The following is a 144,179-nucleotide window of genomic DNA, read 5'->3' on the forward strand; positions in this document are numbered from 1 at the left end:
CCTCTTCCTTCTGCCTGTGGGTGACTCTACACTGAGTGGCAAGCCAAATGGTTTCCTGCACACCAAGGGGTGGTTGGGGTTTATTGCTCACGTTATGCCTCTCAGGGATGAGTGAGGTTGGTCACTCTCATCTTAAATGTCAGGACCAACTTGCCCACCCCCGGGCTCCTACGTTTCTCATGGGGCAACACAGGATTAGATGATGATGATGATGAAGAGAGTCGCAGCATAACGAGTATATAACAGATTGCCTTCCATTATGGTATACAGCGTTACTCGACTAATTTCTAATATTCGCTAAACACGTTCACTCGTGAGCGATACACATTTGGAGTGTTATGTTTTCTCTAATATACAGCATGTAAAACACAGCAGCAAAAGAAAATCTTTGTGCTTTATGTTAATGTTCCTTTCCATTACTGTTAAAATAGTGTGGAATGTGGTCCATTCAGCCTATCCTATGAAATGTCCATAACAGCTTTTCTAGGCCACACGGTAGTCTTTCTCATCTATTCATATCGCCTTTGGCTGAAGGAAATTATGGAAGGAGAGTCTTTTTGCTCCGCTGTCTTTGTCTTTGACTCATGAAATGGATACCCTCGTAATAACGTGCAGTTTAACAAACAACCTCGAAAGGACCAATAGGTCCCTTGTACTCTTTCAAGGATTGAAGGAGGACAGGATTAAGGGAGAATAAAAGAGGGAGGAGGCAAGCACAGGAGAGAGGTAGGGAAGGCGCAAGGGAAAGAGGGACGGAGGAGGAGAGGAAATGCTCTAGGAAGGGAGAAAGAAATCAAGGCAGGGAGCGAAGGGCGGAAGGAGCTGAAGAGGAAGGGGTGGGGGGGGATTAGGTTTCGAGGTTTATTGAACCCGTGGCGGAAAAAAAAAAAAAAAAAAAAAGAGGGAGGGAGGGAGGGAGGGAGAAGCTAGGAAGCGAGGGAGAGAGGGAAAGGGTGGCGCTAGTAAGGAAGGAAGAAGGGAAGAAAGAAGGACCTGTGCTAGGGAGGGAAAGAAAGGTAAAAGGGAAGGAAGAAGGGAGGGAGGGAGGATGGGAGGGAAAAGGAGAGAGGGGAATCGAAGGAGAGAAAGTGATAGGGATGGAGGAATGGAAGGGGAAGGCTGCTAAGGAGTGAAGGAGTGAAGGGAGGAGTGGAGATGAGAGGGAGGGAAAGGGAAATGAGGGGAGGGAGGGAGGGAAGGTGAGAGAAATAGAAAGGGAATGGAGAGGATGGACAGAAGAGAAAGTAATAGCAAAGTGAAGGAGATAGAAAGAGGAAGGGAGGAAGGAGGGATGTAGGGGAAGGAGGAGGGGAGGGACGGCTCTCAGAGAGGGAATGAGGGAGAGAGGAAGGACAGGTGGATAGGTGATGGGGAGCGAGAGAGGGAAGGAGAAGGGAAGAGGAGGAGGAAGGCAGGAAGGCTCTAGGAAGGAAGCAGTGAAGCTAGATAATGATGTCTGTATACACACACACACACACACACACACACACACACACACACACACACACACACACACACACACACACACACGGATATGCGCATCTGGTTGTACACACACGTTGATAATTATACACACATATGTGAAGGCGTTGGCAAGTGGGAGGCACGCTGGGACTCAGGGAAGAAACTGTCAATGTTATACCCAGAACCGGACACAGAAAATTAAAACAATTAATACACATGCTCAGACATACACATATGGGTATACGCAGTCATAACAGAAAAAAAAAAATGAATAAACACACATGCACGGCTGTACCAGTAATCAGTGCTGGTAATTGTACAGTCACTGACCAAACCCTGCCTACTATTCCACTGTGTCTACTTCACACTTAGGACCTGCCCCTCACTTTGCTCCAAAACGCATTAAATCAAAGAACATCAGTTACTCGTATGAATCATGAACTGTACTATATCCTTCCCAGCTTACGAAAATTAGCTTGCGGAGGAAAGTGAGATGTGCAAGAGGTGAAATATGGCTTTGTGTCCACGACTGTACACACACACACACACACACACACACACACACACACACACACACACACACACACACATCCTCCAATGAACAATTTCATCCAAATTTGCTCTTTTCCATGCACGCCTCTCACCCTCCTGGTTGATCAGACCGTTGTGCATGAATCTCTGTTTCAAACTTGGCCTTCCCTATCCTCAGACTCCAGTCATTTCTGATCTGTATATCGTTATCAGTCTTTCCTCATCCAGTTTTTCACATCGCCAGACGGTGCTAACACATCCTGGTCTGTCCATTCCAACATACGATGCGCTTTTCCACTCCTCTTAACAAACTCTTAAGCCATCTCACCGAGGATTAACCTTACAGTAGGTATATAATTTCCAGCACTTTCATCTTTTTACTATCCTTAGCATCGGGGCAGACGACTTGCTTCCATGCAGCATTGTTCACGACCCACTAGTTGGAACATGGCACTGTTGGCAATACCTTGCCATCAAGGTGTCTGAACAGAAACTAATCTATGCCCTCACACTAGTATGTCTCAAATGCAATGCAGAACTCTTGATTCCTTCAAGAAAGTTTAATACTTTCCCAAGTGAAGTATTAATGATAACTAACGTAATCATTTGTCTGGTTTAGATCACCACTAGATTTAACCTAATCACATGAACTCTTGATCCGAATATCTCACATTACTACTGGATTTGACCAAACAAAAAAGTCCAGCTGTTAAAGTTAGAAAAAGATCTTTAAGTAAGTTTTGACTTACAAAATTAAAGTCATAAATTTTAACTTTATTCTGGCTTATGTCACCGATTCTCTGAAAACAGGAAATTTATAAACTTTTTCTTCAAACAATACACAATGGGAAATGACCACTCATGGATGCAGAATTAATAAGTACTGTCGGCCTCTGAGAGAAGGAATGAACCTTGCCCCCTGACAATCAAAAATTTATCCTGGAACTTAGAAATACTAAACCAGGCTCTTGCTTTCGCCTCTCCTGACCTTTGCAAATGGTTTTATTGTGAATTAATATGAAATAACTACCTTAACTACAAGTCGTGATTAATATAAAAGGGTTGGTGCAAACTGGGAGCAAAGTGAATTAAGAACAACTGGAGAAGTAAAACATGATTTTACATTCGATGAAGCTCAAAGGAAGAACTGTGAATTTATTAATTACAACAAAATCAATGCTGACGTTACATTGAGACTTTAGCACGTATTTTCATCTACTCATGCAGTCAAGTTACCTAACACTCTTAATTTTAGAAAACAGAAAATTGGGGAGATATGTCATCACAGAACTTCAAGACGGTCACTGGTCGAGACACGGTCTCCATTGATCTCCTCTCACACTGCTCTGGAAAAAGGTCGAGAATGGATGGACAGAACTGCTAGGAAACTAGGTGATTCACTCCCTGAAGACACCTCCAAGACGTAAGGAGTGGTCACCGCTGGTCACTACCCTTCACATTGCTCTGGGAAACATGTCTATCGTCAAAACTAATCTCCAACTGACTGTGTTTCTCACAAAGCCTGCAGGCTTGAGCGTGAGAGAGGGATGGGGCTTCCTGTCTCAGCAATTACAGGGACAGGCGAGAAATATACAGATACTAATTTCACCCAGTGATACATTAACATCTATTCATAAAAACAGTCGCTCGTGAAACACTGGCAAATGTTTTTAACCCTCCCGTGCACAGAGAAGTTTTATTAAGTTTTCCAACTCACGATTTTATTCCATCCCTCTCCCCACCAGCCCCCCTGTGCGCTGCTGAAAACATGTATTTTTGCCTTATTTTTGCCACCCCAAAATCTATATATTGCCATGAAACTTACGTCTTATTCGCCGATGTTTGTTCTGGCCGATTAGCAAAAATAAATAAATAAACAAAAATATGAATAAAAGTACATTAGGCTGGTGTGAATAAACATTTCAGAACGTCAGTCTCACGTCCCAACATCCTAGTTCAAATGTCTTCCATCATACAGAAAAATGTTATTAGAATTTTTGATAGAGAATTTCATCAGCTTATTAATGAGATTTGTCAGGTTGTGATAAGATTTGTAGTTTTCGAGAAAATAGCAAAAAACTAAAAGCCATTTTTTAGAAAAAACAAATTTTTATTCAGGGAGTTCTACCGCAAAAGTTGTCTCACATAGGTTATGTTTTTATTTCATAATTCTGTGTAGAACTTCATGAGCTTTCTCATGGTACCTGCAGATTTTTCATGTGCCTCATAGCTTCCGAGTAAATCGAAAAAACTACTGGGTACCCATGCCCGTGCTGCACTTTCGTCATGTGCGCCCAATAACAATTATATTCCCACCTACATAACAACGACTTTTCATCAGAGATATTACATTGTACTGATGTATCGGATACCAAATTTTCGAGCTCTGCGGAGGCGGAAACAGATCCGGATATCTATTTCTCATAAAATGCAGTTGCGGATAAAACTGCGGAGGTTAAGATACTAATTTCTGCAGATGTGGACACAACTGCGGATTATTTTTACCTCCATGTCTGCGGTTGCGGACGTGGACGTGGATTTTTTTAAACACATATTGTGCAGTATAAAGTAACGAGTTTCAGCCACACTTAAGTGTACACTTAAGTGTGTTACCAGGATGCTGGATGGAGACCCAGTTCGTCATGCATCATAGATAAATAGATCACTGCCACCTTGTCCAAAATTTGATGCCTGTCTGTACACCGAGGAGCTGCTGCCGACTATACACTGAGAGTCACTGGTAAAGTATAGTTTGATATATACTGATTTGGAGAGAGAGAGAGAGAGAGAGAGAGAGAGAGAGAGAGAGAGAGAGAAGAGGAACAATGAGAGATGGAGGGAGGAAGAGAGCTAATAGAGAAGAAAACAGAAAGAGGAAGAGGGACTTGTAGGTGAGAGGAACGGAGAGGAGAGTTGTGGATGACAAGGAGAGAGAAAAAGAATTATGATAAAAAGAGAAAGAAGAAATATTGGATGGGTAGAGATCAGCAACCTCTGTGGTTCTTTGAAGCGGAGGTGGATTATTATGCAGAGCTTTTATTATCTGAAAACACGGTGGCGGATAATGATGCGGAGCTTTTGTTGTCTGAAGATGCGGATGCGGATAGTAATGCAGACATTATTTTCACTGCGGAGGCTCCATGGAGGCGGTGGAGGCGGATATCGGATACATCACTATTACACTGTTATGTCCTGTACATACATAGAATTCACTTATCTTTATCATGGTTCTTACAGGAAATTGATACAGCCAATACTTTTCGAGCAAATGGACGACAAACGTAGAATATTCCTCCGAGTGCTACATAGTTTTACCGCATGCGAGAAAAAAACTCTTTCCCTGCCTTTACCTAAAAAATATGCTCCCAAGGGCTTATATTTTGGTCATGTATTGTACATACGTAGAATTCACTGATCTTTATCACGGTTCTTACAGGAAATCGATATGTCCAATACCTTTTGAGTAAATGGACGACAAATGTAGAATACTCCTCCGAGCGCTGCATTGTTTTACCGCAAGTGAGAAAAAAAAAAAAAAACACTCTCTCCCCCCGCCTTTACCTAAAAAATATGCCCCAAAGGCTTATATTTTGGTCATGTATAGAATTCACTGATCTTTATCGTGGTTTTACAGGAAATTGATATGTCCAATACTTTTCGAGTAATTGGACAACAAACATAGAATACTTCTCCTTGCCTACAAGCGAGATAAAAACACTCTTTTCCCTGCCTCACCCACACCTACATATTTTCGCTCGTTAGGTATTATCATTTTCTTTTTTTACTCAAAGTAGGCACGTAAAATATCATAAGCTTTTTGATAGTGCTCTCAGAAACTCGACATGACCACTAGTCTTTTTGCAAGTTACTGATACTGAAGCTGAACTTTCTTCCATCTCATATGTGTATATGTAATAAAACAATACTTATTTGTGTAAAAAATATAGAAATATAGAAATAGATCAATAGACATATCAGCAAAATACGGATAACTCACTTCCTCCAGAGGTGTTGAGATGCTGGCAGGACCTTGAAAGGTTTGAAGATGAGGAGTTATGTGTGTGTGTGTGTGTGTGTGTGTGGCGTATTTTATTCTCTCCTCCTTGCGCTACTTTTGCCTAACACATGCGATGCACACAATAGATTTCTCCACAAACATTCGCTGCACGACATAAGTATATATATATATATATATATATATATATATATATATATATATATATATATATATATATATATATATATAGATAGATAGATAGATAGATATGCAAACTAACCACAGGAGAAATGAAAGGAGCGACAGTGAGTACTTTCGTATATTACATCTTCACTCTGTCTGAAGATGTAATATATGATAGTACTCACTGTCGCTCCTTTCATTTCTCCTGTGGTTAGTATGCATACATATCTTCACGGTGAATGAAGTCTCTGCATATGTATATATATATATATATATATATATATATATATATATATATATATATATATATATATATATATATGTGTGTGTGTGTGTGTGTGTGTGTGTGTGTGTGGCGTATTTCTTGTCTCTGATCCTTGAACTAGCTTTGCGCTAAGTCAATCAATGCACGCAATATTTCTCGGTGAACATTCGCTGCACTATTTTATACATATGTTTCACACTGAACCATATGCATTATAACACTGTCTAAGACTGGTACAATACCTTTTCACTGAAGTCTGTGATTGTGTGGCGTGTTTGTTGTTTCTGATTCTTGTGCTAGCTTTGCGCTAAGTCAGTCAATGCACGCAATATTTCTCGACAAACACTCACTGCACTATCTTATATGTATATTTCACATTAAACCATATGCAATATAAAACACTATCTCATGATTCCATCCCAACCTCCTCTATCATTCCCTTCCTAACTCTATGGCGTACGTGACCACCTGTTCCCTTACTGACTATGGCATCTCTCTATGGCGTACATAAAGTCTGCTATGGTAGGTCAGTTATTTAACTAATCCATGCACTATATGTTTCACAAATATAAGTATTGGCTTCATTATAAAGGTAAAATACTTACATCATTTTTGGGCAGGGTGAAGCACAGGGGAAACCCCGCCATAACAAACCAGACTCCTGCCTCTAGGCCTAAAGGCTGATAATGGGCCCCAATGCTTTACAAACATTATATCTATGTTCCATAGACATAATCACTTCACAGTATAGTCAAAAACACTGTACAATCACAATATTTCAATAATGGCTTCTGCCTTGTGTGGGAGGGGCAAAATGGCGGATTTAAAGGGACAACTGACAACAGCGCTACTCTACAGCCTGGCTGGTCATGAGGTACTAAGATTTTCCTGCTGCACATTGTCTCATCAGAGCAGTCACAGTATTGCCGAGCGTTTACCTCAGAAGAGAGATGCACCAAAATTTGATGCAAATCGGCTAAAAACTTTATTTTTGGCGATTTTTTTTCTGCTTTTTTACACGATTCACGTCATTTATGTGCCAAAGTACAAAGAATGTGATTCACGTACGTGCCTGGGAGGGATAAATTTGTTCCAATCAGAGTGCAAATGCGGGACAGTTATAGCTGACAGAAGCTCTAGAGGATTTCACTAATGCTCGTAGATTCCCACAACAGTACAATGTCAAGAATTCGTGACATTATGCCCCATCAAAATCAAATTTTACTCTGAAAATTTTGACAAAAGCTAACACTGTATATGTGTACATCCTAACTCAGGCACACACAATTCACACTATGGTGTGTGTACTGTCCCATTACAGGGGAAAATCACTGCCGTCAATGAGGGTAAAATTCTCGTATTTAAGTTTACTGTACAACTGCAAGCTTGAGTGAAAAACTCCATGACGATGGTGAAAAATCCTGTACTCAGGTCAAACTGAGCAAATGTTGACTACATTTCTTTAACACAACTAACTGTTATGTAGCATGGTGTATGTAATACACAGTGTAGGTGTGACAGTTGTGGTGTAATTGTACCTACATGTAAAATGGTGTAATACGATTTCATGACAATGTGGAGACAGCAAGGGTAGAGGGGAAGAGGCAGCAACTCGTGACAGAGATGATTAGCTGCCCTGCATGGCAGAATGGCTATGTCCATCACTATACCTGTGAAATCAATCAAGGTGGAACATTGATAGTGTCAGTGTAACATAACATATTATCTACAATTACACTTTCCCTGGTAGTCAACACATACTACAAAGAGTACGCCCTGGCTGAGAAACTCAGGTGCCAGTCAGAGCTTCGTGCATGCAAGGTCTCCATTAATTTCTTACCAGGTAGACTATTAACCAGGAAACATGCTAGTTCTTGGGTTGACAAACAGCTTAGAACGAGTGTTCTCTGGTTAGGCCCTATATCTCTATTAACCCTTTACCCACGGGCCATCATTCCTGTGACACTCGTTATATACGTACCATACCACGGGGCATCACTTCTGTGATCAAGAGATTTTTAAAATCCCCTTGGCTTTCAAGTGCGGTCCTGTATCATCTGTCAGTACTGCCAATGTGTAGTTATAGGCAGAGCTGCTAATACCACTAGTACTCGCATCCAGTGTTACCAATTTAGCCATTTTCTGTGGTTGCCTCACCTCCCCTCCCTTACCCATTCCCACGCCTAGGTATAGCCTGGCCGCGCAACGCAACTCCCGGCCGGTTGTTTCCATTCACTTTTTCCATTGAAATGTGCCCTATGCCCTATTTCCATACTAAAAAATATATAAAAAAGGTTAAAAGGCTAATTGTTACTGCCATTGGCCTTGAAGTACCTAATTTATCACCTGGCAACACCCCACGTGCTCTTGGTCACTAATTTTGCCCTGTTCATTACCCATTGAAGTGTCCCTTATGACCTATTCTCATACTTATATATATATATATATATATATATATATATATATATATATAAGAGGGAATAGGCCAAGTGATACTTCCATTGACCTGGAATAGCTGATTTATTGTATATTGTCTAGATTTCCTGCTATCCCCCCAGGAGGGGCACGGCGTGGTCCAGCCATCCCCGCGGGTAAGGTGTTAACCGGAGGACAAGTTGTTCCCTGGTTAATGCATAGGCACAGTGTAGATATGAGGGGTGGAGGTCCAGACCTTGCCTGGTCCTTTCAAGGGAGACAACAGTCAATCAGGCCCCAGCTCCTCTCCACTGCATGACCATGCTTCAGTTCAGCTGATCCACCCCCAGAAACATCGACCCCTGATATGTTAAAATGATCCTGATGGATTCCAGTCAACTAACAGGGCCCTCAGTGACCCACAGCCCATCACAGATCGAAAGTGAGACTAGTGGCCATAAAATCGGGGCTATCCTTGCATATGCTCCTAGTCTATGTATTGTACAATATTTGTTCCTATGCACTCGAACATCTTTATTGCTCAACACTTACAACTAATATAGATAAGTGGGAGGATCCCTATGCTGCAAGATCCTCAACTTCCCTTGCCAGTATTTACATATATACTCAGGTCCAGGACGCCTGTCTTACGGAACCTAACTGTATAACAGTTCCTCGAGTTAATCATCACCCAGCAGGTGAGACATCAGGTCTGCGCCTACCTTTGATGTACTTCAAAACAAGGTTAAACTGCTGCAATTAAAATGCCCATCACGTCAATCTTTCAGTGGCCGTCTTAACTGTGGTGAGACTGATGAGTGACATATGATCGGTTTCCAAAATGAATGGTACTACATATAAATAACAGTAGTATTTTTAAACCTCTGTGTGCTGGTCGACATGTTATACCATCACGATTTGGGGTGCAGAGCATTGCCGGTTGACTTGTATAGCCGCAAGCGTCTTCCCACCACCCTTTGAACCCGCAACCATTTTCTATAACACCCATGGGGTACCGCACTGATGCACGGCTCAGTCTGTACACGGCACCAGTAGAGTATAGAGTGATGTCTTCCTCATCCTCCTCGTCTGATTCCTCTCCCCCATGCTCCGGGCCAATTGCATGACTGCATCATTAACCCCGACTTAAGTTCTTCCCTTGCCACTGGGGAAAGGGCTCAGTGACTGAGCAGGTGCGTGGAAATTGAAAATAGTAAACAGATATGCACAAATATGTTTTTATTTTTTTTATGCATAAGTGAAATGTAAGATATTACAAGTTATATCTACTGAGTGTTATGAAATAAGTGTTTTATAATAAGTTTTACAAGTGCATTGCAATGAGTTTTTTTTTTTTTTTTTACATGTCTGACTTCTGGGCAAAGGCTTCAGGGCTTATCTCTAGGGGGCAGTGAGTCATCCCAAGGCCCAGTAGTCCTCCTACACCTCCACATGTCACCACTTTCGGCACTAACACCCACCATCCATACTGAATGCATGCTAGGGCTGTCTCATACCGGACTGGTGTACTGGTATTAGCGCGGGTATTTTTACATGTCGGCGGGTCATCTGGTAGATCAGGAAAGTCTGCTTTTTTTTTTTTTTTTTTTTTTTAATGAAATTCAAATCCTTAAATTGTTCCCTACCCTAGCCGGGATTCGATCCTGGGTCCATTAGGACTGCAGGCCGCCTCTCTACCGAATCAGCCACAGCGTCCCCCATGTTACTATTTATGGTTATTTCTGAAACAGTGATTGGAAATACCTTGAGTAACCCTATGTGGTACAATGAAAGAAAACCGTGAGTGCACGGGGGAGAAAGAAAATGACTTAGTTGGCTGTAACTATTTTTTTTCCCTTATTACTCAGAAAATAATGGTGAATAATTATGTGAGAATTAGTGTACTTGTGATGTGAAGTACAAAAAAATGTAAGCTGTGTATAACATTAGTAATATTTTCATGATACCCCTGATTAGCACAAATTAGTCACAATTTCTATACAGGTGATTACCTCATATTCAACCATACTGCATGAAACAGCCACAGCATTTACTTGTCAAAGTGCAATTACCAGTACATCGTGATGCCAAGTGCAAATATAAGTGTCGTAGCAGAGGGGAAATTATTATCACTGATGCAAGAAGAGAGAACAGAAAATCAAAGAGTTATTCTTTTCCCACACACCTACGGGGCATAGTGGCACCATGGAACGGGTAGAAAACCCTATGGGGAGCCACATGAACAGGATGATGACTCATCCTTACGATGGTAAGGAAAAGTCGAAGAATGAGTGGAAAATTCTGGAAGGCTGGGCAGTGTTACAATCGCCGCTCTGGTCAGTGCTCCTAATGCTAGCCAGCGAGTCCAAGGCCACTGGCAGTTGTGCACACACAGATAAGCCCGGCAAAACACGAAAAAACAGTCATCTTTAACTTATCCTTACTCATCAACGGGACGACCTGGAGACGTTGGGATACTATCATTTGAAAGAGGAAGAGTTGATGAGTCTCATGTACCTTTAATTTTTTCTCTAGCTTTTACAGTTTGGCAGATATTAGGGTTTGAATTAAGGGTATTTTTTCCAAATCACGGAAATCACCTTTAGGGAGGAGTGGGCGACATCAGAAAATCCCTTGGTGGGTGGGAGTTAATGCTGTCTGGCATGGCCAAGAGTTCCTTCTCAACAATACTGTAATTCCTCTCGGTGGGTTTTAGCTTATGGTTGTGATAAGCCACTTGGAAAAATCCACCTTCAGATTCTTGCATTAGCACAGCAAATACTACACCTTGTGAAGCATCAGTGTGCACTATGAAAGGCTTAATGGAATAAGCAGCTGCAAGATAGGTTCTTCACAAAGCATATTCTTGAGGGTGACAAAAACGATTTCTCTTGCACTTCTTCCCATTCAATAGTATTTGGAGCATGTTTCTGAAGTGTCTTGTACAACGGCTGGGCAACAAGAACGAAGTTGGGGATAAAACTTCCGTAATACCCCACCAACCTGAGGAATGCCCTTATTTGCAAGCTTGTTCTTTGTTACTTGTAGCTGCTTGTAAATCATAGAGGTGCATCGAAGATAAGTAGTTTGATTGTAGTTCGTTTTTACCACTCTTGTTTACCATTGTTAACTTAATCATTGTTTACTGCTGTTTACACTGCTGTTGTTTACTGCTGCCACCAGTGTCAAAGACCATCAGATGTCAGGATTATGTGACCTTTATCTTTTGTTATAGAGAGAGAAGATGTATTATCTTGTCTGGTTGATTAATGAGACCCAGATAGGCAATGTAGGTGATATCAGTGTAGGCCGTCTCTGTTCCATAAGTGAAGTGAGGTGATGAAATAGGCGGATTGGGGTCGTTGGGGTACATTTGTGAGACAGTTGCTTGACTGAGAAAGTTAAAGAACATGGCATGACTCATTCGTATTGTTAGGAGCACCTTGTGCTAGCTAAATTGATTTATTATCATCCCATTCTCTTTTTTTACACAACTCAGCTGATTCTGTCATGACACCACCCACTCGATCCTCCAGTCAATTGGAGCACATTAAGGATGGTACTGGTCTTATCCATTCTCCGGAGCATCAAGTAGGTCCAGAAAATACTGACTGGTTTTGTCTGGTCTAAAAAGTCATGAAAACGTGACTTCAGAATTCTTGACTTTCATATCTCGTCACGATTTCTATTACACATCTAAGGTTCCAAATGTCACTAAATCTGATTCCCTTTAGTCTGTCTCATTACATTATAGATAGACATTGTTACACTGTAGGATTCGTTCCATTTCTGACACCAGTTGTTATAACCTTAGTGGTTTGTAGATTTGTCGGGAATGACACATGGCAGATGAATGTTTCTTTATTCCTTCAAGGCACAGCTGAAGTAAACCTGCAAAATGCTGACTTTTCTCTCTCATGTTAACTCAGTTTTTCACTCATTATTACTCATTCACTGACTTACTCTCACTTACTGATTCTCTGTTTAACTATTCAGTCCTTCAGTGATTACTCTCACTATCTGACTCACTAACTCTGTCACTGATTCACTGACTTTACAGTGGTGAAAAACACAACTCACTCCATCAGTCACCCATGGCTAACTGACTAACACTCACTGTCTGGCATACTCTTGGCTCACTGCCAGCAAGCTAGGCAGGCCCCTTATTATACCCCCCTCCCCCAGCTTCCCCTACAAGTACAGTCCAGAATATTCTAGTAAACAACTCGCATTTTCTGATGCAATAATGCACATTTTAGATCCTGGGGGAGAACTCACATTTTCTCACACAATAATACACTTTGACTTACAATATACAATAACAATAAGAACAAGAACTAATCCGTAAGGTAAGATAGAACAAAAATAAAACAGACATGCTAAAATTTCCATGGTGTTCCTCACATCTCAGGATGTAGATATTCACTTAAAGCACGAAAGAACACTTACTTGAACCATTATCCGCCAGAGGTTTTCCGCCATCACCCACTCCCCCTTGCGGGAAATTTCCGAGATTTTGGGGAAAATACACTTACTTCAAACCCTAATATCTGCCAAACTATTAGAGCTAGAGAAAAAATTAAATACACATAAGACTCACCAACTCTTCCTCTTTCAAATGAAAGTACCCTAAGGTCTCCAGGTGGTCCCGTCGATGAGTAAGAATAAGTTAAAGATGACTGGTTTTCTGTGTTTTGTCGCGCTTATCCAAGCACGGGCCACTGCCAGTGACCTTGGACTTGCTGGCTAGCATTGGCAGCACTGACCGGAGTGGTGATTGAAACACTGCCCTGCCTCTCAGAATATTCCAATCATATTTTTTACTTTTCTTTACTCACTGTCATAAGGATGAGTCATCACCCCTTCCATGTGGCTCCCCATAGGGTTTTCCGCCCTTTTCATAGCGCCACTATGTCCCATAGATGGAAGGGACAAAGAATACCCCCCTTGGGGGTAGGGTTTTTTTTTCAAGAATACTCCCCCCAGTATCCCTGCTTCTCGTAAAAGGCGACTAAAAGGGTTGGCGGAGGGTTAGTGCCCCTCCCCAGAAAACAACTAACTAAAAAGACAAACAATAAGCCTCGGACAAGGACTGACCAAAAGGTGATGACCAAGGACCGGACAAAGAACATGGTAATCGGAATGTGGAATGTAAGGGGAGCTAATGATGAGGTGAAAGACAGAGAGATTGTCCAGGTGCTTGAGAGTGCGAAAGTTGATGTATGTGGAATAACTGAAACGAAATGGAGAGGTGAGAGTGTGAGAGAATGGGAGTATGGATAGGGTATATGTGCAGGAGTAGGTGAGAATGAGAGGGCAAAAGAAGGAGTATGTATAGTTGTGAGTAAAAGATGGAAGAAGAGCATAAGAGAGTATGGATCAGTTGGGTCAAGGATTGTGTGGGTAAAATTGAAAGTTGGAATACAAATGTGGGCGATTGTGTGTGTGTATGTGCCAATGCAAGATCGTGCAAGCAGAGTCAGAGAAGAGTTCTGGACAAATGTGGAAGTGTGCATGGAAAAGTTTGGAAGGAATAAGAGAGTGTTTTTGATTGGTGATATGAATGGTAAAGTAGGGAATGTGAAGGTGGATGGAATAGTTGGTGAGTGGGGTGTGCCTGCTGAGATAGATGAGAATGGCAGTGTGTTCATGGACATTTGTGCTGGGAGAGGGTTCATGATAGCCAATACCCTCTTCAGGCACAAAATGATCCACATGTATACATGGCGAGGGATGAGAAGGGTGGGTGGTGAACTGAATGAAAGGAGGCAATGATTGATTATAAGTGTGTGGATGAAAGGATACGAAAATGTGTAATGGATGCAAGAGCTTATAGAGGTTGGGGGAGTGGACTTTCTGACCACTACTTGATGGTGGCCAGAATCAAGGTCCATTTAGGATGAAGAAGTAGAAGAAGGGAAGGACGGGAAGAAGGAGTATTTGAAAGGAGAGTGGAAAGGTTACAAGAGGATGAGAAAAAGGCAGATTATAAGAGAGAAGTGGAGGAACGATTGGGCAAATATGAATTGGAGCAGATAGGGGACGTGGAAGGTGTGTTCAGGATATTCACAGAAGAAATATGTGCAGCATGTAATGTGGTGTGTGGGATGAAGAGAAGACGGAGGGGTGTGCAAGGAACAGCATGGTGGAATGAAGAGGTGAGACAGGCTGTGGCTCAAAAGAAGAAAGCATACAATGAATGGATGAGAAATAGGGGGGTGGAAGAAGTTGAGAGGCGGAAGAGAGAGTTATATGTAGAAAGAAAGAGGTGAAAAGATTAGTAAGACAGAGTAAGAAGAGAGCGGACGAGGAATTTGGAAGGAACTTGAGTGTAAAGTGGAGGGACTGTAAGAAAATGTTCTGGAAAGAGGTGAAAAGAGTAAGACAGGGTGGAAGTGAAGTTAGCAGGAGATTGAAAGATAAAAATGGTAGATTACTAGTTGAGAAGGGAGAAAAAATGAGCAGATGGAGAGAACACTTTAAGGAATTGTTGAACATAGAGGATGGAAGTAATGCGAGTATAAGTGACTGGAAAATGGCTGGGAGAAGGAGGGAGGTGAGAAGACAGGAAGAAATCAGTAGGATAGAAGTTGTGGAAGCAATGAAGAAAGTGAAATTGGGGAAAGCCCCAGGAATTGATGGAGCGTGTGGTGAAATGCTGAAGTATGGGGGAGAGATAGTAGTAGAATGGATGTGGAAAATGTGCAGATTGGCCTGGGAGGAGTCCTGGAGGATTGGAAGTCAGGTACCATTATTCCCTTGTACAAAGGAAAAGGGGAAAAAGAAGTGTGTGGTAATCATAGGGGCATTTGTCTTCTTAGTATAATAGGAAAAGTGTATGGTAGGATACTTATTGACAGAGTTAGAGAAAGAACAGAGGAATTAGTTGGAGAAGAACAGGGAGGCTTCAGGAAGGGAAGAGGTTGTGTAGATCAGATATTCATTCTTAGATCTTTAGTGGAAAAGTTTCTAGAGAAGGGAAAAAAGTTGTATCCAGCTTTCATAGATTTGAAGAAATCATATGACAGGGTGGATAGACAAGGATCGTGGAAAGTATTAAGAATATATGGAGTAGATGGGAAGTTGTTGAATGCTGCGAAGAGTGTTTATGATGGTGCTAAGGCTGCAGTGTGTGTGGATGGTGAATTGAGTGAATTTTTCTCTTTGAAGGTTGGTTTGAAACAGGGATGTGTCATGTCTCCATGGTTATTCAATCTGTACATGGATGGGGTAATATAAGAGGTACAAGGTATGGTAGTGGATGTTGGAGTGGCCCTGGTGAGAGAGGGTAGTGTTTGGAAACTCCCTGTACTGTTGTTTGCAGATGATACTGTGTTGTTGAGTGAAGACGAAGGAGAGCTGCAAGGCTTGGTGGATGAGTTTGGGAGAGTGTGTAGGAAACGGAATCTAAAGGTGAATGTAGGAAAGAGTAAAGTGATGGTCTTTGAGAGAGGTGAAGTCAGTGAATGTACAGCGAGGTTGGATGGTGAGGAATTGGAAAATGTGAGTACGTTTAAGTACTTGGGTAGTGTGATGAGTGAGGATGAAGGTATGGAGGGTGAAGTGCTTGAAAGGGTACAACAGGGAAGAAAGGTTTCTGGTTCCTTGAAAGCAGTGATAAAAAGCAGGGAAGTGAGCATGGAAGTGAAAAAGTCACTACATGCGAGTATTGTGATACCAACTCTAATGTATGGAAGTAAAGCTTGGACGTTGCTGGAAGGACACAAAGCAAGAGTGAGAGCAGTGGAAATGAGTAATTTAAGAGGAGCCTGTGGAGTCACATGGAGAGACAGGCTGACAAATGAAGATATAAAGGAGCGTTGTGGTGTGGATGTGGATGTGATAGGAAGTTGTTAGGAGGAATACACTGAGGTGGTTTGGCCATGTGGAGAGGATGGAGGGTGAAAGACTGATGAAGAGAGTGTATGTAAGTGAGGTGGAGGGGGGAAGAGGGATAGGGAGGCCGAGGATGAGATGGAGGGATGGGGTGGGGAGGTATATGAGAGAGGGGTGTGTGGGTTGGGAGCAGGGCAGTGAAATGGCGGGGGACAGGGCGACGTGGAGGCGATTTTTTGTGGCCACCCAGAGCGGGATTGAGGCGTCTGGCAACAGATAGATAGATAGAGATGTTCTGTATTCACTTCATGCATCAATTATAATAAATTCCCTCTACTACGGCACTTATATTAGCACTTGACATCACGATTTTGGGTAATTGCACTTTGAGAAGTAAATGCTCTGGCTGTTTCACGCAGTACGGTTAAGTACGAGGTAATTACTTGTACAGAAATTGTGACTACCCTAGATTGGTATCACTGGAATGTTGATACATGAAAGATATCACCGGTCCAACTGGACCGGGTGAGGAAAGATATCACCGGTCCAATTGGACCGGCTGAGGAAAATAATAGAATAAAATACAAACAGTAATTTTAATGAGCTGCACAGATACAAATATGAAAAAATAGATAATTATGACTGAGATCATAGCAAGTATAACATTAGTTATACTTATAGTTAGCTCAGAGAGATTATATAACATGGATGGTATCACTAGGTCCACCTGGGATCATGGTAGTAACCTCTGAGGCAGTGGGAGCGCGTGACCTCACTCTCAGCCAGAAGCACACTGCTGTGACACCAGAGTGACCAGGCGGACCACCAACACTGTCCATGGAATTCTGGGATAAATATGGCACCGGTCCAGGTGGAATACAAATACCAATCTAGGGATTGTAGGAAGGGCACCGGTCCAGATGGACATACAAATACCAATCTAGGGTGGAACAATGTGAAAATATTACTGATGTTATACACAACATACATTTTTTGTACTTCACATCACAGATACACTAATGCTCACATATTCAACATTATTTTCTGGTAAATGAGGGAAACGATTTAGTTACAGCCAACTAGGTCACTTTCTCTTCCTTGCACTTTTGGTTTTCTTTCATTGTACTAGATAAGGTTACTCAAGGTATTTCCAATCAGTGTTTCACAAATAACCATAAACAGTAACATTTATTGCAATGCACTTGTAAAACTTATTACACACTTATTTCATAACACTTACTAGATGTAACTTATATCTTTCATTTCACTTATGTATAAAAAAAAAAAAAAAGCACTGTTGCATACCTGTTTACTATTTACAATTTCCCACACACCTGCTCAGTCACTGAGCTCTTTCCCCGGCGGTAAGGGCAGAGCTTTCGTGGGGGTCGATGATGCAGTTGTCCCCGTGCATGGGGGGACGGAATCGGATGAGGAGAATAAGAGAGACATCACCCTACCAGTGCCGTGTGCAGACTGAGCCGTGCGTGTTTGCGGCATATCTCGTCAGCCAGCAGCACTCTGCACCCTGAACTGTGATGGCTATACACGTCAGCTGGCGGTTATAGGGGTTAAGGATCCCCACATCTCCAGATATTAAAAAGACCATCCTAATCTTACCCACATAACAATATTTAGAAAACTGGCGAGAGAAAAAGGTTGTACAATGAAAAGAAAGAGAGAGAGAGAGAGAGAGCAGACTACCATATCTCACCAGAATTTCCCTTTCACTTTACAGCTAAGGCTCCCCATTTTCTCTTGTATTGCTTTCCTTCACACTTTCTCATTACATAGACAGATCTCTCTCTCTCTCTCTCTCTCTCTCTCTCTCTCTCTCTCTCCTTGACAGTCATTCCAAGGTACAGACCTAGGTAAAAAACAAAAAAAAACAGCTAAATATGAGCCTTTGGGTAAGGTGCTCAATTCACCAGATTGTTTGTATCTAAAACAGAAAGAGGACAAATTGTAAATTCGACGGTCGTGTTTTGTAATATAGTAAACTGTGACTTAACCCCTTAACCGCCGGGAGTCACTTTCGTGATGCTCAGGGGCAATGGATCATACTGTGGGGCGTCACTTTTGCAATTCTGTGTTATTTTGAATTCTCCCGGGCTTTCAAGTGGTGGCTTTATCATCTATCAGTACTGCCAGTGTCCAACAATAGTCAGCACTGCTAATGTCATCTGTACTCCCACCCATTGTTGACAATTTAGCTATTTATCCCCGTTCTTGACTGCCCTCCCTACCTCCCCTCCATTACCCTCTCCTCTTGCCTGCCTGGCTGCGCTGCACTAAGCAAATCTTCCCCGGAATTTTCCACTGATTTCATCGATTGAAATAAGCCCTATGCCCTATTCTTATACAAAATAATATATACAAAAAAAAAAAAAGGTAACTGATAGTGCCATACATCTGGAGTTGCCTAATTATCACCTGGCAACACCCCACGTGCACTTGTTCGCTAATTTTCCCTACCAAACCTCGTGTGGGAAGGGGTAAAGGACTAAATGACTGCTGTGGAGTGTGAACTGGCTAATTTATCCATGATAATGATGGACAGTGACTACAATCTTTCTGGTGAATCGTGTGATGAGCCAGTGGAGGAAATGGTGATAATCTATGAGTGCTTCAGTGTCCCAAGTTCATGCTGGCTCCAAGGGAAAGGAGGCATCTGGCAATAGATAGATAAATAAATAATTATTAATATAAGAATATGAGTACAAATACTTAGAGTAAAGACAGTCAAAGCATTGCTCTCTATGCTAGTTTACTGAACAAGAATGAAAATAAACAACTATTACTGAAGGAAACTAATGGATAAATACTGTATATATATATATATATATATATATATATATATATATATATATATATATATATATATATATATATATATATGGGTTGAAACAAGGATGTGTCATGTCTCCATGGTTGTTCAATCTGTACATGGATGGGGTAATAAAAGAGGTACAAGGTAGGGTAGTGAATGTTGGAGTGGCCCTGGTGAGAGAGGAAAGTGTTTGGAAACTCCCTGTACTGTCGTTTGCAGATGATACTGTGCTGTTGAGTGAAGACGAACGGAAGCTGCAAGGCTTGGTGGATGAGTTTGGGAGAGTGTGTAAGAAACAGAATCTAAAGGCGAATGTAGGGAAGAGTAAAGTGATGGTCTTTGAGAGAGGTGAAGTCAGTGAATGTACAGCGAGGTTTGGTGGTGAGGATTTGGAATGTATGAGTACATTTAACCCGCGACGTGAATTAACGTCTGCACATGAAGTGCACTCATGTCCCGGCGACGTGAATTAACGCGGCAACATTGCAAGGTCCCTAATTTGCACAATTTTCAATTTTCGCGAGTGATTTCGCGAGTGATTTTTGGCACGTATACACGGGACACCTTCCTCTATTCCTCTACAAGATGCCAAGCAGGGACAATGCCTTACACCGCATAACCTCTCCCCTCCCCTGCATGCCATTGTCTCAGCAATTCACCTGTTACCAGTGACCTGGCCAATAAAGACATTCAGGGCCAGAGTGATTCCCCAATTGATGACAATGTGGAGGACAAAGTTTACATAGCATTAAAGGAAGAAACAGTCAGAAATGATGATCAGGTAATGTGGGGTAAAAAAGGTCATGAATGGTGATGAGTTAGTGAGTGAAACAATGCTTATAATGCCTATATTACTGTTTGAAAACCAATATACTCTTGTACTATATATAAATTCGTACTAAGTAAATAAATAAATACTGTTTATGAGTGGATAAAATAGTTACCCTCCCATAGAACTCATTTTCTTTGGTGCCAGCCTGTTAGAAAACCCAGTCAGGTAAGGAAGTACTTGTACCTAGATCGAGTATTTTAAACCTCAGGTGAGCGATTTCTCTATGAATTTTCGATGTTTCTCACCAAAAGCGGATGTTTGAGCCCCCCAAAAAATGGTCCAAAAATGTCGGGACTGGGTCTACCACTGCCCAGAAAACGTCGGGATGGGGCGGGTTAAGTACTTGGGTAGTGTGATGAGTAAGGATGAACGTTTGGAGGGTGAAGTGCTTGAAAGGGTACAGTAGGGAAGAAAGGTTGCTGGTTCTTTGAAAGCAGTGATAAGAAACAGGGAAGTGAGCATGGAAGTGAAAAAGTTACTACATGACAGTATTGTGATACCAACTCTAACGTATGGAAGTGAAGCTTGGATGTTGTTGGAAGGACACAAGTCAAGAGTGAGAGCAGTGGAAATGAGTTATTTAAGAGGAGCCTGTGGAGTCACATGGAGAGACAGGATGACGAATGAGGATATAAAGGAGCGTTGTGGTGTGGATGTCGATGTGATAGGAAGCATTATGAGGAACACACTGAGGTGGTTTGGCCATGTGGAGAGGATGGAGGGTGAGAGACTGACGAAGAGAGTGTATGTGAGTGAGGTGGAGGGGGGAAGAGGGAAGGGGAGGCCGAGGATGAGATGAAGGGATGAGGTGGAGAGGTATATGAGAGAGGGGGGGTGTGAGTTGGGAGCAGGGCAGTGAAATGGCAGGGGACAGGGCGACATGGAGGAGATTTGTTTGTGGCCACCCTAAACGGGATTAAGGCGTCTGGCAATATATATATATATATATATATATATATATATATATATATATATATATAAGTGTAATAAAGTAATAGGAATATAAAGTGTGAGTGTGTTTATGAATAATAAATGACAGAATACCAGCGAGGAACGAGCGCAAGTGGGAAGCTCGTACGCGCTTGTAATTTTCATTGCTTTCACAGTGTTTTTTTTTGGGTGTATGGATTCCAAACTACTTTAAAATCATAGAATAGTGTTTCTAGTGATAATATCAGGCTGTGATAATCATATTACGGGGTGTCAGGAAGTGTAAAGTGGAGAATTGGTTACCCAACTTCAGAAGTCTCCACAAGTCTTACGGTACTCGACGAAGGCTCAACAAACATCCCAGGAGAAAGCTGAAGGTATGTGCCATATGCACATATAATTATAATATTCTAGGACTAATAACTGATTTTTGGCAAATATTTTTAAAAAGTCAGTTGGAGCATGAATATCCTCATGGGACGCACAAGGAGCACAAAAACCTGACTGCAGTGTAGGGGTTAACAGAACCTGAGTGTTTGCTAAATGCCCCCCATGTAGTTGAATGTCATTAGTCTAAGCCAGTCTTTCCCAGATTTTTTTCATTTAGTTTTATCCAATAATATTAATTGGAAAAAATGCAATGGACAACTTAAAGTAAAATTCAGTAAATTTATTTAATAAATTTTACTGAATTTTATTTTAATTAAATAATAAATAAATTTCAATATTTCTTACGTTGATTGAAGAAAACTAAAGGCACAACTTCATGTAAATGTAATTTATCGCAAAATTAGGCAAGCAAAGAAAGACAAACCTTTGACTGGCAACTACTGTATGATGCTGATTCATGAGTGAGCTCTTCTGACTATTGATTCTTTGCTAGTAAACTTAGTATACAAAAATTGTGTTACCATGATGATGCTTTTCTGTGATCACACAAATGACGGGAAGTTGATAATTTCTTTCTTCATATGGACTTCACTACAAAAGTTGAAAAGGAAGAAAGCATTTAGTGGCTACTGTGGTGTTCCTGCATTTTATGGGTGACTTCTTCCAGATTCGTCTTTATGTTGTTAGAAAGAGCACAATGCAAATTATGCTGGGGATCCAGACGGTTCCATGATTTAGTCCTGATCATCACATGAGCTAAAAATCCGTGTCCATAGAGGTATATGGTTGGAAAAGGAAAAAGAGGCTTTTCAGCATCACGAGTTACAATAGGCTCATCCAGAATTCAGAGTACAAGAGACTTTCAAAACATTGCTTCTGTACTTGATTTTCCTTGAGATTTATATAACCTTCTTGAAAACGTGGGATATCTTCTCCCACTTCACTGACCATCACACCAAACTCAGTCCTGACCCAGCTATGTTAACAAAAATCGACATTATCTGGCAAATATCTTTCCATTTCCTTCTTAAGCTACTTCAAATAATCTTCAATAACCACTTTATCGTAAACAAGGGCTGTTTCTGACGAATATTCCAGTACTGCATTTAGTTCTGTAAAAGTGGCCATTTTTCCCTTGGCTAATCTTTCTCTCCAAAATGCAAGTTTCTTCTTGAATAAGGCAACTTTTTCACTAATGTTCACCATAGTTTGATTTCGGCCTTGGACGTCTGAGTTCAGTTCATTCACAGGCCTGAAGATGTTGCCTAAATAAGCTAGCTTTGCCACCCACGCACTGTCTTTGAAGCAGTCGGCCAGTTTATGCTTCTTCTCTTGGCGAAAATTTCAGTTTTTAGTTCAATAACCTGCCTAAGAATGCACCCTCAAGACAACTGATGGACATCAGAGTGGAAAAGTAAGTCCTGGTGATGTGATCCCATCTCTTCACAATTTTATGTAGAAAATGGTGAGTTCAAAAGCTCTGGCCTAGATAAATTTCACAATTTGGATAACATCATTCGGAACCAAACGGAGCTCCAGCTGGAGACGTTGAGAGGCCAAGCTTTTCCAATGTAAAAAACAGTTAAATGTTTTGACATCGGGGTTTCCTCTTTTAGTTCAAGTGACAAAACTTACATGACTTCCCATCATAGACAGACCTCCATCAGTACACACAGCCAAAGAGTTAACCCATGGCTTCCGGGTATCATGTATACGTGACGGCCTGGGGACATCCAACTGGCATGCATACATGAAATAGTGTTTCGCGGCAGTTTGAATATTCCGCGGGTTATTTCCACCACATACAGCCACTAGCAACCCTCATGCATGCATCTGAGTCATGCTCCAGATACCTGCGCACCTTCATAATGGACAGACCTACACAAAATGTTTTCCGTGTCCAGAAACTCGGTTGAGCACCTGCAGCTGCTGACTTCAACAGCAATGAAGTCCAAATGTCAGAAAAGAAAAGGCCTTAGTGATAGTGAGATGGGAAGAGAACTCGAGGTGACATTATCATTATTGTGAATGGAGAGAGTGACTCTTCCTCTGAGGAAAGCGACCACCATGATGAGTGTCAATATTTACGCATCAGATGAGGTGGGTGGATCACATGAGTCCTCCATTGTGAGCCCATTGTTTCTCACTATTCATTCATCTGCCATTTCCAATGATGGGAATGGTTCAGAGGGTATTTACGATCCTGGAGAGGGGGATATTGGCACGGATGAGGAAATGGAAGAGGAGGTAGGGAGTGGAGAAAGGGAGGAGGTGAAGGAGAGCGGGAGGAGGAAGCACAATAGGGCAAACCACGCACCAGCGCTCTGTATATTTATGTGAATAATGGAAGCAGAAAGTGTGTTTCATGATGAAATCAGTACCTTAATTTTACTGATAGTTATTTTGTGTGTACATATTTGATATGATGAAAAAAATCTGTTATAGTGGAAAATATAGTGGAGTGGAGAAAGGAAAGAGGTCGAGGAGAGAGGGAGAATGAAGCGCGGTAGGACAAGACTCACACCAGTGCGCTGTATAATTATGTGAATAATGGAAGCAAAAAGTTTGTTTCATGATTAAATCAGTGCCTTATTTTTTATTGAAAGTTTTGTGTGTGTACATATTTGTTATTATGAAAAAGCAAATCACAGGAAAAAAAATCTATTATAGTGGAAAGTATGGTGGATTATGGATAGTACATGGATAACTATGTTGCTCAAAATATTATTATTTGGGTTTTGTGTAGTACTAGTAGTAATGATAGTAGTGGTAGTAGTAGTAATGATAGTAGTGGTAGCAGTAGTGGTAGTAGTAGTGGTATTATTATTATTATTATTATTAGTAGTAGTAGTAGTAGTAGTAGTAATAGTTGTTGTAGTAGTACAGTGATCCCTCAATTATCCAGACTCTCATTATCTGGATATGTTCAGTATCGGGATGCTGAACCTTGGCTCTATTAAATGATTATCTGAATTTACTTGTTATTATCCACATGTAAGAGTGCCCGAGAACATTGACCGGCCAGCTGACATGTCCAAACATTTGGTGTCGTGGCCACTGATCTTGAGCCATGAGTGGGAAGTAGTCCATAACCCACAACCAGAGCTAAAATATCTGTCCACCCATGTACTGAATGGTCAAAGTCGCGCGCTCGTCTGATCACTCCCAGTGAACCTGTAGCACCAGCTGAGCAGGGCAGTACTCCCAAGGTGGATGGAAAGCTGATGACAGGGAGAGCTGGAGCTCCCGTTTCATCAGCCCTCGGGACTAGGTCCCGACCATCCCCCTTTGCTGAACTTTTTCAGTGTCTCAGTAACAGAGAGAGTAGGCCAGCATGCTCTCCAATACAAGTTTCTCTAACTATCAACACCAAACTACATGCACAGTACACACTAAACTTCCTTTTCCAAAATTTAAAGAAATCATGGCAGTGCAACATGTGGTCTCAGCATCCCCAGGGGAGGGGGACCATAAATGCCCCCACCTTCCACCCTTCTCCTGGTGACGACTCGAGCTGCCAGGAACCATTGTCTGACCCTCTTCTTCATTTCTGCAACATTCGCGGCCTTTCCTCTAACTTTCGCTATGTTGAGCGCCACCTCTCCTTCTCTAAACCTCACCTTCTTTTTCAAACTGAGACTCAGCTGTCTGAGGCAACTGGCAGCAGACCTTTTCTGTATCCTCCTACTTTCTCTATACTCATTTCAAAGCCAAAGGTGGCTGTTGTGTATATATACGCAACGACTTATCTTGCTCTCATGTTCCTGAACTCGATTCTTCTGGATTCTTTACACTCTGGCTTTGGCTTTCCTGTCATTCTCTGACTAAATATATCTGCGCTGTTTACTTATCTCCTAATTCTACAGACTATCAAAAATTCTTTCACTATTTTACTACTATGTTGGAACACATTCTATCCATTTCTCCTTTCTCTGAAATCTCCATTCTAGGAGATTTCAATGTTCACCACCACCTTTGACTCTCCTCTCCTTTCGCTGATCCACCTGGTGAACAAGCCTACACCTTTCTATCCTTAATGACCTAGAGCAGCCTGTACAGCACCCTATCCGTATCCCTGACCGCCTTGGAGAGAGCTCCAACATACTTGACCTTTTCCTTACAACTAATCCTCCTGCTTATACTGTTAATCTTTTCTCTCCGTTGGGCTCCTCCAATCACAACCTTATCACCTTAACCTGTCCCATCAGTCCGGTATGGCCTATGGGCCCTTCAAAGAAACGTCGTCTGTGGCACTTCGGAGTTGCGGATTGGGAGGCCCTCAGACAGTATTTCTTTGATTTTCCTTGGAATGATTTTTGCTACCATGGCCGGGAGCCATCTGGGTGTGCCTTGTGCTTTACGGAGGTTATTCTCTCGGGCATGGAAACATACATTCCTTTCTCATATCCTCGGACTAATGCAAGAAAGCCTTGGTTTAATCACACTTGTTCTAATGCCGTCCGCAACAAGGAGAGGGCCTATAAAAGTACAGAAGCCAACCCACCCCTGAATCACATCTCTTATACATTTCTGCCCGGAATCATGCTAAGTCTGTTCTTCGCTCTGCTAAAAATGATTTCATCCGTACTAATTGCTCTCAACTCTCTAACTCGAATTCATCCCACTCCTTCTGGCACCCTGCCAAAAACCTTTCTAACAACTTTACCTCATCATCCTTCCCTCCTCTATTCTACTCTGATGGCTCTGTAGCTATTTCTTCTACTGATAAAGCAGATCTCTTCGCTCAGACTTCCTCCTCCAATTCCACCTTAGACGATTCCGGTGCTGTTCCTCCATCACTTCCCCCCTCTGACTTCCTCATGGCTGACATTAAAATTTCTTCAGCTGATGTATTTTCTGCCATCACAGGCCTCAATACTAATAAGGCATATGGGCCTGATGGATTCACTCCTGTTGTTTTCAAGAACCGTGCTTCTGTGCTTACACCCTGCCTCGGCAAACCCTTTCGCCTTTGTCTATCAACTTGTACCCTTCCTTCTTGTTGGAAGTTTGCTCTCATTCAGCCAGTCCCAAAGAAGGGTGACCAATCCCAACCCTCTAACTATCGTCCGATTACTTTAATATCCTGTATCTCGACAGTTTTCGAGTCAATTCTTAATAGAAAAATTTTAAAAGCATCTTTCCTGTCACAACCTTCTTTCTGATCACCAGTATGGGTTCCGTCAGGGACGCCTCAATGGCGATCTTCTCTCCTACTTTTCAGACCACTGGTCATCCTCCTTTCAGGACTTTGGCGAAAGCTTTGCCATTGCACTTGACATCTCAAAGGTTTTCGATCGAGTCTGGCATAAATCTTTAATTTCCAAGCTGTCCTCTTACGGTTTCTAGCCTTCTATCTGTGCCTTCATCTATAGCTTCCTTCCTGGTCATTCCATAGCCGCTGTTGTAGACGGCCATCGTTCTTCTCCTAGATCTATTAACAGTGGTGTTCCTCAGGGCTCTGTCCTATCACCAACTCTCTTCCTTTTATTCATCAATGACCTTCTAAGCTGTACATCTAACCGTATCCACTCATACGCTGATGACTCAACCCTTCATCTTTCCATTCGGTTCTCGCAACGTCATCTCAGCAGTTACTTCAACAGACAAGGCATGAGGCTATGGCACACCTACAGTAATGTCTGACTTGGCTCGTATCTCTGACTGGGGTAAAAATAATCTGGTTGTTTTTAATGCATCAAAGACTCACTTCTTACACTTATCAATCCGACATAATCTTCCACAGGTATACCCACGAATGTTTAATAATAGTCAGGTTAAACGTGCATCATCCTTGAACATGCTTGGGGTTTCATTTACTCGGGACTTATCTTGGAAAGATCATATTACATCTCTTGTAAAATCTGGTTCCAAGAGATTAGCTATGCTAAGCCGACTCTGTTCTTTCTTTACCCCTGCACGATTGCTGACTCTATACAGGGATTTTATCCACCCCTGTTTAGAGTACAACTCTCATGTGTGGGGAGGCTCTCCACATACAGCTCTTCTCAATAGGGTGGAGTCAAAGGCTATTCGTCTCTATAACTCTCCTCCTCTTACTGACCCCCTTCAACCTCTATCTCTTCATCGCACTGTTGCATCTTTATGTCTTTTCTATCGCTACTTCAATGGTCACTGCTCCCCTGAACTGTCTGCATGCATTCCTCCACCTCTACGACAGGCATGTAGCACCTGTCTAGCAGCAAACTCTCATCCCTTTTCTGTCCAACTGTCTAATGCAAGAATTAACCGTTACTCCCAGTTCTTCATTTATACAACAGGTCAACTCTGGAACTGTCTTCCTCTGTCTGCATTTCCTGCTTCCTATGATCTTCAGTCTTTCAAATGCAATGTGTCCAGGCATCTCGAAATGATCGGAACTTGACTTTGGCTCTCTCCTGTATTTTGTTTTTCTCTTGGAAGGAACAATAATTGAGGGCTAGCGGCCTTTGGCTCCTTCTTCCACGCATAAAAAAAAAAAAACAATACGACTGTAACCCGCAAGCGGTGTCATGACGCTTGTATGCATCCCCACCCAATGTCTCGTATCGCTCAGCTACCTGGCTAGCTCTTTCTCCACTGCCACTGAGATTGTAACACAGACCACAACACACAAGTACAGTTGCGAGCAGATGACTCGAGGCCACCTAGTCCACCAAGATGTTGGTGTTTTATCTGGCAACAATGGTAGCTGTGAACTTGACCAAGATTCAGTCAGCTGTTTGGGCGAAACAAACCCAGTGATAATTTGTCAATGTGCAGTTCTAACTGGTCTCCAATCAATATCATGCAAGTTAATGTATAATACTGATAATGATTAACGTGTTATACACGTGGTAGATATATTTATAACCATAGTATTACAACACTGGCATCCAAATAGTGCTGTGTTCATTCATGTGAGACACACGGGTATCCCGAGCGTGCAGCTCCATCACCACCTTGGTTTGTGACGTAGGCACCACGTGACGTCACGCATGGGGGTGGAACTATACTCCGTTTTTTTTTTTTTTATTGAGGCGAAGATGCACTTGACAGGTTGATGATGACTTGTTGCATGTCCAAAAAATATTTACTAACCCAAATTTCCCTCTCAGATATTTGTTGTCAGTTAATAATGCTAGATTATGAAGTAATATTGCATTCAGCCAATAATCACCAATCTTTCAAGTGCATCTTCGCCTCGATAAAAAAAAACTGAGTATAGTTGACTCGTTCATGATGATAAACATTTATAGAGAGTGATCGTTCGACTTTATCACTCGAATATTAAAGAAACGTTGGTTTTCTCTGTCAAAACAAACCTATTACAACCTCTAATCTCATATACGTTAAATACCACAGCCAACCATTTGCCCCCTCACCCCCCTCCCATCACACGTCCCACCTCATCCCTCCCTTCCTCACCCACCACCCTCCATATTACTCCCACACCCCCCTCCCCTTGTTCCGCCTACTGTGGTGTGAACCTTTAACTGTCCCACCTGCTTTGGAGTCAGAGGTCGACGAAAGTGAGGTTAACGGTGAGGGATGACTGGCATAATGGTGTTTTTTGTGATAACGCTAGGTTGCGAGGAAGCCAGTAACCCTACGGCATATCTCTTGAAAACTGGTAAAGGTTGTTTGGTTCACGACGATAGTCGAACAAAGTAAATCACTACCGATACCTGTGTCTCATAGGAATTAACGCACCACTATTTGGATGCCAGTGTTGTAATACTATGGTTATAAATATATCTGCCACGTGTATGACACGTTAATCATTATCAGTATAATAAGTTTACTTGCATGATATTGATTGGAGACCAGTTAGAACTGCACATTGACAAATTATCACTGGGTTTGTTTCGCCCAAACAGCTGACTGAATCTCGGTCAAGTTCACAGCTACCTTTGTTGCCAGATAAAACACCAACATCTTGGTGGACTAGGTGGCCTCGAGTCATCTGCTCGCAACTGTACATATTCGGCGGCAGTGCCTGTCCGCCTCTCCACTGAACGTCGAAAGTCGTACAGCCATTGGGCTGTCTTCCCCAATTGCCACCACCATCGAACAGAGACCACAAGCCACGAGTACATGTTTGGCGACAGTGCCTGTCCGCCTCTCTACCGCAGGTCAAAAATCGCATGGCCACCGGGAGACACACACACCACACACACAAAGAGAGAGAGAGAGAGAGAGTGAGAGATTCTTCCCATGCTATGATTACAATATCAGTACTGTAACCTGTGTACCAGTGCATATGATAGTACTGTACTGTACACAGTACAGCATTGTATGTGTGTATGGACAGCACAATACTCTACAATACACTTCCATTTGGTATTGGTAATCATTTCAGTACTACAGTCAGCCACCTTAGCCAAGCAGCCCTGATGAGATAGCCTAGGTTTGGTAAGGTTAGGTAAATATAACCTATGTAATTTTGCCTGGGAAACACACTTAGCCTATCTTCGGGAAAATTCTATGGTTATTTTTTGAATGAAGGAAGTTATCATTGTTCCTGGCTGAGGGGTACCAGGGGCCACCACCCATGTAACACAGACCACAAGCCACGAGTAAATGCATGGTAAAACCGTCCGTCCACCTCTACACCAAATGGCGGGAGTCCCCTGGCCTCTGAGATTAGTGCAGAAACCCCCCCACCATGCACGCCTGTCCTCTTCCCTACCTGATGGTCAGAGTTGCCTGTCAGGCCACGTTGGTCATACACTGCCTGAGGAGGTGATCTACTGGTCATCCGCTGCTGCCGTCACGTACTACCCCTTGCCTAGGCAAACGGAAGTGAATCTTATATACAGATGTCAGTATGCTGCGTGTTGTTTCCTCTGCGCTCAAAAGCAACCATTGGGTGCGATATGGCAGCGCTGTACTGCTTGCCAGCAAACAGAAGCCTGCATCTGAGTTTCTGCCTTTCTGCCCCTTGAGAGAGGTAGAGCTTTCAACAATGGCCATGATTGTGGTTGATTTCTGATGGTTCCTCTTTAGGCTGTGGCCCTGCTCTGCTGTATTCTTGGGTGTGTGGTGATAGCCCCACCACAACATGTGAGGCAGAAGAGAAAGGTTTTGAGTCTGGAGAAGAATCATGAGATATTGGGCAAGGTCGACGTGGGCTGGACCTCAGGATGCATTTTTCATGAATATGATCTAGCCCATTCAACATTATTCAATATCAAGAGGTCATGCGACAAGCTTTGGCAGTATGGACAGGACTTTGCTAAAAGCACATATCGCGGTGACAGGATGGTAGTTGCCATTATCGACCGGTCAACAATGATGTGGTTTCATCAGCAAGATTGTGCCCAGGTGCTAGTGCATGGGACCGAGGTGAAAGCTGCTGCAGAGAAGTTTGCACGTCCGCACAATGTGCAGGACTTCAAGGTGTCCGAGGGATGGCACTTTCGCCTCACACTTCACCATGGACTTACTGGCCATAAGGCACACAGCAAGGCCTTGGATGTGGCAGCGGAGGAAGTAGACCCGTTTCGCCAGAAACTGCAGTGCCTGATCAAGGACGAGGCCTTGCTCTTGGTCAAGTCTATTACGCTGACGAAACTGGTCTGTTCTATGCTCCTTGCCCACCAACATCCTGGCTGAGGAAAGGGAGAAGTCTATCTAAACAACGTGTCTCTGTTTTGTGCTGTGCCAATGCTAATGGGATGCACCACCCCAAACCCATTGTTGTTGGGCGTGCAAAACAACCACGTTGTCTCTGTCTGTGGTTTGATGGATAGCCTGCCTGTTGTATGGTACCATTCTGTGAGGGCCTGGTTTTCTGCTAAGATCTTCAGAGATTGGTTCCATAGACATTTCATTAAGAAGGTTATCTGTTATCAAACAGAGATCCTTGGAATCAATTGCAACCAGGTGCAGGCATTCCTGCCTCTTGGCAATGCTCCCACACATCTGTATGAAGAAGGATTTGGTGCTTATGACAGGCAGATTAGGTACATGTTTCTGTCCCCTAGTACAACTGCTCTGATATCGTGGCTGCAAAGAGACTGTACTGATGGAATATCCTGACCAAGGTGACGGTGGTGCTGGAGGACGAGGATGTGGTCGAGGACACACGTGGGGAGCAGACCTTGCTGAATCTTTGGCGTTATGACCTAAAGTCTGCAGTGTTCATCTGGGCAATCACATGGAATGAAGTCTCCATCAAAACCCTCAAAAGCAGTTGGTCTTGTCTCCCGCAGGGAATCGATGCTGAGCATGAGTTTGAGGGGTTGACGTGGATGATTTCCACAGTCGCCTTAGAACAGCAGGAGAGTAGGTGGACGTCGATGATGTGTGGGAGTGGTTGGATGACAACGGCAGTGAGCCCGGTTACCAGACCATGTCTGATAAGGAGATTGCCGCTGCTGCCTCTGCGGACATGGAAGAGGATAGCAGGACCAACGAAGACGAGAATGAGGATCCTGACTCACAGCCCTCTACAACTCGTTCTGTCCCTCATCTCGGTGCCCTCCCTGGTTACCTGTAGAAGGTGCTGGAGTATGCCCAGCACCACACTGTGACAGGGAGTTGGAGCCGCTCTGCCTGGCGATGGAGTTGCTGGCAGTCCAGGACGCTGCCATCCTCCAGCAGAATCATCAGTCTTATCATCAGACCAGGATCAATTCAACCTTCAAGCCTGCATCTCCCACGAGTGCCAGCCCATTTCACCACCACTACCACCAGCTCGTTTCCCGCCTTCACCTTCAGACCCACAACCGAGCATGTCAACAGCTGTTGAGTCTCCACTGGACGTAGGTTTGCTGCTGTCTTTGGAGTTTCCTGAGGTGGGTAGGCCATCATCACCGTGCTGCATGTCACCAGTCATCGCCCAGCTCCAACAGGTTGAGAATGACGAGGAGAGTATAGACCTCTGTTAGGCAATACTGTTTGCCACTAGACTACGAGGGACAACTCTACATTTGCTGGAGGTGGCAGGTTACGAAGCCTGGCGGTGGTGCACTGGGTGGTAAGTACCCCAACTGAATGTTTTTCAGCAGATAACTTTAGGTTTCTTTCATAGTTTCCTTGCTGCTAAATTTATAAAGGATATTCATATGTGTGTCTTGAGGTCACAATATGGCAGAATGACCCGAAAACAGTGCCAAGAATAGGACGGGTACTGTACCTACAGTAGTGTTTAGGTAGGGTGTTTATTGGTTTTCAGTGTGTTTTTTTTTTTTTTTGCACGGTTTTCTTGGTGCTGAAAATTATTTTGAATAATCCTGTGTGTGCTTTGAGGTCGCAATATGGCAGAATGACCCAAAAACAGTGCCAAAAATAGGAGGGGTACTATACATACAGTAGTGTTTAGGTAGGGTGTCTTTTGGTTTTCAGTGTGTGTGTGTTTTTTTGTTGCATGTTTTTCTTGGTGTTAGGATAAACCTATGTATGTTTTGATGCCAAAATATGTCAGAATGACCTGAAAACACTACCAAATAAGGAGGGGTAATGTACATACAGTAGTGTATAGGTAGGATATTTTTTGGTTTTCATTAGTTAACTTGCATGGTTTTCTTGGTGTTTACCATTACTTTTGATATGCCTTTTTTTTTTTTTTTTTTTTATGTGTCCGACTCTGGGCATAGGCTTCACAGCCTGCTATCAAGGCCCAGCAGTCCTCCTACATACCATACACCTCTACATGTCACCATGCCTGATATGCTGTCTAAATATGCCTGAATGACCGGAAAACACTGGCATATTAATCATGGGTACTGTACAAATAGGTTAGGTATAGGTTAGAGGTGGGTATAGGTAGGCTGTATTTAGTAGGGGCATAGTGTTCATCAACCCGCGGTGTCCCGTTGACGTACTTCCACGTCCTCACGTTATGTCACAGCTAATTCCGTCGACGTACTTCAACGTCCTGCAATTGCAAGGTTCATAATTTCCACAATTTTCAAAATTCGCGCGAGATTTTCGATTCGCCCACGTACCCAAGCCTCCCCTGCTTGCCGCCAGGCGGGCAGCATCCTAGACCCCGCGTGACCCGCGCTCGCCCTTGTCTCGGTCACTCACCTGCTAGCAGTGACCCAGGTCAGACATGGCACAGAAAGGTCTCTCAGACGAGGAAATTGCATCCGCCCTGGAAGCCTTCACTGGAGATAGTGATTCTCCACTCGACGATGATGTGGTAGATCGCGATTACGTCCAGCCAGAGGAAGAAATAAGTAGCAGTGATGAGGAGGTCCCTTCGCCCCAAAAAACGCGGTATGTGACATACCGTAAGGCAAGGGAAGGCCAGCCTGCTCCCCAACCACATGCACGGCTATCTCTCCATCCCGAATCTGATGAGGACGAGGATGAGGACGATAAGGATGACGGCGGCTTAGGACGTGATATCGCCGCGTGGTTGGGAAAAGAAAAAATATCACCACGAGGATCAGAAGGTGGGGCGAGAAGACATATAAGGTATGGTGAAAGTCTTTTGTCTGGGGAAGTGGAAAGTGGTGTGGTAGGATTGCTGGGGGAAAGGGAAAGTGTTGTGGCAGCAGCGCTGGGTGAAAGTGAGAGTGGTGTGGGGGTAGTGCGGGGTGAAGGGGCAAGTGGTATGAGGGAGGCAGCACGAGCACGTGGTGCACGTAGGCCTAGGGGAGAGGAGGTGGAGTCACTCCCCAGCACTTCTTTTACCCCAGAATATTCCCAAACTTCCTCCCCACAGCCCCAGGATGTGGGGAAAGGAAAGAAAGGGAAGGGAAAGGGTAAAGGAAAAGGGAGAGGGAAGAGAAGTGCGAGTGATGAGAGGCGCCGCTCTCCACCTCCCCAACCTCCCCCACCACCCTCACCTCCCCACCCTGACGAAGGGGACGATGGGGACGTGGCTGGAGACGGTGGTGTCACGTGGAACTGGGAAGATGGGAGTAATTTTACTCCCATCATTCACCCTTTCACTAAGGAGTGGCGGTCTGGTTGCACGGCTCCAGGTGTGAATGCAGGTTCATCTAGGGTGGATTTCTTCCACTTGTTCTTTGGTGAGGCGTTTGTGGGGCGCATAGTTGAACAAACTAATATCTTTTCACAATCACAGCGCCGTGAAAGTGAACATTTGGGAACCACGAGCAGGCATTCCCAACAGTATGATTATCCCGTTACAATTTCAGAGATGTTCCTATTTTTGGCCCTGGTTCTCTTGATGGGTGTGGTAAGGAAAAACCAAATTCCTGCCTACTGGACAACTGACCCAATCATCCTCACATCTTTCTTTGGAAAGGTGATGAGTCGTAACCGATTTCAGTATATTCTCGGCCGCCTCCACTTTTTTGATGCAGAAGATCCAGCCAATGCAAATAACACAGATAAAACGAGGAGAATTAGGCTGGTATTTGATCATTTACGGAAATGTTCTGCTCCTCATTTTATCCCTACAGAGACCTCGTCATAGACAAGAGTCTTGTGTTGTGGAGAGGCAATATTTCCTTTAGGCAGTACATACCCAGCAAGAGACAACCGTTTCGGGTTCAAGATCTTTGTTATGTGTGACTGTAAGACTGGTTATGTGCAAGACATAGTCTTGTACACGGGCGCACAGACAGATATAACAGAAGATCGGAGTATAGGACTCTCTGGGGCCATGGTGAAGCCAATGATAGAAGAGTACCTTCATCGTGGTCATGTGTTGTACCTGGACAACTGGTACACTAGCCCTCTTCTCGCTAGGTTCCTCCACCAACACGACACCGGAGTCTGTGGTACAGTCAAGAGAAACCGTCGCCATATGGTCAAGATAGGGAGGAAACTTGACAAGAACGAGGTGGTTTTCTTCCAGGCCAATAACATCCTTGCCACCCTGTGGAACCACAACATGGAAGTTTGCCTCCTATCAACTGTTCACAGCCCCCTGATGCACCGCACAGACTCCGTGGATCACCGTAGCGAGAGGAGGCGCAACGTATGGAAACCCGAGTCTGTACTGGACTATAATCTGAACATGAGGCAAGTTGATCAGTCAGACTCGATGATTTCAAGTGTTGACTGTGCCAGGACCACGATGAAGTGGTACAAGAAACTCTTTTTCCACTTGCTCGACATCACGGTCCTGAACGCCCACTACCTGCACGCAATGACCACCGGAGTATCCGAGACCTTTGAGGGGTTTGTGAGGGAGCTGGCACGTGAAATAATCGCCAAGCATGCCCAGGACAGACCCACACACCGCACCCGCACCCCCATGGCTGCTCAGACTCCCCTACGTCTTGCAGGACGCCACTATCCCAGCGCAATCCCTTCTGACCCAAACCATCGTAAACCCCAGCGTCGCTGCCATGTATGTAAGCACTCGACAGTCAGACCATCCACTCAGAGAAAAGACACAAGGTACGAGTGTGTTGAGTGCAATGTTGTGTTGTGCCTTCAGCCTTGTTTCAAGGAGTATCATAATTTCCTACACTACTGAAACTGCGTGGGAAGGCGAAATGACGCTCATTATAATGGTAAGGCCAGTCAGTAGGTGCTAAGTCAAATATAAAGTTGAAACAGGTGTTATTTTTTCAGAAAAGTAATGTATAAGTTGAGAATTAGTGTAAGTTGAAAGAATTGATATCAAAACTACACCCACTGTGTAAATCTGTGAAAATATGACACTCAGTATAACACTCTGGTCAGTAAATATGTAATAGCAAGGAAATAAAGTGGAAACGGGTGTAATGTTAGCATGAATAAAACGTATAAGTTGAACAATAGTGTAAGTTGTAATAATTGATGTCACGAGTACACCCACATTCTGGTCAGTAAGTATGTGATAGGAATTATATAAAGTGGATTTTGTTGTAATGTTAGTAGTAAGGTATTTTATAAGTTGAATACTAGTGTAAGATGAAACAAATGATATCGCGATAACACTCCCTGTGTAAGTACGCGCTAATATGACGCTCAGTTCCATCGTAAGTTCTGAAATTATGTGATATCAATTATATTAAGTGTAAACATGTGCAATGTTAGTGGAGAATTATTATATAAGTACAAAAGTAGGTTGTAAGTTGAAATAGTTGTCATAGCGACTTCACCGTGTGTGTTATTATGCGCTATTATTACGCTACATATTTACGTAATGCCTGAAATAATCTCAAAACAGTTCTATAAAGTTGAAAAGTGTATAATAATATTAGAAAAGTATTATGTAAGTATAAAAAACACAATACGAGTTGAAACAACAGTCACAGCGAGTTCACTCACTACGTAAATAAGCGCTAACATTAAGCTAAATGTTATCAAAAGGCCTGTGAATACGTAAAAACAGTTCAATAAAATGTAAAATGGTATAATGTTATTGTAGAAGTATTATGTAAGTAAAAAAAATAATATGTATCATGATTTTAGAATGTTAGCGATTCATCGTGACCAAGTTGCCCGATTTTGCTCCTTTCGCATGATGGTACAATGCTTATTTCTGCTCTATTTTTGTATAAAATCCAATATACTCTTTTATCACATGTTTTTATGTTTGTAATAAATACATATCTACTTACTTTCATTGGTTTCCCAGACTTATAATACCATAGAAAACGTTAGAGGCTCAGACAGCCTACGGAGAACACGGGGCCAGGTGGGACCAAGGCATACCTGGTTAGGGTAATTATGGACCCTGGGGACCAATTTCTTTGCCACTGACCATTGTTTCTGACCAAAAGCGAAAGTTTTAGCACAAAAAAAAGGGTCGAAAAATGATTGGGATTGGGGGGTACCAGTGGTCAAAAAGTGGTCGGGACGGGGCAGGTTAACCGAATGTTGCCACTACCCAGACATGCCATTGGCTCTATAATGTCTGGATAAATGAGGGATTACTTTGTAGTTGTGGTAATACCCAGACTTCTAGTGGCACAGTGTTGCTAGAATCTAGTGACAATTAAGCCAAACATACATCTCCGTGTGTGTGTGTGTGTGTGTGTGTGGTGTAAGGCACTAGTGGAGGCATGGTGGAGCGGTGATGAGACAAGAAGGCACATGGGGCTGTAGCTAGTCTGAGCCAGCCTGCCTCAAGGTCATTGCTATAGTACTGTAGTCGCACTCACAACCTTACTCATGTCACGCTTTAAACCTACACAGAAATGGTGTTTGTGGTGGATTGCAGTCTTCTGGAGTGTTATTATTGTGGAGGGTTAGTATCAGCCTTAGTTGTGCCACCACATCTCAGCCACGCATATGGACACGGGCAAAAATCAAAAGTTGCCCGCTTTCCCCACTTACTCTCTTAGACTACATGCACTTCACGGAACAACCTGAGACAATCACCTTAAAATCGAAGGATTGATGAGTATTATGACACTTAGTTTTAAATTTTTAGTTAAATATTTGGCCGATATATTAATGTTCAAAAAAAGGTGATTCTCTCAGATATGCCCAGCTGGGAGAAGGGTCGGCGGAAATATATGCCAGAAGCGATGGGTTAAACCTGTCAAGTTGTCTATCTATCTATCTGTCTATTGCCAGACGCCATAATCCAGTAAGGGGAGGTCATTTGACTTTGAGTTATTTGTTTTACTGGGAGGGGCACTAACCCTCCACCAACCAACTTGCTGACACGTAGGGAGCACGTGCGGTTTGGTTATATGGTTACCACCCAGCATTGTAAACGGTTTCTTGGCTTACAGGAAACCATTTGGATTGTCACTCAATGTAAAGCCATCTGTAATGGAAAGAAAAGCAATAAGAAGTGACAGGAAAGATGGGAGAAATAGGAAGAGAGGAGGGCAGGCACAGAAAAAGAATGATAAAGGCTAATGAAGAGGTAGGCAGCACTACATCAAATGAGTGGATGATGGTCGCCACCACCTACCACACTTGTAAAGTTGTGTTCCTTGAAAAAATTGTCCACCATAACAAAGATGTCTCCTCTAGTGGTTGTTGTTGACAGGGCACTACAGAACAGAAATTCCTACAGATATCTGTCATCTCTGTACCTCACAAAAACCATTAACTGAGGTTTGCCGGCAATGTTCCTACTTTTTTCACTACCACAGTTAGTTGATCCAAAATATCTAATGGCATGAGATCGGTTCGACGTTTGATGCTGTTGTCAGAAAGTGGCACATATTCAATCTTCTTAGCAAAATCTCCACAAGTAGTTTTCACCATAGCTACTGCTGCTGGTTTTACCAGTTCCTTTCCAGTGTTGTGAGGCTTCATGCATCTTGCAATACTCCTTGCCACTTCAAAGGACGCCAAGGAAGCTTTCTCCAAAGAAAGAGCTGAGCCTGAAAGAGCATCAGTCCGACTTCATCTTATCTGTTCTTCTTTATCCTTCCAGTCACTTAGTGGCTTTTCAACAAAGTTTAGATGAACTGAACGCAAGAGACCTTTTGGTTGGTTTTCCTTCAGAGATTCGTTGACAAGGACTTGCAGGCACTGGACACATTGAAGACAGACATTCCCCAATCTCTCTCTCTCTCTCTCTCAGCTCAGTGAAGCCGTATTTCAGGAACTCAGGTTTATACTGCAATTGCTGTTTGTGTTGAGCCATCGTTCCCTCTGGAATTCAAACCTGAAGTGAATATATATGTCATGCCTGCTAACGAAACTTGTCTTTTAAAAAATGCGTTTTGTTAGCGGACAACTGGGGCTCTGATGAAATGCATCTTCTAATGACAAAACACAGCAGTGTGAGCATAACTGAACTATGCAGTGGAGAGATATCATATATTATTGCTGGACACCACCTGAGAATCGTTTAAGCCACACCCGTGTTACTGTAGTGTAACGTGTTGAAGCACCGATTTAGAAGATGAGAGAAATTGAACCAAGGGAAGTCTGACAACATTTTCAAGAAAACCAGGAACTACGCTGTTGCGTCGTTAGAAGACACGTTTTGTTAGAATCCCAGCTGTCCATTAATGAAGAGCACTTCATTAGAAGACAAGTTTCGTTAGCGGACACACACACACACACACACACACACACACACACACACACACACACACACACACACACACATTTATATATATATATATATATATATATATATATATATATATATATATATATATATATATATATATATATATATATATATATATATATATATATATATTACAAACGTGGTGTAATATAAATTATTTATTTACTTAATTTTTGAAATACTTGCGAAACAGATCAAAAACTAGAAATCACCAGTATAAACGATTTTTAAAAATAATTCATAATTACTACTACTACCACTAATACTACTAAGTAATAATAATTGGCCAGCTCCATGCTGCCCTTATTGTCAGTCGAGTTTTCTTTATTTATTTATGAGCCGCGATAGTGAAGCTAGTATTGCTTTCATTTTGTGTGTGTGTGTGTTAGCACGATACTTCGCAACCGCTCAAGATATCATCACAAAATTTTACAGCTGTGTAGTAGGGATAAAAATCTCCTACAGGTTCAAAATTGGTGAAAGTAGGAGGTCTGTGTGTCCGTTACCACGATAACTTCGAAGCAGCTCAAGTTATCACAAAATTTTACAGGTCTGTAGTAGGAATGCTAATCTCCTACGAGTTCGAAATTGGTGAAAGTAGATCAAGGTCTGTGTGTTTGTTACCACAATAACTTCGCAATCGTCCAAGACATCATCACAAAATTTTACAGGTGTGTAGTAGAGATGAAAATCTTTGAGTTCAAAATTGGTGAAAGTAGGTGAAGGTAAACGTCATATTTCGAGCAGCACTAGACATGTATCAGCTCGCAGCTAGTGTGATTCCCCTCTTCGGGGGGTCTCTAGTGTATTCATGTATTCTTTTGGCCAGCTTCATGCTGCCCTTATTGTTAGTCATGTTTGCTTTCTTGTAGTCTTTCTTGTTTAGTTTTGGTGGGCACTTCTACCCTTCAGAATTAGCCAATCCCAACCAATCCTTGACACAGTGACCAGCCTAAGACTAAGTTGTGCCTGCAAGGTTTGGGTTGCTAGGCAACTACTCATGGCCTAACAACAGCCGAAAACCCGCTTTTTTCATACTTATCACGTTTTGAGCTGTAGAAGCATTACAAATGGACGTAAAAAGCTCTGACTTATTCAGGCGTAATCTTGAGCTCAATCTCTGTCTGAAGTGTGCCATACAATTTTCCCCTCTCTCCTCTAGTTTTCGAGTGGCAACCCTGCGAAGGTTGGCCTCAACATCCCAAGCAACCAGTACCAGTTTTCAAAAATGCCCCCTTAGTTCCCCAGTGCCTCGATGGAATTGAATGAAAGTTTGCCGGTTTATAGGCATTGTCTAGTACTACAACTTTCTATGGTATACCTATGTGCTACATTGGTCAAACGTCATCAAATGCAAAATTGGTGAATAAGCAAATATTGCAACTATGCTTGCACAAAATGCTAAGGCTCCGAATTATTAAGCTAGGGCCATGATTCAGGGATGGAATGTTGCACTGGAGTATCCCCATACAAAAAGATATCTATTGTTGAAACTCACTTCCAGTTGCTGGCAGCACCACCTAGTACTTGTACCTCTGGTGAGCCATTCCATAGTTCCCCAGCTCCGCAGTAGATGGATGGAATCGAATGAAACTTTGCATGCTTATAGACGTTAATGGGTACTACAAGTGTGCTTGGCACATGCATGACCTATATCCGTCAGGTCAGGAGTAAAAGTCCAGAAAATATGAAAGCACTAAATTTTGACATTGCTCACTGGAAATTCTAAAGATCAAAAGATAATTAAGCCAGAGCCGTGATTCTTGGGCGGACTTTGCACTGGAGTAGCCTACCTCCATAAAAAAAAATAATTTTAGTGCTGAAACTCACTTCCAGTCACTGACAAAGTTTGGTACGTTTACAGCTGGCCATCGTCGCCTACCAACGTGTAATAATAATAATAATAATAATAATAATATTAATAATAATAATAATATTATTATTATTATTATAATTATAATAATACAAATAATAATAAATTCAGTGAAAATTATTTTCATAAAACTGAATATGAGCATACCTCTCTATGCTTTCAAACAAAATTGCCAGTCAAATGGATGGTTATTTCTGATAACAAATCTGCAACCATTCATAAAATTTTACATATAATTATTAAATGAATACGAGTACCCTGCCTATGAATTACAATGGAAATGCACGTACCAGGATCTAAGAATCATTCAAATGCAAATATACATATGCTCGTATACAGTATTCGAATGCAATTAAAGATGAATACCGAATATGAATACTCCATATCTGCACCATATACCGGTACTGTTCTATGATATACTTGTTTCACGTATGCAGAGATGCTCACTCGCATATGCAGTGAAATGTCAAACACACTCATGTAGAAATTACCAACCTTATCACACCAGTCATAACAATAAAGTTTATCTTTAGTGAGTTTCCTTCCTTGAGAAAAAATTATCAGGCTCAAATGCTGCGTCCTGTTGATGTGTGGATACATCACCACGTTTTATCACGATGATACCCGTTGATATATCCATACATCTTGCAATTGCAAGGTCCGTCATTTGCACATTTTTCAAATTTCGCATGCGAGTTTTTGTTCATGTACTTGGGACACCTTCTGCCCCAGTCACACTGCAGGTACAACTTGTCGCAAACCTGAAAATCGCAAAACCAATCCCCGACCACGGAGGTCTCCGAGCAGTCGTGCCACCGATCGGCTACCGGTGGTCGTCCAGTGTTCATCCAGCATCCATCCAGTGGGAGGCCGAATGGTGACCATGGCCAGGTACACACAGGTCAAAACACCGTCAGGTGGCCGGCCAGTTGTCAGCAAGCCACCGACAAACGGTGGCCGGTCCGCATCCTGTCGCAGTTTAGACCATGACCTCATGTAGCAGTCTAGGCTGCCACTAGACTGACACCGGCCACGGATTGGCTGGCAGCTGGTCTCAGTCCAGCCCACCACCTGTCGCTCGACCATTTGCCGGCTGGACGGCGGCCGGACTTCAACCACCACCCTGGACAAGAGGCATGTGGACGGCGGCATCTGGCACCCGCCTCAGTCCAGTCATCACCTTGATAGAGTGCAGACGACCTCTGCACAGAGCAGGCGGCGACCGGTCTTCGTCCGGATGGCAACCACCACTTAAAAATCAGGTGTCGCCAACCAGTCGCAGTCCGTAAGCCAGCCAGACACAGTTCAGCCGCCCACCGGGCAGCTTCCATGCCACGACATCGGTGGTCGCGGGGAGATTTTTCGTGCAGCACGAAAAACCTCGCGACGAGTTTTTGGTCGCCATGGTGGCCTGCGGCTAGACCGAGACATATGAAGACCGTTGTAAACCTCACCAAAACCACCCACGACTTGCAGGTCATGGGTGGTTTGCGATAAGTTGTACCTGCAGTGTGACTGGGGCCTTCCTCTACCCACCACTAGGTGGGGATTGCCTTATCCTGCGTGACCTCCCCCTCCTTGCATGCCATTGTCTCGGCAACTCACCTGTTACCATTGACCTGGCCAGTAAAGACATGTCATGCCACAGTACAAAATTCAAGGCGAAGGTGATTCCCCAGTCAATGACGATGTGGAGAACAAAGATTATGTAGGGCCAGAAGAAGAAACGAGCAGAAGCGATGAGGAGGTAACGTCATCAAGGAAAGTGCAGTATGTTGTATGAAAACCAATATATTCTTGTACTACATATAAATTCGTACCAAATGAACAAATATCTACCTATTCTGAGTGGTTTGCAATAGTTACCGCAATATACAAAATGAGACCCTCACAGCCCGGCTCCAGAGAACATGATACCAGGTGTTTAAAGGGTCACCTGTTTAGACCACTTCTAAGCTCAGGTGAGCACTTTTGTGGGCATTTTCCAATTTTAGCCCCCCAAAATTTTTTCGAAAATCTGCCGGGATTGGGGGGGAGGTCAGTGGTGAAAAATCGGCCGGGACGCGGCGGATTAAGGTGTTTCCTCTATTAGACTATTAAGCAACTATTCTACCTATGAACTGGTTTGGCAATGACAGTAAATAAGAAACTTAAGAGGCAAACAAAGCTTACGTTATGATAACCGCATATCACAGCACGAAAGTCATCCAACACAGCAATGCCAAAAGTAAGAAACGTTATTGCAATTGCGTCAGGCTCCAACCGCCTTGGTGTACAAGTATTAGACATGAACAGACTCGAATATGTCAGCAGTTTTCTTACGTTTATCGATACTTTATTATCTATTTTCCTGTTCCAGAACCTCAATGATGCTTTATATTACAAAATTATGATGTAAATATATCTGCACTCTTTTGTACTTTTAACATTGTTTTTTAATTTTCTTTTTTTTATCCTTATTTTTTTCAAATCATCCTGCGACCCTCAGGAGCATCCTTGCGACACGACCCACATTCCGGTCGCGACCATGGGTTTGGGAACCACTGTTCTAAGTTTTCTTTCAATTGTGGAACAAGCTGGTGTGTGGCGTGGTAGATTCCGATGCAGCATAAACTTCTAACTGACCCATGTATTAACACTTACAGTAGGATATCTGGCTTTAAAGCCTCCATTTAAACATTCAGAGCTGGCTTCACATATTTTTGCTGCTTGAAGATCATGAAATAAATCAGCTGAGCACAACATTGTTGTAAATTTCCTTGATGGATTAATACACACAAGCTCCTATAACTCACTCTTAGTTTAATAAAATTATCTGGCATAGGCTGGAACAGAACGGATTGTCGTCCTGAACGTGGAAGAGTTATGACAGAGTAGAATTTATCGTTCATTCATGCACCTATGTAAACTATCCACAAGAATTTTTGTATACTACGTAGTGGTCCGTCTCACTTTTCGTGTTAGCATATTATGCAAACACTGGTGGATGGGGAAGACTTGTTGCTTTGCTATATTTCTCTTACATTTGTGAAACTGGTGCCTATCTTGTAAATAACCGCTTGGGGCGGGATGAAAAATATCTTTTGAGGCTTGATAATTTTTGTAATCTTTTTAATTCTCTCTCCTTTCTTCCTTACAGGATTTCACTCTTTTCTTCTTTCCATCTATTGTTTTCTAACAGTCTTTCTTTGCTCTCGGTTCATTTCTTTTTCTCGTCACCCTTCTTTCCTCCCTTTCCAATTCTTCCACTTCCTTGCTATTTATCTCACTGTCTTCCGCTTAATTCTTTCTTCTCTCCCTTCCTTCCTTTAATTTCCCCTCCCTCAAATTCCCGTCTCGCTTCCCAGCTTCCTCTTCTCCTCCTAATCTCCCTCCTTCCCCCTTTTTCTTCCAAGGAACTTAAATGGACCGTCTTCATTTACCCTCCTTGTTTGTTTCCTCCTCGCTCCTCCCTCATCAATTCTCTCCACATTTCCTCGCAAGTCTCTCTCTCTCTCTCTCTCTCTCTCTCTCTCTCTCTCTCTCTCTCATAAATCAGGTGGATTGGAGAGTGAGGCGAGAGTCTTCTTTTGTGTAATCCTTATCTTCTATATATCAAGATAAACGTATTGGTACGTAGGAGGGAAGCAAGAGCTCTGCATTTTTCCCAAGAACAATGAGAGGACGGATTTCCTGCCGCACTCTCAGGGGCGGCCAAACATAGTGCTTTTCCCTAAGAATGTCACTCCCTCCCTCCAGCACTCATTCACCCACTAGCTCACTCACTCATTCACTCACTGGCACACTCACTCATTCACTCACTGGCTCACTCACTTATTCACTCACTGGCACACTCACTCACTCACACACTTACTCACTGGCTCACTCACCAACTCACTGGCACACTTACTCACTCACCCACTCACTCATTCATCATGCCTTATGGGAGGATTGTTAGGAAAACGAAATCTTTCACAGTGGTAGACTTCCCTCCGGAGTCGGTTTCAGATAGGGTGGGACCCCCATGGGTGGGGGGTAGCTTCTCAGGGTATCCCAACTAAAACCCTTAGGCACTGCTAGATTTCTTACGTATGAGCTCAGATTATTGCTCAGTGGCAGAACTTCACTCGAACCACGTTATAAACGTGGTGGGACCCTTGAGGGGTCCCTCCTAGGTGGGCAGCACCTGGTGGTCTCGGCCAAAATCGTCATGCACGGGCAAAGCTTTTAACCAAATTACATGAAATTTTGCCTATTGATAGATGTTCACAGCTGCCATGTTTTGGGAGGGATGGAACCACCAATGGGAGCCCCTTATGGGGGAGGGGGCTGCCCCTGAGAGTCCCGGCAAAGCCATAATATACAACCATAGTTTTTAACCTATAAGAACTCGAAATTTCGCATTTTGGTAGGCGTTTACCCCGGCTACTTGTAGGCAAAGTGGGACCTCTGATAAACATCCCCTCCAGGTGGGGGGTGGCTGACAGGGGGGAAAATGCCATAGTTTTTGCATTTTTTCATGTAAGATTATTAAATTTTGCACAATAGTAGGTATCTACTAGGGCCATGTTTTTTGTTGGGTAAGACCCCAAAGGCCACCCTCCCACGGGGGTGGGAGCTGCCCCTGTGGGTCCTGGCCAAACCTTTATGCACGGTCATGGTATTTAACATACGAATACGAAAATTTGCGTGCTGGTAAACGTTTCCCCGCGCACAATTTAGGCAGGGTGGGACCCGCGATGACCATCCCTCATCGGGGGGGGGGTAGGCTACTGCCCACAGGGTGGACAACACCATAGTTTTTACGGAGGCCACGAATTTTGCACAATAGTGGTCTTTTATCAGGACTAGCATTTATAGATGGTGAGACCCCGGGGTTAGCCCCTCTCTCCTCCTTGTAAAATTAATAATTCTTTCTTTCCCTTAACAATATTCAAGGAATGGATGCGGTTATCAAAGATGCCTGTGTCTTGTTCATTAGGACTTCTTACCCCCAAATGACTTTTTTTTTTTTTTTTTTTTTTGTAGCTGAGAGGAAGACCACGAATAGGATGGATGGTCAGTGTGAAGACAGCGTTGGATGTGAGAGATGTCTGTTGAGCAAGGAAGAGTGGCTGTGCGTGACAGAAATAAATGGAGAGAAATTGTGAATGAATAAGTGATGATGCAGCCCTGAGGGGATATTCTCCCACATTTGGTCTGATCAGCTAGTCAGGTCAGGTGCGGATAAGGGGATGGGTCTGTTATGATGTGGCAGGGGTAAACCAGTTCTGCTGTCGGGCCCTGCTGCGGATGTCACTGATTGGATTGCGCAGTTGACCCTTGTGCGGTGTGGTGCGGTGAGGATCTGTCTGTTCTCCCCTTTGGGGCTAAGATGCGAATGAATGTGTTTGAATGGATGAGTAAATGGGGAGTGTGTCGTCCTGTCTCGGCTACCTCCCTTTCCTTGGGGGGAAGCAGCCTAGGTATATAGATAGATAGATAGATAGCTCTGGAAGGATCTCTCAGTCTGTAGTATTGTTAAAACTATGTTCGGCAATACCTTCACCGTGATGGTGCTGCAGCAAGATGATTTTACTCGTCTTCAGCAATACGTCTCGAATTTAAGGCAATGAAGTAGAACTGCTTTCAGATTATCGTCAGAATTATATTCACGGAGAATTTCAGTCTCATAATGTAATGATCTGTTGAATCGTAAGTAGAACACAGAAAAAAAAAAAAAAACGTAAAGGTGAGTGCAGACCACATGAGATGCAGTGCCCATAATCGTAACTTAGACCGCTGAACCTGTGTCGGATTAATTATTCGCCTACCGTCCTAGTATATAAACACTGCATCATCCAGATTACCACAGTTACCTGTCGTTGATGTTACCTAAGGTACTCAGTTTACGTAGCAGCCCACAGAGGTAGATGGATACCTGAGTGGAGTGGCACCAGGTGCCCGCACCAGGATTTAAACCCTGATGTTAACGGGCTTGCTTCTTCGTAGATAGAAACACTAACCACTCGGCTACAGTGTCCGTACTCTTCCAAACAGTGTCAGCTTGTATGAGTTTTTTTTTATTGTGCCATTTTAATCAGATGTAGGCTATTCAACATTTTGTTTCTAGTTGTTAGTTTTGCTGGGTTAAAAAAAAAAAAAAAAGTAAAATGATGCGAAAATGCTGACTTGAAAGCTACATAATTACTACCTGAGTTAAGCACACAGTACACATTTTTGGTTTTAGTTTTAGCAGAGCAGAATTACAATTCGTTACCAATGATGAATAGCATTACAGCTTGTTCCATATTACCCTTTGCTTGGTGTATTCGTAGGAGACTGAAGCGAGGCTGCCTGAGCCAGCATGTTACTGACCTTGACCATCTATTCTCTCTACCACCATATGAATTTATTCATCTATTGAGTGATGCATTTTTTATTTAATTCTTGCTAATATCGGACGACTGTACTTAACCGAGGGGAGACGTCTTGTAGTAAAGAAGTTAGTGGAGACCAAATGAATTTAACCCCTGGAGATGAGAAGGTTCATCCTAAGGTTGAATGACATTAGCTTGAAACAGCAAAAAATGAATTAAACTTGAGAAGTACTATTTGCAGGCAATACACGACATTTTCCATAGTATGCTTCAATCATACTGCCCTCCATAAAAGCTAACCACAAGGTTCTTTTTGTCTTGTAATAATATAACAGGCAAAAGGGAACATTCAAAGCTAACTCATCCCATATTGTAATTGAGTTCGATACTGGAATAAATACGTGCTTTTTCTCAGAGGCTTGTGTGGATTCTGGTGGTTCCATGCATATCTTATTTTTAAAGCTTTTGGGTTATAAAGTTACTTTGAAGGCCTAAATAGAAAAAAAAAAAAACATCCGAAATAAGTTTCTCGAGAAACCATGCCCATGAACTTGCATAGCAAGATTCTGGGGAATCACTTAGTCAACCCAGAAATAAAGTCGTAAGGGTGTGGTAACAATCATTAGTGAGATGATCGTGAAAAACAAAAACAGAAAACAAATACAAAAGAATTCGACAGACGCATTATCGTCGGGTTTGTAATACAGGACTTTGTTGCAGCAAATCAAAGTGAGAGACAGTCGGAAAAAGCTTCCCCTAGAGATGCTCCCGCATCTAAGCAAACAAATAAGCAAAGAGTCCCCAGGCAAACATAAAAATAAGTCACCATACTGAGGTGCTAAAGACAGGTGACTGGCCACGTCCCTGGTGCATGCCAGTAACCAAATCCTGACTGGCACCTTAGACTGCTAGACCACCAAGCGTCTCTTACGTGCATACAGTATTGTACACATGTTCAAGAAAGTGTCTCTACATTATTCTATCTTTATGTTAGAAACGGTCGACGAACCATTTGAAGATATTCCCCAGCCACTTTTTGCTTACGGGTACATTCAGTTATTATCAACACCCTTTAAAGCATGAAGTTTATGGAACATGTGAATCATATTTTCATCCAGAAAAATATGCCTTATAAAGGCACAGCGAACAGCAGCAACACTCACTGAGAAATACATGGTTCATCTGAGTAAATATATGTTTTTAAAATAGTTAATCTTTCAGTGTTAACCCCTTCAGTCTCATCACGGTTATTTGTATATTCATACTGCTGTATCCAGACGATCTTACGAAGTTTAAGGGACGGGATTCGAGCTGGTGAGATTAGGTACAACTTTCATTAACCCCTTCACTACAAGAGGTCTGCCCTTACTTGAATAAAATTGTCTGTTGGTTGCAAGGATTAAAAAAAAAAAAAAGCTTTCACCTTATCTTATGGACCCAAGACAAGTTAGAAGCTAAATAAATACCACATCAAGGTCAGCTGCAATACACTTTTTTTTTTTAATCCATAAGACGTGGCTAGAGGATTTCTCCATCATATTAAACCACCAAGGCTGCAGGTCTATCACCTATACTGTGGAAGATGGTTACCCAGCCTTGGGTCCCTACACTTTACAAGGAGTAATGCGGAACTAGATGCTACAAGCTCGAATGTGTCGACAGGGAAGTGCTACAAGTATTGAATGTGTTGTGTTGTGATGTATTAGCGTTTTGATTCTGCTGAGGAGTGTCGTATTGTGTTGTACCATATCAGTGTCGCTGCTTGTGCCACTAACACTCCAGTTTGATACCTGGGTTGATCACAAGACAGGCAGCATCTTCTTTACCTCAGTCTTAAATGTTTATCTATCTATCTATACCCAGATGCCTTTATCCATGAGGAGATAGCAATGAACAAATCGCCTTCATATCACCCTGTCTTTGTTATAGGCATCCCCCCCCCTCCCTCTTAGAAGGAATAATTATAGTTGTCACAAGTTGTTAAGATGGTGGTTATGGTTGTCTGTCTGCAATATTTAGAAGTGGAAGGGGCAGGATTCTGATTGGCTGGTGCATATCAGGCATTTGCATTGGCTCCCGAATTTCGTGATTTCCCCTGCCGCCGGTTGGCTACCGCTTACGAGCCGACGGAGACTCCTCAACGCCGCATATTGCACTGGACCGCCAGTTACATCCCGTTTCGGTGCAGGATGTTGCATAATTTAGGCAGATATTGCTTTAATAGAGCCAAGATAGCTGCGTTTGATACTGTATTGGGCTGGACATTGCGACGGTAGAAACTGAGAGTTTGGCGTATATGTCTATCTATCTATCTATCTATCTAGAGAGACATACAGGTATCTATAATTTGAGCAAATAAGAATAATATGCATTTTCTTTCTTTTTTTTAAATTTAGATCTTATAATAGGTCGTGTGGGAGTCATTTGGTACACGTGATCCCCTTATATCCCTCTCCCAACGAATTAATGAGTCTGAATGCAAGTAGATACCAAGAAAGTAGGACGAACCTGTTCTAAATGAAATACCAGTCATCGATGGAATATTTTACAACGTGAGTTCCTGAGCATGTCTGTTGTCCTACAAGTCCAATTGCACTAAGCCAGCAGAGATCATATATATCATATATATATATATATATATATATATATATATATATATATATTGAAATATCGAATGTGGCAACTGAGCACCACTGGGGCATAGCGACACCCACCCCAGGAGGCAACCACGGAGGGGCTCTGAGGGTGCACGCGTTGCCAAGGAAGTATGGACCTATGTCCCCAACTACCTTGCGCCCTTATTCCCTGGAATGGACCCAGCTGGAGTGTCGCAGTCCGTGTACATTACCCTCCAACCAGACTAGCCCTCAACACGTTCAGGGTGGGACTGAAGAGTCATTCCTGAGCAGCACCCCTGTGATGGCCTCTAGACGCACAACAAAAGGGACGCCTCTAGCCGATCAAATCCAGTGACGGCCTCTAGCCGCACAACAATAGAGGTGGCCTCTAGCCACACAACAAAAGAGACGGCCTCTAGCCGCTCAAAACCAGTGACGGCCTCTAGCCACACACAAAACGTGACGGCCTCTAGCCGCATAACAAAAGTGACAGCCTCTAGCCACACAACAATAGAGATGACCTCTAGCCACACAACAAAAGTGACTGCCTCTAGCCGCACAACAATAGAGATGGCCTCTAGCCACTCAAGAGCTGCTGATCCCCCCTTTCCTGCAGAAACCGGTGACGGCCTCCAGCCGCACTCGGGGAAAGTAAGGTAAGCCCCCTCTCCATCTGGAGCTGCCTCCGGGAGTAGGACACCAGTGACGGCCTCCAGCCGCACTCGGGGAAAATAAGGTACATCCCCTCTCCATCTGCAGCTGTCTCCGAAAGTAGGACACCGGTGACGGCCTCCGCCCGCACCTCGACAACACGTCACTCCCCCTGCAGGACACTGGTGATGGCCTCTAGCTGCACCCGTGGTCAGGTGATGGCCTCTGCCCGCAACTCGCCCACTTGGACCCTGGCGACGGCCTTTTGCCGCCCTCCACCTGTTGCCTACGGGACCTCAGCGACGACCTCTAGTCACGCCAGGGAGAGGCACTGCCACCAAAGCCTCTCACCCCCTTAGACTTCCCCGGCAAAGGACAACCCTTGCTCAGCTCACCCCACCTGTAGCCGAGTGGGACGTTCCTCCACTCCTCTCCACAGAGGCAGTCCCCCGGAGGAGCCTTCCTGCCTGCAAGAAGTGTGAGGTCCCCTGCTGTTCCCAGGAGTGTGTGCCATCCAGCCAGCGCCCGTGAGAGATGACCAGCTGACGGACGCCCGCCGGAGGCGACACCGCAGTCCGACTGTGATGGTGGCCTGATGGCAGGGAGACTGCAGACGCCGGACTCCCCGCAGTGCCCCTGCAACCCCGAGGCACGACCTGTCGAGCCCTAGACAATGGCGACCTCCTCCCCAGGATGGACTCAGACAAGCGTGCCTACTCGCGCTGTGGGCCTGAGCCCTGAGAACCAGACTACCCAGCCAGGCCCCACAAGTAGAGGGCCTCTCACCATGCCCGACCGCAGCCCCCAGCAGATGATGTCACCTTTGAGGGTCATCCTGTGGCCCTTGAGAGAAGGGACACCAGATGGAATCCCTCCAACACCTGGCCGACACCTGGGGACCACCCGGTTCCTGCAGCCTAGCCGGAGTCCTCCAGCCTGCCCAGTGTAACAGTTTCTGACCTGTACACATTGTGACTATAGTGCTCGTGATATATACAGTGCCGAACTACTGCTCTAGTGACTATGTAGTGTGCCTCTAAATCCATCTGTGTACTGTGTTTTACAAGTGATCCTACTACTGTATAATATACGGCGAGACTCTTGTATTCAGATTGATACTAGATCCGAAATAACGAACTGTGTGAGATCTACCATCACTTTTTGTGCAGTGTCCGTTCAGTGTCCTTATGATTGGATAGTATCCTGTGTGATACCAATACCACACAAACCAGTCAGAGCCCTCTAGTCTGTCTAGTACAAGTTGATAGTGACTAGTGTATCGTGTATAACTCTTATCCATATTGTATGAAGGTTGAAATTTAGATAATACACTTGTAAGGTTGTTGTCCAGAGTTTTTATGTCTTGCTCTTCTCGTTGTGTGGTCTAGCTCCGGTCTCGAAAGAGGACCCCGGCTCTATAGCTGGTGTTTCTAGGACAAGAAGTCGGCCTAAAAACACCTATAATTATATATATATATATATATATATATATATATATATATATATATATATATATATATATATATATATATATATATATATATATATATATATATTTATCCATCCATCCATCCTTCATCCAATCCTACATTGCCCCATGAGAAGCGTAGGAGCCCGGGGCTAGGCAGTTGGTCCCGACATTTGCGATGAGAGTGATCAACCTCACTCATCCCTGAGTGGCATTACATGAGCAATCAACCCCAAACACCCCTTGGATAGAAACCTTCACCGGCTCAATCCGATTGAAGCACAATAATTACCAATTAAACCACCAGGCGCCAAAATTTGGTTATGTGGTTACCACCTGGTGTAGTAAATGGTTTTCTGCTGTACAGGAAACTACTTGGCTTGTCACTCAGTGTAGAGTCACCCACAGGCAGAAGGAAGAGGAAAGAATGAAGGAAAGACAGAAGAGGGAGTGTAAAGTTACCCGTAGGCAGAAGGACAAGGAAAGAATGAAGGAAAGGAAGACAGAAGAGGATGGAAGGAAAGAAGGATGGAGGAGAAGGAAAGGCAGACACCCAACACAGCACTACATCGAGTGAGTGGATGGTGAGCGCCCCTACCTAGCACAAAGCGCCCCCACCTACCACAAATATATATATATATATATATATATATATATATATATATATATATATATATATATATATATATATATATATAGCCATTCATCATCCAATCCTACATCGGCCCATGAGGAGCGTAGGAGCCCGGAGCTAGGCAGTTGGTCCAGACATTTAAGATGATATATATATATATATATATATATATATATATATATATATATATATATATATATATATATATATATATATATATATATATATATTTATATATATATATATATATATATATATATATATATATATATATATATATATATATATATATATATATATCAATCAATCAATCATTTCCTGTAGCACCCTCGGGGATGCATAGGGCCTCGATGAAGTCACACCACCACATCCTATCTTGTGCTAACTCCTCAAGATCTCCCCAACACTCGTCTCCAGCTTCCCGTCTCATTGTCCTCACCCACGTCTCTTTTGGCCTTCCTCTACCTCTCCTACCAAGTGCCACCCACCCTGGTGTACCTCGTACTATTCCCTGTCTCCTATACACATGTCCTAGCCACTTCCATCGTGAGAACCTAACATATTCATCGACCGGCTGCACTCCCGTTATTTCTCTAATTCTACTATTTGGTATCCTTTCCCACCACTTAACTCCTAATATTTTTCTAAGTGCTTTGTTTTCAAACACCAAGAATTTATTTTCCATAGTCACTGTGCTGTACCAAGACTCGTGTCCATAAATTAAGATACTCCTAACCATTACCTTATAAAGTTTGATTTTTGTATGCACAGAAAAATTGTTATTATTCCAAATATTTTTAAGCATTCCCATTGCCTGATTAGCCTTCTTTAACCTTTCCTCGAATTCAAAGTTCAAAGAACCATCCTTGGCTAAATAAGTACCTAAATATTTAAACCTATCAACTTGCTTTACAACCATACCTCCAATTACACATTCCTGCGCATTTTCCATATTCATATTGATTATTTCAGTTTTTCCACAATTAATAACCAAACCCACCTTGCGACCTTCACTCACCAAACAGTCCAACACTCTCTGCATCTCTTCTGGCCCATCACAAATCAAAACTATATCATCTGCATAATCTAAATCCAAAAGTTTCGTGTTCTCTCCCCAAAGTATACCTGCATCGGTTTCTGTTCCAACGCGTTTCATAATGTAATCAATGACCAATATAAATAGTAAAGGCGATAGAACACCACCTTGAATTACTCCGGACTTGACTTCAAACGAATCACTCAGACAACCATCAACCATCACTTTACAAAATGTGTCCTCATGCATGTTCATCATGACCCTTACAAACTCCTCTGGTATTCCATAATGTCTCATGATCTTCCCCATAGTCTCTCTCGAAACACTATCAAAAGCCTTTTCAAAATCAACAAAACAACTGTACTCTCATTTCATTAACTTGCTGCATCAAATGCCTAACTATAAAGATCTGATCATTGCAACCACGTCCCTTTCTAAAACCAGCCTGTTCATCCCTCAGAATACCCTCAACCACCGGCTCCAACCTATTTAACAACACTCTACTGAAAACTTTCAAAGCTATCGGTGACAAAGAGATTCCCCTCCAATTACCACATTCACTCAGGTCTCCCTTCTTCGGAACTTTAACAAGTACACCATTCTTCCAAACTGATGGTAATAACCCCGTCACCCATATCTTATTGAATAGCTTGGTCAAGATCATTATTAATCTATCCCCCTCCACTTTAAACATTTCCGGAAATAAACCATCCTCCCCTGGTGCCTTATTATTCTTTAACTGTTTTACTGCTTTCTCCACTTCTGCAAGCCTCAACTCTCCTGTTTCTATATTTAAATCTTCCTGAGCAGACGGTATATCCTCTTCTGGTGGTATTGGTCTATTAAGAACTGTCTCAAAATGCTCTTTCCATCTATTTTTAATATCTCCATCTTTGGTCAATAAATTTCCTTCCCTGTCTCTAACTGGTATTTCCTTGCGTTTACCTGCATTACCACTCAGTTCTCTAATCGATTCATATGCTATTCTTTGACTCTGTCCATCATTTTTGTTTATTAAGATTTCAGACTCTGCAACCTTTTCATCCACACATCTTCTTTTATCTCTCCTAGCTAACCTTCTTACTTCTGAATTCAAACTCCAGTACGCAGCTCTTGCTAATTCAATCTCTCGTTCATCAACGCATTGCATCTCACTCCTCAATTTAGCGTCACCTCTCTTTTTTATCATATCCCACGTTTCCTCTGATATCCATTTATATATATATATATATATATATATATATATATATATATATATATATATATATATATATATATATATATATATATATATATATATATATATATATATATATATATATATATATATATATATATATATATATATATATATATATATATATATATATGTCTACCTATCTATCTATCTACATATAATCACGGGGATTGCTTCATGTTTTGGTCAGTCGCTGCTGCAGGCCTAACTTTGACCTCAATAAATGAAAGGGAGGTGGCACCAGGTGTAAGGTCGAGCAAGGTCATGTCGAAACAGGAGTTTCAGGTCACATTAACATCGGAAGGAAAGGTATTCAGTCAATATTAGGCACGACAAGAGTCCCTGGAACGTCCTGTATATAAATATCTGCAGTTTTTTCGCTTCCGTACAGTTTGTCGAGGATGGTCTCTTTGTAGTCCGAAACGTTAAAGAAATAAAGAACTTGAGTTCTTTTCTATTTTTCCTTCCCACTTACAGCAACTGCGTCCTTCTGCCTTCCTCTACCTTTTTTTTTTTTTTTTTTTTTTTTCGCCCATCTCTTTTCCATATTTATTAAGCAACGTTGGGTCTGGTTAGTACTTGGATGGGTGACCGCCTGGGAACACCAGATGCTGTTGGCATCCCTACGTGTCAAGTGGGGTTGGTGGAGGATTAGTGCCCCTCCCTGTAAAACAATTAACTCTAACCCCTTGGCCACCCCGTCTGGGATACATGGCGTCTGGCAATGAATGGATGAATGAAATTTTTTTTTATAACATTACTGCCTAAAGACCAGACAAAACACTTCGCAGTCTCATATACACTCTGGTATTAAGCACAGATCTTCTCATTCGGTCATCTACACACACACACACACACACACACACACACACACACACACACACACACACACACACACACACACACACACACACACACACACACACACACATACACAAAATCAGGGTCTCCACCATGTGGAGGAGTCTACAGATATACTGTATTTTTCCCAGATTGCTTCTTCTTCCTATTTTTCTTCTTTACCTTCCATTCAAATTCTTGATACCATAGCCTAATTTCTTCACCAGTTCCCTTCAGACTTAGTACAGTTATTCTTTGAACAAATAAGAAAAATATACATTTTTTTTATTTTTTATTTGGGTCGTATAATAGGTTGTATGGGGGTCATATATAAGTCTGTTCAAATACATGAAATGGCCAACATGAATCCGTAGTAGGCTATTCACCAACTTTTACTAAGAGGCCATTGAGCTCTAGAGAGTTCATTATTCTATTGTGTGTTTACTTAGATGTTAACTTGGTGGAGACCATCCTACTTTTTGGGGGGAATATTGGCTATCCTTAATCAATCATTGCCTTTTGTTCAGTCAACGACTTTCTCTTTCTTATCGTTCGTTCGACATGTACTTGGCTATTTCAGTGGTCACTGCTCCTCTGAACTGTTTGCTTTCATCCTTCCATCACTACCCGTCTAGCAATAAAGTCTCATCCCTTTTCTGTCCAACTCTCTAATGCAAGAATTTGACGTTACTCCCAGTCCTTCATGTATGCAACAAGTCAGCTCTGGAACTGTCTCCCTCTGTCTGTATTTCCTACTGTCTTTCAACGCAGTGTGTCCAGGCATCTCGAGACGAACGGATCTTGAATTTGGCCCTCTCTTACCTTTTTTTTTTTTTTTTTTTTTTTTTTCAGGAGAGAAGAATTTTGCTGGCTCTTAGCCTTTGGCTCCTTCTTTCTTGCATTAAAAACCTTATACTCGTATATTCGCCTGTGGGTCATTTTGTGCCTGAGTAAGGCATTGGTTGCAAGTCTCTCCCCGCACAAACGTTCACTGGGACGCTATCATTTCCATTCACTTAAGGTGGGTACATCCGACTGTCTGACCACCTCACCTATTCTGACATCCTTTACCTACACTGAAAATAAGGCCTGGAGTTTAAATCGACAACTACATGTCGTATTCTGGGAAAATGTTTAGGTGCTTTCCATGTCAGTCAGGCTTAAAATGTCGTTGTGGATTTTCCCCTGCCCACGACATGCCAGCTGTGCATTTCGGGTTAAAACTGGAAACTAGTTCCTTCCCTTGAAGTTTACTTTTTTTTTTTTTTTTTATGCGAGGAAGAAGGAACCAAAGGCCATGAGCCCGCAGTAACAGTTCCCTCCAAGAGAAAAACAAAATACAATATAGAGCCAAATTCAAGATCCGATCATTTTGAGATGCCTGGACACACTGCGTTTGAAAGACTGGAGATCATAGGCAGCAGGAAATACAGACAGAGGGAGACAGTTCCAGAGCTGACCTGTTGCATAAATGAAAGACTGGGAGTAACGGTTAACTCTTGCATTAGAGAGTTGGACAGAAAAAGGATGAGAGTTTGCTGCCAGACGGGTGCTTCGCGCCCGTCGTAGAGGTGGAGGAATGCAAGCAGAGAGTTCAGAGGAGCAGTGACCATTAAAGTAGCGATAGAAAAGAGATAAAGATGCAACAGTGCGGCGAAGAGACAGAGGTTGAAGGGAGTCAGTAAGAGGAGGAGAGTTAATGAGACGAAAAGCCTTTGCCTCCACCCTATTGAGAAGAGCTGTATGTGGGGAGCCTCCCCACACATGAGAGTTGTACTCCACACAGGGGCGGATAAAACCCCTGTATAGAGTCAACAATTGTGCAGGGGTGAAGAAAGTGCGGAGTCGGCTTAGCACACCCAATCTCTTGGAAGCAGATTTTACAAGAGATGTAATATGATATTTCCAAGATAAGTCCCGAGTAAATGAAACCCCAAGCATGTTCAAGGATGATGCAGGATTAAGCTGAATATTATTAAACATTAGTGGGTATACCTGTGGAAGATTTTGTCGGGTTGATAGGTGTAAGAACTGAGTCTTAGATGCATTAAAGACAACCATATTATTTTTACCCCAGTCAGAGATACGAGCCAAATCAGACATTAGGTGTGCCACAGCCTCATCCCTTGCTTGTTGAAGTAACTGTTGAGATGGGCGTTGCGGGAACCGAATGGAAAGGTGAAGGGTGGAGTCGTCAGCGTATGAGTGGATAGGGTTAGATGTACAGCTTAGAAGATCATTGATGAATAAAAGGAAGAGAGTTGGTGATAGGACAGAGCCCTGAGGAACACCACTGTTGATAGATCTAGGAGAAGAACGATGGCCGTCTACAACAGCGGCTATAGAACGACTAGAAAGGAAGCTAGCGATGAAGGCACAGATAGAAGGATAGAAACCGTAGGAGGGCAGTTTGGAAATTAAAGATTTATGCCAGACTCGATCGAAAGCCTTTGAGATGTCAAGTGCAATGGCAAAGCTTTCGCCAAAGTCCCGAAAGGAGGATGACCAGGAGTCTGAAATGTAGGTGAGAAGATCGCCAGTGGAGCGTCCCTGACGGAACCCATACTGACGATCGGCCATGGAAGCAATAATCATTCCAGGGAAAATCAAAGAAGTACTACCTGAGGGCCTCCCAGTCCTCGGCTCCAAAATGCCACAGACGACGTTTCACTGGAGGGTCCACAGGCCGTACAGGAGTGTTAGGACAGGTTAAGGTAATAAGGTTGTGATCGGAGGAGCCCAACGGAGAGAAAAGATTAACAGAGTAAGCAGAAGGATTAGTTGTGAGGAAGAGGTCAAGTATGTTGGAGCTCTCTCCAAGGCAGTCAGGGATACGGGTAGGGTGCTGTACAAGCTGCTCTAGGTCATTAAGGATAGAAAAGATGTAGGCTTGTTCACCAGGTGGATCCGTGAAAGGAGAGGAGAGCCAAAGGTGGTGGTGAACATTGAAATCTCCAAGAATGGAGATTTCAGAGAAAGGAGAAATGGATAGAATGTGTTCCATCGTAGAAGTAAGATAGTCGAAGAATTTTTGATAGTCAGTAGAATTAGGGGATAAGTAAACAGCACAGATATATTTAGTCAGAGAATGACAGGAAAGCCGAAGCCAGAGTGTGGAGAATTCAGAAGAATCAAGTTCAGGAACACGAGAGCAAGATAAGTCGTTGCGTATATATACACAACAGCCACCTTTGGCTTTGAAATGAGTATAGAGAAAGTAGGAGGATACAGAAAAGGGTTTGCTGTCAGTTGCCTCAGACAGCTGAGTCTCCGTTAGAAAAAGAAGGTGAGGTTTAGAGGAGGAGAGGTGGTGCTCAACAGAGCGAAAGTTAGAGGAAAGGCCGCGAATGTTGCAGAAATGAAGAAGAAGAGAGGCAGACCGTGGTTCCAGGCACCTTGAGTCGTCACCGGGAGACGGGCAGAAGTATTTTTTCTTCTGTCTACCTACTACCTCCCAACAAAGCATCCAGAGTGTTTTCCTGGTCGATGGTGCTGATAGAAGTCACATTAATATTGTTGCCAACGAGAAGATGTGCAGGTTCGGGATCTGTGAAGTGAGAGGAATGGCTTGGGAAAGGTTACGAGTTTCTGTTGATGGATATTTTTTCATAATGTCAAGGCCGGACCGCTGTCCTTCCTACCTTCCTCTCCTCGTCACCCACCCATGCCCCCCCCCCTTCTCTCTCTCTCTCTCTCTCTCTCTCTCTCTCTCTCTCTCTCTTTCTCTCTGTTCCTCCATCCCCACCTTTTCAGTCTTTTCATCCCCCAATATCCCTCAATCCCTCCCTCCCATACAATCTCTTCCCACCCTCCCCTTCTCTCTGCCTCACTCCCGTTTCCGTCTCCTCCCGTCTCCCTCTCCCCTCTTCCTCTCTCACCCCTCTGCCTCCCTCTCGCTGTGCCATGGATAATTGAGTGGGATAAGAGGTAGGCGTGACCCTCATTGCAAAATCAGGAGACAAACAGGAAGAGAGAGAGAGAGAGAGAGAGAGAGAGAGAGAGAGAGAGAGAGAAATAATGAAGGGATAACTTTTTATTATTGCTTCCATTAAATTGTTTCATTTAGCTTTGTAGAGACTCTTCATAATGACGGGATCAAACACAGCCTCCAGTACGATGATGCTGTATCCACTCACGTATATTTTCATGCGATTTCACTTGTCTAGGTTTCCACGATAAAATATACAGACCCTCTCCTTCAGAAATATAGCCACTCCAGCCGCAAATTTTCACAAACATTTTCTCACCCCACACGCCAAAGCCTTCTAATATACTATAGCAGTAGCCGTGTGTGTGTGTGTGTGTGTGTGTGTGTGTGTGTATTTTGGGCAGCCGAAACTACACATTCAAATCGCACCAAAATTAGCACAGAAATCGCAAAATATTCGCTGATGTGAACAAAACTTGGTCCCATCGCGATTGTAAAACTAATACTATATTTAATGAGCGATCAAAGTTTGACCCAAAAACGCCGCTCCTGGGGCCCGGCATAGGATCTCCGTAGAATTTTTTGCCCACAGATACAACTAAAGTATTTCGGACTTGCGTTCGGACAGCTTGGGTTCCATTCCCGAACCTGCAAATAACACGATCAATTAGTTAGCTGCAAAAAATCCAAGTGACAACGTTACACTAGAACAGCACGTAAATGCGAGATTCCTCTGCAGGAGCAAGTGCGAGGGGCCCGAAGGGCCCACGAGCACTTGTCTACATCTATACCCACGCATACAGCACTGGATGAGGGCGGGTTACTTCTCCTGTGACTGAAAATCGTGTTCTTCGTCCCTACGAATCAATTGTTCCTCAGGACCCATAAAACATGATTCGAACGTGTACAGTACATCTGCTTGCCCATGTCCGGCGTGAAGAAGTTGAACAGTACAATATATATAGCGAGAAACAAAATTATCATTAGTTCCCAGGTCGTTTTTCTCACTGCAGATTCCTTTTTTTCCCTGTTTTAATTTTCATTCGAATATCATGTTTTTTCCACTCCATCTCCTTTTTGCATTCCATTTGCTTGCTTTTCGATTCCTCGCCGTTTCCGATCTGCATTTACTTCCGCATTCCATCTAATTTCCTTTCCATTTAATTTCTCAGTACAATTCCCTCTATTTCTATTGCAGATCAGATCCTCCTTCCATTTGCCTGTCTCCCTAATCCAGTTCATTTCATTTCCAGTTTCTCTAATTTTCACGTTAAGTTCCATCCTTATTGAATTCTTGCTCCATTCCTGACTGAAATGCTTTGTCATCCTTATTTCCTTTATCACCTTTATTTTCATTCCCAGTCACCATTCCAACCCCATTCCTATTCTGTTGCACTTTCCACTTGTTCCCATTTCTCTCGTAGACCTCTTTCATGTTAGTTATCACTGTGTGAATGGTAGGTGGTGACGACCATCATCCACTCACTTGTTTTAGTGCTGCCTACTTCTTCCTTACCCTTCCTCATTATGTGTCTGCCCTCCTCTCTTCCAACTTCCCGTTCTCCGTCTTCCCAGTTTTATTACTCTACTTTCCACTTCAGGTGCTCTTAGCAAGTGACAAGCCTAGTGGTTTCTTGATACCCAGGAACCCATTTACAACGCTGGTTGGTAACCATCTAACAAAAACGGGGTGAAGTGGAGCCTGCTATGGTGCCTTTGTTAACTGGGTGGACAGCTGGAAATGCGACAACCATCTAGGAACCAAACCTCCACACGAATCCCCGCTCCTTGTTTTGGTGAGGCGTTGTCAGTCTTAAGGAAACACTGGTTCACTGCACGGGACATACTTCTTTCCACGTTTCATCCATTAAGATTCCGCCCGAGTCTTACTGCAGTCCCACTCCATTCTATTGTCATCCCATTCCATCCCAAACCAGTTCCTATTAGACTACCATCCAGTTTAATCCCAATCCTATTGCCTTATTCTCATTCTATCCTTATCCTTTTTCCATTCCATTCCCTCCCTGTTCCCATTCCATACTTACCTTATTCCCATTCCATTTCCACTCTGTTCTCATTCCATCTTTACCCTATTCCCATTCAATTCCCATCCTATTCCCAGTCCATCTTTACCCCATTCCCATTCCATTCCCATCATATTCCCATTACATCTTTACCCTATTCCCATTCCAACCCCATCCTAATCCGATTCTATCCTGATCCCCATCTCCCTTCGTTCACACACTGTTCCCATTCCAAACCCACCCTATTCCACTTCTTTTCATAATATATTCCTCTCTCACTGTGTCTATCTCTTTCTCCTCTTCAGTTGCACGCCAAACCTTTTCTTAACAAATTCCCACCCTATTATTATTCCATACCCTCCCAATTCCAATTCCATTCCCATCCCATTCCCACCCTATTCCATTCCCACGGTGTTCACACTCTGTTCCTGTCCTGTTCCGACTCTGCTTCTATCCCCTTCCGACACATCCAATCCATTCTTATCCTATCCTCGCCTTAGTCCACTTCAGTTCTTTTTCCATTCCAACTCTATTCCTCTCCCATTACCATTCAGTTCCCATTACCATCCTGACTGTTCCTATCCCATTCCGACTCTATTCCTACTGTATTCCTCCCCTATTCCCACCTTATTCCCACTCTATCTACTCCCTATTTTTTCCATCACCAGCCCATTCCCACTCCCTTGCCAGCCAGTTACATTCCCACCCTATTTGCATTCCGTTCCCAGCCTCTTCCATTCCCACTCAAAGTCTTTTTCATTCCCTCCCTATTCCATTCCTAACCAACCACATTCCAGTTCTTGTTGACATTTGCCAACCTGGTGAAACTGCCCATTTCTTTCACCTAAAGCCAACTACCATATCTTATTTCCTGGTGTGTATAACCTGATGGATCCAGAATGTACATTGCAATAACCGGTATATACTTTGCAATAACACAGACTTTGCTGCAAGTTGTATAGATCTCATTCACACCTTTACTACAATGACGTCTTTTATATATCTCCGCTACCCCCTCCACTCCAAGTACGTCATCTTTGCTACATTGTTACTATTACCAGACGATTTATTTTTCTATTCCCGAGAGGCTTTTCGAACTGGGAGTCTTGTATATAGCCTTCTTTAACCCCTTTGCCGTCGGAGGTGTTCCTGAGCGTGAATGAAAATGGTCTGGTAATGTAAAATAAAATGCAGGTAATCGTAAGGAAAGGGTTAAGAAGGACACTCCACCAACCCCTTTACTAACCCCCCGAAGAACCCCTCCATTAACCTCTCCACCAGCCCCCCACCAACCCGTCCACTTTTTACTAACCCCTCCACCAACCCCTCCACTAACTCCTCCACCTAATCGTCCACTAACCCCTCCACTAACTCCTCCACCAAATCGTCCACCAACCTCTCCATTAACCCCTCCACAGTCCCTCCATCATTATATTCTGACCACCACGAAACGATTTTTCTTCACCCCATCAGCGCTCTGAGACAAAAAGTTTCTCCTCTTGATCCAGAGAACGTGTACAATATTTATTTTTTGCTCTCTGCAGACGATTTCCCTCACCTTAGGATAGTCTTCTCAGGGAAAGATACTATATACAACCTTCATTAACCACTTCACCCCTGGAAATACCTGAAGTTGATTAATATACCTACTGAAGTTGATTAGAGTCGTCAGGTGGTAAGCGGAAGAAAACAAAAGGGGTTATGGGACTGAAGAAGTAAAAGTGGCCATGATTCAGTCAAGTGCCGCTGCAAGAGACGCTATATCGACCCTCGCTGGGCCCGGGGACAGTGTGAGGATTTGAGTTTCGTTAAAAGTCTTCAAGTGATCTGCCCCAAGACCCACCGCCATGCCTTAAAAACACCCCCGCTGCCGCCATCACACCGGTACTGCATGAAGTAGTCCTTGCGTGTGTCCAGTAGGGGATGTGGGTATTAGTGCTCAGGTGGGGACATGTGAAGTTATGTGACGCCATCTGTTGCATGTAGGGGAGAGAGAGAGAGAGAGAGAGAGAGAGAGAGAGAGAGCATCCTGCATTTTCCCGTTTTCTATTTGGATCATCTTCTCACATCCAGTTCTATTCCAGAGAGAGAGAGAGAGAGAGAGAGAGAGAGAGAGACCATCCTGCATTCCTCCTTTTTCTATTCCGATCACCTTCCCATTTCCAGTCCTATTCCAGAGTCAGTCGATTCCCTTTCCATATTCCAGTATGTCCCTTGAGAAGACGTCCTGGGGGGAGAAAAGAGGAGGGGAGGGGAGGGGAGGGGAGAGGAGGGGAGGGGAGAGAAGGAGGGGAGGGGAGAGGAAAGAGGGGCGGAGAGACAGTGGGAGGATAGGAAAGAAGGGGGTGATGGAGGGAGGGATGGGAAGAGGGGAGGTGAGTGATAAAGAGGGGAGAAGGGAGAGGATATAGGGACAGTGAGAGAAAAGGGGAGTGTATGAGGGGAAAGATGGGAGGAAAGGAAGGGAGAAGGGAGTGAAAAAGGAAGGGGGAGAGAGAAAGGGGAGGGAAGGAGAGGAAGGAGAAGAGGAGAGGAGGGGAAGGGAAGGAGAAAAGGGGAGAGAGGAGCGGAGGGAACATGGAGAGAAGGGTGAAGAAAAGGACAGGGAGAAGAGAAGAGCAGAGGGAAGAAAGAGGAGGAAGTGGGGAGAGGGGGAAGGAAATTAGCAGGGAGGTGGAAAGGGTAGGAGAGAAAAAGAGAGTAAGAGTGGACGGAGAGAGAAGAGAGGAAATGGGGAGAAGAACGGTAGAGGAAAAGGGGTAAAATGTGGGAAAGACAGGAGAAGAGAAGGAAGGGAGGACTGGATGCAGCAAAGGGAAGAGGAGGAGGAGGAGGAGGTAGGTAGAGACTAGAGAAAGAGAAGTGAGGAGAGGAGCGGTGAGAAGGGTGGATGGAGAAGATAGAGGAAGGTATAATTAGAAGAGAGGAATGGCAACAAGAGAGAAAGAGTTAGAGGAGGAAGAAGAGAGAAGGAGAGAAATGGTGAGAAGGAAGGAAGAGGAGGAGGGAAATGTTCAGGGTGAGGGAGGGGGGAGTGGAGGGAGAGGAGAGGATGGGGAGATGGGGAGAAAAATTGAGAACGAGAGGAAAGGATGAGAGAGAAGAAGGATAGAACAGGAAGTATAGGAGAAAAAAGAAAAGGGAGTGGTAGAGGAGAGAAGGAGGGGAGGGGATAGGAGGGAATGGAGAGGAAGGAGAGGTGGTGGGGAGGACAGAAAAGGGAGGAATTGGGAGGAGGAAATAGGAAGGGCGGAATAGGGTGGGAAGAGGAGAAAACGGGTGGAGGAGGAGGAGGGGAAGAGGAGAAAGGAAGGGAGAGAAGGATGGAGTGAGATGAGAGAGAAGGAGGAGGAGGAGGAGGTGGTGATAACGAGGTGAGAGGAAGAGAAAATGGGGAGAAGAAAAGGAGGAAAGGAGAAAAGGGAAATGAAGGAGGGGATAGGACGGCGGGAGGGAGAGAAGGTAGAGGAGAGGAGGGGGGAGAGGATGGTAAGTGGTGAAGAAAGGAAGGGAAGGAAGGAGTGAGAGGGAAGAAGAGAAAGGCAAAGGTGAAAGGTGGAGACACGCTAAGCCATGATGAAAATCCTTGTAGCTTAGGCCTTTGATCCTGTGGCGGATTATTCAGTCATTAAGCTGGGAAGCAACGTCACAGCATCATCTAAGTCACCATAGTTCCCCTTCAAGGTGTTACTTTAGGTACTCATTTTACCAATCAACGTACAAATAGTGAAAGGATACTGCAGTCGAGTGATGCCAGCTGCCCGCACAAGGATTCGAACCCTGGCGGTATCCGGCCGGCAATTTCGTAGGTAGCAGCACTAACTACTCGGTTACTGCGGCCTGGGGAAGAGGAAGAGGAGGGAAGCAGGAGTAAATGGGTGAGAAGGATGGGAGGTAGGAGAAATAAGAGGGAGGAAGTGAAGAAGAAGAAGAAGAAGAAGAAGTAGAAGGAGAGAGAGAGAGAGAGAGAGAGAGAGAGAGAGAGAGAGAGAGAGAGAGAGAGAGAGAGAGAGGAGTAAATGAAAATGAGAAGAAAGGGGAGACGAGGAGGGAGGGAGGGAGAAAGGGTAGGGGAGATAAAAGAGAAGGAAAATAAGAGAGAGAGAGAGAGAGAGAGAGAGAGAGAGAGAGAGAGAGAGGAGAAAGGAGAGAGGAGAGTGAGGTGACAAAAGATGGAGAAGGGAGAAAACGTAGGGGAGAGAGAGAAGAGGTGGAGGAAAGGAAGAGAAAGAGAAAATATAAGGTAGAGGGTGAGAAAGGTGAAAGAGGGGAGGGGGAGGGGAGAGAATATGGAAATGGGAGGGGAGGGGAGGGAGGAGCAGTGAATATGCCCACTTTAATCTCCCCCTCTGGTTATTTATAGTGACATCCGGTGCTGTGTCACTGATGAGTTCAAGGTGGCATCGATTATTAGGTTGTTGTTGATGCCTCTGTGGTGGTGGAATGTATTACTGGGATGATGGCCATGTTTACATTGTATAGAAGAGTTATACTCACATAAAGATTATTATTGTTATAAAGTTCCACGTTCTCTGGAATTCTTATTGATATTGTAGGTAGATATATATATATATATATATATATATATATATATATATATATTTGGGGGGGGGGAATCTGAAAGGCTGGAATTCCAAGACCGTCCGAGACAGACTTAAAATTTTCAGGGTGATGTATCTTGGTTGCAGGCTTCTCTTGGCACAATATTCTTTTTCCTAGCACTAGCGCCGCACTAGGGCCCTCTATGTTATATATACTGTATATATATATATATATATATATATATATATATATATATATATATATATATATATATATATATATATATACGCATGCATATATGGACAGATGGATGACAAACAGTTAGAAAGCCAGACAGGTGGATACAGACCTGGGTAAACAGATAAACAGATATATAAACAGATAAATTCACAGAAACGTTAGGCAGGTGCATTATTACATAATGTATGTCAGACAAAGAGATGAAGAGATATTATATGGTAGAGATATTATATGGATAGATGAAGGAAGGAGGGAAAGCAGGAAGAAGTATAACAAAGGTCAAAAGGGCAGTGTCAAATTCCTACACCTGCTCTGTAATTTGATAGAGGTAGTGCGTTCAGAACAGAGCCTCTTACTTTTATCACTCCCATTATAATTAATTTCATGTCAAAGCTCTCATCTTTCATATTGCGCTCTCTCTCTCTCTCTCTCTCTCTCTCTCTCTCTCTCTCTCTCTCTCTCTCTCTCTCTCTCTCAAATCTGATATCATTACATATATATATTGAGAGTCAGATAGATGTATTATTTATACTGTATATCTCTCTCATCTCATCAGCCATTTGTGTGTCCACTGCAGGACCGGCCTATCCCGACCGAAGTGAGAACGATATACTCTCTCTCTCTCTCTCTCTCTCTCTCTCTCTCTCTCTCTCTCTCTCTCTCTCTCTCTCTCTCTCTCTCTCTCTCTCTCTCTCTCTCTCTCTCTCTCTCTCTCTCTCTCATTTTAAAAATATTTACATATCTAAATCTTCATATACATAGGCGGGGGCACTCACCATCCACTCACTCGATGTAGTGCTGCTGTCGGGTGCCTGCCCTTTCCTCTCCTCCATCCTTCTTTCCTTCCATCCTCATCTGTCTTTCTTTCCATCATTCTTTCCTTGTCCTTCTGCCTACGGGTGACTTTACATTCCCTCTTCTGTCTTTCTTTCCTTCATTCTTTCCTCTTCCTTGTGCCTGTGGGTGCCTCTACACTGAGTGACAAGCCAAATGGTTTCCCGTACACCAGGAAACCATTTACTACGCTGGGTGGTAACCATATAACCAAATTTTGGCGCCTAGTGGTTTGGTGGGTAATTATTGCGCTCCAATCGGATTGAGCCGGTGAAGGTTTATATCCCAGGGGTGGCTGGGGTTGATTGCTCATGTAATGCTACTCAGGGATGAGTGAGGCTGGTCACTCTAATAATTAACGTCGGCACCAGCCGCCTAGCCCCGGGCTCCTACGCTCCTTATGGGGCAATGTAGGACTGGATGATGGATGGATATATATATATATATATATATATATATGTGGTAATGTAGGTGGGGGCGCTCACCATCCACTCACTCGATGTAGTGCTGCTTTGGGTGTCTGCCCTTTCCTCTCTTCCATCCTTCCACTTCTGCCTTTCTCTCCTTCATTCTTTTCTCTTTTTTCTGCCCACGGGGAATTTTACACTTCCTCTTCTGTCTTTCTTTCCTTCATTCTTTCCTTTCTTTCTGCCTATGGATGACTCTATACTGAGTGACAAGCCAAATGGTTTGCTGTACACCAAGAAACCATTTACTACGCTGGGTGGTAACCATATAACCAAATGATAGAGCCTGGTGGTTTAGTGGGTAATTAAGGTGCTCCAATCGGATTGAGACGGTAAAGGTTTATATCCAAGGGATGGTTGTGGTTTATTCCTCACGTAATGCCACTCAGGGATGAGTGAGGCTGGTCACTCTCATCTTGAATGTCAGGACCAACTTGCCTAGCCCCGGGTTCCTACGCTCCTTATCGGGCGACATAGAATTGGATGAGAGAGAGAGAGAGAGAGAGAGAGGGTAAACACGACTGCATTTTTGGAGTTGTTAATCTTCTTTCTAATATTTTCAATTTTCCTCACTAATCTCTTCTTTACAGCATTGCAAAAAGATTGAAGAAAACTAATCATGCCCTACTTACCTACAACTTACTCAGTACGTTCAACAGGGGCAGGGGGGTTCGTGGACATATTGAGGGTGAACAGACCAAATGACATTATCGACTCACTGGACGTTGACAGCTTATTCACCAATGTCCCAGTACAGAGAACAATTGATATAATCCTGGACTACGTCTACCACCATCGCGAGCTGCCACCACCAGGAATACCAAGAAGCATCATGACAGAGTTGCTAAAAGCCTGCACAAAAGAAACGCCATTCAGGTGTCCAGAAGGAAAACTATATGTTCAGGAGGATGGTGTCGCCATGGGGTCTCCGCTAGAAGTGTTCTTTGCATAAGCCTTCATGTCTCATGTACTGTAGAGCACCTGGCGTTTGAACACCAAGATGGTAAACCTCAGATCTACTGCAGGTACACTGATGGTATATTCGTGTGTGCAGAAAATCAAGATCGGCTTGAGTAACTAATAACATGCCTAGAAGGAATATCTGGCTTACGATTCACTGCTGAGCTAAACAACAATGGTAAACTTCTTTTCTTGGATGTGTTGGTAGACAGCACGAATGATAGCTACACTACTGATGTCTATCGTAAGACAACCAACACGGAAAAATGTATGAACGGCAGAGGCGAATGTGCTCAGAATTACAAGAGAGACGTCATCAGGGCATATGTTAAACGGGCCATTACAGGATGCTCCTCATGGCAGTCTATAAACCGAGAGCTGCAACATCTACGCCAGATGTTAGTCGGAAATGGCTACACTAACAAGGACTTTGACAATAGCACTAGCAAGTATCTCGAATGTTATGTATCTGACCAACCTAAACCGCAAACCAGTGACATTACTGTGCTTTACTGCAACACTTTTACCATCAGATATGAGAAAGATGAAAAAGATATAAGGGCATAGTGAAAAGCAACTGTCAACCTACTAATGAAAATTATTAGCTCCGCATTGTCGTGTTACAAGAACCCGCGTACTAGTGCCATGATAATGAAAAACAACTGAATCGGCCAGACTGGGATGCTGTCTAAAACCAGTGTAGTGTATGAATGTCAGTGTAATACCGAGGACTGCAAGCCTTGTAATAATACCTACATAAGTCACACTACTTGCACCCTAGGTCGTCGGCAAATCTCTACATGTACAGGATGGAGCAACCAAACAACATCATCCAGGACATCACGGAACTGATGTTGACAGAGACAATGTGGCCGAGAACACCAAAACTGTCGCACATTGCAATGACCGGAGAAAACTGAAAATGTAAAGCAATTAATATAAAAGAAAGAGCATTGATAATTAATATAGTCTACAAACTAACATGACTATGAACATATCCCTGTTCTTTAGTGCTACACGCAGCCGTGCAAGAGACAACGACACTCGCACCTCAAGTCAGATAATCCGCCCAACCAACCCTCCCCCTGGCCTCTCCCCCGCCTACCTCACCCCCCGACATGTTTGAGAAGATCAGCCTGCATCCGGTCTAGCCGCACCCACGACACCCAACCTGTGCGTCAGGTATAAATACAGACGTAGGAACAACGCATGTTTAGTTTTAGTTCTACAGTATCAGTATTTAGTACATGAGGTTTCATCTGTAGTGTCTTGATGTATCTTTCCTGTAAAAGGCAGTTAACTGTATGGTGTTTTTGTATTTATAGGTAAATTATCAGCATAAAATATCGAATAAGTTACATTGCAAAAGATTAGTGTATATATATTTTATATTACTGGTATTCCTTCTGTACATATAATTTTCCTGTAATTTAGGTAAAAAGTATAATCGTAAATTTTGGTATGTATCTTGAGAAAAATTATTAAATATTCTTTGTTACCTAAGTAGGTTGCATATAAAGCATGTGCCTTTCATTATGTACTGTACACTCCCTTGTATAAAGAATATAGAAAATATTTACTTAGTCATACATAAATTATTTTTGATGTGCGGCACATTTAAATTAAGTATTCATTTGCTCCAATATTTACGTTCCTCCACACTTATCTATGTAAACATATTTCGTTCCCAGATGTGGATGTGGTCTTTCCATTCTTGATGATGTCTCTGTAGACGAAAGGTCGAAAAAAAAGAACACCTTTGGAGAGTTGGCTTTCGCTCACTCCCATGAAGGAAGAGTATGTGAGGAAAACTGAAATCATTAGAAAGAAGATATTATATGGTAGAGATATTATATGGATAGATGAAGGAAGGAGGGAAAGCAGGAAGAAGTATAATAAAGGTCAAAAGGGCAGTGTCAAATTCCTACACCTGCTGTGTAATTTGATAGATGTAAAGTGTTCAGAGCAGAGCCTCTTACTTTTATCACTCCCATTATAATTAAAGTCGTGTTTAACTCGACATACATTAATTTAAATCTCCTTCCAGCATTCACAAACATATATATACATTTAACCCATTGGATTCCAGGGGTACTGGGCGAGGCATGGCACTGGGAGGGTACTAAGCGTACCGCCCTCCGCCTATAGGCTCATAGTCGCGAAGCTCATAGGTCCATACCCGGGGGTTCCCTAGTTTATAAAGAGTTGAAAAACCCAGTTCTGTCCAATACTCGGGACACTGGGCTCCAATGGGATATCAATCAATCAATCAATCATTTCCTGTGACACCCCATGGGATGCGTAGGGCCTCGATGAACTCTCTCCACCAATATTTGTCTCTTGCCATCTCCTTCAGGTCCCACCAACACTCCTCTCCTGCTTCCTTTTTCATTGTCCTCAACCAGGTTTCCCTCGGCCTACCTCTACCTCTTCTTCCTCTAGTAGTCCACTCTGGCACATCCTGTATTAAACTACCTTCTTTCTGTATATGTGCCCCAGCCACTTCCAACGAGACAGTCTCACATATTCATTAACTGGTTCCACTCTCGTGATATCCCTTACTCTTGCATTTGTAACTCTGTCTTGCCACTTTACCCCAAGAATCCTTCTCAGTATTTTATTCTCAAATCCTAATACTTTCTGATCTGTTGCAATTGTACTGTACCATGACTCATGCCCATAAATTAAAATTGGTCTAACCATGGACTTGCAAATTTTCACTTTAGTATGTACCGAAAGCATATTATTATTCCAAACAGATTTCAACGTTCCAACAGCTCGCCAAGCCTGTCTAATCCTCTCCTCAATTTCATTGTTTAATGATCCATTAGATGATACAATCGTTCCCAGATATTTAAAGTTTTCTACATTCTTCACCACATTATTCCCAATTACACAATCGATTTGGTTCTCCACGTTCATATTAATAATTTCAGTCTTTCCACAATTTATTACCAATCCCACTTTTTCTCCTTCCTCCACCAGACAATCAAGCACCCTCTGCATCTCGTAAATACTTCCGGAAATCAGTACAATATCATCAGCATAGTCCAAATCCATCAGCTTCTTATTTTCTTTCCAGTTAATTCCTGCACCTGTTCTCCTTACAACCTTTTTTCATAACATAATCCATAACCAAAACAAACAACAATGGCGAAAGAACTTCTCCTTGAATCACTCCTGACCTAACTTGAAATGGATCACTCAAAGAACCACCCACCATTACCTTACAAAAATTACCTTCATGCAGGCTTTTAATAATATTTACAAACTTTTCTGGTATACCATAGAATTTCATAATTTTCAACATAGCTCCACGTGAAACACTATCAAACGCCTTTTCAACACCCACAAAACACATACTAAGTGGCATTTTCATCTCATTAGCTTGTTGCATTAGATGCCTTACAATAAAAATCTGATCATTACAACCTCGACCCTTTCTAAATCACTCTTGTTCTTCTCTTAAAATTTTATCAATTACTGGCTCTATTCTGTTCAACAAGATTTTGGAAAAGACTTTTGCAATTACAGGTGTCAAAGTTATCCCCCTCCAATTGCCACACACACTTAAATCTCCCTTTTTTGGTATTTTTATAATCACTCCATTTTTCCACTCTTCTGGAATTCCACCATTATCCCAAGCCACATTAAAAAGTCTCAAAAGAGCATTCATCAACTCGTCATTTTCCACCTTAAGCATTTCAGGGAATATTCCATCCTCTCCTGGGGCCTTAAAATTCTTTAACTCCTTTATAGATTTTACTACCTCTTCCAAAGTTATATCCCCTGTTTCTATCTGCAAATCTCTCTCGGCTGGCAAAATGTCCTCTTCAGCTGGGATTGGTCTATTTAGAACAGATTCAAAGTGCTCTTTCCACCTTCCTTTTATATCCAAATCTTTAGTCATCAAATTACCATTTCTATCTCGTACAGGTATTTCCTTCCTTCTCTTTTCAGTCCCAGTTAACTCCTTTATGGCATGATACGTTGCTCTTGTGCTCTGACCGTCATTTTTACTTAATTTAATTTCTGTCTCTGTTGCCTTTTCATCATATAGCCTCCTCTTATCACGTCTAACGAGTCTTTTTACTTCAGAATGTATACTCCAGTACTTTGCTCTAAGTACTTCAACTACCTGGCCATCAACATGTTCTTCACTTCTTAACTTAGCCTCTTTCCTTTTCTGAATTTCATTCCAATGGGATATATATATATATATATATATATATATATATATATATATATATATATATATATATATATAACTCTCTCTCTCTCTCTCTCTATATATATATATATATATATATATAACTATCTCTCTCTCTCTCTCTCTCTCTATGTATATATATATATATATATATATATATATATATATATATATAAAGACAAAGAGAGATGGACAGATAGACAGATATAGATGTGTCATTTTATAAATATTTAAAAATTTACATATTCTTTCTCTCTCTCTCTCTCTCTCTCTCTCTCTCTCTCTCTCTCTCTCTCTCTCTCTCTCTCTCTCTCTCTCTCTCTCTCTCTCTCTCTCTCCCTCTCTCTCTCTCTCTCTCTCTCTCTCTCTACCTACCTATCTATATACTTTATATAACCATTTACAACGCTGGGTGGTAACCATATAACCAAACCATACGTGCTCCCTACGTGTCAGCAAGTGGTTTGGTGGAGGGTTAATGCCCCTCTCCGTAAAACAAATGACTCAGAGTCAAATGGCCATCCCTTACGGGATTATGGCGTCTGGCAATATATATATATATATATATATATATATATATATATATATATATATATGTATATAGATAGATAGATAGATAGATAGATAGATAGATATAGATATAGATATATATATATAGATATATAGATATATATATATTTATATAAATATATTTATCTATATATTTACCTATATATATATATCTATATATATATATCTATATATAAATATCTATATATATGTGTGTGTGTGCGTGTGTGTTTGTGTGTGTGTGTGTGTGTACGAGGAAAAGTCAAAAATTATCCGGACTCCTGTTTCGGTAATTTATTAAAACAAAAGCAGGAGATGAACAATTACATCATTTTTCTACATAGTCACCTTGCTTTTCGATGCACTTCTTCCTGTGGTCCACAAGCTTGCTTATTCCATCGGAGAAGAAGGTTTTCGGCTGGTCGCGCAGCCATTTATGCACCATTTCTTGCACTTCTTTGCTCATAGCATATCGCCGACCTCGTAAAGCATCTTTAAGCGGTCCAAAGAGGTGATAGTCGGAAGAGGCGAGATCTGGGCCCGTATGCATAAAAGGTCCTGGGACCTAGGAACTAGTCGCAAGTCGTAGGAACTGATCCCAAGTCGCAGGGCTTGTTTATAAACGCTCCCACGTCCTAGGACTGGTCCTAAGACACGGAGATTTTAGGTGTAGCCAGGGAGGTGACTTACGACTTAGGAATATTCCTAGGACCTGAAAATGGCTGAACAATAACAAGCTCCGAGGCGTCAGCAGAGAACTTTTCGCCCACGTAGGGACGTGTTGAATGAATTAAGTGATGCAGAACTGATAAGCAGATACCGTTTGGATCGTGCAGGAATTATTTTTGTTACTGACTTGGTAAGAGATGTCCTGCAAAGTCCATCTGAGAGGAACCAGGCACTTACCCCGGAGATGAAAGTGATCATTTTGTTGAGATATTTGGCCACAGGTAAAATGCAACTATGCTGCAGTGATGATTTGGGACCCTCACAGCCTACAGTCAGCAGATTTATCTCACAGACATTAAATGCGTTCTACGGACGTGAAATAATGTGTAGATTCTTGAAGTTCCCCACAGACCCCCAAGAACTACAAAGGAAAAAAATCGAATTTATGGAGATTGCTGGCTTCCCCGGGGTGAGTGGAGCAATTGATGGGACACATGTGAGAATAATAGCCCCAAAAGAGTTTGAAGAAGAATATGTGAACAGAAAGCGGTATCATAGCATTAATGTACAAGTTGTTTTTGATGCCAAGTACAGAATTATTAACTGTTTGGCCAAGTGGCCAGTGCATGATGCTAGGATACTCAATGAATGTGGACTTAAAAGAATGTTTGAAAACCGAGAGGTTCCACCGGGGCGCATTCTTCTAGGAGGTTGAATGCTCCCGCGCCGTCTGTATGTTTACAATACACGATAGCCTAGCGTCCACAGAAAAAAGAAAATGTAACTGGAAAATAGATACTTACATTCATCAAGAAATCCACCTACATTATTTCTATAATCATTTTGTGACTTAGAGTATTTTACTAAATAATATATCTCTCTATCTTGACCAAAAACTGCATTTTCGAAAAAAAATATTGCTACGGTTAGCATTTTTCCTAAGTCTGGGACTTGGGAAAATTCCTGGGTAGGAATTGCCATGTACGTCCTAGGTAGTGTTTATGAATCGATTCCCAAGACACGGTCCCAGCTGAGAGCAGTTCTTAGGACTTTCCTAGGAACGTTTTTGAATAGGGGCCCTGGACTGTATACAGGGTGTTCTAGCACCTCGAAACCTAATTTTTCAATGGTTTCAACGGTGTTGGCGGCCGTACGTGGGCGCGGATTGTCGTGCAACAATAACACTTGCTTTGACAATAGGCTTCAGCGTTTGGTGCGAATTGCTGGGTTCAGTTTGTTGGCCAGCATTTCACTTTAGCTTACACTGGTGACAGTAGACCCCTTTTCCAGGTAATGCTCCAGTATAGGCCATTTTGAGTCCCCCAAAACGGTTAGCATCACTTTTCCTGCGGAAGGTTGAGTCTTGAATTTCTTCGTCGATGGCGATCCCCGGTGCTTCCACTCCATACTCTGCCTGTTGGATTCTGGCTCAAAGTGATGGACCCAGGTCTCATCTCCTGTGACTATTCTCTCCAACAAAGCTTCGCATTCATCGCTGTAGCGGTCGAGTAAGCGTTGACAGATCTCCACATGATTGCACTTATGCGCTTCGGTAAGCACTCTTGGCACCCATCTCGCACAGACTCTATGGAAGCGAAGCTTGTCGTGGATGATTTCGTATGCAGAACCATGACTAATGTGCAGAGAACATGTCACCTCATCGACGGTCACTCGTCTGTTCGCAAGAATCACCTCTCGCGCTTGTTGAATCTTCATGTCATTGGTGGAGGTTGATGGGCGTCCTGCTCCCTCTACCTGCTTCACGCTTGTCCGGCCATTTTTGAACTTCTCGATCCATTCATACACACTTCTACGCGGTAGAGCACTGTCCCCGTATTGCACTGAAAGCCTGCGATGAATTTCAGCCCCTGACACACCTTCAGACCAGAGGAATCGAATCACTGATCTCTGTTCTTCCTTGGTGCACACTGCCAGCGGAGCAGCCATGTTTACTCTGTAACACAAAAAAGAAAAATGGAGCGATTAACATCAAACCTCGGTTATGTAACCCCAAGAGTACCACCTTTTAGCACGCGAGCACCGAAGGCTGTGCGGCCAGCCTAAAGGAACTTATGGCGAAAGTGCGGAAATTTTTGACTTTCCCTCATTTGTATATATCTATATATATATATATATATATATATATACTATATATATATATATATATATATATATATATATATATATATATATATATATATATATATATATATATATATATATATATATATATATATATAGCGGCCGTGGCTCAGTGGGTTAGAGCGCTCTGCTCTGAACGAAGGGTCGAAGTATCGAATCCACCCAAGGATCATTGGTAGACATCAGGAAGGGCATCCGGTCATAAAATGCTACACGCTCCAGTCCAAAGTCCTCTACCCAGAGGCAAAACCTTAGCCCTTCGGGGATACCTGGCGGGAAACCAAATTATTTTATTTATATATATATATATATATATATATATATATATATATATATATATATATATATATATATATATATATATATATATATATATATAGTTGTTCTTCTTGATGTCCAAAATTGTGACAACATTCAGCAATTTCCCACCTACTCCATATTTCACCACCTTCCATATTCCTTGTCTATTTGCCCTTTTCATATGCATTCTCCAGGTCCACGAAGGCAGCATACATTATCTCCTTCTCTAATAACATTTCCATTAAACATCTTAGGACGAATTTCTAATCTACACAACCCCTTGCCTTCTGAAATCCACTTGACCTTCTCCAGCTAATTACTCAGTTATCTTCCTTGCTCTAACAACAGGTATCCTAGAATATATCTTTTTTATTACACTGAGAAAACAAAACTTGTATGATTGCCACATCTATTTATATGTCTACCTATAGCCAGACGCCATAATCCCATAAGAGGAGGCCGTTTGTCTTTGAGTTACAATATTTGTTTTACGAGAAGGGACACTAACCCTCCGCCAACCCTTATTGACACGTAGGAAGCACGTATGGGTTGGTTATATGGTTACCACTCAGCACTGTAAATGGCTTCCTGGCTTACAGGAAACCACTAGGTTTGTCACTGAATGTAAAGCCACCTGAAAAGGGAAGAAGAGTAATAAAAAGCGACAGGAAAGATGGGAAAAATTGGAAGAGAGGAGGACAGACACAGAAAAACAATGATCAAGGCGAAGGAAGAAGTAGGCAGCACTACATCAAGTGAGTGGATGATTGCCACATGCTTCTCCTAATTCCACAGTTATCTTCCCAACTCTTTCGAAAAGTATCCTACAATATCTTTCCTATCGGAGAGAGACGACAAAAATACCTATATGATTGCCACATACTTCTCTTTACCCCTTTTCTTTTGTGTTGGGGAACTATTATACCTGACTTCCAGTCATCCAGAATCCCACCTTCCTCCCAGGCCAATCTGCTTATTTTACTGATCCATTCTGTCATTAGCTGTTCCCTGCATTTCTAAAATTTGCCACACACTCCACCAGTTCCTGCGACTTTTCCCATATTGACTTTCTTCATTGCTTCAGACACTTCCATCCTACTTGTCTTTTCCTCCCAACTCACCTTATCTCTTCCCCCATTGCCCAGCCACTTATACTTGCGGTACTTTCATTCTCTACATTCAACAGTTCACTATAATGCGCTCTCCATATACTCACTCTTTCTCCCTTCTCCACCAACATTCTGCCATTTTTATTTTTCACCTTTCTTCTACTTCCCTTATCACCCTGTCTTACTTCCCTGACCTGCTTCCTAAACATTTTCTTACATTCCACCATTGTACACTCAGGCTTCTTCCAAACTCCTCATCCACACTTTTCTTACTCTCTCTTACTAGTCCCTTCAGCTCACTTCCTCTCTACAAACAACTCTCTTTTCCGTCTCTCAACATCCTGCATGTCTATACTTCCCATCCATCCGCTGTAAAGTATGCTTTCTTCTTCTTCTTCTCTTCCACAGCTTTTCATTCCATCATGCTGTTTTTTTCACTCCCTTACTTCTTCTCTTCACCCCACGCACTACCTCGCATGCAGCATTGATTTTTTCTTTGAATACCTTGCGCAAGACATGCCTTCCACCTCCTCCATATCCTCGAGGTCTTATCTCCCCAGTCTTTACCCCACTTCTCTCTCTTGCATTCTGCTTTTCTGCCTTCCACCTTCAGACTTTCTGTTCTCTTTGCAGGAACTGCTTCTTCCATTGCTCAGTTACCTTTATTCACCCATCACTTTTGCACCTCCACAATGCAGTAATCAGTCAGTCCACTCCCCCAGCTTGTGTGCACTCCTTAATTGATCTACGTTCATCAAACACACCACCCAGCCTCCTTATCGCTCATTAGCTATACTTGTGGATCATTTTGTGCCTGGAAAAGGTAATGACTGTTGCTAAAGCCCTTCCTTACACAAATGTTCACCAGGGTACTGCCATTTGCATCCACTTTAGTGAATACACCTAACTGATCGACCAGCCTATGTATTCTTGCATTTTCTAGTTTTTACGCTCCACTTGACGAAGTCAGAGAAGGGTATTGTTACCTGCGGCGATAGCCAGCAGGTCCATGAGTGGCCAGAGTTCTTCTTCTTCTTATCCTTCTTCCGCTAATGCTGCTACTGCTGCTTCTGGCGGATTTAACAAAAAAAGAGGCCATTGATCTTGTCAAAGACTTTGGCCGAAGGGGAAAGGCACAAAATGCTCGTATGGGGAAAAAGTGGACCCGGAGACTTCAACGCTTCTTTAAAGTGGGTGCGTGCAGATGAGAGTCCAACTGTTTGAAACAAGGGTCTTGCCGCAGGTTCCAGAGCAATCTTCTCTTGTTAACAGTGAGATCCACAAGAATAGGTGGTGCAGTGATTTCATTTGTGGAGCAAAACTCAGAAAATACTGTGTTAACTACAGGGATATGAAATTTCACATACAGGATAGTTATGTGTCTTATAGAGAACTCATACCTTGTGATAGGCAGAATGCTGTGTCTTGAATAGTTTTTTATGAAAATATAAAAATTCTCAGAGATTTCTATGCTACCTGTGCAAGGAATCTGAAGCGAGAACTCGGAAAGTATTCACTAAGAGTCATGAATCCCGATGTATGAATGAGGTTTGACCCCCTGTGTGGGTGTGGGCCAAAGACACGTAAAATAAATAAAACTTGCTTAGCATGGCAGACGACACTCACTCGTAGAGCAGTCTGCTCTCTTCACTTTCATATCCCATAATTTCCATCTTGGTGGATAACAAGGGAGTGGGAAAAGTTGCATATAAGCTCCATGAGTGTTACTGCACCCAAATGCATAAAAAAAAAAAATAATAATAATAATAATAATAAAGCTCCAGTAAATGAGCACATCACCACCCATTTTGCAGCTACCAACAGTTTGGTTTGTCACCATTATAATTCGGCATTTATTTCGGTGTTTACGTGTACCTTTAAGTAAAATCCATATATACAGATGAAGAGTAAAATGCAAATCTTCAGTTGCTTAAGTTAACAAAATATACTACAATTATAAGAACATTTTATTGATCAACCAATCATGTATCACAGCAGGTGATGAGATGTATTTTAGACGAATCTTCAGTCAGCCAGCATCCACGCTGCAAGGCGTTTGAAGCACAATGGCGCCATGTTGGCTGACCAATCAGTGAGTAGCTGAAAATATTGGCTGTTCAGTCTCTCTATAGGGTCTGTTATCTGGACTACGTTTTGCAGTGGAAAAAAAAGCAACAATGGGACTCTACCCTTCCTTAACGTAGTATCCCCCCCCACGCTAATTCTTATCAACCCTATAACTCTCCCTGAGTCACTTTTTCGGACTTTGATATAAAGTGGACTTCTTTTTTGTCTTTAGATCAAGTGTTTCTGAGCTTCAACTCTCCATCACCCTCCTCTTTTTGTAATTTACGTTTCTTGGGTGGGTGTGAGGGCGGCAATAAGTCACCAGCATCGTGCGAGGTAGATGGGCCTGAATCCGCCATTGCTGGGCTACAAACGAGGACTGAATTACTAATTATGTGGTATTTGGCAACTGCGGTGTGGCAGGACTTGCAATAGCCCTAATGGTGTAGAGGGAGACTTAACGTTCCCATGGAAACCACTGACACTTCCTCGTGCTTGAAATTATGGTGCAGAGACCCATCACCTAATATGAGACAATCAGCATGGCCAGAGGTGGCCTGCATATCTGAATTAATAAATATGCAGTATTTGGCAATTGCCTTGTGGCAGGGTTTGGCAACAGCTTTGACTGTGTAAAGGCAGACTAAAGGCAGCATCACACTGGGACAAAAGTGGCTAACATGCGAGCCAGTTTTGCGACCCGCTAGCCAAACTGACTCACGGTGAGCAAGATTTCACTTGCGAGGCGAAAGAGAAAACAATTCTCGCTCACAGCTTGTTGGTGGGATTAGAACTCAAATGAGCCTTTATTAATTTTGTAATTGGTGAGAAAATATTCTGTTATACACAGAAGGAAACTTTAACTAAAATTGTTAAGTAAATGCAATTTAATTCATGTGGTTTTTATTCACTTATATTTTTTTCTTGTAACATGAAATAAATATTCGGACACTCAGGTGACCAGCTCGCGGAGGCTGTCTGTTTTGTCTCCAAACAACAAGTAGACAGATTTCGATATGGATCCTGCGGCAAGGAAAACTCTAGTAGACTGCTTTGTGGCTCTGGAGTTGCTAAAGTACGTTACGAGGTTGTAGAAACTGAGGAAAAGGGAGTGGGTACTCCGCGGTGGTTTGTCTACAAATGACCACGAGGCGCCTTTGCAGACGACACTGTTAGCCATTTCGGCTCGCAAACACACACGAGTGTGACGGACACTCGACTCTGCTAGCCGTTTTGGCTCGTAAAACTGGCTCGCATGTTTCACTTTTGGTCTAGTGTGACGCACACCTTAAAGGTTCCCGTGGAAACCACTGATGCTTCCTCGTGCTTGAAATTATGGCACCGAGACCTATCGCCTCATATGAGGCGATCAGCACGGCCCGAGGTGGCCTGCATATCGTCTCATTTGGAGCGATGAGCACGGTGGGGGTTAATTAACCAACAAGAATCATTATTAGGTACCACTGTTCATGTGAAGGCCAGCAAGCTGGGACATTGCCTCAAGGGAGACAGTGAGTACACCCAAAGATACAAAGACTCCACTCTAGGTGCTTGTACCCGTAGGGCACTTACCCACTGTAGTAGCTGGAAACAAGTCATTCAGAAAATTGAGAGAGCTTCTCAAGTATTGGCCAGCACTGGATCTGCCAACAGGGACATTCAACTAGTCACGAGAAAAATTATGGATAAGTGGTACATAGACATCAAGAACAATTGATCACCACCGAAAGACATCAAATTGTGCTACCAAACTGTACTTTCCAGCACTTATAAAGAGGATGAAAAAATCACGAAGCAAAGCATCAAACGGAATATTAAGCTAACCGATCCCAATGGAAGAGTAAAGCTAATCATCTGCTACAAATGTAAGCAGACTAGCCACCAACTTCTAAGGAACAATCCAAGTCAGAAGAAGGATGTCTTCCAGCATTCTCTTGTTGTATATAGATTATAGAGACACCTGTAAGGGAACTGCGTAGCCCTCCCTTGCACTTGTATAGGCATGACGACGATGAAGCTAGCCAGTCGCCAGACCAGCCATAGATATGCAGGAGCCCCTAGGAACCACGTGTGGCAGAAACACCATGCCAACATCACCAAGGAGGGGCCTTAAAAAGAACACAAAGTTCTGTCTAGCTGTTGTGACAACCGCCAGCTCCCTATAGTTGAGGCATTGTATATCAAGGAACTTAGACCTTCAATAAAAGTTCAAGCCCAGGGTTTACAAGCATTACCAAGTGTCAGAAGATCTGCAGCAGGCCAGAACACAGGCACAGTTGATGATGTCTGCAGCCAGCAGGGCCAAAAAGCCAGTCAGAGCACAGCAACCTAATATTATTCATAAGTCTTGTCTCTGATTCTCCACTCAGGTATATAAGGTTCGTTACCAACCACTGCTAACCATTCCTACCAGGATTAAAATACTGTTATAGTAAGATCTTCCCTTCGCTGAAGAAGGCTCTGGAGAGCCGAAATTCCGGAATCTGAAGTAAAACAACTACCGGTACGTCATAGATGACACCACAACCAAGGACATGGCCATCCACGAAGAAATCATCGCTAGGCTTCAGGGAAAAGCAAAACGAGCCGTCATATAACGAAAAAACATTAAAAAAAGTTATGCAGTGCCGAACTTGGAATCACCTTTAATAAAGTATGTCCTAGAAAAAATCTATTGCCTGTACATATCTCCAATAAAAATAATAACAATAATAATAATAATAATAATAATAATAATAAAAATAATAATAATAATAATAATAATAATAATAATAAAAATAATAATAATAATAATAATTACCATAATAATACTAGGACCATCTCGGGCAATATAATAACTTTGGTTGTACAAATAAAAGTTCTTCAAGGAAGACATACACACAGTCATCCTCTGACCCACAAGCTTCCCTGCCCAACCACCCACCTACCTATCAGGAGCAGTAAAATGTACCTCTAATTCTAGGAGGACGCAGCAAGGTTCCAGGCACTGAGAAGCATAGCAGGTTTTATGGTATCCGTGTATACATATGTATTTTTATATCCATCTCTCTCTCTCTCTCTCTCTCTCTCTCTCTCTCTCTCTCTCTCTCTCTCTCTCTCTCTCTCTCTCTCTCTCTATATATATATATATATATATATATATATATATATATATATATGTATATCCATATACATGGATGGTGTTGTAAGGGAGGTGAATGCAAGAGTTTTAGGTGGAGGTCTGAGTCTGGTGAATGTTGATGGTGGAGAGTGGAATCCGAAGCAGCTGCTGTTTGCAGATGATACTGCACTGGTGACTGATTCAGAGGAGAGATTGAGACAGTTGGTAGAGGAGTTTGGAAGGGTGTGTGAAAGGAGGAAATTGAAAGTAAATGAGAATAAGAGTAAAGTGATGAAGTGTACGAGGTTGATAGATGGTAGGGGGATGAATATAGTTTTGAATGGTGAGTTGCTTGAGGAGGTAGATTGTTTTAAATATCTAGGGTCACATGTTGCTGTGGATGGAAGAATAGATGCAGAAGTGAAGTTTAGAATAAATGAAGTAGGAAAGGTGCTGGGAGGAATGAAAAAAGTGTTTAAATGTCGTTCGCTTAGAATGGATGTAAAGAGAAGGCTGTATGAGGGTGTTGTGGTACCGACTGCGTTATATGGGGCTGAAACATGGAATATGGGTGTAGCAGAGAGGAAAAGTTTGAATGTAATGGAGATGAGGTGTCTGAGGAGTATGTGTGGAGTGACGCGTATGGATCGGGTGCGAAATGATGAAGTGTGAAGGAGAACTGGAGTTGTTCGGAAGATGGCTAGTAGAGTTGAGCAGAGGGTGTTGCTATGGTTTGGGCATATGGAGAGAATGGATAGTGAGCGATTGGTGAAAAAGATAACTAGATCTGATGTGAGAGGTGTAAGGCTGAGAGGAAGACCACGAATAGGATGGATGGACAGTGTGAAGAGAGCGTTGGATGCGAGAGGGATGTCTGTTGAGCAAGGAAGAGTGGCTGTGCGTGACAGAAATAAATGGAGAGAAATTGTGAATGAATAAGTGATGACGCAGCCCTGAGGGGATATTCTCCCGCATTTCGTCTGATCAGCTAGTCAGGTCAGGTGCGGGTAAGGGGATGGGTCTGTTATGATGTGGCAGGGGTAAACCAGTTCTGCTGTCGGGCCCTGCTGCGGATGTCACTGATTGCATTGCGCAGTTGACCCTTGTGCAGTGTGGTGCGGTGAGGATCTGCCCGTTCTCCCCTTTGGGGCAAAGATGCGAATGAATGTGTTTGAATGGATGAGTAAATGGGGAGTGTGTCGTCCTGTCTCGGCTACCTCCCTTTCCTTGGGGGAAGCAGCCTAGGTATATATATATATATATATATATATATATATATATATATATATATATATATATATATATATATATATATATATATATATATATATATATATATATATATATATATATATATATATATATATATATATATATATATATATATATATATATATAGCTACACATATTTGTAAGAGAATGTTTGTTTGTCTGTCTGTCTCTGTCCTTTATGAAAATTGATGGGGATTAATACAGAACTCTCTAAACAGCTATAATGGGAGGTTACTTTTTACAACAAAGGTAGATGTATAAACTACAGTTGCAAAAATGGTGTTCCTGATGACCAAAATTAGAAATGATTAGAAAAAAAGTCTAGTCAACATGATGGAAACATGATGGCAATTTACCATTGAGTTTTTTACTTCTACAACTCTATCATTATTAACTCCAATGGGTCGGATGGGAGGACAGACTGGTGGGGTGGGTAGAGTGGGTGGGGTGGGTAGGGAGGTTTGGTGGGCGGGTGGGTGGGTGGGAATTGGGAAAATAGGTCCATGGTAGGACTAGGTCCATGGGGAATATTTCCCTGCAGAAATGGGTCCAAGAAGGAACATTGGTTTCACTGGGTAATACAGGCCTCCGGGATCTTCTCTCATAGGGAGAATGGCTATCCAAGTTCCCGGGCAATGCTGGGAACTCTCGCTAGTAGATAATAATAATGACTAGCACATAAACCCATCTCCGGCTGCATCACATAGATCTCATCCCCCACCCACGGATATTCCCTTAGTCACCTGTTCTAGCATTGATGAGTTTTCCCACAAGGATGTTGTTGCCCATGGACCTATTCTCCAACTTGGACCTGTTTACCTTATAAAGCTATTTTACTCCTTGGGCCTTTTGACCTTTTTCACTTGTGGTGATATTTTCCATACTGGCCTGTTTTCACCATGGACCTGTTTTAACTATAGAAATATTTACTCCAAGGACGTATTTTCGCCTTTGGCCTGTTTTCCCCAAGGACATATTTTCACTCATGGAAACGTTTTCTCCTCAAAGGGAAACACGAAACTGCGACATGGACGTATTTTCTTTCATGGAGCTATTTTCGCCCACCAAACCTATGCTTCTACCCGGGACCATCTCTCCAAGCTCATTTCCCAGGGAGGTATTTTCTCACATAGTCCTATACCTACCATGAATCTACTTATCTACTTACACCGATACATACCCACCCACCTACCCACCCCACCTCATTCCTCAACCACCCAGCCCATCAACCTCAACTCATGACCCATTGACCCACCCCACCCAAGCCACCTTGCCTATCCACTCACCCCTGCCCACCCATTCACAAGTCCACCCCATTCACCTTACCCACCCATCCCAAACCCCATCCACCCACCCTACCCACACCACTCCTCTTACCCACCCAACCCTGGTCACCCACCCACCCAACTGCCCACTCACCTGATCCACTCCACCCACCACATACACCCTGCCCACCCAGACTACCCACTCCAACCATACATCCACCACCCTAATTGTCTGGCCAGCAACATCTGTCAACAATGTGATGACTTACACGTTTACAGAGAGAGAGAGAGAGAGAGAGAGAGAGAGAGAGGTATGGCTGCTTTTATAATCATTATAGATATGGGGCACTCAGTTACTCTTCCACACCATACAATCTGCCTAGGGCTGAACCATCTAGTCTGCCACGTGACTCCATGGTTTGACTAACTACTCTCAAAATGTAATGTTTCATCTTTGTCTGACGCTTAATTGTTCCATAAAGTTTATTTGAAATTGCATCAAGAGTGCTTAAGTTGACCTTGTCCTGTGACCATGACCTTAGGTCTGTTGCAGGGATCGAGTAAATACACGAGTTAAGCATTCGAACACGAATACGAATATTTCAAATTTCTAAGAATACGAATACGAATAGAAAGAAATACTGTGAATTCGATTCATGAATACTCTTCGTTAAAAAAAAAAAAAAAAACGCTAGCTATAGGCCAGCCTAGCATACTAAAATTTGCTGTTGCAAATGACTTCATGACTGGCGCCAGTAGTCGATACCGGGATATCAAACTTATCCTAAGTATAACAGTAGACATATTAATTTGTGTTTTCTTAGTAGTCTAGTTACAACAGAAACGCAACATATCATTGGCCTACTAAACTAAGTCTCTAGTAGCCTCATCTTGTGGAATGCACTTTTTTTCTTCAGAGTTTTGAAGACATCTTTTAATAATGACACCTTTATGCGATCCAAAATGACGACATTGTGAAGCTATTTCAAATTTCATGGTAATGTGACCAAAAGAACTGATGAAAAGGTAACTGTAAAAAAGATTTTTTTGAAAAATTTATGTAATGCATGAAAACTAGAAGCTACGAGTAAATTAACTGAAAAAATGATATATATCTTGAGAAAATAAAGTACACCTCTTATATGTAAATCATTTAAAAAAAGAAAGAAAGAAAGAAAAGGCATTTACTTCTCTACTCACAAAGCATACTGATACTATTGTGCCTCCGACAAATGTCCATTATTCTTAATGAATATGAATATATAAAATGTCTTATCACTGAGCCTACAACGTTCACTTCTGCATGTTTTACCTTCAACGTTAAATGTACACTCCACTGGAGCAGAGGAGGCTGGAACACGCTGGCACTTCACTAGTCCTGATAAGTATGGGTAATCAGTCTCACGAGCTTTCGAGAATTGCAGTGTGTTGTTGTCTTCCGATAAGCAGGGGTTCTCTAAGTAGTTTTTCAGTTCTGCTTCCACCGGTGATGAAGTAGGCAAAACTGGTTGATTAGGTGTGGCCATAAAGCTAAGCAGTTTAGTTTTTTACTTAGGGCTAGGTAAAAGTGGATCTCTTTTCTTTGTTGTGAATTTGCTGTGCCAGTTGTGGTACTTTGTTGCAGATTTTCAATTTCTTACCTGTGTGTAATATGTAGCTGGCTTGCTAATGCACTAATTAAGTTTGAACCTGGGGTCTAGGACAGCACTTAAAGAGAAGACAGATCACTGTTCATATGGTGTCAGTTGCGTTTGGACTGACTGTTTAAGCTTCAGCAAAAGATGACTCTTGTGCCTTGACTGCATGTTACTGAACTTAGATTTCAGTCGTAAGACACATGGTATGGCATACGTAGCTAGACGTGACAATATTCTGATCTTGTGTGAAATTTGTTGCTTGAGCAAAAGGTGCCAAGATTGTTACCAGTTCAGTAAGCACAGACCGAGCTTGATCAGTAGGCTTACATACAATGTTCTCTAGTTTCTCAAACTTTTCTTCAGGAATTTTCAGTATGGACTTAATCATATTAACTTCAGAATTCCATGATGTTGTTGTTCCTGTCTGAAGTCTGGCCTCTCCCTCCAACAAATCTGCTGCATGAGTACATTTTCTGACATTCGCTGCCAGACCAGACACCGTTGATACAACCTGATGCAGTGATCCAGCTTCCTTCATTCCATCTTTTAGGACAAACTACAGAGTGTGTGAAAAACAAGGGTGATGTTCAGGAACGACACTAAATCAATCATCTGAAGTGTTTTGTACATATAGAGATTCTCTATCTGATTTTGAGTCATTCTCTGAACTATTATCAGACTTATCTACTTACAGAATATGATGTTCTTGTTTTGGAAGCTTGGGTCCAGCTATGGAGAAAGTTTTTATAATGTTTGATGCATTGTCCGTGATTACATAAGACACTTTGTTGGTGATCTTATCGCAGTTAACTACATCCTCAGAGTGGGCAAAGATATTCTCTGAGGTGTGACTACTTGTAAATTTCCGACAGTATAACGTTATTGCGTAGCTTTCACTCATGCGTGAAGTGGGCAGTCACTCCTAGAAAGTTACGCATTTGTCTTTTACTCCAGATATGTACAGTAACATCATTGTTTGGGACAAGTTTCATTATAGGGATAACACTTTGTTGGAGCATGTCACAATTTTTTTAAAGCAAAGTTGTTGACTAATGGCTACGACTTGAGATAACATGTCGAGACTTCAATGTACTTGTTAAATCCTTAAATTCCCCTACTTCCACAAGTGACAGTGGTTGCAGGGTTCCAGAAATGAAGGCAACAGTTTTGTCAGTAGTAGCTTCTCGCGTGAGCATGAAGGTTTGAGGCGTTCTGCTTCCTTCCAGGTAGGTGGTATTGTGGATTGGGTCATACTTGTAGATGTAGAAGGACCAGCCTCAGACCTTAGCAGCAACACTGACGTATGGTTACGCTGAAGATAAAGAGAACGAAAGCCTCAGCTCTAGTAACACTGACTGCAGATTTACATCCAGTATGCGTTTTTCAGATGTCGCAACCCAAAGAATAAAATTGTATTATGTACTGCATCAATGGAAATTTGCCTATAAAATGGAGAGAGAGAGAGAGAGAGAGAGAGTACAGAACAGGTAATATAGCGAAATTGGCTTCTAGTGAGATCATTTTTTTTCATAATGATAAATTTAGCGATTTCACTGAAATTCAACAGTTTGACATTTGATTTCAGAAACCCAAGCTAGATCTAGACCCATACATATATTTAGCATAATTTCCTTTTTTTTTTTTTTCATAACTTGGAACTGAAGTAATTTCTACTGATATGCTTCTAATACTTCACCTCTAGCCAGCAGTAATTTGCACCTAAGGTGATCTACACCTAAATTCGCCTCTTTGCATGTATGTCATAAAACTGATATTGATCAAACAGGCATTAAAAGTCGTACCTGTAACAACCTCTAAAACTGAATTAATTCCACCCTCCCCCCACCCCTTGTGCCCCGGATCTCATCATTATCATGGCACTAATTTCCCTAGACAACAGAGCAGTTGTCATGACAATTGCCTCCCATCCCCCACCTTTTTTTTGTTTTACCAGTCATTCCCAAAAATGGTATTCACAATCCTTTTATAAAGCTTAATTTTAGACTCAGGAGACTTGGACCCTTCCTTTATGTGAGATGCCGCCCCCCTTTCCATGGGATGTTCCCCTAACCTTTGCATGAACATATATACTGCGTAAAATATATGAGTTAAAATTATAGAACCTGGAGAGAGACTAAACGTTATAAAATGATAATACGATTATCTATGCAGAGGTAGAATCAACTCGATACAGTTATTATGCCCATCCTGTTAATTATGTAATTATTTTCAATAATGCAGGCAGATTTTATCAGTCTTAGTCACTGGCATAATTTACTGCTTGAAGCTAAGATCACAAATTTATGCTCTGAATCTTGATTCTAGGATTTCAATAACTCACTCAGATTCAAGCTCACACAACGTATCTCTCGTCTGGGTGACAGAAGACCGAGCCTCTCACTGACTAATTATCGACAACTCGCTCGTCTGCACTCCATACCGACGCATACTGGACACACAAACGTGCTGGACATATTGAGCAACACCAACTCCATATTGCTGACATTCCATTTTATAGTAATGCTCTGTTAATCCACATTCATAACATAGTGTAATAGCTCTCAACGCGGTCAGACTGAAGTTAGCAGTCAAATAAATGGTTATTTCTGATGACAAATCTACAAGTATTCGTCACATTATTCAACAAATATGAGTAATTTGCCTATGTATTCGAATACGACTGCGAATACCTTGATATTCAAAACAATAATTCCAATAAAAATGCGGTGAAATATAAAAATTGTACTCAAAATTAATGTAATCGAATATGAATACCGAATAAGAATACTTCACCGCTGGTCTACTGTTCTCAGAATAAAATCGTTTCATTCCTGTCCAAATCGAATCATAATTCTCAGGCCCAAATGCCAGAATGAGACTTGAGCCAGACTTGGATATCGGCCTTGAGGTGGTCCCAGACCTATGCTCATGGCTTACACAAGTACGAGTAGGACTCAAGCTCAAGTCTAACTTCACAAAGTTGGGTTCAAGTCGAGGACTTGCAGTACACCTTCGAGTATATTCAAATCAGCCAGTCACAGTGCCGACTTTTGAATTTGCAATTTAGCAACTTAAGGAAGATAAAACCAAAAGCTTCTATATAAAAACGGTAGATAACTGGTACCTACTGTCAGCTGTCATCATCTGAATGAATTTTTCCGTACTGAAGCTTGGTTAGGTCACATTTTATTTTCAGACATTATTCGAGTATTATTGTATCTCATGTGGTAATGCTTACTTTATTTTTATCCAGTAAGTTACAACATTCATTCGGAAATAAGTAAAATTTACTTGATTACAGCTAAAGAATATAACTCAAATCCAAATATATTTTTTCCAACAGTGAAGGATAGTACGCAATAAAACTTGCAATATACTGCACAAGAACCGCCCAACTGGTTACTACATTATCATTATTCCGGCAATGGTGGACAGCTGTTGTAAGAGTAGCCTACATTATACTCTTCCAACAAAGAAATCTAGTAAAGAATATCATGACATAACCTACTATAGTGACTGGTGTGATTTTGTCCTGTTATATCCTAATTTCTCAAAAAATTTGCCAGAATTCTCTAAAACTATATAGAACCCAAATAAAGCAGAAAGTATATTTAATAAAAGCCAGATAATTAGCCCACGAGTGCGTATTGCCTACCATCACTAAAAAACTAGACCAGTAATCCTCTGGCAATCAGAGGAATCTCATCACAGCTTCTCCAAAATTGAAAAAAAAAAAAAAAAGACTCAGGATTTCGCTGTTTACTCCTACAAAGTTAAATATGCTAGCATTCAGGAGCCTGAAGTCAGAGATATTATGGTGAAGATCACTGAGTATAACAAGCCTTTGGAGAATTTCTCACAGTTTCCCTTTAAACTGCCATTCTTCGTTGAGCGTACGATGGAAATTGGTAAATAATGGGAAGTTTAAAAAAAAAGTTAAAGGGTATTTTTCTTGTGAAATACTCTGGCAATCAGCGGCATATCATTGTAGCTTCTCTAACCAGCCATATATCCCAGGCTACTACCCACAAAATTTGGATTCAATTTGCCCACTTGACTTTTAGATATTTTGGTAACAGCCAGACTCACAGACATACACACAGATGCGGCGATTACCTTATTGACTCTCTAGGCAGAGGATAATAATATGAAGAAGAACGAAGAACAGTACTAGCACGGAAAGATGACTGCAGCGATTCAAGTCATTATACATGTTTAAAGAGAAAGGCAAAAAAAATTATGCCAGCACCTACAAGGGGAAGAATGGCATTCCTTAAGCAGTTCTGGCAGATACGCTGATGCACCTACACAAGTCATTGTTGGTGGCTAAAGAGATCACAGATTATGTACGCTAACTGTAAGGATAGAATAAAAAGGAAACCTAGAGATAGAGGCATTAGTCTTCCATTAAGGAGAAAAGCTTTGGTGATTCTATCACTAACGTTATGCATTTGAAAGTGGCGATAGTAACCAGCAAACGCTGCGAGCGATACGATAAAGTAATGCAAATATGGATATAAAGTATTGCCTGCAAGACTTCTAAGTAATATAATCAAAGAATGGAAAATCATAATAGCAAAGTTAAAACAAGTGAACAAAATGCAACCTATATATCTTCCTGACAGCCAGTTACTTTGTATGTATATCAAAAAAAATTTCTTGAGAGGTTATGCAGCCACTGCCTATTGTTGTACCAGGGATTGTTGATTAAGTATTCATCATTTTAGAAGTGATTCTACTCAACAAAATAATTAAATAACAGGTCCACAAGGCTTAAGTCCAACTCAAGCTCATTCAGAGGCTGCTTGGACTTGAGAGCATCAGCTCGGCCTGTGAAAGGCTCAAGCCTTGTTTCTGCAGGACGGTTTTCGGCAGGCACGTTTCAGGTCCGACTTACAGACTGACTTAAGCCCCTAGTCCAGCCCAAGCTTTGTTTCTGCAGGTTGGTTTTCAGCAGGCACGTCTCAAGGTCGACTTAAAACCGACTCAAGCCCCAAGTATATCTTAAGCCTCGTTCTTGCATTCGGGCTTCAGAGTTAAAAAGCCAAATCTTTGGTTTTACCCTGTGAGATTTACCTTTGACAGATTGTTTTCAATACTGAATTACTTCATCTGTTCTTTATCAAACTTTTCCACCAAGTATGGTCAAAATTAAATCAAAATTCTTAGTTGATCTTGCCCTTGACCCTTGGCCTATGATATTTTGCAGCTAAAATTATATCGTTCGTTCCTCTGATAGTCTCCAATCAATATTCCACACTTGACGCAGTTATAAACGCAAATGTTCCTTAATCTTGTTAAAAAAAAAAAAAAAAACGACAAAGGAGAGACAGACAGACAAAAAACTAAACAAAATATGTAATTCCCTCACACTATGTACTCAAGTGCTAAGAAGTAGAAGCACTCACATAATGCAATATCCATGCCCTGCAAACGATCTGAGGCCCAAATATTTAATTTTTTCTTGTAATTTTGACCTTTAACCAACTGTTCTTAGATCTGAATGACCTCATTCGTGCAGGGCCCTTAACCCTTCCACATAGTTTGATCGAGATCAGACTGGAATTATTTGAGTTAATTTTGCCTCGTGAACTTAACCTTCGATGTATTGGTTTCAAAATTGCATATCTTCATTCTTGGTTGACACTCAGTCCCGTCACCAAGTTTTGTTTAAATGGAATAAAACTTTCTGAGTTATCGGGTTAAACACAGGAGCCTGACTCTTGACTAATTCTCAAAACAGAATTCCTTCATCCTAATGTTACCATGAACCCTTCCACGAAACTTAGTCTGAAGTGGATGAAACCTTGTTAAACTGACTTTGCCATGTGATGCTGACCTTGGACCTTTTGTCCTAAAACACAGTGGGGCAACTATACGGCCGACTCTTAACCCTCGCACCAAGTCTGGTTAAAAACAGATCGGTTATTATGTTAACACACAGATGCACATGGGTAAAACTTTGACCTTGCCCGTTGAGCTTGACCACTGACTGAGTGTTCTTAACCCGACCCGTCCCGACCACTTTTTCACACTGGTACCCCCCAATCCCGACGACTTTTGGACCCAAATTTTTTTTGCTAAAACTTTTGCTTTTGGTCAGAAACAATGGTCAGTCACCAAGAAAGTGTTCACCGGGGTCCATAAGTGGCCTAAACAGGTATACCTTCGTTACACCTGGTACCGTTTTCTCTGTAGGTGGTCTGCGGCTCTCACGTTTTCTATGGTATTATAAGTCTGGGAAACCAATGAAAGTAAGTAGATATGTATTTATTACAAACATAAAAACATGTGATACAAGAGTAAATTTGATTTTATACAAAAATAGAGGTGAAATAAGCATTGTACCATCGTGCGAACCGAGCGAAATCGGCCAAACTGTTCACGAGGAATCGCCAACATTGCTGAATCATGATACATATCATTTTTTCTACTTACTTAATACATCTCCAATAACATTATACCATTTTACATTTTATTGAACTGTTTTTACGTATTCACAGGCCTTTCGATAACATTTAGCGTAATGTTAGTGCTTATTTACGTAGTGAGTGAACTCGCTGTGACTGTTGTTTCAACTCGTATTGTGTTTTTTCAACTTACTTAATACTTTCCTAATAACATTAAACACTTTTCCACTTTAGAGAACTGTTTTGAGATAGTTTCAGGCCTTATATAAATATTTAGCGTAATAATAGCACATAATGACACAGAGGGTGAAGTCGCTATGACTATTATTTCATCTTACAACCTATTTTTGTACTTATATAATACTTCTCCACTAACATTACACATGTTTCCACTTGATATAATTGCTATCACATAATTGGAGACCTTACTATTCTACTGAGCGTCATATTATTGCATATTTACACAGTGAGTGTTATCGCGATATCATTTGCTTCATCTTACACTAGTATTCAACTTATAAATTACTTTCCTACTAACATTACACCCTTTTCCACTTTATATCATTCCTATCACATACTTACAGACCAGAATGTTCTACTGAGCGTAATATTTTCGCAGATTTACACAGTGGGTGTACTCGTGACATCAATTGTTACAACTTACACTATTTTTCAACTTATACGTTACTTTCCTGCTAACATTACACCCGTTTCCACTTTATATTCTTGCTATCACGTATTTACTGACCAGAGTGTTATACTGAGTGTCATATTTTCGCAGATTTGCACAGTGGGTGTAGCTTTGATATCACTTCTTTCAACTTACACTATTTCTCAACTTATACATTACTTTCCTGAAAACATTACACCCGTTTCAACTTTATATAAGACTTAGCACATACTGACTGGCCTTACCATTATACTGAGTGTCATATCGCCATCCCACACAGTTTCAGTAGTGTAGGAAGTTATGGTACTCTCTGAAACAGGGCTTAAGGCACAACGCAACATTGCACTCTGCACACTCGTACCTTGTGTCTTTTCTCTGAGTGGCTGGTCTGACTGTCGAGTGCTTGCATACATGGCAGTGGCGCTGGGGTTTACAACGGTTTGGTTGGGAAGGGATTGTGCTAGGGTAGTGGCGTCCTGCAAGGCGTAGGGGAGTCTGGGCAGCCATGGGGGTGCGTGTGCGGTGTGTGGGTCTGTCCTGGGCATGCCTGGCTATTATTTCACTTGCCAGCTCCCTCACAAACCCCTCAAAGGCCTCTGATACTCCCGTTGTCATGGCGTGCAGGTAGTGTGCGTTCAGGACCGTGATGTCGAGCAAGTGGAAAAAGAGCTTTTTGTACCACTTCATTGTGGTCCTGGCACAGTCAACACTGGAAATCATCGAGTCTGACTGATCCACTTGCCTCATGTTCAGATTATAGTCCAGTACAGTCTCAGGTTTCCATACGTTGCGCCTCCTCTCGCTACGGTGATCAATGGAGTCTGTGTGGTTCATCAGGGGGCTGTGTACAGTTGATAGGAGGCAAACTTCCCTGTTATGGTTCCACAGGGTAGCAAAGATGTTATTTGCCTGGAAGAAAACCACCTCGTTCTTGTCAAGTTTCCTCCCTATCTTGACCATATGGCGACGGTTTCTCTTGACTGTACCACAGACTCCGGTGTCGTGTTGGTGGAGGAACCTAGCGAGAAGAGGGCTAGTGTACCAGTTGTCCAAGTACAACACATGACCACGATGAAGGTACTCCTCTATCATTGTCTTCACCACGGCCCCTGAGAGTCCTATACTACGATCTTCTGTTATATCTGTCTGTGCGCCCGTGTACAAGACTATGTCTTGCACATAACCAGTCTTACAGTCACACATAACAAAGATCTTGAACCCGAAACGGTGTCTCTTGCTGGGTATGTACTGGTGAAAGGAAATATTGCCTCTCCACAACACAAGACTCTCGTCTATGACGAGGTCTCTGTAAGAATAAAATGAGGAGTGGAACATTTCCCGTAAATGATCAAATACAAGCCTAATTCTCCTCATTTTATCAGTGTTATTAGCATTAGCTGGATCTTCTGCATCAAAAAAGTGGAGGCCGCCGAGAATCTGCTGAAATCTATTACGACTCATCACCTTTCCAAAGAAAGATGTGATGGTCATTGGGTCAGTGGTCCAGTATGCAGGTATTTGATTTTTTCTTACAACACCCATCAAGAGAACCAGGGCAAAAAATACGAACATTTCAGAAATTGTCACAGGATAGTCATATTGCTGGGAATGCCTGCTCGTTGTTCCCAAACGTTCACTTTCACGGCGCTGTGTTCGTGAAAATAGGTTTGTCTGTTCCACTATGCGCCCCACAAACGCCTCCCCAAAGAACAGGTGGAAGAAATCCACCCTAGTGGAACCCGCATGCACACCTGGAGCCGTGCAACCAGACCGCCACTCCTCAGTGAAAGGGTGAATGATGGGAGTAAAATTACTCCCATCTTCCCAGTTCCACGAGACACCACCGTCTCCAGCCTCGTCCCCATCGTCGCCTTCGTCAGGGTGGGGAGGTGAGGGTGGTGGGGAAGGTTGGGGAGGTGGAGAGCGGCGCCTTTCATCACTCGCACTTCTCTTCCCTCTCCCTTTTCCTTTACCCTTTCCCTTCACTTTCCTTCCTTTCCCCACATCCTGGGGCTGTGGGGAGGAAATTTGGGAATATTGTGGGGCGAAAGACGTGCTGGGGAGTGGCTCCACCTCCTCTCCCCTAGGCCTACGTGCACCACATGCTCATGCTGCCTCCCTCACACCACTTTCCTTTTCACCCCGCACTCCCGCCACACCACTTTCCCTTTCACCCCGCGCTCCCGCCACACCACTTTCCCTTTCACCCCGCACTCCCACCACACCACTTTCGCCTTCCCCAGACAAAACACTAGGACCATACCTTATTTGCCTTCTCCCCCCACCTTCTGATCCTCGTGGTGAGATTTTTTTCTTCCCCAACCACGAGGCAACATCACGTCCTAAGCCACCGTCATCGTCATCGTCCTCATCCTCATCCTCATCAGAATCTCTCTCTAGGGGATGGAGAGAGGTCCATGCAGGCTGGCCTTCCCTTGCCTTACGATATGTGACATACCGCTTTTTCCGGGGCGAAGGGACCTCCTCATCACTGCTTGTTATTTCCTCCTCAGGCTGCACGTAATCTCGATCCACCACATCATCATCAAGTGGAGAATCACTATATCCAGTGAAGGCATCCAGGGCGGATTGTATCTCGTCGTCTGAGAGACTTTTACACGCCATGTCTGACCTGGTTCACTGCTAAAAGGTGAGTGACCAAGACAAGGGCGAGCGCAGGTCACGCGGGGCCTGGGACACTGCCCACCTGGCGGCAGGTAGGGGAGGCTTGGGTAGGTGGGCGAATCGAAAATCTCGCGCGAATTTTGAAAATTGTGGAAATTATGAACCTTGCAATTGCAGCGCGTTAAAGTACGTCGACGGGATTGGCAGTGACAAAACGTGAGGACATGGAAGAACGTCGAAGGGATGCCACAGGTTAAAACTGAAACCTTTCATGCTAACCTTACTCTCAACCCATTCATCAAGTTTGATCAAAATCTTATGAGTTGTTTATTTGGCTGACCCTCAGCTCTCCCATCAAAACAAGCCAGAACTGGTTCAGAATTGTCTAAGTTATTTTACTGACACATGGACACACATCCGTCGAGCAAAAACTAACAAGTTGTAATAATAATGATAGCAAATCATCATCATCATCATCATCGTCATCATCATCATCAGAGAAAGAAGGAGAAGAGGAAAACAGAAAGAAAAAGAACACTGAGAGTGCAACACCTAAGCCCAGCAATCGGTTTAAAGGTCCAGCTTTTGACTTTATCCTATGAACTTGACCTTCGACCAACATCTCTCAAAATTGAACTGCTTCATTCTTGGCAAACATTCACTCCTTCCACTGAGTTTAGTCCAAATGAAATCAGAGCTGTTTTAGTTGACCTTGCCCTGTGATCTTGATTTTTGATGGATTATTTTCAAAGCTGAATCCCTTTACCCTTGCCATACGCTGAACCCTTCCACAAAGTTTTATGTAAATAGCTTAAAAAAAAAAAAAAAAAAACTATTGAAATTGACCTTGACACTTTACCTTGACCTCCGACTTACTGTTTTATATATATATATATATATATATAAATATATATATATATATATATATATATATATATATATATATATATATATAAAAACACACACACACATATATATATATATATATATATATAAAATACACACACACACATATATATATATATATATATATATATATATATATATATATATATATATATATATATATATATATATATATATATATATATATATATATATATATATATATATATATATATATATATATATAAAATATTCTTGGTTGACTCTAAACACATTCACCCAGACTGGGTCAAGTCAGATGAATACTGTTTTGGTTATTTTGTTCACACACAGAAACACGGGTTGAACTTTGACCCTGCACTGTGAACTTGACCTTTGATTGTTCTCAAAATCGAATGTCTTCATTATCATCTTATCCTCAGCCTTTCCATTCTAGTTGGTCTAAATCAAATGAAAATTGTTGTAGTTAACATTCGCGTTGCCAGGTTAAAGCCTGTGACCTTTTCCTTGGACCGTTTGTTCTCAGAATCATTAGTTCAGTTCCGTTGCTGACCCTTAACTCGTCCACTTAGTTTGGTTAAAAATGGATATAAAATGCTTGAATTGATTTTCGCTCTCTCTCTCTCTCTCTCTCTCTCTCTCTCTCTCTCTCTCTCTCTCTTACAACACACACACACACACACACACACACACACACACACACACACGAGCGCGTGCACGCAGTACATAAATGAATAAACAAATAAATAAATATATAGATAGATAGATAAATAAATAGATAGATAGATAGATATACTGCATATATATATATATATATATATATATATATATATATATATATATATATTACGTCTCCGACTCTGGGCAAAAGCTTCAGGGCCTATCCCCAAGTCCCAGTAGTGCTCCTACACCTCCACATGTCACTTCTTCTGCGCCAACACCCACCGTCCATATTGATTACATGCTAGGGCTGTCTCATACAGGACTGGTGTACTGGTATTAGAGGGGGTATTTTTACATGTTGGCGGTCTTCTGGTGCATCAGTAATGTCTGCTTTAACGAAATTCAAATCCACAAACTGTTCCCTGCCCCAGCCGGGATTCGATCCTTGGTCCATGAGGACTGCAGGCCACCTCTCTACCGATTCAGCCAGCAAATAAACCCGTCGAACAAAATATGACACGCACTCTCCTGAGCGCAGGTGTAATTAATGCGTAGAAGGTAATTAGTAATAACAGTAACAACTGGAATGGGTTTAATAATAAATGGGATACGTGAGTAGGGGAATAACCATAATTGGAATGGGACAAATAATATCTTGAATGGGACAAATAAAAGCTAGACTAGTACTGGTTAAAACTGAACTAGATTAATAATGGCTGGAATGTTACTTATTATAACTGAAGTAAGAAGAATAACTGGAATGACGAAAATCAGGTAAAAGGGTACTAAAAACAACTGAAATTTTACAGTGAATGTCTGCAGTGGTAGTAATGACGACCTAGAATGGTCCTAAGAATAACTGGAATGGGAACAACGGTTGAAATAGTGCCAAAAATAAGTGAAAATGTTATAGGTAACACTAGAGGAGTTATAGTTGTGACTAGATGATTGTAGAATGGAAATAACTGTAAACGGAATATTGGGGATATAAGGAATGGGCATAACGATAACTGGAACTATACTAACGGTAGTTGGAATAGAAATAACAACCATCTGAAAGGTACTGAGAACAGCTGGAATGTGAATAAGTATGGCTGGAAAGACGTAACTGGTGTGAGACTGTCGGTTAACTAGAATCCTGGAATCCTAGAACCTCTACTGGAAGTTTGGAATGTCTCTGCAATTCTGAGTGACAGGGGAAATGGGGGAAGAAGAGAGAGAGAGAAGAAAGTGAGGAAAGGAGAGGTAAATATGGAGGGGAGAGGGGAGGAGAAGAGGAAGGAGAATAGGAGGAATGAGAGAAGAAAGGGAGTAGGAGTGAAAGAGGGAAAAGAAACAAGGAGAATAAAGAATGAAAAAGGACGAGGAGGGAAAAGGTGGGGGGGAGAGGGAGGAAAAACGGAAGAGAAACTAGGAGGAAGAGGAGGAAAGTAGATGAAAGATGAAGTATATAGGAAAGAATAAAGAAAGAATTGCGGAAGGAGGACGAGGGAAGTATGAAAGGGAGAAAAGAGAAAGAATAAAACAGAGAGAACGAGGAAACGAGCAATACAGGGAAAGGAAAAGTAAGGACGGAAAAGAATAAATAGAAAGGGAGGAAAAGAGAAGGAAGGACAAGGAGAAGAAAAGAGAGGGAAGAAAAAAGAAGAGAAAAAAGGGAGGAAAGCTGGGGAAGAAGGAAAGGAAGGGAGGGGAAATAAAGAGCAGAAGAGAAAAGGAGAGAAAGGAAATGGGGGAAAGATAGAAGGAATGAAAAAAAATGAAAAAAATGATGGAGAAAGAGAAAGAGAGAAAAGACGAAAAGAAATTAAGAGGAAAGAGGAAGTATAATAGAAAAAAAGAAATGAGGTAAAGACAGATCAATGAGATATATGCAAGAAAAACTGAGGCAAGGAAGGCGAGGACAGATAAAAATAGAATGGTATAGAAAAGTGAAGAGAAAGTCATAGACGAAGGGAAAAATGGAGAACAAAGAGGGGAAAATAATGAAATGAAACGAGGAGGAAGGGAGGGAAGGAAAGAAAAAAAATGAAAGAGACAGAAAAGAGATGCAAACAAGAAAGTATAACGAGAAAACGGAGAAGAAGACGGAGAGAGAAGAGAGAAGTAGGGAGGGTGGAACAACCATATGAGTAACAGTAGGAGAAATGGAGAAGCAAGGAAGAATGAGGGAAGAAAAAGAATGAAACAAAAAGAAAAAAAGAAAATAGACGAATAATAATAATAATAATAATAATAATAATTCATCCATCCATCCATCATCCAATCCTACATTGCCCCATGAGAAGCATAGGAGCCCGGGGCTAGGCATTTGGTCTCGACATTTAAGATGCGAGTGACTAACCTCACTCATCCCTGAGTGGCATTACATAAGCAATCAGCCTCAACCATCCCTTGAATATAAACCTTCACTGGCTAATAATCCATCCATCCATCCATCCATCCATCATTCAATCCTACGTTGCCCCATGAGGAGCGTAGGAGCCCCGGGCTAGGCAAGTTGGTCCTGACATTTAAGATGAGAGTGACCAGTCTCACTCATCCCTGAGTGGCATTACGTGAGCAATAAACCCCAACCATTCCTTGGATATAAACCTTCACCGGCTCAATCCGATTGGAGCTCCGTAATTACTCACTAATCCACCAGGCGCTAAAATGGTTATAATTATGGTTATCACCCAGCGTAGCAAATGGTTTCCTGGTGTACAGGAAACCATTTGACTCGTCACTCAGTGTAGAGTCACCTACAGGCAGAATGAAGAGGAAAGAATGAAGGAAAGAAAAACAGAAGAGGGAATGTAAAGGCACCCGTAGGCAGATGGACGAGGAAAGAATGAAGGAAAGACAGAAGAGGATGGAGGGAAAGAAGGATGGAGGAGAGGAAAAGGCAGGTACCCGAGTGCAGCACTACATCGAGGGAGTGGATGGTGAGCGCCCCCACCTACCACATAATAAAATAATCAGTAGAAAGCTTTCAGAGAGCGCATACCTCCACCAATGCCATTAAAATGGACCTGGATCCGGATCCGAGGATATAAGATCAAGATCAGGATCAGGATCCGCTCCAAAACTTTGTCAATTCTTTCTTGGTCCAAGTTCCACCTTTCCACAAAATATCAAAAGTGTTTGAGAACTTTTGCAGATATTGTGCGGGATACTCCGGATCAACCGGATTCGTCCCCAAATTTAACCATTTCTTCCTTGGCCCATGGACCACCCTTCCACAAAACTCGTCAAAATCCACTAGTAACTTTTTGAGTAATCACGGATCCGGATCCGGATCTGCACCAAAATTTAGTCAATTCTTTTTTGGTCCATGACCCGCGTCTGCACAAAATTTCATGTAAATTCATTTATAAATTTTGGAGATATTGTGCGGGGATACTCCGGATCTGGACCCGGCCCAATATTTAATAATTTCTTCCTTGGGCCATGGACCACCCTTCCACAAAATTTAATCCTGCTAACAGACAGACAGACAGACAAACCAACCAACGCGGGATAAAGCATAAGCTTGGCAAAGGTAATAATAATAATAATAATAATAATAACAATAATAATAATAATCTATCTATAGCCCGACGCCCTAATCCCGCAAAGGGTGGCCGCTGACAAAACGCCTCCAAGTCTCTCTGTCACCCACCATTTGACTACCCTCCCCCCATCTCACCCCCCCCTCCCTGATATACAACTCAACTCCATCCCTCCACCTCATCCTCGGTCTAACTCTCCCTCTCCCTCCCTCTACCTCACCTACATACACCCTCTTAGTCAGTCTTTCATTCTCCATTCTCTCCACATGTCCAAACCACCTGAGTGTATTTCTCCTAATCTTCTCAATCACATCCACATCCACCCCACAACGTTCCTTCACTTCTTCATTGGTCAACCTGTCCCTCCATGTCACTCCACATGCTCCTCTCAAGTAATTCATTTCCACTGCTCTCACTCTTGACTTGTTCCCCTCTTGCAAGGTCCACGCCTCGCTTCCATACGTCAGGGTAGGGATCACAATACTATCATGCAGTGACTTCTTAACTTCCATTCTCACCTCCCTATTTCTCATCACTGCTTTCAGTGAACCAACAACCTTCCTTCCCTGCTGTACCCTTTCACGCACTTCATCCCCCAAAGTTCCATTCTTACTCATTACACTACCCAAGTACTTGAATGCAGTCACACTCTCCATATCCTCACCATCCAACCTCACTATACATTTTGTGACTTCATTCATCTCAAACACCATAACTTTACTTTTGTTTACATTAACTTTCAGCTTCCTCCTACACACTGTCCCAAATTCATTCACCAAACCTTGAAACTCCCATTCATCTTCACTCAACAATACTGTATCATCAGCAAACAGCAACACAGGAATCTTCCAAATCTCACCCTCATTCATTAGAGCCACCCCCACATCCACTGCCCTACCCTGCACCTCCTTTACAACCCCAGCCATGTATGTATGAAACAGCCATGGACACATCACACAACCCTGTTTTAGTCCCACATTGAGATCAAAGAACTCACTCAACTCACCATCCACTCGCACCGTAGCCCTAGCTTCTTCGTACATACTCTTCACAGCACTCAACAATTTCCCCTCCACTCCATATATACCTTCCACATACCTTGCCTATCTATTCTGTCATAAGCTTTCTCTAAGTCCATGAAGGCAGCATATACTTTCTTTCCCTTCTCTAGATACTTCTCCACTAAACATCTTAGAACAAATATCTGATCTACACACCCTTTTCCCTTCCTAAATCCCCCTTGTTCTTCCCAAACTAGCTCCTCTGTCATATGCCTAACCCTATCAATGAGTATTCTACCATATATTTTACCAGTCAAACTAAGAAGGCAAATACTGCTATGGTTACCACATACTTCTCTCTCTGCTTCCTTTATATAAAGGAACAATTATACCTGATTTCCAGTCCTCTGGAACCCTTCCCTCTTCTCAAGCCAATCTACACAACTTCCATATCCACTCCACAACAATTTCACCTCCATACCTGAGCATTTCACCACACACTCCATCAATTCCTGGGGCCTTCCCCAACTTGATCTTCTTCATTGCTTCCACTACTTCCGTCCTACTGATCTCTTCCTCCCTCATCTCATCTCTTCTTCTCCCAGCCATTCCCCAACCACTTATACTCGTACTGCTGTCACTCTCTACATTCAACAAATCCTTAAAGTGCTCCTTCCATCTCCTCAGTTTCTCTCTCTTCTCTACCAACAATCTATTATTCCTATCTTTCACTCCCCTACTATTTCCCTTTTCACACTGCCTTACTTTCTTTACCTCCTTCCAAAACAATTTCTTACTCTCCCTCCATTTCACACTCAGATTCCTCCCAAACGCTTCATCCGCTTTCTTCTTACTCTCCTTCACCAGTCTCTTAACCTCCCTTCTCCTACTCACATATACCTCTCTCTTCTCTTCTCATCTTCTCCCCTACCTCTACGCGCTAACCATTCACTATATGCCTTCTTCTTTTGTTCCACAGCTCGTTTCACCTCATCATTCCACCATGCTGTCCCTTGCACACCCTTGCATCTCCTCCTCACTCCACAAACCACCTCACACGCTGTGCCTATCTCTTCCGTAAATATCTTACATACGTTTTCCACCCCTTTCATCTGCTCTAGCTCATACCTTCCCTATCTTTCTTCCACTATGCTCTTATACTCTGCCATTTTCTCACTATCTTGCAATTTCTCCACTCTTCTCACAGGAGCTGTTTCCTCCTGTCTTCCCCTTCGTCTCCTCAACCATTTTCCTTGCAGCTTTACCTTGGCCATCACTAAGTGATGGTCCGAGACTCCATTCCCCCACCCTCTCCACACTCTTGCATCCAACATTTGTCTTCTCATTCGCTCATCCACAAACACGTAGTCTATCATTGCCTTTCGTTCAACAAGTTCACCATCCATCCTCCTCATTACTCTTCATGTATACCGGTGGATCATCTTATTTCGGAAGTAGGTGTTGGCTATTGCCAACCCCTTACCAGCACAGATGTCCACCAAAGCACTATCATTCCCACCTACTTCAGCTGGCATACCCCACCGACCAACCACTCCATCCACTCGTACATTCCCAACTTTGCCATTCATTTCTCCAATCAAAAGCACTCTCTCGCTCCTCTCAAATTTGTCCATACACGCTTCTACTCTCGCCCAAAACTCATCTTTCACTCTTGCCACTCTGTCCTCTGTCGGAGCTTACACACATATAATCGCCCATGCTTGTATACCTACTTTCATCCTCACCCATACAATCCTTGCACCCACTGTTCCATATTCTCTTATATTCTCCTTCCACTTCTTGCTTATCATCAGACATACTCCCTCTCTTGCCCTCTCATTCTCATTAACTCCCACACATATACCTAAACCATATTCCCATTCTCTCACCCTTTCACCTTTCCATTTAGTTTCAGTCAATCCATAATAATAATAATAATAATAATAATAATAATGATAATAATAATAATAAAAATAATAATATAGTCGTGAGGTGTAAGAGAGAATGGAGTGAATAAGTAAAAACGCAGAAAATAGTGAAAAAAAAAAAAAACGAAACAACAGGAAGAGAAATAAACAGTGGACACAATAAAATGGAAAGAATATAGTAAAAGGGAAATGATGAATGGAAATAATCAGAACTAAACGGATAAAAGTGAAAATCTCTATGTATCTATATCAATCTATGTATGTTTATCTCTCTATCAATCTGTATATATATATATATATATATATATATATATATATATAGGAAGGAAGGGAGGGAGGGAACTGGGAAGACTACAAGGCAGCGAGGGAACACGGAGAAAGTTGGAAAAAGTGAGGAAGGGAAGGAAAGAGGGAGAAAGAAACGAATAAAAGGTTTAGTGCAAAGAAGTGTTGAAAGATACTGAAAAAGAATAGAGCAGAAAAAAATGAAAGGAGGGAGGAAAGTAAGAACTGGAAGAAGGAAGGCAGAGGGATTGGGAGACGGAAGGATGGTAGGAAGGAAAGCTGGAGAAAAGAAGAGAAATTAAGGAAAGAAAGAAACAAATCGAAGGAGACAAGAAGGTAGGAAGGAAAGAAACGAAGACAAATGAAGGAAGGAAAAGAGGACAGAGAAATGAATCAATGAAGGAAGGAAGGAAGTGAGGGAGGGAAGAAGAAAGATTGTAAAAAATAGGGGAAACAAGGAATAAAGGGAGCAGAAAAAGTGGAACTGGAGGAAAAAATGAGAGATAAAAGAATGGGAAGAAGTAAATATTAAATGAAGGAAAAGGAAGACAGGATGTAAAAAAGGAAGAAACAGAGAGAGGAATGAAGAAAGGAAGGGGGTTGGAGGAAGGAAACAAGGAGGAGAAGGAAGAAGAAATGAGTGGGAAAAAACGGAAAGAGAAAGGAAGCAAGAACGAAAGGAAGGGGAGGTGAATGAATATAAGGAAGGGAGGGAGGAGGAAGGGAAGGAAAAGATGGGAAGAAGAAGAGGGGAATGGAAAGAGAGGAGGAAAGAGAGATGAAAAGGAAAAGGAACCAATGGAAGACAGGGTGAGACGAAGGATGGAAAAGGGAGAAGGAAAGGAAAGAGAGAAAAGAAGGAAGAAAGAAGAAGACAGAAAGAAGACAGACAGGAAGGTACGGAGGGAAGAACAATAAAAGGAAGGGATGGAGAGAATAAAAATGAATAAAAGAAGGAAGAGAAGGAGAGAAAAGAAAAAGAGAAGTAAGAAGGACTGAAGGAAAATTGAAGGACAGGAAAAAGAAAGTAAGGAGAAAAATGAAAGAGTGAAAGAAGAAATAAAGGAGAGAAAATTAAGTGTAAAGACGAAAGGAGAGAAAATGAAAGGAAAGGAAAAAGATAAGGAAAGTTGGAGGAGATAAGGACGGTAATAATTAAAATAGAAGGGAAAGAAATTGAAAGAAAATTGGATAAGGAGGGAGGGAAGATTGGGAGTGGAGGGACTGACAACAGCAGATGGAAAAGGATGGAAGGAGAGGACAAAAGTAAAGGAAGTGAGGAAGGGAAACAGTGAGATGAGGGGGAGAAGTAAGAAGATAGAGAATACAGGAGGTGAGGAGGAGGGGAAGGATGAAGAGACGACAAAAAAGGAAGAAGGGGTGAGGGGAAATTACAGTTCAAGGAGAAGGAGAGAGAGAGAGAGAGAGAGAGAGAGGTTTCGGGTGATAATGGAAAGTTAAACGAAACCCTTAATCCGAAGGTAGTCTTCTCTCTCTCTCTCTCTCTCTCTCTCTCTCTCTCCAAAATGTCCGGTCCTCTGGTGGACCCCTGAGTGCGCCTCCGCAATGAAGGCCAAACATTGCCTTTCTCTCGGCTTCCCCATCATCGTGGAGATCCTCAGTATTTAGCGGAGTTTTGTAGTGGAAGCGAGAGCTCATGCGCGGCGTGTGTTGAAGGAGGCTATACGTGCTTCGTAGAGGGGTAATGTTTCCTCCATTAACTAGAACACTTCTCTCTGTCTCTCGCTCTCTTTCTCTCTCGTGTGTGAAACTGGGTAAGAAAAATTTCAGAAAGGTTTTCCATTCTTATGACTCATGTTCTGTCTGGTGCAGGCTGAACTGTGGCTAATTCTTTTGCTGTTGTTGATTTGTTTGTAGATCCCTTTTCTAGTGTGTCGAAAAGAGCTACAGAATCGCACATAGTATCCCACCGTCAGTGCTTGGAATATCATGGTACCAGTTTTACCTCTTCTGGAAGTAAGTCTCACAATGCCCTTTTTCCTGTTTCTGAACTTCAGGCAGCTTTGTCACGGTGCCATGATTCATCTCCTGGTTGTGATGATATCCCTTATACCTTTTTATGTCATATGTTTGGCAGGTCCTTCTCCTTTTTGCTGACGCTGTATCAGAAAGTCTAGCATAATAGAGAGCTTCCGGCTTGTAGGGGTTTTCCTATAGTTGCTTCCATCCCCGAGCCGGGAAATGATCATCTAGAGCCAAGATTTTTTCGTTCCATATCCCAGACTTTTTGCCTTTGCATGGTGTTAGAGAAGATGGTGAATGGTTGGCTCTTGTGGTGATTGGAGAGTTGACTTATCACTGGTCCTGTATGGTTTTTCGTAAAATGTGGTCTACATTTTATGCTCTTCTTTCCCTGGAGTCCTTTACCTGTGAGGCTCATTCCATTAAGCAGCACCAGCTCACGATCTTCTCTGATCTGGAGAAAGCATATGACACTGCCTGGCACCATGGCATTTTTCATTCTGTTCATGGTTTTACTCTAGGATGGGATGCTGCAGCGGAGTTTCCATAGTGTCACTCGTTTCCCGCTGTGACCATCAACAGTGTAATAAACGTGATCCTATGCTCTTTTTTTTTTTTTTTTTTTTTTTTTTTTTTTTTGAGGCGAAGATGCACTTGACAGGTTGGTGATGACTGGCTGAATGCAACATGTCCGAATAACATTTCCTAGACCAAATTTCTCCCTCTGACATATGTTGTCAATTAATAATGCCAACGAGTAAAGAGATTATGAAGTAATGTTGTATTCAGCCAATCATCACCAACCTGTCAGGTGCATCTTTGCTTCGATTAAAAAAAAAAAAACTGAGTATAGATGGAGTCTGCTGTGTAGATGGCCTTTCAATCTCCTTCACTGCTTCTGGAATGCCTATGATTGAAGGAAGAGGTAGGTGGCTCTAAAGAGAATTTCCCAGTGAGCTGAAACTCGTGGCTTCCGTTTTTCTTCATTCTCTTGTGGTTTACACGGACCCACATCTGTATATATAAAAGAGCTGCATTGTTTGTTTGTCCTTCAATCACACCCAAGCCAAGGGCAGAGACTCCAGATCCATATATATTCTGAATCAGGGTGACCCAAAGATGGTTTTAGGGGGTCAAAATTCAGATCTGGGTCATTTGAAGTCACCAACTGAATGTTCGCCTTTTTGGCCAGGGCAACACCGGGTACCCTTGCAGCCTATTTTTTGGCACAGAGACCCACATGACTTCCAGTTCGGACATAGGCTATATGAAGTTGACCTCCGAGGTCATTTGAGGTCACTGATCGGAGGTCATTGGTCACTGGCAATACACGCTCGAATTACTGGACCCAGCAGCCCAATTTTTGGCATGGAGACCCACATGATCTCCAGTTCGGATATATGCTATGTGAGGTTGACCTCCAAGGTCATTTGAAATCACCGGTAATAGTACACGTGCGTACAAATACTGTGTGTTAGTCTGCGAAAACTGAAAAGCTCCTGGACCTCTTATAATCTCTCTTCAAAGGCATAAGTGGTACATGGTCTTTCTGGAGTAGAAAGAAAGATTGAACTAGAAGAAATTGGATCAGAGTGTTCGCCTTTTTTGCCCTGACAATGCCGGATACCCCTGCTAATCTGTATGTATATGGGTGCAGAATCTCTTGAGCAAAAAAACGGTTCCTAGGTCTTCTTTTTCTTTATGGAAGGTTGACTCGTATTCCTCACTTATGCTGTATTAATGCTGCATGTGCTGGAGCTCTGGGCTTTCTCAGTATTCTGGTACACACCTCTTGGGCGCTGACAATCAGAAACTCTTGTTTTTGCACAGATCTTTTTTTCTCTTCTTAAACCTGAATATGGATGTAAAGTCTACTCCACTGGTACAGATGCCCATATCCCTGTGTCGGATTTGGTACATTTGTTGGTGTTCGTCTGACGACTTGGGTGTTGAAGTCGTCCCCAATATCGATTTTGTTAGTGGATTCTGATGCCCTTCCTTTGACTTGCACCACCAGTCATTGATGGTGAGGTGTTGGTACTATATCACCTTTACTGCCTCCCATACTCAGCATCTTGTGTCATGATCTCCCAAGATCCCAGATCTTCTTTTTAACCCGCGCCGTCCCGAGGACGTACTTCCACGTCCTCACGTTTTGTCACAGCTAATCCCGAGGACGTACTTCAACGTCCTGCAATTGCAAGGTTCATAATTTCCACAATTTTCAATTTTCGCGAGTCATTTTTGGTACGTATACACGGGGCACCTGCCTCAACAAGATGCCAGGCAGAGACAATGCCTTACCCAGCATGACCTCCTCCCTCCCCCTGCATGCCCTTTTCTCAGCAATTCACCTGTTATCAGTGACCTGGCCAGTATAGCCATGTCATGCCACGGTACGAAATTCAGGGCCAGAGTGATTCCCCAATCAATGACAATGTGGAGGACAAACTTTACATAGCATTAGAGGAAGAAACAGTTAGAAATGATGATCAGGTAATGTGGCAAAAAAAGGTCAGGTATTAGTGAGTGAAACAATGCTTATAATGCCTATATTACTGCTTGAAAACCAATATACTTTTGTACTACATATAAATTCGTAACAGTAAATAAATAAATACCGTTTATGAGTGGTGTGAAATAGTTATCCTCCCATAGAACTCGTTTTCTTTGGTGCTAGCCTGATAGAAAACCCAGTAAAGTAAGGAGGCTCTCCTACCTGTAATGAGTATTTTAAACCTCAGGTGAGCGATTTCTCTATGAATTTTCGATGTTTCTCACCAAAAGCGAAAGTTTTAGCAAAAAAAAAAAAGGTCGAAAATTGACCGGGATTGGGGGGTACCAGTGGTCGAAAAGTGGCCGGGACGGGGCGGGTTAATGCCACTCACCCAAGCTTACCAAAGCCCTTTGTTTGCAGGGTTCAGTCTATTAAGGTTTGTATTTTCTGTCTCGTCCCTACTGGTTTGTCCCCATCGAGTCACAAGAATAGGCTATTGGCTTCTCCCTTACCAAATGATTTGTGGATCCCTTTCTGGTTAAAAGAGCTTCCTCCCTATCAGGTGTCACTCTTTCTCTTTTTAGAGCATGGTTCTACACATGAGAGCTTCGTCCCTGTCTATACAGATGGATCCAAGACATGCTCAGGTGGGCTTTGGTGTTGTCTTCTCTTCCTTCTGTTGGCCTGGTAGCCTTCCTTGTATCCCTTCTGATTTGTGGCAGAACTGACTACAATTTTACTTGTTCTTCAGGTTATTTTTACTATCCTCCAAACTGCTTTTATGCTTTTAGTGACTCCCATCACCAAAATTTTTAGTTCAACCCTTCCGTTGGATTAATCCATTTTAGAGTGGCTATTCCTTCTAGGGCATTGTGGCAATTGAGTGTGGTTTGGCTGGGTTTCGATCCATGCGGGAGGGACGGGGAATGAGTGAGCCAATCTGCTGGATAAGGCAGCAGGGGTTCATCCTAATCAAGCCATGGTAGTCCCGCCTCCTCAGTGTTGGCTACCAACGGCAGAATTTTGCCTTGTTCCTGATGGACAGGTTCGGCATTGTTGTCAGATACGCTGGAATGATGTGAGCGCCAACAAAATACACACAATCTGTGAAAAGGTCAGCTCCTTCAGTTATCGTGGCTTCTCTCGCCAGTGGGAGACAGCTTTATGCAGCATCCTTACTGACCGTACTCAATTCTCTCAAGACTACTGTATTTGGTGGAGAAGCCCTCCTTTGTGTTAGAATTGCTTGGATCCCTTGATTGTTCGCCATTTGCTGATCTTGGGTATTTGCACCATGGATACCTTTTCAAACACTGGATATTGATGAATTGTACTGTCTTTCATCGGTGCTTGGAGAGGATACCTGTTTTATGGTAAGATGAACCCTATCTTTTGTGGGGGCAGCCGAGTTTGTGGAAGCAGCCAAGTTTGTGGAAGCAGCCGAGTTACTTTGTACGATTTATTGCTTTTATTTCCATTGATTATATTTTGTTATTTCTTGTACGATTATAATCTGTTTAAATGTCGTGTTTTAATCCGAGGTTTATTTATTGACCCTTGGTGACCGGCAGCATACGACCCTGGCAGTTGTGCTGCCAGTAATGTTTTTCATTCTCTCTCTCTCAGCAAGGGATCCTGCGATGCAGTAGTATATCCAGCTCATAGATGGGGAATCCCGAGTCCGATTCCAGTCCAGTCAGACATCTGGCCAAAGTATGTTTCTCTTTGCTCCTGTTTAGGGCCGATTCACATGACCCGTTTTGGTTCCGACAGGCAGTCCGGCGGCTAGACGCCATCGAGATTTCTTACATGCATTCTAATGTAACTGTTCACATGACCCATCAAGTTGACGACGGCAGCTGTCTGTCATCCGACCGACACGTCACGGATATCTTCTCGAGAAATCCTGGCCGGCTAGGTGGCGACTTGACGCCGGCCTGACGGGTTGGTGATGGCTCATGTGAACGAGGACACATAGCGTACTCGTCCATTCAACGACTTGCTGTTACCACCTTGTCCATGTAGGTAACACATACAGTTCATTGTCTGGCATCATGGAGGAAAGGCTGATCGAACTTGTGCGTTCTTATGAGGAATTATTTGATATGACTGACAAGAAGTACAGTGATAATCTGCATAAAGATAAGATATGGAAAGTGACTGGTGAGGAAGTAAAGAAACCAGGTGGGTGTGTCAACAGTTTATGATACTTGAAATTATAACTCATAATCTTTGCAGGTAAAATTCAGTTTTTTCTGTCCTTAATACAGGATAGGCCTCTGCTGTATCGCTCAGCCTTAATACAGATGCTACATCACTCCCAAGGTAGTGCTCTGGCAGGACTACTGAAAAATTTTGCCTCAACATCTGCCAGTTCTTTATACAGGGTCCAGAATCCTCCCTCGAACCTTCTCTTTTTTCAGTGACTGGTGTACCCATAATCTTTTCCTCTTTCCACGAACTTTTCCTTCCTCCTTCTCTTCTAACAGTAGAGCAATTGGTGTCAAATTCCTTAGAGACTGACCGGTCATGATCCTCACACAACAATGAACACATACTGAATGACGATGCTGGACGGAACGGGAACGCGTCATGTGAATACACACCATTCTGACTGCATCAAGCCGGCTGCCTGCCTGTCGGAACCAAAACGGGTCGTGTGAATCGGGCCTTATCCAGCAGAACAACTAGAGACTTGGATGTAAATCTGATCGTTTCGTGTCGTATTCTAAAAGACTGAACTTTAGCAAAAGTTAGCTTCCTTAATGATCGATAAGATTAATCCTCAGCTGTCTTGTAAGAATCGCTAATTTCACAGCGTGGCCTTTGCTTTGTCTTTTCACTCAGTTCTTCGCTTCCACGTTGTTTCATTCCCCTTTTAATTTTTGTTTCTTTAATGAAAAAAGAAGAAAGATGCAGGAAAGTCTTCCTTGTAAATTCGTGTGTTCTGCAGTTAGTCAAATTATGAATTAAATCTCCAATGTTTTGTTAACAATGTAAGGGAACTTACTGGAAGATCATGTATGGACAGTTATTAACTGCGGTCGATGGGTCTGCCTGGTAAGGCAGAGTGGGATTAAGCCATAAAAACAACAAAAACACCAGAGGGTTATGGCAAGCCCAGAAATAAAAAGTTGTTTTGGGGAACACTTAAGATGAGCAATGGCAGCCAAAGATGCTCAACATATTTCAACGTATCCTCATCCCCGCAGTCAGTAATATCTGTGATTAACTGGACTAAATGGGACGTATTGCCTCATTAGGTAATGTGTTAAACTGCCTATGTAGCTTGTTTAACTTTACAAAGGTTTTATTGGCTACTTTCCCCCACCGATGTACCTCAGCATTATCTATCGATATATTTATCAGTGGCTAGATGTCTTATTCCCATAATGGGCGTTTACAGACAAATCGCCTCCACGTCGCCCTGTCCTCTTCCATTTGCCTGATCTCCCCCCAACACACACTCATCTCACATATACCTCTCCACTCCATCCTTCCCTCATATCCTTGGTCTCCCCCTCCTCCTATCTCTCTCCACTGAACTCACACTCCTCTAGTCAGTCTCTCATTCTCCCTCCTCTCCACATGGTCAAACCATCTCAAAGTATTTCTCTTAACACTTTCAATCACATTCACATCATTCCACGACACTCCTTTACTTCCCCATTTGCCTGTCTGTCTCTCCATGTAACTCCACATGCTTCTCTCAAAGAACCTATTTCCACTGCCTCGAGCTTCACATCGTTATGCTAGGGTGGCAATCACCATACTGTCATGCAGTGACTTTTTACTACTTCCATGCTCACTTCCCTGTTCTTTGTATCTGCATTCAGTGAACTAGCAACCCTACTGTACCCTTTCAAGCACTTAACCCTCTGAACTTCAGTCCTAACTCATCAAACTGCCTAAGTATTTGAATGCACTCATGTTTTGTTTTCCTCACCATCCAACTTCATTGTGCATTAAGGTGGTCCTTGTTTTCGAAGTTGTAGTTTTATTACAGGCCACCCAGCACTTTTGTTCCTCTGGGTACAAAAACCCTACCTGCCAAATTTCAGTCTTCTAGTGTAGTATTTGCTGGTGCCCCAGCGGCCTGGAAGTTCACACTCTGTGTCATCTAGGCTGAATACCCCACCGGCACACCTAGGTCCCCCTTACAGTGTAGGAATTAGCCCCTCATTGGGAGCCGATCCCCCACTTAGTGTTACCAAGTTTGGGATGTCACAGTAGCCTTTTGAGTGACCAGGACTTGCTGGCGATGAGCCTCTATGGCTTGGAACAGGAATTGCCATTGCTCCTCGTCCTTGGTGAAGGAAGGGATGAAGTCCTGCATCAGCGCAACTCCTCACTCAGCAGTCGTTCGTGACTTTCAGTGACTGGATGCATTGCTTGGCTTTCTTGTAGTCATCTCGTTCCACCCACATGGATGGGTCGATGTTCAGGGAACCATCAGAGGTGCCAAGGAAGGATAGAAGATGGTGAGTGGTGCTCGTGACGAAATCGAGTAGGGTCTTCGCTGGAATGACAGCCATATCCAGCTCCAGAGTCCTTCTCTTCTCAAGCTCATCATCCCGCTCTTTCTCCAGGTCTGCGACCATGACCCTCTTCATTAGCAAGTTCAAGGACTCGCCAAAGAAAGCCAAGCCAACCAGCTCCTCAGAGAAGTGCCAGGGATGATGACTGAAGGCCTTCACAGCAGCAGATGAGACGTCTGAGTCACCACAGTCCAGGATGTTTTGAAGGAACTTGAGGTCGTTCCAAGGAGCAGATGTAGCAACTGATGCTGTGAACCAGTACAGTATGTGGATCGTGATGCCAAAGATGATGAACTACTTGCATGTGGCGAGCTCTCACACAATGAGCTTGAATTGCCAGTGGAAAAGGTAAATCTTGACTGAGTAGATGATTATGGCTATCCAACGGGCAAAACGGTAGGTGTCAGGCCGCAAAGTGTGGAAGCCAGGAGGAACTCCACTGAGGACGATCACCATGAGTTCGAGCAACTCCCAGTAATCATCCCGTGGCTCTTGGGCAGCAAGTTGAAGATGACAGAGGGGCGATGACCTTGTCACAATTGGGAGGAAAGTTGGCAAGTGGCTCGAAGTGATCTGCTGTGATGGAGGTCCATCCCTACTTGAAAAGCTTGAAGAGAGGGATGTCCAGCCCTAATGTGATAATGCCAGTGCAAACTGTGAAGACTTCCTGGATGATGATATCACTGATGTGCTTCCTGCTGGCTAGATGGAGAAGTTCTTTTTTTTCACCTTCTGCTACCGAAGAGTGCAGGCCCTAGAGCGAATTCTGGTGTTGTTAGCAGTAGTGTCGAAGGCCATACTTGCCATCGAATCCACCAGGTCCCAGTCTTGCAGGGTAGTAAAGATTGTCTCTACCATGGCAGCTCCTGTTCCTGACCACAACTTAGGGACGTTCAGCAGCTTCACAATTCCCTCTCCAGACACCAGGATTGGTAAACTTTCGAACTTTTCTTGGCTAGGTTTATCAGCAACGAACTTACTGTCCTAGTGAATGGTGATGGGAACACCAGGTTTGAAGGATGAGCACAGAGATACTGCCTGTTTGCCACGGGCGTTGATTCACCCCCGATGGATGCCTTGCTCGTTCAAAGCCATTGTTGAAGGATCTTTGCCATATGCAGATGTTGCAGCAACCAAGATATGGACAGCATTGTGGTCGCTAGTCTTCATGCAGTCCAGAGCATTAGACAACTCCAGAATGATGACGGATGCACATGCTTTGAATTGTCGTTGTTTGGGTGAGAATGCAGTAGCTGATATGGATAGTCCAGAAACAGGTTCTTTATCTTCTTCACCTTCTTCAGAGTCCTCCAGCTCATTGAAAGCTTCCGCCACTACCTACCACTGCTACTTTCGTAGCTCCCGAACTCGGGTAGCCTCTTCACTCTCATGCTTCTTTGCTTCAGCATTGGACAGCTTATGGTCAATACCGGGTACGATGCCTTGGCAGCCTTTCTCTCGGTAAGCCTTCAGAAACGCCTTGTCTTCTTCGTTCTTCAGCAATTTCGTGGCATCTGCATGCGTCAGGATGAAGAGATTCTTCCACCTCTGTCTTCCTATCCTTCTGCTTGCCCAGGGAATGCCATTCCTGGTACAGATTTTCCACTTTCAGGATCCTGTGCTTGTTGTGTCACTGGAATTCTGGTGTGATACCAGAATCCAATGACCTCAGAGTTCACGATCATTGCAGCATCTCATAAGATCCACTTTTCCTTCCAGAGAAGATGGAACAGTCACTAGAGGACCTCACTGTTAGACAGCAACTTACACTAGTGAGCTGGGCGATGGGCTGTCCAACCAACCAGATCTCGGTCTTCTTCCTGGTTTCCTTCTCATCCACAAGTTTATTGTCGCCGTCATTCTCCTTGGAAGAAGACTGTTCGCCGGCTGTAGCCATTGCAATCAAACTTTGAGACTGACTCACCACCTGGAAAGATTCCTCAGATGAGAGACTACAGTATGTTATTTACCTTCGTAGTGCACAAAACAGCTGTTTGCTAAGCCAGTCATAGGGGAAAAGAGCATTACTGATGGCCCAGCTCCCTCCCCCCTCACTCTTCCCCCACCTGCCCAGGCGCCACCGTGTCTTCTCTCCCCCCTCCCTGTCACTTTCCACCCTTCCTGCCCTAATCACGCCCTCTTCCGGATCATTGAGAGGCTTCCACAAGTATGGTCCCATCCTCCTATAGAGGGAGGAACTTCAGGGCCGTTGGGGCACCAGAATTCTTTAAGCAATGTACACAAAAAAATTATATGCAGTGTTTTTATATCAGTGGCACAGTACTAGGGGGTGGCCTCTGAAGATTTCCCATATTTAGTTTTCACATAATACATAAAGACTGCCCTATCGTGCATGCTGTGACTTAGTTTCTGTCAAAGAACATAACTACTCTTATCTACAATTGCTTTTAGGTTTTTTCCTGCATAACTCCCAAGCTTATTTACTAATCCCTGCAGCTTACATTCATCGTCACTTAATACAGTATCATCAGCAAACAACAGTACAGGAAGTTTCCACACCCTACCCTTGCTGATTTGTGACACTCCAGCATCCACTCCGTTACCTAGTGTCTCCTTTATAACACAGTTCATACACTGAACAATCACGAAGGCATCACACATCCCTGCTTCAATCCAACAATCATACCAAAGTACTCAGTTCACTGTCCATATGCATTGTGCCCTAGCAAGCACATACATATTCTTCGCTGCATTCAACAACCTCCCATCTCCTCCTTATATATTTTTAATACTTTCCACATTCCCTGTTTATTCCCTTTGTCATAAGTTTTCTCCAGATCCACGAAGGCAGCATATAATTTCTCTCTCTTCTCTACATACTTTTCCACTAATCATTCTAGAATGAATATCTGATCAACGCAGCTTCTTCCCTTCCTAACCAACCCCCTTTTCTTTCCTAACTAATTCTTCGATTATTACCCTAACTCTATCAGTTAACCTTCAACCATATATAAGATACTTATCTATAGAGTACAGGAAATTCCCGGGGAATCAATTAGAGAAGAACATGGGTGTTTTAGGAAGAGAACAAGATGAGTAGATTAGATAATCATCCTCAGTATTATGATGTGATTGTCTCCGGTTCTTTTTCACACCTCCCTCTACACCCACCCCCTCACTCCCCCATCCTAACATTGGAACGCCCACATCACAGTCTGAGGGCGATAAAATGCACCTCATTTCCCTCCATCAGGCTCCAGCGTTTATGGATCGTGCAATGAGGGAGAGACAGGTGATGAGAGTGGATTATAATATTGGACTATACAACTTGGTGTTAGGTAATGGGGACCATCATCCACTCACCTGATGTAGTGCTACCTAGTTCTCCTGAAGGCGGCTTTACAGTGGGTAGGAGTTTACTCTTCCTGGGGGAGAGTAAACTCCTATCAGGTGCGTTCCCCGGGTGGTGGATGGGGGAAGCCCTAGAGGAAGAGCCTTTCCTCTTGGGGTGCTCCGATTAACCAATAAGGAGCAATGGATCAAACCGTGGAAAAAGATTGGAGCCCTTACCGTCTACTGTCCATGAAAACCATGGAAAGTCGCACAAGAAGAAGTACAGATAACAGCGTGAATGGGAGCTGTAGCCGAAAATTGGATGCAGCTGTCTCGCTCATTAGGGATGGCCATGCAGGACAGGTGGTTCTAGACCGTCAACAAGCGAATGTCCGAAGAAACAGAAATCATACATGGAATGTAAGAACTTTGTATCAAGCTGGAAAATTTGAAAATGTGAAAAGAGATGAAGAGGATAAAAATAGATATCTTAGGAGTCAGTGAGGTGAGGTGGCCAGGTGTGAATAAACTGAACACAGATGACGGATGTTTTATATATTCAGGCGGAGACACAGCAGAAAGAGGTGTGGGAGTAATACTTGCAAAAAAGATTTCCATAAGTCTAATTGGATATTGGGCGATATCGGATCGAGTGTTGCTGGTTAAACTGAAGGGAAATCCTCTTAATATTAATATTATACAAGTTTATGCACCAATGACTGAAAGCAGAGAAGAAGAAATAGACCAGTTTTATGACAACCTGAACACAGCAAAACAACAATGTAAGACTCATGAAATACTAATGATAATGGGAGATATAAATGTAGTAGTGGGAAGAGGGAGAGTTGGAGATACAGTTGGTCCTTTTGGCCTTGGTGAGAGAAACGAAAGAGGTGATCTATGGACTGACTGGTGTGCAGAAAACAATCAGATGATCGCGAACACTTGGTTCCGATTACACCCAAGGAGATTGTATACTTGGAGGAGCCCCGGAGGTAATTATAAAAATCAAATAGATTATATAACAATAAATAAATGATACAGAAACTCAATTAAAAATTGTAAAACTTATCCTGGTGCTGATTGCGACAGTGACCATAACCTAGTGGTAGCAGTGGTAAGATTAAGATTAAAGAACATGCAGAGCAGAAAAGAACCAAAAATGAACCTAAAAGAACTGAGGAAAGAAGACATAAGAACGATATACCGTTGCAGTCCAAAACAGATACGAAGCACTTGCAGATGAATGTGACATGAATGAACTGGAAAACGAGTGGAAATGTTTACAAAGAGCATATGCGGAAGTAGCTGAGGAAATAATACCAAGGAAAGAAAGACGAGCAAGACAAGTGTGGATGACGGAAGACATACTTAAGTTGATGGAAGAAAGAAGAAAGTTTAAACACAATAATGCAGTAAGATACAGAGAACTAAACAGAGTAGTCAAAAGAAGATGTTCTGCTGCAAAAGAAAATTGGATAAACGAACAGTGTGATGAGATAGAAGATTTGGCAAATAGGGATACACAGATGATGTACGAAAGAATGAAAAAACTTACTGGAAGAGGAAGGTTACGTACAGTTGAAGCAGTAATGAAGAAGAACGGCGAGATAGCAATGGAAAAGGAGGGAGTACTCGATAGATGGAAGGAGTATATCGAAGAACTGTTCAAGGATGATAGAGCAGAGCAGTTAGAGCTTGATGTAGAGATGACTGGCCCTGCTATTGGTGAGGATGAAGCAGAGAAGGCAATTAGAAAAATGAAGGAAGGAAAGGCAGTTGGAGTAGATGGTTTGGCAGTGGAGATGTTGCGTGCTCTGGGCAGGTTTAGTATTAGAAAGATAACCAACATTGTAAATAAGATATACAATGGTGGAGAACTCAGTGACGATATGTGTAAGTCAATATTCTTAACTATACCAAAGAAACCGGGAACTCTAGAGTGCAATAAACACAGAACTATAAGTATAAGTCAACTAGTAAAAGTAATCTTAAGGATAGTACTAGAGAGAATTAGAGCAAAGATAAAGAATGAGATAGCAGAAGAGCAATATGGTTTTATTAAAAGAAAAGGAACAAGAAATGCTGTATTTATACTAAGGATGTTAAGTGAGAGAAGTATAGAGACGCAGAGAGATATGTATTTGTGTTTTATAGATTATTAGAAAGCATTTGACCGAGTCAAACATGAAGATTTAATTAATATATTGAAAAGTATTGGAGTAGATGGAAAAGACTTAAGAATTATATACAAGCTATACTGGAATCAGAAAGCCGCAGTAAGAGTGGGGGCAGATCAGAGTGATTGCATAGATATATGAAGAGGAGTAAGACAGGGATGTGTTCCATCTCCAGATTCTCCCTGTACAGCGAGGTGATAATGAGATCAGCTGAAGGACGAGAAGGATTTAATACTGGAGGACGAAATATAAACAATATAAGGTACGCAGATGATACGGTACTGATTGCTGACACTCAGGAGAAACTTCAAGATATTTTGACAGTGGTGAAGGAGACGAGTGAAGAAAAAGGTCTGACAATTAATGTGGATAAAACGGAAGTGATGGTAGTCAGTAAGAAGTCACAAGTCCCTAGGTGCAGTGTAAGAGTGAATGATAAGTTGATGAAGCAGGTGAGAAGATTTTGCTACTTGGGAAGCTACATTACGGAAGATGGTAAATGTAACGAAGAAATTAAAAGAAGAATATTTGAAGCGAAGAAGGCATTTCAGAAGATGAGAAATATACTAAATAATAGACACCTTTCAATATGAACAAGAAGAAGAGCAGTTAAAATTAATGTCTGGTCTGTGCTGTTATATGACTGTGAAGCTTGGACTATTAGTAAAAAGATGGAGATAAAGTTGGAAGCTTTTGAAATGTGGTGCTGGCGAAGGCTTTTGAAAATTTCTTGGACAGAGAGAATATCAAATGAAGAAGTGCTAAGGAGAATGGATATCAGAAGAGAATTACTGGCACACATGAGAGGAAGACAGATGAGATTTTTAGGACATGTTATGAGAAGAGGAAAAATAGAAAACCTGAGTTTAACGGGAAAAGTCCCAGGTAGTAGAGCAAGAGGCAGGCAAAGAGAGAAGTATATAGATGGAATAGTAAGAACAGCGGGGGGAGGATACACGGCTGGACAACTGCTGCAAATGACAGAAGATAGAGAGGCGTGGCATTCCATGGTCGCCAAGGTCTGCAGGGGCACGGCACTTTGGTCGGTACAAGCCTAAAAGTTAACGTAAGCCAGGGAACCATTTACAACGCCGGGTGGAAAACATCTAACTAAATAACGGTGTGGTGTGCAGACTACTGTGGAGCCCCTGTTTGCTGGGTGAGGAGATGAAAATGTGATGTCCATCCAGAAATCAAAACTAAACACGCTTCCCCGCGCCTCACTGTTCAACATCGCTGTTCACCTCAATGAAACATAGGTTCACTGCATGGGATGACTCTGCAGTGTTGTTGTTTGCCGTGGTTGATGGGTCTGCTCGGCTAGAAAGACCAGGATTGCTCTGCAACTACTACTACTACTTTACCACTATAACAACAACAACAACTACTACTACTACTACTACTACTACTACCACCACTCTAATAATAATAATAATCATCATCATCATCATCATTAGGTATACGTGACGAGTGATGAGAAGGGTGGGTGGTGAGCTGAATGAGCAGAAGGCAATGATTGATTATGTGTGTGTGTGGATGAAGGGATGAGAAGGTTTGTAATGGATGCAAGAGTACAGTATATAGAGGTTGGGGGAGTGGTCTTTCGGACCACCAGTTGGTGGTGGTCAGAAATAAAATCCAAATAAAACGGAGAAATAGAAGAAGGGAAGGATAAGAGGAAGTAGTACATACAAGGAGGGTGGAAAAGTTACAAGAGGATGGAAAAAAAGCAGAATATAAGAGGGAAGTGGAGGAGCGATTGGGTAAATATGGATTGTAGCAGATGGGGGACGTGGAAGGTGTGTGCAAGATATTCACAGAAGAAATCTGTGCAGCATGTGAGGTGGTGTGTGGGGTGAAGAGAAGACGAAAAGGGGTGCAAGGAACAGCATGGTGGACCGAAGAGGTGAGAGAGGCTGTGGCACAAAAGAAGAAAGAATATAGTGAGTGGATGAGAAACAGGGATGTGGAAGAAGTTGAGAGACGGAAGAGAGAGTTATATGTAGAGAGGAAGAGAAAGATGAAAAGCTTGGTGAAAGAGAGTAAGAAGAGAGTGGATGAGGAATTTGGAAGGAACTTGAGTGTAAAGTGGAGGGAATGTAAGAAAATGTTCTGGAAAGAGGTAAAGAAAGTTAGACAGGGTGCCAAAGGAGTTAGCTGGGGAGAGAAAGATAATAATGGTAGATTACTAGTGGCAAAGGGAGAAAAAGTGAGCAGATGGAGAGATCACTCTAAAGAATTGTGAACCAGAGAATGAAAGTAATGCAAATATAAGTGGCTGGGGAATGGCTGGAAGGAAGAGGGATGTGAGAAGAGAGGAAGAAATCAGTAGGATGGAAGTTGTGGATGCAATGAAGAAACTTAAAATTGGGAAAGCCCAAGGAATTGATGGAATGTGTGGTGAAATGCTGAAGCATGGGGGAGTGATAGTAGTGGAATGGATGTGGAAGATGTGTAAATTGGCATGGGAGGAAGGTAAAGTCTCGGAGGATTGGAAGTCAGGTATAATTATTCCCTTGCAAGAAGGGAACAAGTCAAGAGTGAGAGCAGTGGAAATGAGTTACTTGAGAGGAGCATGTGGAGTGACGTGGAGGGACAGGTTGACGAATGAAGAAGTGAAGGAACGTTGTGGGGTAGATGTGGATGTGGTTGAAAAGATTAGGAGAAATACACTGAGGTGGTTTGGACATGTGGAGAGGATGGAGAATGAAAGACTGACTAAGAGGGTGTATGTAGGTGAGGTGGAGGGAGGGAGAGGGAGGAGTAGACCGAGGATGAGGTGGAGGGATGGAGTTGAGAGGTATATGAGGGAGGGGGGGGTGAGCTGGGGGGAGAGGAGTCAAATGGTGGGTGACAGAGTGACTTGGAGGCGTTTTGTCTGCGGCCACCCTTTGCGGGATTAGGGCGTCGGGCTATAGATAGATAGATAGACAAAGAAAAAGGAGAAAAAGAAGTGTGTTGGTAATCATAGGGGCATTTGTCTTAGTGTAATAGGAAAAGTATACGGTAAGATGCTTATTGACAGTGTTAGGGAAATAACAGAGGAATTAGTTGGGGAAGAACACGGAGGTTTTAGGAAGGGAAGAAGTTGTGTAGATCAGACATTCATTCTTAGGTCTTTAGTGGAAAAGTTTCTAGAGAAAGGAAAGAAGTTGTATGCGGCCTTCATGGATTTGAAGAAAGCATATGACAGGGTGGATAGCCAAGGATTGTGGAAAGTATTAAGAATATATGGAGTAGACGGGAAGTTGCTGAAGGCCGTGAAGGGTATGTATGAGGGTGCTAAGGCTGCAGTGCGTGTGGATAGTGAACTGAGTAAATTTTTCTGTTTGAAGGTCGGATTGAAACAAGGATGTGTCATGTTTCCATGGTTGTTCAATCTGTATACGGATGGGGTTTTAAATGAGATTCAAGGTGGGGCAGTGGATGTTGAAGCAGCCCTAATGAGAGAGGGCAGTGTTTGGAAACTACCTGTACTGTTGTTTGCAGATGATACTGTGTTGTTAAGTGAAGATGAAGGGGAGATGTAAGGCTTGGTGGATGAGTTTGGGAGAGTGTGTAAGAAACGGAATCTAAAGCTGAATGTAGGGAAGAGTAAAGTTATGGTCTTCGAGAGAGGTGAAGTCAGTGAATGTACAGTGAGGCTGCCTGAGGAAGAAATGGAGAATGTGAATGCGTTTAAGTACTTGGGTAGTGTGATGAGTATGGATGGAAGTCTGGAGGGTGAAGTGCTTGAAATGATGCAACAGGGAAGAAAGGTTGCTGGTTCCTTGAAAACAATGATAAGAAGCAGGGAAGTGAGCATGGAAGTGAAAACGCCAGTACATAACAGTATTATGATACCAACTCTAACGTATGGAAGTAAAGCTTGGACCTTGTTGGAGGGACAGAAGTCAAGAGTGAGAGCAATGGAAATGAGTTATTTGGAAGAAGCATGTGGAGTCACATGGAGAGACAGACTGACAAATGAGGAAGAGAAGGAGCATTGTGGTGTGGATGTGGATGTGATAGGAAGCTTTAGAAGAACACACTGAGGTGGTTTGGACATGTAGAGAGGATGGAGAGTGAGAGACTGACGAGGAAAGTGTATGTGAGTGAGGTGGAGGGGGGGAGGGAGAGGGAGGCCAAGGATGAGATGGAGGGTTGGAGTGGAGAGGTATATGAGAGAGGGGGGTGTGAGTTGGGAGCAGGGCAATTAAATGGCGGGGGACAAGGCGACATGGAGGCGATTTGTTTGTGGCCACCCCTTACGGGTTTAAGGCGTCTGGCAATAAATACTGTAGATAAATCATCATCATCATAGCATACGACAATGTAGTAACACAACAGTCTTCCTTTACAGTGAAAGAGAACAAAGCAAAAACAGAACACAACTCTGATGGCTAATTGCAATTATTTCCTCTCCTGTTAAAATTTTTGATGCTGGTAGGATTAGGTTAGTGATTCATATCTGGAGATGTTGTTGTCTATTACTAAATTACGTGCATTACTGAGTGGGAAAATGTGAGTTGTCTCCTATGCTCTAGGATACGTAGCTGATGTGTGCTACTAATTGGAGTCAGGGAGGGAGAGGGGGGTTTAAAAGGACCATCCTGCCTCTCAAGACAGTTTAGTTACCCAGACAGTAACGGATAGTGCGAATTTGTTTGCGGAAGTGAGTCAATGGGCCAGTAGCAGTTAGTGCGTGAGAGCCAAGCAGGCAGTGATTGTCAAAGAGTCAGCAACAGACGGTCGGTGGTGGCAATGAGTCAGTTAGTCAGTGGTGAATGGACAGTGACAGAGAGAGAACCAGTGACAGGGAGTAGACTGTAACACCAATCGAGCAGGGCAGTACTCCTCTCCTAAGGTGGATGGTAAGCTGATGACGGAGAGCTCCCGTTTCATCAGCCCTCAGGACTAGCTCCTGACCATTCCCCTTTGCTGAACTTTTTCAAGTACTTCAGTAACACAGAGAGTAGGCCAGGATCCTCTTCAGTACAAGTTCCTCTTATTGTCAACACCAAACTACATGCACGTTACACACTACACTTCCTATTCAAAATTCAACAAAATGGCATCTCATGATCAAGCCTCGGAGTCCCTGGGGAGGAGGGCGTAAATCCCCCCACCATCCGCCCCTCTGGCAGTGACCACCCAGCACGATGCGTGGAACTACTGTCTGACTCACTTCTTCATTTTTGCAGCATTTGCAGCCTTTCCTCTAACTTTCCGACAGTTGAACACACCCTCTCCTCCTCTAAGCCTTACCTTCTCTTCCTAACAGAGACTCAACTGTCTGAGGCGACTGATGGTAAATCATTCTCTGCATCCTCCTACTTTCTCTACACTCATTTCAAGGCCGAAGGTGGTTGTTGTGTATTTGTATACGCAATGACATATCTAGCTCTCATGTTCCTGAGCTTGAATCCTCTGAATTCTGTACTCTCTGGCTTTGGTTTTCCTGTCATTCTCTTATTAAATATATCTGTGATCTTTACTTATCCCCTAATTCTACTGACAAGGAATATCTTACTTCTAAGATGGAACACATCCTATCCATTTCTCTCTTCTCTGAAAATTATCTCCATTCTAGGAGATTTCCATGTTCACCACCACCTTTGGCTCTCCTCTCCTTTCACTTATCCACTTGGTGAACAAACCTACACCTTTTCTATCCTTAATGACCTACAGCAGCTTGTACAGCACCCTACCCATATCCCTGATCACCTTGGAGAGAGTTCCAACATACTTGACCTCTTCCTTACAACTAATCCTGTTTGCACTGTTAATCTTTACTCTCTGTTGGGCTCCTCTGATCACAACCCTATCACCTTAACTTGTCCTATCGCTCCAGTAAGGCCTGTGGTCCCTCCAAAGAAGCAGCGGCTGTGGCACTTTGGAGCTTCTGATTGGGAGGCCCTCAGGCAGTACTTCCTTGATTTTCCCTGAAACGATTATTGCTTCCATGGCTGGGAGTCAACCGAGTGTGCTTTGTGCATTACAGAGGTTATTCTTTCGGGCACGGAAGCATACATTCCATTCTCGTATCTTTTGACTAATGCAACAATAAAAAAAAAAATCATGCTTGTTCTAATGCTGTCCACAACAAGGAGAAGGCCTACAAAAGGTACCAGAGCCAACCTACTCCTGACTCTCATCTCTTTTATGTTTCTGCCCGGAATCGTGCTAAGACTATTCTTAGCTCTGCAAAAAATAATTTCATTCGTACTAAACGCTCTGAACTCTCCAACTCGAATTCTTCCCACCCCAACTGGCACATAGCCAAAAACCTTTTTAACAATTTTGCCTCATCATCCTTCCCTCCTCTTTTCCATTCTGATCGCACTGTAGCTATTTCTTCTACTGATAAAGCAGAATTCTTTGCTCAGGCTTTCTCCTCCAGTTCCACCACATACGATTCCAGTGCTCTTCCTCCATCACTCCCCCCCCCCCACTTCCTCATGGCTGACATTAGAATTTTTTCAACTGATGTATTTTCTGTCATCAATAGCTTCAGTACTAACAAGGCATATGAGCCCGATCCCTCCCATTCTCCTCAAGAACCGTGCTTCTGTGCTTACATCTGGCCTAGATAAAGTCTTTCGCCTTTGTCTATCAACTTGTGCCTTTTCTTCTTGCTGGAAGTTTGCTCTCATTCATCCTGTCCCAAAGAAGGGTAACCATTCCCATCCCTCTAACTTTTGCCCAATTGCTTTTAACATCCTGTGTCTCAAAGTTTTTGAGGCTATATTTAACAAAAAGTATTTTAAAGCATCTTTCCTATCACAGCCTTCTTTCTGTTTGTCAGTACGGGTTCCATCAGGGACACTCCACTGGCGATCTTCTCACCTACCTTTCAGACTCCTGGTCATCTTCCTTTTGCTACTTTGGCGAAAGCTTTGCCATTACACTTGACATCTCAAAGGTTTTCGAACGACTCTGGCATAAATCTTTAATTTCCAAACTGCCCTCTTACGGTTTTTAACCTTCTATCTATGCCTTCATCTCTAGCTTCCCTTCTGGTCATTCTATACCTGCTGTTGTAGACGGGCACCGTTCTCCTAGATCTATCAACAGTGCTGTTCCTCAGGGCTCTGTCCTATCACCAACTCCCATCCTTTTATTCATCAATGACCTTCTACACTGTACATCTAACCCTATCTGCTCATACGCTAATGACTCCATCCTTCACCTTTCCATTCGCTTCCTGCAGCGCCCATCTCAGTAGTTACTTTAGCAAACAAGGGATGAGGCTATGGCACGCCTAATGACTGACTTGGCTCATATCTCTGGTTGGGGTAAAAGTAATCCTGTTGTTTTCAATGCTGCAAAAACTCAGTTCGTACACCTATCAACCTGATAAAATCTTCCACAGAAGTACCAGCTAATGTTTACTAATGTCCAGCTCAATCCTGCATCATCTTTAAATATACTTTGGGTTTCATTCACCCGGGATTTATCTTGGTAAGATCATATTACATCTCTTGAAAATTTTACTTAAAGAATTAGGTGTGCTAAGCCGACTCCATGCCTTCTTTACCCCTGCACAGTTGATGACTTTATACACGGGCATTATTCGCTCCTATGTAGAGTACAACTCTCGTGTGTGGGAAGGCTCCCCCCATACAGTTCTCAACAAGGTGAAGTCAAAGGCTTTTCGTGCCATTAACTCTTCTCCTCTTACTGGTTCCCTTCAACCTCTGTCTCTTCGTCGCACTGTTGCATCTTTATCTCTTTTCCATCGGTATTTCAATGGTCACTGCTCCTTTGAACTGTCTGCTTGCATCCCTCCACCGCTACGGCGGACACATAGAACCCGTTTAGCAACAAACTCTCATCTCTTTTCTATCCAGCTCTCTAATGCAAGAGCTAACGGTTACTCCCAGGCCTTCATGTATGCAACAGGTCAACTCTGGAACTGTCTCCCTGGATCTGTATTTCCTACATCCTATGATCTCCAGTCTTTTAAATGCAGTGTGTCCAGGCATCTCGAAATGAACGGATCTTGAATTTGACTGTCTGTTGTACTGTTTTTATTTTTTTCTTGGAGGGAACGGTTTGTGGGCTCCTGGACTTTGGTTCCTTCCTCCTTGCATGAAAAAAGAGACAAACAGTGAGAGTCAGTCAGTGAAGGATGGCGTAGTCAGTGTCAGTGAGTTACAGTCAGTGAGTCCATGGATGAACAGTGAGAGAATAGTAGTGAGGACGAAGGTAGCGTTATAGAGAGAGAGGCAATAGTGTTTTGCAAGTGTACCTCAGCTGTGCTTGGAAAGAATAAAACCTTGAAACGTTCAGTGGCCTTGGATTAACATCCTGGCCTGTCTACGTGCCTTTCTCAACGTATCAACCAATCTTACAAGGTAACAATTTTTGTATCAGGAGTAGTAGCGATATGTACTGAAAGAGTGTGATGCGTGGATAGGCCGCCAAAACGACGAATATATCTACGGCAGATATACTCACAGTTCTAAAATCACATCACGAAAAACAATTGAAATATTATGATGAATAAAAAATATTGTGAAGAACAAAAGAAATATAATGAAAAACAAAAGAAATATCAAGAAGCCAAGTAAGAAAAATATAAGGAAGATAAGCTCGCAGTGCTGAGAGCACAGGAAGAACGAAAGAACCATTATGAAAAACAAAACATATATCAAGAAGCACAGCAAGAACAACAGAAGGAAAATGTAATCTCAGTGTTGAGAGGACAGGAAGAAGAACAAAAGAAATATAAAGAAACATAGATAGAAGAACAAAAGAAAAATTGAGAACAAAAGAAATATTAGGGAGCACAGCAAGAACAAAAGAAATATCAAGAACAGAAAAAGTCCAGGCACAACACCACGCAAGACTAAAATAACAGCTGAGTAGGCAGAGACAGGAGCTTTGCCAGCTATGAGAGGAGCTGCAGGATGGGACCAGAGAGTTGAAGTAACAACATGAGGTGGTGTACAGCAATGTAGAGAGAATAAGTAGCCAGGAGAATGAAATAAGGAAAGAGGTTTCCTGTATTGTGGAAGATAAAGTGAGACGTGAAATACACGAAATGAGTAACAGGGTCGAAGTTCTTGAACAATGTTTGGTTGAGGGTCAGCACTCAGCACACCCCTTAGGTCAGGGGTCGGCCACCGTTGATGGAGTGGGGGCGGGAACTGCTTTGTAACTCAGCTAGTGGGCCAGGTGTTTTGAACTTGTTAAATAATACACCCGTCCTCCTGTAATAATGATCACATGCATACAACATCTAATCATGTGTTGTCCCACGAGGAGCGTAGGAGCCCGGGGCTAGGCAAGTTGGTCCTGACATTTAAGGTGAGAGTGACAAGCCTCACTCATCCCAGTAGCATTACGTGAGCAATAAACCCTAATTAACATTAATAATAAAAAATAATAATAGCAATAATAATAATAATAATAATAACAACAACAACAATAATAATATTATATATATATATATATATATATATATATATATATATATATATATATATATATATATATATGAATACACGAGAATAAGAATAAAATATATTCAAAGTATATTTCCTAAAATTATACTGAGTACAATTTTTGTAAAATTAATGCAATACAAAGAAAAGAACTGCCTTTCACTGAAATAGATATGACCACGTGTAGCATAAATATTAAAAGAGTTTCCTAAAAATTATAGTGAATACAATTTTTATGAAATTAATGCATTTGAAACAAAAGAAATAACTTTCATTAAACAATTATCACCATGTGTCATAGAAATATGCATTCACAGTACTACCTAATTACCTTGATATTTCAAGGTAGTCATACCGCCAACAAACAGGCAATGAGAGTCAGTGTGATATTTGATGCTGCTTCTCACGCGAAAGTTTCTCAGTACAGTAAGCTCGCCCCTAACACGTTCTCGCCGAACGCGCTCGCAGTTATAGCGGTTAGTGCTGGGATACATAGAAGACAATGTAAGATTAAAGAACCATTACGAAAACTATAAATTTACGCGAGAGAGGCCTTTGAAAGGCCAAATCCTCGAACCTCAGCACAGAGCACACGTTTGTGTGTGTGTGTGTGTGTGACCGACTCTGGGCATAGGCTTCACAGCCTGCTTTCAAGGCCCAGTAGTCCTTCTACGTACAACACACCTCTACATGTCACCACTTTGGCGCTAACACCCACCCACCGTCCATATTGAATACATGCTAGGGCTGTCTCATACGGGACTGGTGTGTGTTGGTATTAGCGGGGGTATTTTTACGACATGTCGGCGGGTCTGCTGGTAGATCAGTAAAGTCTGATTTTTATGAAATTCAAATCCTTAAACTGTTCCCTTCCCCAGCGGGATTTGAACCCAGGTCCGTTAGGACTGCAGGCCAACTCTCTACCGATTGAGCCACCGCCTCACGTGATCATGTGATTCGCTATACTGCTTTTCCACAGTACTGTATTTGTAAGTAAAATATTTACATTACTGTTCTGCTAAGTTTATGTACAAGTTAAAGTACTATTTAATACCGTTAAAGCAAGAAATAGTCTTATAACCAGTTTACCTGATAGGCGTAGGAATGTTGTCTTTTTTGTTTGTTCGTTAAAGATTTGCTGCACTGATTTTCCACAGTACTGTATTTGTAAGTTAAATATTTACTGTTCTGGTATGTAAGTTAAAGCACGTCAATAAAATTAAAGCATTAAATAAAGCCTTGTAACCAGTTAACCTAATTTATATGATTACCCATGATCGGCGGGATCCGAGCCAATTCTCCGTCAAGTCAATTCCCCATTAAAATATGAACGATTCCCCGTCAAGACAATTCGCACTCTGAACGATTCCCCGTCATTCTATAAATATACTTATTTCGCCTTTGAATTATATTCTAGCATCACCCACAGCTGTCTTCATTAATGACAGCGAATTGTCTTGTTATTGTTGTGATGGCGAATTGACGACGACGAATTGTCCCGAAACCAATCAGCATCGGAATGTTGCCTTGTGTTTATGTATTTGTGTGTTGAAGTGCTGTGCAGTACTGTATTTGTAAGTTATAACTGTAATTAAACCTTCTAACCACTTAAAATGCTTCATATTGATTATCAATGGCAGAAAATAGCAAAACACCACATTTATGGGGTCTAGGGAGCAAAATAAGGAGTGGTTAAAACTCATGCGGTTTCGTGCCGAACGCGCCACGGTTGGGACGAAACCTTCATGTTAGGGGCGAGCTTGCTTCAGGCTGGACGAGGCGAGGTGAAGTATTTCATTCAAACGCGAATCAGTTGTGTGCGCAACTTCTTTGTGAATTTCATTTTCGAAAAAAAAGTTGCTCACATATGTAAGTACTTCCAAAGATACTTGCCATCTTTTTGGCTTGCCCTACTCTGTTTGGGTAAATTCCAGTTTCCAGAAAATACTTTTGGTAAAACTCCAATATTGAGATCCTTTCTGCATGGATTTTTTATTTCATCAGTTCGCTGCTTTGAATCTCAATGAGTTCCTTTTGAACGCTATCAGGAGCTTGGTTTACCTCCACATCAAAAGGAGTAGCAAAAAGCTTGAAATCATCTTTGTGTGGCTGAATGTCTGCAAAACCTGAGGAAAACTGAGTTCTGAGTTCACGGATAACTGCCACATACTTATATGTGTCAGCAGGTTGATTTTTCTGCAAAGTTGGGAAATGAGCAAAATTTGATTTTTCGGTTTGACTCTTGAAAAGTTGAAGCTTCATCTCAAATGCCAGTATACTGTATGTTCATAGTGTACATTTACTAGCTGACTGCATCCTTGTAGTTTCAAATTCAATTCATTTAAGAAGGAGGTATGATCCACTAAAAACTCAAGACTTGAGATACATGCGGGATCACGAAACTGTGGCATATTTATATTTTTTCCTTTCCAAATATTCACTGATCTCTTCCAGATCATAAAACCTCATCAACAAAGCACCTTGGCCGAGCCAATGAATATCACAGAAGTACAGTTAGTCAGAATACTGAGGTATTACTTCCAATAATAGCTGTTGAAATTGTCCATGACTTAAATCTTGAGATGATATCAAATTAACTGCTTTCATTACCACTTGCATAACCTCTTGCATTCCCGAAGCCTTAGCACACAGTGCCTCCTGATGAATAATACAGTGCAGCTTGACAGTTCTGATATCCAGCTTCTTTCATGTACTTCTCAAGAAGTGCGACAGAACCTTTCTTATCACCGACCATGGCTGATGTACCATCTGTAGTTACTGCAACTAGTTTTAAGAGATCTAAATTCATGTTTTTAAACTGATTTGCCTGGCTTCGAAAATGTCTGTCCTAGTAGTAGCATTCTTGAGAGGTACAAGCTGCACAAAGTCTTTCAAAATTTCAATCTTTGACGTGATATTTCGAACAAATATTGCAAGTTGTGCGGAGTTCTCTGTGTCATTTCTTTCAACGAACGTAACTGAAAAAAAAAAAAAATATATATATATATATATATATATATATATATATATATATATATATATATATATATAATCATCATCATCATCAGCTGTTTGAGTGTCCACTGCAGGACCGGCCTATCCTGACCGAAGTGGAGACGATACAGCCAATGTATCTGTGGATAGTGGCTTAGGCCGTCTGGTAGAGATTGTTTATAGGGTGAGAAGTGCTTGTAAGTGTAATTGTAGTGCTGGACTGGCTCTGGGTGTGTGTGTGTAGTCTGTGAACGAAGTGTAATCGGCCCATGTAAGCCGACTGGGTGCAAGCATACTTTATGTGCGACACCCGGTTCAACCACAGCACCCCACATGTCCCCAAAAGCAACACGTGGCCGGAAGAACGGTCCCAAAGTTTATTACCCTGGCGGGGCACAAACCCTTGTTCTTCCATGTACAAAAACGCACACTTTACCACTGCACCACAGAGGCTCCATATATATATATATATATATATATATATATATATATATATCTAGGCTGCTTCCCCCAAGGAAAGGGAGGTAGCCGAGACAGGACGACACACTCCCCATTTACTCATCCATTCAAACACATTCATTCGCATCTTAGCCCCAAAGGGGAGAACGGACAGATCCTCACCGCACCACACCGCACAAGGGTCAACTGCGCAATGCAATATATATATATATATATATATATATATATATATATATATATATATATATTTGTTTTTATATATAGATATATAGAGATATATATATATATATATATATATATACTCGTATATACACATATTTCTCTTGCAAACAGTGTCTACTATGGCCATCAGACACACCTTAAGAAACTCTCCCTCAGTGAATGGTTTCAAATTTTCAGCTATTAGTAAACTTACTGCATAACTGGCACGTGTACTTCTTTGATTCTGCAACTTGTTTGGCAAATATTGAGGACTGTGCTTTCAAATTACACTCACCTTAGCAATTTTGTCTTTTCTTATATGTCCACTTAACTCACTTTGTTCTTGTGTTTTTTCTCATAGTGGTGCTTCAAATTAAACTCCTTGTTGACAGCTACAGATGTATGCCTAATCAAGCATAGTGGTTTGCGATTGTGTTTGACAAAGAAATACTTCACTGTCCATATTTCTTGGAACACTCGACATTCAGAATTCATCTTCCTTCGTTTTGTTGCCATGTTGTGACTGAATACATATGAAGCAAAAATTAGGCTTACTGTCAAAACACATATTTATGGAGTACAAAGGAAAACAGTACAACATAGCAATGAACAACAAAGCAAACAACACACAGGAACAACAACATAGGAAACAAAACAACATTGGAAAAATTGATGCAAGAAGTTTACCCAAACCTGCTGACGGACAAAACTCACCTATCCCTACTAGCGAATGGTAGACTGATGGACGAACACCAGTATTGTCTTGTTGATGGGACAGCATTTTTAAATAATCGTTTTTGAGCAAAATTATCGCTGTAGCTTAAATAAAGGTATTTCTTTTAAATAATCATTAGTTATTAAATATATTATATGCATGTTATTGTTTATTGTACAGGCCGAATTAGCTCACTGGGCAATAATTTTTGCACATCTGGCAATGCTGGATCACTGAGCACTGGGTGCAGCACGTCATACTCTCCTAATCTGGGCTAAAGTCTTTCGAATAAAAGCTTTTTGGAACAAACTAACTCGAACTTGTGTTTGCCATAGTGACTAACAGCCAATAAGACTTACTGTTTTTTTACACTAATTCAGGAAGTGAAAAACAGGAATATTTTTGTGAATTTGTGGAGCATACTGGCGGGCCGGTCAGATTACCTTTACGGGCCGGGTCAGGCCCGAGGGCCGTAGGTTGCCTACCCCAGCCTTAGGTGCCAGTGACAGGTGTGTGGAGAGAGATGGTGAAATTGAGGGAGTGGCATTCCCAATGGATCAGACAGAGCTTTGGTGCAGTTGGATGTGATGGGTCAACAACAATTTCCAGAGACTTTTGCAGTGGATGTGTGGAGTCACAGGGCACTGCACTGGACTTGGGGGAACAGTGGGTGTCGGAATACGGCAGGGAGGAAAGGAAGAGAGCCTGGCCATATGTGTTGTCAACACTGGGGACCCTTGCTTGCATCCTGGGCATGAACTGCCTGGTGGCCCGTCGCTGCCTGCTTGACTTCCATTCGACGTGAATATGGCTAGGTAGATGCAGTGTCCCGCTGAGGGCCATGGAGCATGGAATTCTACTAGTGATGACCGGACGGACTTCAGTTATCCCTCCCAGTCAGAGATACTGCTATCCTGTAAGGTCAATGTCCTGACATAGAAGGAGTGCGGAAGTCGTGCCATGATAGAAGGGGGAGTGACGGTGGGCAGGACCCATCGTCATAGCCAGTTCCTCACTTCGTCCTAAGAAGAAATATCAGGGCATAGTTGTGAGGTTGTGCTAAGAAGTTGGTCAGGAGCCATCAGGCAGTTCATACAAGAGGAGTACGGTTAAGCCCCAGGAAGAATTACCTGACCACTTTGCCAGGAGTGCCCAGTGTCTGGAGAAACCAATGAAGGAATGGCTGAGGGGGCTCTGGGCTAAGTGTGCAGATGTCTTTTCCACAGGGGATATCATGGTCTTGGAAAGTGCACTTCGAGTGAAACTGCGGACCTGCTGGACACCGGAGATGAAAGAAGACCCAGGAGAGTAACAGTCATTGATATCATGGGCAATCCAGGTCTTCACACCATGGAGCATTGACAGCAGAGGCAACAGCAACAACCCAGGTAGGATCAGGTGGCTGTCTTGGGGATGACACAGTTTTGAGGGAGGTGCAGTGTAGTACCAGTAGGATTAGGTTAGTGGTTTATATTCATATCTGGATATGTGAAGAACATTCTAGAAATTGTTGTGCCACAGGTTTACATTAATGTTTTATACCTGGAAATGTGGGGAACATTCCTGAAACATCGACATATCTGTTAGATTTTTTCTTTCTTTCTTACCTTTCGAATTTATTCTTGGCATTATTGTTATTGTGTATTGTTAATTTACATGTATTATTGCATGAGAAAATGTTAATTTTCTCCTAGGCTCTAGAATATGCATTATTGCATAAGAAAATCTGAGTTCTCTCCGAGGGTTTAGAATACTTTGGTTGCACTGGTAGGTGGACTCGGGGGGGGGGGGAGGTGTTTAAAGGGACCGTCCCGCTTCTCAAGACAGTTTAGTGAACCAGAGAGTAAAGGACAGAGTATGTCTGTGTGAAGCAGCAAGTCAGTGAGCCAGGGGCAGTTAGTGTGTGAGAGTCAATCAGACAGTGGAAGTCAGAGTCAGTAACAGACAGTTAGTGAACAGTGAGTCAGTCAGTAAATCAGTTAGTCGGTGGTGGATGGACAGTGACAGAGAGATTAAGTGACACCGCGAGAGTCAGACAGAGAGAGTTAGTCAGTGAAGGACGGCATAGTCAGAGTCAGTGAGTGACAGTCAGTAAGTCAGCAAATGTACAGTGAGAGGGTTGTAGTGAGTGAGGACAAAGGTAGCGTACGAAAGGGAAAGATGCAACAGTGTTTTGCATGTATACCCTGAAGCGTTCAGTGGCCTTTTATTATCATCCTTGTGTGCCTACGCGTCGTTCTCGACTTATCTGGGAACCTTACGGTTCGTAGAAACTAGTAAAAGAAAACCCATGCAGAACAGCCAATAAAACCGTAGCATTTAATGCCGAAATTATAATTTGTAAAATGTATGTTTACTTCTACTTTGTCTTACTGTGAAATACTATAAGATTACACAGTTACACTGCACTGGTCTATTAATTTAGTGGCCACGTTATTGACCAGAGGGTTGGGCATTCACTTCCTCCCAAGGGTTCCCAGCAGCCGTATCCTGAACTCGGATATTATTGCTTTTTCTTGTATGAACTCATGAACATGGGGGTCCTATATGTGAAACAAATCATATACGAACTTGACAAGTTTGGACAACTCTAAAAATATGCATCGATCCAAGATGGCTATTCACTGATATGTGTGAAATAAAAACAGGACTTTCTTTTAACTGGAACATGATAAAAACAATTAATGTATTGTTTAGACATGGGTTTTAGGTATGACATTATATAATGTAAATAAGAGACGGGGATTAGCAATCAATTACTGCTGCTGTATGAAGGAGGAAATAGGAAAATAAGCTTACACCAGACTGAAACATATTTGAAGGATGATCAGAGTATCTTTTTGTTAGAGAAATCAAACTAACGTTTAATGACAATATTATCCCTTTCACTGGAATTTTGTGGGAAGTGTCACTGCACTGAAGTGGCCGTGCGAAGTTAGCCATATGTTACTTGTGGCTGAACAACTAGGAATAAAATAGTTAACCAACATGTAATGGGCGTCCACACTGAAAGCGTGGAACGTGTTCGAGCGAGCGAGCAAGCAAGCAAGTCAGGCAGTGCTGAATATTGTCTCAGGTGGCTCATCATCCTTGATTCCCTGACCAAAAAATACTAAAAAGAACTTACTAGATTACACAAAAATATTCCCTCACGTTTCCTAAAACCAATACTCCTCTTGTATTAATTTTAGGTCTAGGGCTTGGGACCTAGCTGGTTAATAATGACTGTTTTTTTCTTACACACAAAAATTACATTTACCAAATCTCTCGGTGCGTTCCGATTCGAATCAGAAACCAGAAATTCAGAGTTTCTTTCGTCGATCAGGCTATTGTATTAGTTTGATTCGGATTAAGTCAGAATTCCCCCCCCCCCAAAAAAAAAAGCCAAACAGAAGGTATTGTTTATTTTGAAAAGGCAAATCCTGGTTGCTCTCAGCGATCGTCGGAAAATACTGGTCCGCTACTAACGCAACCTTAGACCGTTACTTCTTGCGCAATCGGCTGCTACACTAATCTGCCTTATAAAAAATCGTTTCCTCTATTTTCGGAAAAACTATTTGGAATTACGGGTTGTCGATGGAATGAAAATAATTTATGATTTTTATGTGATTTCCAAATTGGTGTCTCTGTTTCTTGTAACTTCAAAATTGGCTGAGATATCCAAAAAAGTTCGCTGCTGTACTACAGAGTTTTCCTCCCGACCCCTGCCCCCATTTCTTGCTGATGCGATAAATCTTTCGCTCGGGTACATACAGTATGTCGCGTGTCCAAACTGTGACTAATTTGGTGCGGCACTGTACTCACCACAGTCCTAGAAGCACAGTGTTGTCACTGAGACGTAATTCCCACTTCTTCGTCTTCTTTTTCCTCCTCCTCCTTCTCCTCCTCCTCCTCCTCCTCCTCCTTCTTCTTCTTCTTGTACTTCTTTCTTCTTCTCCTTTCTGCTTCTTCTCATCAAGTGAATGCTCTTGTTAGGACATTTAATGGCAGTAACTGGACCATGGTAAATCAGCCTTGAAACAGCTACAGTTGATCTGTGCAGATGCCGTCCTCCCAGTTCTGCACGGGCAACTAACATCAGTCATCTCAGGAGGTCTAGGAGGTTGTGTCATTGACTGCATATTGTACAGAACATCATTCACAGTTTCTCAGTCAAAGATGATGATCTAAAGGGGTGTGAGGGGGGGAGGACTTTTCTTGTGGTTTGTTTTTTAGTTCATCACTTGCAGATGAGTCCTCAGTATTTGATAGCCTACCATGGTTTTTGTATTGGTCGAATATGGTGCTTTAATGTGAGGAGGTTCTTTCTTTGAGTAAAATGTTTATTTTGCTACTTTCGAACCAATAGACCGCTGAATGCACAGAAATTTGTCATCCCATCTCCATCAGATCCCGCCAAGGTCACTGAACAGCTTTGAAAAGTCTTCAGCCATAAACCTAATAAATACCGTTTCAGAAACACAGCCGATCAGTGTATGCTTAGTAAGAAGCCCAGAAGCTTCCTTGACTTTTCTCCTAGTTCTCATCAGTTTTTGTGATATGAAGCATGAATTGTGTTTTCATTCCACTCCACCATTATACTATTGGTCCTTAATAATGCATATCATACAAAATAGATGAGCATGAAATGATAATCTTTGTCTCCAGTAAGTACATCAGTAACACCCTTTCCTTCACAAGCAGCTCACAGAATCTTACTAGCTGTGTTGACGTCAGCCTCTTTATGGTAAAAAAAAAAAAAAAGTTATCCTCACCTAAATCAACACATTCATCCCAAAATCACACACGCAAAACAAGTGTGAGACTTCTGTAATTACTTGCCTATTCATAATGACAAGTCTAGCAGAAAGCCGCTGTAAGGATGTTGATATTGGCTGTAATTTTATGAGAGATATTGATATCGACCAAAATACGCAGAGCAACAATCTAGTCGTATTTCTGGAACCATCTGCTCATACATGCACCTAAAACCGAGGCACTGCCTCCACGTGGCCGAACGTAGCGGCATGGAAACTGCTGTGCATCCAGATTTAGCTTCCTTGGCTTGCATGTGGTGATGAAGTGCTCATTAAGATTTGACTTACTGTCTTTGCGGAGGAAACCATAATTATCCAGAATTGCTGGTGGTATTCCATACCGCTTGAAGATGTAGTGAAATTCCAAGTCTGACTAGGGTGTAGCAGGTGCCTGAACAGAGCATCTGTGCTGCATGTTATCTTCAACGTAATTTTGATAACCGTCTTCATGATTTTCAGGTGTGTTCACTTTCCTGTTGATAGGTATGTGAAAACTCCATGATAAGAATTCTCTGAAGTTGTGTGTCACGTCTTGTCCGATTGGTTCATCGTCGGCCTTACTGAATGACCTACAGGAAACCTTGTCATTTACATATTTGAACAATTCTGTTGATTTCTTTGACAACTGTTCAAATATATGACAGTTCATCTGCCTTGTAATTTCGACCATCACTGTCTGATTTCTGGTGTTTCGTGCAGTGTCATTTACATAACTGCATACAAGCCTCTCACGGTCCCATGGACCACTCAACATTTACCCAAATAAGAATCCATCAAGCTCCCAGTTCAGCAGAAAGTCAGGTCAACAGGTTTTCATCTGATTTCGTTTAGTTAATCTAGACCTGGAATTAAAATTGTACAGTAGTCCCAATGATTCACACCCTCTTATGCCTAACAATACATATCATTGCCCTAAGGTCCACTTTTGCTCCATCTGAGAGAGAAGTCCTCTTTCCTTACTTTCTACCAAAGTATGTATCAGCCATGATTGAAATAACAAACTGCATAGAATCACAGTAACATTAGGTTGTTGCAGAACTCCTGGAGGATATAGTCTCCCTCATACTATGCCTTATTCCTTTCACTACTGCTGACGTCAGCTGATACCCGATAGTGCCACTGCTGTTGGTGTCAATCTAGCTGGCACAACAACAACAACAACAACAAATAAATAAAACTGTGTGCTATATTCTGGGAGCTACCGTGTATGTCAGCTATCTACAGGCACCATTCACTCGCCACCCATGATGTCATCACATGTTGTTCTATAGTCATGTGTAATGTATTTTTCATGCAGTTTCTTACTAATAATAAATGACACTATTTTTATGTGCATATTACTTAGAAATTTGTGATGAATATTACTTATTTTCATTACCATAGCTCATCACTGCATAAAATACAGAATTGTAAATCTGCTCATAGTGTCTCTGGCCATTTTGTTCTAAGTACCAGCCTGGAGGAGGGACTGGGGGGAAAAACCATAAATTCAATAATCCCAATTATTTCACATAAAAATAGGTACAATCAACTTTCAACAAACAGTTACTGCATTTTCTAATGTCTCTTCCCGTCGTTTTTAAAAAACTGTCATGTCAGGACCAGTGCATCTTCTCCCATTGGCAGTGACTGGGAGGGACTGAACCAGAGGCTAATATTGCCACAGATAGTGCACAAGATGCAGTTTTACATTTCTGCAAAGGCAAGACAATTTCCATATTCAAAGCCTGAAAATCACCTCCGGGACGAGCGTGAGGGGATTCTTAAGAAATCAGACTTTGAAACGATTGAGGAACTCATGGGTGGTGATAGTTTGCTTAATTAGGCCGTCCATGCGCTACTGACCACTGAGATACTGTCGAACCTACTCTTGGTGTGCTGCAAGTTCTTAATTGGAGTACTGTTCTCTACTGAAAGAGTCATTCCAAGGTACACAATACACATCATTCTCAAGGCACACATTGAACCCGGCCTGTACTTATCATTTAGTATGCTTGTCAGTCCCTGCAAGATGCTTCCTAAAGCATTTTCAGACCAGACCCAATCATCAGTGGCGCAATGCACCAAACACATTATATTATGTGCATACAACTAGGATTTATCCTGACATTTCTACATCTCTCAGGATCCTATCATTTCACTTGCTAGGCCCCTACATACAACAGAATGCTAAGCAAAAGGTGCAAAGTGGGCATAATAAACACCCTAGTTACAAGTTACATCCATTTATCTATTTAATCCCTGTCGGTTTTTGATGAGTGCTTGCTGTGAGAGTTGTCCAAAATTGCAAAGCTGGAATGCAACTGATTCCGTATCTAGAACCCTTGTGGACTGAGAATTCATATACACAACAAAACTTATTGCCAATAATTTGCGCTACCACACTCGTAATTTCAGCTAGTGGCTACGTAACATACTGGTTGACTTTAGGGTATCCAGTTACAAAGTGCACCAAACTTCACCTTTGTCCTTCAGGTAGGGTAAGGCCCTTAGTCTCGTAACTGGAGGGTGCAAGGCCTTATTTTCTATCATTTATTATCAGCATAAAAAATTTATATATGGATTGTTACATTCTTTTACCGTAATGTATAATATAATAAGCCTCTCCATATAATGTACTAAGATAATTTTTCTTGATCCTCAGACGACATGCTGAACTACGATGTAGCTCACACTAGGATTTTAAAATTATCCCACTCAGATGATCCCTAATGCTTGTAATTTAGTTATTCATTTCTTTGCTTAATGTTAACATATGTGTGACTAATATATCCTTACAGTAAATAACACACACCTGAATAGTGATCCATAACCGTAGTCAGCACTGCTTTTATACCGTTTTAACGCATCAAAATGCAAATTATTTAGTGTATTCCTAAATTAATCAAAACTATTCATATGGATTGGAAGCTCGAACCATTACTTCGGAGCCTCACAGATATATAGACTATTATTGTCCACAACTGAACAATGTCGAGAAATAAACCTGTTAGACAAGGGTGCAGCTGACCCACAAAAATATGGTGGTGAGCATTAACGCTGCATCTTGACAATGGTGATACCTTAAATATGCAAGACACACTCTGAAGAAACTTCTAAATTATATGAAGCTGTAAGAGAGAGACTAATTAGATACTGAATACTGAGGCACTACATTATTAAGAAACTAATTATTAAAACAGTCATTATTATATTGATACACGTAGAAGCTTCTAAATATTAAGGTGCCCTGCCAGCAGCAGGAACCTGTGATTTCCTTAATTCATTATACTTCCTCAAAGCAAACTGCTATCATCGCCATGAGGGTCATCATCGCCACCAAAAAGAACATGATCCACAGATGTAAGATAATTTATTCTAAGAAACTATCGGTAAGCATGAAAGTGATTAAGAAATGCTGGAGTTCTTACTAAAATACAGGGTGGTCCAAAAATAACGCCCCACTTCCACCTCGCAGGGCAATTTCTCGTGTATTATGGGACTGCCTAGTCAATGTTATCGGTATCTATCCTGCATCATTTATTCATTTCCCACCACAAATACCACAACCAGGCCCACACTAGCCGAATTAGCCCTCCCAGCACAATATTAGATACTGCTACGTGAGCTTCCAGTGGAGCGGTGTTTACGAGCCACCCAGTGCATTGTTTTGAACAAAGATTTTTACTGCTTCTGAATGATTATATAGATAAGAAAATAGGTGTGTGTGTGTGTGGGGGGGGGTTGGGGAGGCATTAATGTGAGGTTGGCGCTCAGTGTCTGCAGGACTCCCTCGGAAAGCCTGCAACGCCTAAGTCTTTCCTTACGATATTTAGGGTTAGGAAGCAAGCCCACGTCATAAGATTAAAGGTCTGTCAGATGATGTAACATTTACTGCATTCATCCATCCCCAGTACGAATATATTCAGAACAGGGGAGACTTTTTCAAGTAGGGAGACTGAATATAGATTTCACTACCACTTCACTAAAAAAGGTTACCCGTAAGAAAACAGACATAGAATCCGTCAACTGATTCACATGCATATATAAGGTTATCACCGCCATCTTTAACACTATGATACCTACCTGAACACCTTCCAGCTGGTAAATACAACGGAAACTAAGACAAAACGAAAGTTTGAGAAATTCTTATTAAATTGCGTAACGAAATGGGACGTTGTTATGTCGATAATGACAAAAGACATGTGTACTAGTTCTTTATAGTTCACCCTTATTCACATGCTAAGGCTCCTGTAGCTCATCTAAGCCGCAAAAAACCTCCTGACCCTGGCTGAAAGAGAATATCAAGGTCCATACCAAGGTGTGTGTAGATTTAGAATATTACAGTATTAGAGGTGTCTTGACTACGAAATGTTAATGGTCTCAGTCTCCTGTTAGAACTCTTCAAAAAAATCATTTGCTGTCAGCTGAAATACAATACTAAAGTTGCCTCGATCATAAGGGAGTTAATGACTTATATCGTTCACTCTCTCTCTCTCTCTCTCTCTCTCTCTCTCTCTCTCTCTCTCTCTCTCTCTCTCTCTTTCTCCTTTAATTTTAATCCACTGTTGATATTTCACATCTTTTTCCACGAAAACATGAACGTTGGTCTAGGTTACTGGCGTAGGCAGCATTCAAGAAGGGAAGTGTAACAAGAAAACTTTAGTTTTCGACAAATGCCAGGTCTTTTCTCTGTCATACTCTCCACCTTGGTGCTGCATTCCTCCTTAATGCTGGGAACAATAGTGACATTACAGATCCCCGATAACATTTCTGCCCACACTAAAATCACTTCCTGCAGCTTACGATATTTTACGAATTTATCAGCCCTACGAACAAGAGGTATAATACTCACATGTTTATACTTTTATGCTAGGAAATTTTGGAACTTCTATCGAACGTTTATCTGCCCCCCCCCCCTCTCTCTCTCTCTGAATTTCAGTTATTCGAAGTCATTCCAAATACTCACTTCCACAAAAACACTCATATACGTACTAATACTGTATACACATACAAACGTAATAAAAACATCACTATTACAAAGATTTAGGGACATAAGACACATATCACACACACACACACACACACACACACACACACACACACACACAAACACATGAATATGTATGGGTGTGGGTGACTGTGTGTGTGTGTGTGTGTGTGTGTGTGTGTGTGTGTGTGTGTATAGGTATTTAGACTATCTACTACATTGTACTACTGCAAAGCAACGTCACCCACCAGAAGCACACAAAAAACTATTAGAAAGTACGGAGAGGGCATACCCCCGTCAACGAAGATAAGACTTGTTATTTACTCGTAGTGTTGTAATGGCCTTGTCTAGGTAGACGAATACCATTACGGCCACGAGTCAATTAATTTTACGGTCTTAGTCTGCCCTGTTACAGAATCTTAGAGAGTGCATACCTCCGCCGACGCCAGAGTTATTATTTAGTCCTGCGCCCGGATCCGCATCCACATCAAAGTCTAATCAGCTGTTCCTTGACCCATTACCCATCAATCCACCAGAGTTTATTGAAATCTG

The sequence above is a fragment of the Coenobita brevimanus genome, chromosome 57 (genome assembly GCF_032717465.1).
Source record: "Coenobita brevimanus isolate Jiangsu-jjx chromosome 57, ASM3271746v2, whole genome shotgun sequence".
Classification (NCBI taxonomy): domain Eukaryota; kingdom Metazoa; phylum Arthropoda; class Malacostraca; order Decapoda; family Coenobitidae; genus Coenobita; species Coenobita brevimanus.